The sequence below is a fragment of the Thunnus albacares genome, chromosome 9 (assembly GCF_914725855.1).
Source record: "Thunnus albacares chromosome 9, fThuAlb1.1, whole genome shotgun sequence".
Lineage (NCBI taxonomy): Eukaryota > Metazoa > Chordata > Actinopteri > Scombriformes > Scombridae > Thunnus > Thunnus albacares.
Genome location: NC_058114.1, coordinates 8,994,020 through 9,117,309, shown reverse-complemented (window position 1 = coordinate 9,117,309; position 123,290 = coordinate 8,994,020). Strand labels below are relative to the sequence as shown.

The window sequence follows — 123,290 nt, the reverse complement described above, 5'->3', positions numbered from 1 at the left end:
CTTTTTGACTACCTCTGAGACCTCTGCCAGGGATATGAGTGAGGCTTCCCCCGAGTTGTCCAACTCTGGCTCCTCCATAGAGGGCATGTCCATCAGGTTTAGGAGATCCTCAAAGTGTTCCTTCTACTGCCCAACAATGTCAACTGATCACCACCTGGTGGTGAGTTTGATCAGATGGTGGGGGAGGCTGCTAGACAGACCTGGGAGACCAAAACGAGTGGTGAGGATGGACTGGGAATGTCTAGTGGAAGCCCCTATCTATGAGGTCTTCAACTGCTACCTCTAGAGGAATTTCTCCTGCATCACGGGGGAGGTTGGGGACATGGAATCTGAGTGGGCCATGTTCAGGACCTCAGTTGTGGAGACGGCTGATCAGAGTTGTGGCTGGAAGGTCATCAGTGCCTGTCAGGGTGGCAACACAACAAGGAGGCTATCAAGCTGAAGAAGGAGGCCTTTCAGGTCTGGCTGGCCCAGGGGTCTCCTGAAGCAGCAGATGGGTACTGAAGGGCCAAAATGGCAACAACTCAGGTGGTTGCTGAAGCAAAAACCTGGGTGTGGGAGAGTTTGAGGAGGTCATGGAGAAGGACTTGGCCTCAAAGAAACTCTGGCAAACCGTGAGGCGATTCAGGAAGGGGAAGCAGTGCTTAGCCCAGGCTGTTAAATACCTGAAAATTACAATTTAATCAGAACATTTCCATGAAATTTGTATAAAGGACAATAAAGTCATATAACACAAATGAAGAGCTTGTGTTTTTCTCGTAGTAAGTGAACAGGTTTTATAGGATACAAACTACAAATTCTCATTCTGTGCCTAGCAGCAGATTGTTTTTATGATCCTCATGTTCCCGCAGCAATGTCTACTCTATACAGTTTATGGTCTATATAAGACTTGATAATGTAAATGTAGACTTTAGCAAAAGTAGACTGAAATTTGTGAAATTAAATCCACACCAGTTTTTATGTGTGCTCATACAGGATGATTTTATTCTGGTGGTGTGGGGCCATAATCAAATGATTTCTTATGTGCACATATAAGCACCTAATATGATCAGCAGTTTCTTTCCATGTAACTGTACTTTTTTGAAAACACTTTGAAATACTTGTATCAGTATGTTGGAGTTTAAATAAGGAGCCTGTGATAGACAGGTTGGCATAAGAGCACCCAGCATCCAGTTTGAGATGTGCTTTTCCTCATTCCATTCACATTTCATGGTGGAGCTCAATGTGCTGATGATGTGCTGAAATAAAATGTCATTTTTTCTTGTTTTGGACTTCATCGCAGCCTGCATTTAGCCAGAGTATGTTCTGCTGGACTCAAGACATCAATGTTATTGCTTTTGCCCCCTTAGAGAAATGCTCTTTGGTTTAGGTCCTTGCTCAAAGGCACCTTAGTGGTGGTAATTAGGGAGGGGTAAGCGCTGCTCTTTCACTTTCATTTCCCAGATTTGTGCAGGTGGGATCTGGGTTCAGGGATTGACCATCTTATCACAAGAATCTTTAGGCTGCCAGTAGGAAAAGAGGTTGTATGTAGTCATACTGCAACCTTCTGTTACGCTTCACTTTCAAGAGTGTTTTCATCCCTACCTACCATTTGATGTCAAGCTTTTCCTTTCATCAAAAAAGTATCAAACCATTTGTGGATAAAATGTTCCATTTATTTGTTTGTCAACATATTTATTATTTACACATTTGCATCCAACTTCATCCGCCACAGAATTTATATAATTACACTTTGTTCAAGGTAATATAACTTAAGAATATGATGACTGTGTTTCAAAGGATTCTGACTCTGGCCTACTGTAGCTGCCAGTCTGCTTAAACACCACTGAATGAGCTAAAAAAAAAAACAGTATGATAAACATAAAGTTGCAGGCGTGAACACACAAACAAACTTTTTAAACATAAATACTTCTTTAGTCTGAGTTGTGGATGACCAAATAGTTCTCTGAGAGTATAACTTACTGTGGTACAGTAATGTGAACAATAAAACAAGAAGGATATAAATAAACATACAGTATGCTGTCAATATATACACAGGAAATGTAAAAACTCACTGATGACTCATTCTTTGTTGCAGCACCAATGATAGGTTTCCCCTGAGGAACCTACCACATAGAAGGAAAAGCTACAAAAATATGTAGTGTATCAAAAAATGGTTCATAAATTAGAAATGACCAAATCAACATAAGTACTTATACAACATAACAAATCTGGATGTAACCGGTACATACAACACAAAGGCAAAAAAGACTAACTTGACATTAGCAACTATCCTAGAAAGCAAATTAGCAGGTAGAGGTAGAGCACCATCTGTCAAGATGAACAGGTCCGACTGGGTAGGACCAAAGACAAAAATACCATGAAAACAATGTAAAATATAGCCTTTGATTGGAAATTGAAATATTTAAATCAGTCACACATTATCCACATGCTATTGCACTCATATAACGTTTAGTTAGGGGCCTGGTACGCTCCTTCAGGTTAGGCCCCTGCTTAGGATGGCCTGGGTGTGTTTTGGGGTGAAAGGGAGGTGTAAGTTTGCGGTTTGGATAGGCTGCTGCGTAGTGAGGCCCAACCCTGTGACCAGGGAGTAATATGGGTCCATATACAGTCAACCTGAGCACCGTTTGACTGACAATTAAACAAACAAAACATATTTTACACATTTATTTGTTAAATATTGGTATACACTGTTCTCCTTTGGCCACAGAGATTGAGCTGCTCCATGTAGGCCTGCCTTCGATTGGATATTGGGCATTTGTGTCTCACACAGGGCCTTGTTAATGGTCTCCATCGAACATGACAAACTCTCTTGGACACCCACTCCAGCATGCGTGTTCAAGCCTCTCTTTGGTAGGCAGCCATTTTTGTAACAGCTTTATGTTTTAGTAGTTTATGTGAATAGGTTACAGGACGGTGATGTTGGTGTCAGAGGAAGCAGACTGGACCAATTTCTATATGTTGCTGACTATTGGGTTGTGATGTGGGAAATTCCTGTATGTCTACAATAGGTAGCTGACGACTGTCCTGAGTATGGAAGAAGAAACGAGACTGGTGCCAGCTGCCATCTTGGATCTAGGTGAAGGAAGAGAGAAGAGAGGAGGGTAAATTAAGTGATTCATATCCAAAATGTGAAAAATACATTTCATGACTATTACAGAATATGTTTGGAAATGTTTTTCAAAGTCTGTATAGTAGGTTTGTCTGCAAAAAAGCTTTGTTCACTAGACTTCAATCTATGCTGTAGTCTTCACTTCTTTACGTATGTATGGGCCAAACCAATTAACAGATGGAATTTTCACAAGCAACATGGCTCAAATGTGTGTCAGACCAGGTAGATAGTAAACCAAATATCAACAAATAAACTCTTTTTTGTTTTCTATACACAGAAAAACAAGTCATGATCACAAGTCAAAGAAAGGTAAAACCTTCAGATAACTCTGAAATATCAGAGTAACTGAAATCCTGTAGTTTTAAAGAAAACAATATTTGCTGAATCAGTTATCTCTCCTGCTCATTACCTTGCACTCATCTTGTAGCACATGTGGTTCAAGTAGTGTGTCTTTCTCAAACATCTGTTTGTTCCAGCCACGAAACCTAAGCCTGGTGTTCTCTTTTGGTATGGGGCCAGAGGAGCTGAAGTTGTCTGTGGTGTCGTAGGGAGGATCACTTAGGCAGTGCAGCGTGATGCTGTGGCTGGCCTCAGTGCTTAGTAAGTGGAGAAACTTCATTTGGACTTTCCCTACACCAAACACCATCTGTAGGGGAAAAGCACAGACAGTTGTGCCATCAATCTGTCATCATAGCCACAATAACATAAGATTGTGATACAAAATCCTACAATGTCTCCTGCAAACAAGCAAAGCACAATATGGAGTATTGTTGCCTTTTCTAGTCATCTAAACACTCCCCTTACCTCAGTCTAGGTTCATATGTGAATATTCTCACCATTTAAGTGGCCCTGTTCACACCTGGCATTAACATGTGGACAGTTCTGAGTACAGGTGTGAATGCACCCAATTGAGGACGCATTGAGATCCAATCGCTAAGATCACATTCGGAGGTGGTCTGGGCTTCTAGAATATGGAGATATTCTTTTAACAGTGTGAACGCAGAGTGTCCTGGGCCCCACTGAAGTTCTAAATGGACGTCTTTTCTAATTTCTGGCAGACTAGGCACAGGAAGTGCATTGCTGCCTCCCAGTCCTTGTACCCTCCGTCCAAAGCTGTGCTCAACTTGTCCCAATGATATTTGCTGCAGTGACATTACTACTCTATCTAACTATCAGAGATGCAGTAGGGGCAGATAATATAGATACAACAATAAGCGAGAACAAGTTGTTTTCTGGTTTTGGTTTAATTTCTATTCCCATTGCTGATTTGAAGACAAAAATGGGAAAAGCATGTGGATTTCCGTTTTTCTTTCATTCACATAAAAAAACAAGCATTCAAGGAACCTTGAACACTTGACAGAGGGTACATGCCAGTCAAAACAGAAATGATGTACATGTTTATTTGCATATAAAGTGGGGAAGTGAGATCCGATCACAAGCGGTGACTTGAAACGCATGTGGAGACACATTGTAATGCCAGGTGTGAACTCATGTGCTTAGACCTGTCCACTTGTAATCAGATCACCAAAGACACATGTTAATGCCAGGTGTTAACAGGGCCACTGTTACCTTATTAGAGGCCAGTGGATGTAAACAGGTCTGCCCGCCTGCAGTGAAGTTGCAGAAGACCTCGAAGGCATCTGAAGTACAACCCAGGTTTGGATCAATCCAGAACCAACCTAAAAGTCCCGGGCGAGAACAGGGGAAGAAAGGGACAGGGAGATCAAGGCATGTTTTTTATTAAAGGTATATTCAAACAACCCACTTATGGTTAAAGGTAAAGGTTGCATAACGAACAAATCTCATGTTTTGAAACTTCTACCATCACATTCAGTGTCTAGTCAATCTAGTCAGCCTCTCACCATCTTTTAGCGTGTGATGACAGTCCAACAGATCTTTACAGACACGAACAGGGTTCTCTCTTGTACCAAGAGGCTTTTTGATGCTCTCTATCACACTGCTCAGGTAACGCAGAGTCTTAAGTATCTCAGAATTCTGGTCTGGCAGGCTCATCTCAGTGTTCTGGAAACTCTGATCAAGAATGGGTCACCAATGTTAGAAAGAAAACACAGTCAACTCTCAAACGCCAAAATTAAATACTGTGTGGCTTCATTGCAGTCACAGTGTCAACAACCAGTTGAAAATAGAATCTGTAAAGAAAAAGGGTTTTTTGTTTTATAAAAGAATCTTAAGCAAAAGTCATTTATTCATCAGTCTATCCATCTGCCAACCTGTCTGTCATCCATTCAATCATCCCTTCATTGACTGAGTGTATTAAATGCTTTACCTCTGTCCTGAGGGCAGTGTTAGAGTCAGATAGACTGTAGAGTGTGGAGTCATCATATATCTGCCTCTGTGGATTCAAAATCAACACATTCAGTTTAATACCCTGTTCATTATTAAACTGCAGTTTTATACGCCTCCAGTTTGCAGAGAAAACTTTAACAGATTCACAATATACTTTAATACCAGGCAAAAGCTGTAAAATAAGCCTTGCGTCAATAAACCATCACATTCCTGACTTCAGTAGGGGGAAGAATAACACATTCCACTCAGCATAAACACTACAGATATCACATAATGTGTGTAAACAAAAAAGGCATCTGATATAGCTGTTTTTCCTGGGTTCTTAGGATTGTTCCAACAGAAAAAAAGTCATTCAGATAAGCAGAGAGCTAAACATTATCCAGAAGTTACGACAGATAAGAGATGCGAGGAGGGCTTCACAAAAGCTTTGCCGATACTTCTGAACAAAAATGACCAGGATTATTTGTCCACATCTTATCACTGAAACAGATGATTTGTTGGCTCATTTATAGTTAAGTAAATATGCAAACAGTGCTTGCCCTTGCTCCATCATAACCCAGTTTGGCTCTCCTGTCTGAGAAATAGCTTCTATTGCTTGTCTAAAGTCCTTTGAAAAGTCTATTATGCACGATCATAATTTATAAATGTGTATATTTTTTAAATCAAGTAACCAAGAGCAGTACAATTTTACCTCTAACTTTATGGTCAGAACCCTCTGCTTTTAATTTAAACTCAAAGCAGGATTCCTGGCAGGTTCTTACCAATACATGAGTGACATGAAGCACTTACTGTTGGACCTGGAGCACCAGGTGGTCCCTGAGGTGGGAAGAGAGAAGAAGACAAAATGAGCGACATGGTGAAAAATGATCCCATTGTGGTTGCACTCACTTCACTTTCTAGTCAATCATGTCTTTGTCAGAGAGCTCTGAAGAAACTTTCTAGGCATATAAGTGTGCAACTGGAGAACTGCCTTGTCTGGGTTGCTGACCATATAAATTTTTTTTCTATTTTATAATACATGTAGAAAACAAATTTAATTTTCTTTCTTTTCAGGATTAGACATAGTGGCCAAAAAAGTCTGCCTGGACTGACAGAACTGAGAGTGAGCTGACCTCATACTGACCAATATTTCCTACTTTGCATGACACAAAATATCTATAATTTATAGTTAGAAATATCCCAGAATACTAGCATTATATTTATATGTGCAGTATACAGCTGAAATGTGATACTGAGGCCAACACTTACTCTTGGTCCTGGACTTCCCTGGGGTCCTTGGGGCCCCTAAAAGTGAGAGACATAGAAAATGAATGTCAAAATGGTAAAAAGATTATGCGGGAATTATGTATTTCTTACTATCCTATTTGCTCTGTGGACCTCAAAACGTCATTGTAGTTTTCTCCCTTCAAACCTCTCCATGATGCTGTGGGGAACAGCAGTGGGATATTGACTGTGTATCACACATGACCACAGTGGTTAACTACTGCCCCCTCTGGCTGACCAGTGACATAACACTGTTCAAGAGCAGCCACCTGGGGTAACTGGACTTCACAACTTTTGCTGTGGTTTCAAGAGGTTCATGTCCATCTATGTTAGAGTATCCACATTTTTTTACATGGCTGGTGCCTGAGAAAAAGGCTAGTATAAAGGATCCATTCTGTACACGTTCTTGTTTATGTGTGTGGTAGTGTAAATTGCAGAGGGATTTAGGCTTACTGAGAATCTCATTACAGTTTACATTACAGAGCTGGAGCAGGGATAAAAAAGTGAATATGCGGACGGCACTGCGGCTTGCCATGCTAACATTTTGACAAGGCATTTCCTCAACAGTGTTTACACAAGAAGGTCTGTGAGTACTGTAAGGCCTCACAGCAAGCTCCAGGACACACTGAGCAACAGCTACTTTCACTATGACTCAGCCATAGCGATCTGATGTCATCTTAGGACAACCATATAAACAGAACTACCACTGAACCCCAGCTAGCATTCATGCATCTTTAAACACAGCCTTCAGCATCTACAGTAGGTCTCTCTTACCCCCACAGTCTCTGAGGTGGCGCCATGATAACTGACCAAGCAATGCTTTCTCAATGAGGAATTTGCTGACATGAAGTCTGACACTTCAGTGGAGTATAATCATGATATAATCACAGTATATCAGCTTATAATCATACGTACTGTAAATCATTATCATATGATATAATCTTGACAGACTTTTCAGTTTTTGATTACAGGTTTGAATCACATCTTACCATTTCACCACTGCTTCCTTTTGGACCCTTTGGCCCCTGTGGGAAACAAAAGTAAACATGTATGTGAAAACACATGTAGCACTGTATCTAACTCTTACACTACATAAACTTAAATTCCATCAATTAGCACATAATAAACATGTTTAAATAATAGTAGATACTAAAAGTATCTCATTATCACTTCCCTTGTGTCAAAAGCTTTCTTTGTTCCACTGAATTTACTGACTATTGTCTTATGATAATTGCCTTGTCATTATATATAATTATTATAACACACGAACAGACGCACACACACAAACACACACACACACACACACACACACACACGTAGAGAGAGAGAGAGAGAGAGAGAGAAACCTACGGGTTTTCCCATTGGGCCCATCATTCCTTCAGGGCCTACAGGTCCAGTGAATCCCTGAAACAAACAGCAGGGCTGAGGGTGAATAAACTGATCTGGTCTGTATTTATAACACAGCTGACTGCTGAGAGGATAATTACAACATATACCACAAGACTTTGGGGTATATCTTGGGTAATTACAGTGAAAGTTGTATGCACTCTACATTGCATTTACATCTTCATAAGCTCTTAGTTGCACAACTAGGCAGAATTAAACTGTGTGATCACACTTCTGTATCTTGTATTCCATTTCATATTAATCATTTTTTTGCGTTTGATGCCCAGTCTGAAGATAGCACCATGTTTCTATTTTTATTTAACTTACCAGAGTACCCATAGGGCCTTTGGGGCCAAGGAAACCTTTCAATCCCAAATCGCCATTTGGCCCCTGTTAGAAGAAAAAGGAGATCTTGTCAACTGATAAATGTTATTTCATAGGGACAATATATTTTGGGTCTTTTTTTCATCTTCTTTTTTTCATTGTTTTATCATAGTTTCTGCTCTTTTTTTCCTGCAACAGTTTAACCTTTGGTTAACACCACAGTCTCTAACCTTTGGTCCTGGAAAGCCGTGCAAACCAACCATTCCCAGATCTCCAGATTCCCCCTGTAAGCAGAGAGGTCAGTCACATCATTACCTACGTGGAGCCTTGCCTTTTTCACAGTTAGAAAGGGACATTTAGTTTTCATTTGACAAACACATCATAAAGAGTGTATGTGTGAGTATATGTGTGTGTGTGTGATGTGGCCTTTTCTGTTTTTTCTTCATCCCATTTCATACCACAGGGTTGCTCCAGACACAGTGGAACACAGTAAGTTGGTCTTCCAACAAATCCTTGTCTGAAAGAACTAGGGCACGCACACAAGGCTTTATGTCTGGATCTACAGCAGCCCAGACCCACATTCACACACCTTCCTAGATACACACACTGATAGGGGTTATGTGTCTGCACCCAATTCTGTGTCTGAGGACCGTCTGTCGTCCAGGGTGGCAGCCACTATGTTTATACAGCCAGTCGTCCACGTCCTCTAGACAGCTCCACTTTCAGGCCTGCAGCTTTGGCCGAGCAACTCTATTCATTAAAACGTGTAAAGGGATCTGACCCAAGGGCCGGAGTAGCTCTCTGTTTTACGAGCATCAATGGAGATAACCAGAGGAGGGAGGGGAGAGCAAGGGATTGAATGTGGTTTCTTTTTTCTTTTTCTTTGAGGAGTTACATAAGTAAAGTGGAACACCTTTTTTTTAGGTCTCAAGAGTGCGAGGATCTTACATAACTTGGCCTTACCAAGCGAAATGTTTCCATTCCTGGTCTCGCCCAAATAATTTGTTACTCTACTCAGAGTGGAAAAGTGTTAGGCACACACATTTTTAACCCCACCACAGATTTGCTACCTAAACCCTTGAAGCTATATTTAGAGAGGTATTAAAGAATGTATATAAGCTTATAAAACCCTATTTTTATAAGAAAAACATTCCAAGGGATGGTATTAATTTAAAATAAGCAATGTAGTAACCCACACGATTATGACGTCAACATTTCAAATAGATATTTTATGGGTTAAAGACACAACATTTGATTGATTTTTAAAGAAAAAGGTATGGATATGAGGATCAGAGTTATAAATAAACAGAGTAGAAGAGTACGAAAGGGTTTTCCACATCAAAAGGATTTTTCACATAAGTCAAGTATGATGCAACACACCTCACAGTATAATGGGTTTCCTTGTAAATAGGTCACTTGTATCTGAATCTTTCACTCTAATTTATGTTGATTTGACGTTATAGTACAGTTTAGTTAATACTGTATATATGAACACTACTAAGAAAGGTACGACAATATCCTTACAAAATAACCCTGAGAAGTGCTATAATGCCCATTACATTGTCATTAGTGATATAAGGCTATGGAAATAAACTTGAATCCTACTTTAAGGTGGATTTTTGCTTTAAACCACAACTGCCTGTATATACTCACTGGTTGTCCTTTGGGTCCTGGGTCACCTTTCCTGCCCTGGTCACCTGTAGCCCCCTCCAGGCCTTTGATACCTGATGGTCCCCTGTCTCCTGGCAGGCCTGACTCCCCCTGAACCAACAAAGGTCAGGAATTAAACATGTCAGTAAAACTTACATACAAATATTTCTTGACCAGATGTTCTGTAAACATACACTGCAACAGTTTAGAGTATATTAGGTCCATGTTTATGGCTGTTGTTTTCACCTTCTGACCAGGTGGTCCTATTTCTCCAGGCAGTCCAGGAAGTCCAAGCTCTCCCCTGGGACCTGGACGTCCAGCAGGTCCCTCTTTGCCCAGCAAGCCTCTCTGGCCCTGAAAGAGCCCCAGAGTTGGTGTCAATAAATCTTGTCAATGTGAAATCAAAAACAACATCAAGCAAAACCAGTATTAACGTCCTTTGAATGAGGAAAACAAAACATAAATATATGTCTTTTGGAAAGCTGAGGTTTTAATTTTAAGAGAGGTTTAGCTGCTTGATGATGAATACCTGGTCATAGTCATTTAAGGGAATATAGCTAGATACAAGTACAGTGTGTATATGTGTTGACCATTGTTATGAAAAAAAAACAGCTGTCAGAGCTATGATATATATAATGACCATCAATAAATGTTTTAAAATCAATGTTTTAATTCTGTTATGTATTTTAATATAAGAAAACACATTTCTAAATGTGTAGTATAGTTGTTGCTGTAAACCATGGTGCTGAAGTCTGCTGGCCTCTCCTGGTTATAATATTTCTTGACAGCGTGCTCCTAAAGCGTACCCATAAACCTGACTGCCTGAGTTGCTTTTTCACACCGCAGACCACAGCGGTTTCCTGCTCCATCAGCAGTGTGGCGAAGCAGAAGGGAGGAAGTGATATTAGAATAACAGATTGAGTGGATCGTCGTCTCACATACAGCTTCTGTTCCTCGATTACCATGATGGGAACAGATAAGTCAGGATGACCCAGGTTGGAATTACACTGTTGAAGGCTTACTGAGTGAACCCCCAACACTGCAGGCACTGAGAAGCTCTTGCATAAGAAAAAGCCACTGTATATCAAGTTAATAAAATCACTCAGAGATTTAATTAAGACTGGCCCAGTGCTCCAACTTCCAACCCTCACAGGGATGTGTGCTTGAGACACGCACACATTCAAGCAGGGGTGCTGATAAATGGGGGACAACACTGAATGATTTAGACAGCGCTGAGCTGGACAGCAGCCCAAAAACATCGCAGGGATTGTAGATATTTATTGCATCGGGACAGATCCCCAAATCTCCAGCTGTGCCCCTGCATGCAGACATGTACATGAACAACGTGAAAGATGTTCACTGTAACAGATGTTATCATTCAACCATGGAGAGGAAATGGATTCAATTATATAATCAATGCAAAATCAAAAGAGGTACATCAAGATGTCAGTTAAAGAAGTATGTAGATGTGGCTCTTTACTGTCATATTTCTCCTTGTTTTACACTTCCAGTACACATCAAATATACACTTTAGAATAAACTCTTACACAAAATATTTGAACTCCCAAATGATAAATGGATTAACATTAACAATAACTTATATTTGATGTAATGTCCATTGTGATAGTCTTATTGATCTTGTCCTCTGCAATCCACAGCACTCCAAGCCAAGTTACAACATTTGGTGTGTAAGAGAACCTCAGAAATGTTGGAAAATACTCATCTTGCTTATAGACATATTGATAATCAGTTATTTCTCTTAACAACCCCCCCAACCCCCCAACACACACACACATACACAAAAAGACGAATAAAATAGGTATTCTTAGTCCACAGGAACAAAAATTTCAGCTCAGCCTCTGATGTTATCAAATGTACATGCTTCCTCTATTACATGACTGACGCAAAAAGAGGAGCCTCCAGCAAAAATACCTGTCAGTTGTTTGAACTAGAAACAGTCCTGTCAATTTGATTTCAGATGACCCATACTACATTTCTTTCCTGTTGCTCACTGTTATTGTACTTTCCAATAAAAAAGAAATACTCTGAACCGAAGTTTAAAACTTTAAAACTTCACTGTACAAATGCATTAAACTGGCAATAAGGAAGAAGATAATTGAAAATCATTATGAGAATAATGATTTCACAAGGACAAAGAGGATGAGAACTGCTCTGCTGGGACTCTTCAGCTTGCCAGCAGAGGCAGAAGGAAGCCATATTACAATATCTTTCCCATTATGGAAGTACATAGTGTGCGATTGAAAATAGAGTTTCCTGCTGGCCTCACAGACTAGTGTGTTGGCTCAAAAAAACCCTGGTATCTCCAAAAACATCTTGCATATTAGAAAAGGCATCATTTTCAAATTTACAGCTAGTGTGTTTTTAAATTTTTACAAAGTATTTTGTGTGATTTAGGAGCTATAGAGTAAAGGGACTCACTCTGCTAGTGAGAAACCATATTATTTTAGCCCCGGTGAAGAACATCAGTGGCCAAAGTTAGGCTTTCTAGGTTTTCACACAGCATTATGTAAATGAAAGCCAGACAGAAAGGAGTTGGCTTCCCAACTCTTGGCTAAAAAGTGTAAAGACATTCATGCACGAAATCCCAATCCACTCTTGGTGAACACTTATTTAAATAAACCCTCTGCATCGCAACCAGGAGAAGCCAATCAAATCAAACAAGACATTATACAATCAGTCAATCTCAGCTGTATGTCTTAAAACACAGATGGCAAGAGCTGAAGGAAAGCATTGTGCACTCTGATGCAGTCAAATAAAAACTCCTGTGCTAAGGGGACAATGTGGCACAAGTCAGCATGATGGCTGAATGTGTACTAAGGTCTCTTTGGTGTCTCCTGAAGCACTCTGAGGTCTAATTCAGCCAACCATAAATTGGGTGTCTACAGCCACATTTCACTTCTGCTATATAGACTACAGGTGGATACAGTAGTCCAGAACTAAACTTTAAGGCTCATGTGGGGTTTGTCACCAAATCTGCTTTTTATCACCTCAAAAATATTGCTGAAGTGCGACCATTTTTCTCTCTGAGTGACACAGAGAGACTAATGCACACTTTTATATCCAGCAGGCTGGACAATATGTAATGTTCTCCTATCTGGTCTACTCAAAAAAGTTATAAATCAGCTACAGATGATTCAGAACTCTGCGGCACGAGTGCTGAGCAAGATTTGCCAGCAAGATTAGCAAGTTTTGAGACATAGCATATAATTGAGTTTGTGTGTGTGTGCCTCAGCCCCATAGTCTGGTTAACCATCCCCCCCCCCACCAAAATTCCCAATGTTTTTATTGGTCTCCATCGTTGTAGCTTACTTGCCTCTGGGGTGATTGACAAAAGTCCAACTTATTATCAATGTGCTTCAATCATATCTGTCATAATTGATATAAATAAAACCCATCAGTGAGCTTTGCCTTTTCATTTCACAAGCATATTTCTGACCAAAAGGGCAAGTAAATCAATGAACTTGGTGCTTAAACCTAGTTAGCATTTGGTATAATACTATTTGCCCTGAAGCAGGCCAAAACTGCAACACATGCTTCTCACTTAAAGTGAGAGGAACATTCTGGATGACAAATAGAACTAGTTTTGTAAAGGAAGACGCTATTTTATATATTTAATATTGTTGTCCCTTCTGAATATGATGTATTGACTATATATGAAAGAGATAGCAGCTATATAACAATTGTCCTATCTATGGACTCTCTGGATCTATTGCTGTTGTTTTACATCTCCTTTGTTTGCCTTAGGCTCATAGCCTTTGCCTCCATACTTATGATCTCCTCTGATGCATTTAATGTAATTTTTGTAGTCCTTCCCCCATAAGTCTATTTATAGTGAAAGGAAATGTAAAAGTAAGAGAAGCAATTCATTTATGTGCTCATGGCCTTCTTAATGATATTCCTTGTTACTTTGAAATGAATTATACATTGTATGCATCATTATAACAACACACAATTATGATAAGCTATGTTATTATCTGCATTGTATGATGGTGTTGTTGATTACCTGTCGCCCTTTTTTTCCTGGTAGTCCTGGTAGGCCGGTCAGTCCTGGGGGACCATCTGGACCGGGGTAACCAATCATTCCGGTGAATCCAGGAAAACCAATTAGCCCCTGGAAAATTTTGATCACAGTCACAATGTTCACCTCAACTTCAACTTTAGTCTGAGAGGAATTTAATGACATATCATGAGCACTGTATTACTATTCTTACAAGAATTCTACACCTCCTCCAAAATCACTCTAAAACTAAAAAATATGTTTATGCAATAAAGAGCTAAAAACCTGACCAGACGTCAGCAAAAATATTTGATATTATGAAATATATCAATATCTGTTTGCAGGTCTTTGATAAGTTATAGTAATTAAGTAATAATCAGTATTCAGTATGATTACTGCACCATTTGGTCTAGAAACTACATCACTTGACTTACATTTACTATTTAAATACACAAAAACATTTTTTATGGTTCGGTCAACTGCTGGTTGCTGTGGTGTTTTTGAAGTACGTTGAGATAACTTGTGTGTGCAGTTCTGCGATGTTTAGTTTTCCTATTCTTCTTGCTGTCACTTTCTTTATCCATTGTGGTTATCACTGATCATGAAAACTTTTATTTTTTTGGCATTTTTCCTTTATTTGAAAGTCAGTGTAGTCAGACAGGAAACAAGGGAGGAGAGAGGGGAGTGACATGCAACAGCTGTCCCATTGCCAGGAATCAAACCGAGGACATTCCAGTTATATGTCATGCGCCTTAACCATTATGCTACCAGGACACCCTTGACCATGCTAACTTAACAGCTCTTCTGCTTATTCTGAATGAAATACTGTTGCTGCAGCAGTGAAAGTATTAAAACTACAGTATTGCTGTGTGTAAAATAAAAGTGGTTATTGCCCTCTCTTGCTTGCTCTTGCAACAGTTTGGTGATGCTGACAGTACTTAGCTGTTTCCCTTGTCAAACCACATCACTGTCACACGGATAATCACACTACAATGTACCCTTCATTGTATGGCTGCCACTGTTTCTCTGTGTGCCATGTGCTGGGTTAAGGTGATGTGATACTCACTTCAACGCCAGGAGCTCCACTCAGCCCCCTTGCTCCTTTCTTTCCCGCTGAGCCCTGGATAAACATACACACATATGAAGAATAAAACATACAAAGGCGTTCACAAAAACACACATGGTTATATATCTCATTCGCCCCTATACAAGGAGTGGAAATTTTAAAGACCATGCCTAATATGAGTCTTATGGAGACCCCAGGCCCTGTCAAGACAGTCAAAGAAATATACAGAACTGTTAACTGTATATTTAACACCTCACATGGGTTAAATCACAATGAGGTGTTATGGAAATAAATGGCATGACCTGAACATAGGAAACCTTCACTGCCATATGAATGTTAATCCTTGAATAATCCTACTTAATAATATAAAAACTTTACATGAATTTGCACATTTTGAAACCTCATCAAAAGTGTTACAATACACAACATAAAAGTTCATAAGAGCCAACACAGGCGAGGGTCTATCAAAGACACCAAAGCAGAGTACTCAGGCTATCCTTAGAAACCTTCCTTCTACTTCTTCATATTCTCTCTCCAGGCCTTGATAGAGTAAGTTATGAGTCATAGAGAGATATCCCTCTAGGAATGCTTAACAAAAGGCGTTAACCTGAAACAGACATACAGCAGAGCCTCAAACCTTCCAGTGTTTTCTGGCAGACTGTTACGTTATCAATGTTTCTTAACAGATGGGTCTATATATTGCACATGAGGACATTCTTCAAACTCAAATTAAACTCAAGCCAAGTGGAATAAATTAACAGAAATCGTCCCCAAAGCGTTCAAACCAGTTATATAATCACTCCTGCATGCAAGCAGTTTCATATGTGGAAGAACATCAGTGGTGTCTGGAAACCTGTGGATACTTCACTATTAAAAGTACTGTATGGAACTTGATCAAGGAGGCTCAAATTTGTTTCACAAAGGAAATTAAGTTATATAATCAGATGCCCTGTGACAAGTTTGGGAACTCAAAAGAACTTGACAGCTAAAAAAAGCAAACCAGATCAGTTCAGGAAGGCATGCTTTACTAAAATCTGCTTTGATGCCAACTTTCCAAATCTTTGGGTGCATTTACAAGCTATTTATGGATCAAAGAACAATAGCAAAATATCTTTGATAAACATCACTGGTAAATAAACTGACATGAGTGTAATCTTGCATTCAGGGTGGCCATGAAAACCATATTTTCCTAGTTGCTTCCCACACCTTATTCCGTAGTTCAAAGCCTATTTCTACCACCCCGTGTCCTTTCTTATGAGGCAAGCAAATTTTCCACCACAGCTGAGCTGAAATGATCAAGCACAGAGAAGTATCCCAAAAGACAAACAACTCAGAATCTTTGTACTAGCATGCTCATCTGGTAACAAGTGAAAAATCAAATTTTGTGCTTTGGCCCAATGTCTATGGTTGGTATTTCATTCTGGCAACAAACAAAAGGATTTTTCTTCTTTCACAGAATCAGGTATAAACCTGGCCGAACCGATCTCAACCATGCCAGCAGAGGATGAACAAGCCTATGGTAATAGATCTATTGATTTTGTTAAGAGTAAAAAACCCATATTCAGCACAAAAAGAACAGCCTGGTGGTAGAAACATGTTGATGCTGAAATCGTTTTATTTGCAGGGAGGAGACCAAGTTTCATGACTTAATGTACAATTTGATTTGTGAGCTAGGGGGATTTGCACGGACTCACCGGAGCGCCCATCTCTCCTTTCGGACCTGGTTCTCCAGGCAGGCCTGGTGATCCCTGAACAAAGCAAGAAAAAAGAAAAACACTAAGATGTTATGTGCTGCATGTTACCTGATAAACTGTGGAAATATTATCTTTGAAATGATTAAATTTTCAGGAAAACAACATTATTGGGGATGACAAACTTGTCAAACTATATGGTGGGATGAATAGGATTATCCCTCATCTACACTGCGGCTTTGCCTGAATGTCAATTTTGAACCCTTCATGAGGTTTCCCCTTGCACCAACCTCAGGGCAAAACATCAACTTAGCACATAAGATAGCTCATAATTTAATAGGCAGAATCCAATTTGGAGCACAGTCACACTCTCAAGGGAATGAACCATCCTGATTTAAATGACTCTACGTTCTACTCTAGTGTCACTCTTAAGCTAAACACATTTACATATTTCACATATTTAGCCCCACAACCATACTACTGGTGAGGCTCTAATAACAGCACAGCAGTGTGTTACTTTTTCTTTTCAACACTTCTAATCTTTTTACTTCACTTTTAATGTGATTTGCCACATGCTTTAAATGCACGTAGCAAAATATGTAAAAACTGACAGGACCATTACTACATACTGTATGTAGCTATAGTACTGCAGACATTTATTGACTCACCGGTAGGCCTGGTGATCCTACAGCCCCGCGAGATCCAGTGGTACCAACGTGGCCCTGAAACACAATTTTAACATATGATTATGTTTCTGTGTCTGATTCTTAATATTTATCAGATCGAGATGTCTACAAGTCCTAACGTATACATGTCATTCTACCATCCTTTGCTTAATGAGAAACATTGTGCCTAAAGCTATGTTATATGTATTCTCATGAGTACCATTACTGCATAAAAGAGTAAACTGCTCATACTCAACAAGTTTCTAAAACTATGTATGTATACCATTAAGACAGGACACAGGTGGCTCTTGCTAAACAGGATCTACTGTATAAATTCTACACTCGAATGAATTGTAATGAAAGCCAAGAGTGACCTATTAGTGTACTTAAGTCTGGGGAAAGATAACACAGCTGCAAGCCGAGAAATTATGTTTGATGACTTTGAACACAGGTTGGAGCTGGAAATGACTGCCTTTATAACAGTTATAGATTTTCAACAGTTTTGTGTCCTGACGTAACTTTTGTTATGATTTGGCACTATATAAATAAACTGAATTGAAATTGAATTGTGTGTGTCCTAAGCACAATGCATTCAACTGTCATCCGGCACACAGAAAGGATACTTCTAGAGTCACTTTAAATTAGAGGGATTGAGCAAGTTTTTTGAAATTTAAAAAAAGGATGCTTGGAGATCTACTGCACCCTTGGGTTTTCAGTAATTTTACTGTTTTTTAATCTTTTTATGATGCTATGTAATTAAACAGTGTATTGTTATGATCTGGTAAACCAAAGCAGTAAAAAATACATTATCTACTTCTTCAAAACATTGTAGCTAAAGACCACATACATAGATACATTCAGAGCCTCTGAAATCACCACCAACTGGTCAAAATGAAGTAACCCATATACCAACAAGTTTAGAGAGTAAAGAATCCTGTGCCTGATTTACCCCAGCTGTATTCCTGGGAGTTTGGTAATCCTCAACATGTGTGGTCTGCCCTTATTTGAGCAGAGCAGTGTTTCAATGGAACACCAAAAAAAGAATAAACAACAACACAGTAGAGAAGTACGCTGATTGGTGGTGGTGTGATTTGTCTGAGATTGATTTAATCGTTTTGTCTACCTGATATCCTTCATCCCCTGGCTCTCCACGCTCCCCTCGTTCACCTGGAGGCCCCTGTATAGACACAGATGAACACACATACTGTATATGCATGCCGTCATTTATACCCACCAAGCTTCTAGGCAGCTACTGAAAGACAGAGCCACGTCTCAGGCTAACACACAAGACACATCTTCGAATCGATGTGACCTATGAGTCTGGATCTTTACTGGAGTCAAATGGAAAGACGTAATTTTACCTTGAACCGTACTTTCAGGCAATCTTGGTTGGGGCTGCAACAAGACAGAGGTTGCCATTGTATTGCTCATGCTATGTACTGCAATACTGTGCCAACTTGATAATCCAATACAACTCACAGTGTTGGTCGCTATCTATACCCGTGTAGAAGTCCAGTAACCCTCATTGTTCATGCTCTGTAGGTCTGCCTTAGTAGTCACATTCACTGCTGGGAAATATGTTTCAAATCTTATAAGAGTCATGGTACTGTATAACTGAGCTTCCCCAAGCTGCTAAGGCTCTTTGATATCTCCTGATCCTCTTTTAATATTAGTCTAAGAATGACTTTGTTTTCTTGCTGTGGAATAAGCAGAATCATTGTGGTTACTGAGGGTGAATAATGCCCCTCACTGGCCCTCTTGCCTTTGTGAAAGGCAAACAATATTTTGTATAAATTCACTATTATGAATCCTGTTTCAAATTTAATAACATGTTTGTCACAGTGTTGCGGTGGGACCTCTATTTTTATTATGGGTCAATATAAGAATAAAAACAACGCTACCCTGAAATGTAAAAATCCTTGTTAGACATTTTTTCCTGTACATAATCAGCCTACAATGAACAAAAAAGATCAGAGCCACACAGGATGATAGTGGGGGTCCACATACACGACAGGTTTAGGAACAGAAACACTGATACATTATTGTCAATCTGGTCACACAAGAAGCAAGGGTACTTGGGGCTAAGATTAGGAGTTGATCAGGATTAACTTTCATTTCCTGTGTCAATACAGTATTTAAATAGCTTGGAGTAAACAGAGCAAGAAGTGTAAGGGATCAGAAAGTGAGAGAGAGTTTAAAGGAAAGCAAGACCTACTGGTTCACCTAAGGGCCCTGCGGGTCCTGGAGTCTTATTGTCCTCGCCTGGATAACCCTGGAATGGAGCAAACACGCAAACAATCACACATGCAAACACAGGATATTATAACCAGACAGTGCATGTCAAAACATTTTGTATAAACCTACAAAATTCATATACTGAAATTATTCAATTTCAAACAATAGTTCAGGTATCATGTTACCTTTTCACCTTTAGGCCCGGGTGGTCCAATAGGTCCAGACTTGCCAGGGTGACCCTAAACACAGAAAGTTGATTAAGCTAACCAAGCTTTCATACTTCAACTGGCAGCTACAGCATGTTTTTCTGAGAATCATGAGTTCCACTGTGAAGCCTGTCAGCATATTAATAAAAGTGTTTAATATCAACACAATTCCTTGTGGAGAAGCTCCTACATTCTGTCACTTAAGGATATGGGTTTTGGCACAGACTCAGAAATCACTCAACAACCTGAGTAAAGAGCGAATGAGTCTCAGAGCCTATATACACACGCACACACACAAATATGCTCAAAAAAGGGACAAAATTGAACTGAGGTGCTCTGTTCAAGTTATGCAACCTAAACTCAGTGATGTTGGCACTACCACTGGTGGCAGTGGAGTTGCCTGGAAAAATTAGCTTGTAGACTTCACCATGTTCAATTCCACTTCTTCTCTCTGCTGTGCAAAGTTATTTGTGCAGTATTTGCAATCTTTTTTTTCCCTGGAATTTTGCATTCATTGGATAATTAAAAGTGAAAGTTATGGGAAATGTGAGAAAGGCAAGGATGATGCATAATGTCCTCTACCAAACTCAGGATTCTTCAGCACAAGGCTACCAGGGGGAGGTGAGTTAACTAGACCGAAATTAATTTCAACAGCTACGTTGAGTTGAGCTATCTCTGCCTGAGGCACTTATGAAGATAAACCAAGAACAGCTCTTTTTTTACTTCAGCCCATGTTCTTAATTTACGGGAATCCAGGACTGACTAAGTTATCTAGAAAATCAATCCTGCTTTGTAAGATAAGCCCCTGAGGAATGCAGACATGAGCCAAAACAGACCAATCAGAGTTTACTCACCAATCTAATAAGATGATATTTTCTGATCAGAAACATCCATAATTTTGTGTGGGTAAATGTGTGTTTGCTGCTTTTGTATATCAGATGTTTTTGTACAAACAGTTCTTATAAAACCACAAGTAGAATTAACTCACTGTGTATCCCAACAATCCTGGTTGCCCTTCTATCCCCATGACTCCAGGCCGACCCTTAAAGCAATGCAGAAAACACACACAAAATAAGACTATGAATCAGTCCTAGCATTATTTGTTTTGCTTTTCTACTCTGTTTCAGCTAAATATAACCTTGGAATCAAACAGACACACGTGAGGACTAAATCCTGTGTCTAGAGCTGCTTTATGACAGGGATGTAAATCTTCTCTCCACAGCTATCACAACATGGTCTTAACGATTCTGCTGAGAAAGGAGCTGCCTGTCTCTGTAAAGAAGAAAAGAATGGATGCCTTCCTGCCAACTTTCTCAAAAACAGAGAGGGTAATTTGATGCTTTGTGCTAGTAGTTTCAGCACACAAGAAAAAAAAATCTGATGTTTTTTTTGTCATAGTATACAACTGGAAACGTGAAATTTACAAAAAAAAACTTAGATAATTGTTTAATCAGGTAATTTAAATGGCATAACTCATTAAGTATGAAAGTACTGACAAACACTCTTGAGAAATATTATTTAATGCTATTTTTACTCCACTAAATAGGTGCAACTGTCTAAAGTTATTAGTAACTAGTTACTACATAGTTGCTTGTACACATAAACCATAAGATAATATAATAAACACATGATGCATGTCTACTATATGATTTGAACTACATAGGAATAGCAAATTATGCTTGGCTGTGTACAAAGTCACTCCCTCAGTCTAATTAATTTAATCCCTCAGTCACATGTGCACTATTGCCACTATTTATTCACACGGTAAGCACTAAATATAATTAAAAAAGGTATAGTCTGATTCTGGGACAGAACTAAGTGGGAGGAAAGACGGGAAAACTGGGAACTAACTGGTGGGCCTCGAGTTCCTCTGGCACCTTTCAGCCCTGCCTCGCCTGGCTGGCCATTGTCTCCTCGTGTGCCAACCTCACCAGCAAGACCTGGAGGACCTTTCTCTCCCTGGGAAGAAACAAAATGTCAGTATGGAGACCGTTCTTTAAATGTAAAGTCACAGTTAAACAATTGATGACAGCAGGTATCCGTTTACATTGACTAACTGGCTTTTTAGAAACAAAACAAATCTATAACAACTCTAAAGGCTGCTGGTCTATCTGTCCTCAATACTGGTTTCAGTTACTTGTTTTCCTCCTCTGAACTTGAGTCACCAATATTACATTTGACCCAAATGATCACTTCAGGCAGATGAAACAAGATGGCTCAGTAGTCCTCTGGAACCACTTGAATGCAAAAGTACCTTGGACTGTGTCCCTCTCCTCCTTCCTGCTATTTGAGGGAAAACATACTTTACTGAGAAAATTCTGGAGAACACAGTCCTTACTTTCTTTCCATGTCGTCCTCTGTTCCCTGGAGGCCCCAGTTTTCCTTCTGGCCCCTGTAACAGAGGACTCATCAGATCATGACCACACACATTAAAAATTAATTTCATAATCAAGGACATTGATAACTGAAACTGTAAACACCATTCAATGAGTTGCCTCAGCTGTTTGGCTTTAACTGACGTCATATTAATAGGAGACATATTTTTGGTCCTGTCTCACTTTGTTGCCTGTTGTTCAGAGCACTAGTGTCCATCTGCTGACTTGTAAACACCAACACGAGGATCTTGATACTGATATGACAACTTTTTTAAACAATATTAATGAGTCAGTCATTCGAAACAGATTTGTCAGCTTAGATTTTTTGTAAATTGGGAAATACAGCTTTCACAACGAGCTTGTTCCAGTATGTTATGCACTGAAGCACCCTTAATTCCTGTCACTAATGACCTTCCTGCTCCTAAATATCTATGGCTAGATCTCAAAACAAACAAGCACTTAGAGGAGATTTTGACTGACATCTACCAGACAGTAGTACATATCCACAATCTATGACATATTACACAGTAGTAAAAGCTTTTGTTAAAGAGAAGGCTGACATCTACTGGGGTACATGGGTATTATCTGGTTAAGAGAATTGTTGTAATCTGCTCTGTCAGTTGCAAGTATTTAAAGTTATAAAGATGTGATTAATTTCCCTACAGAAAGTCTCAGAGAAAAGTACACTCATGATCCATCAGTCTCTCACAAAAAGAAACACAATGAAGTCTTGCAAAAAAGTGAATTTATCTGACCTTTTCTTTAGCTCTAGTTTTTAGTTTAACTATATGCAAGTTTTTTATTTTCTGAGTCAATAAGTAGGTTAATATTTTCGTTAATAACAATTTTTGTAAATTGTTCAACATTAAAATGAAAGCTAACTTATTACAATTGCTGTATCTGGCTGTTACATTTTGAAAACATTAAATAAACTTACACGAAAACCCTGTTTCCCAGGCTCTCCGGGTGGTCCTGGGGGCCCAGGGTCTCCTTCTATCCCTTTGTCCCCTGGCTCTCCCATTGGCCCATGCTCACCAGGATCACCCTGATAGAGAGAAAGAGACAGAGAAGCAGACCACCAGGAAAAACAGAGTGAAAGACATTTCAGTTATAATATAGTAAGTTTCATATTACCAACAGAGAGAGGTCAATAGGTCAGACAACCTGTGGTATTCAGAAACTGACAAAAGGGTTTTGTGGAGTGGCTTTAAAACTGGAGTGCAGGACTTCTGTCTCCCCCTTCTGGCAGTGAGAGTAAAGGGTGGTGCTCGACTGTGATTGTCTGAGTACAAAGTCGTTACTAGGATGAGTGGAGGACATTTCTCTTCGTTTGATAACGTTAAAAGTCAAATTAGACTCTTCTGTCGGCTTCCCGACTCATTTTAAAAAAAGAGAGAATGAGAGAGAGAGAGCAGCTGTGGTCGAGTGAGATAGAGAGTGAATGATAGACAGTCAGTGAATCAGATCAATAAAATGTTATTTTCTGACAGTTTCACAGTGGTTATGTTCTAGAGCACAAATACGTCCACACCTCCACTCAACCATACAGCGGTGCGCCGCAACACCTGATTTGGTGTGAATATGGTCTGACACAGCCATGCAACACGCTCTCATGCGCACCTTGAATGACAGGCACACAGAGAGGGCCGGTAAAAAGGCCCAAAAACGCATTGTAAAAAATGTATTTTTTGATGGCCCACCGGGATGTGTCCTCGTATGCCTGATGGCCAGTACATATTGGCCATAACCTACTGTTGCGGCTGTAAAACAGTAGATAAATTGTTTTGAGTGTCACACAACCCCTGCGAAATTACTCATTATTAAAATTTAATCCATTCGGTCAACATTTGGAAAGTCTACACGTTTAATGGCCAAACGACCAGCACAGGAATTTTGGCCCCAACATGAGATTTAAAAAGTCCATATACTGTGAAATACAGAGAGATTTATCTAGTGGTGACAGGCTTAATCAGCATTGTGTGAACTCGTTTGGCAAGGGCTTGTATGTAACGAACATTCATTTATATGTAAAAGTTCCACACTGCAGGTTTAATTTCATTGCCTTTATTAGACTTTATCCCTGTCAGTGTTTGAAATTGAGCGGATGATGTACTCTGTATAGTTGTAATAATAGTAGTATAAGAATTGTGTTAACTTTTTTAAAATCCTGAACTATTCTTATTGATAAACTAAAGCAAGCAGTGTCTATTGAAAGCGCATTATTATTGTTGTTATATAGGGAATCCCACAAGAAAATCACAACAAATCCATAACTCATTTTGGTTGATTTTGTTAGAAATTAGTGAGTGTAAGTCAACAAAAACAAGTCATTGCTTTCTTTACCTTGGCTCCGTCTTTCCCTTGAGGACCGTCTTCACCAGGGGGACCAGGAAGACCCTACAAATACAACACCATTTACAACAAAACCTTTTTGCTGCTGTCCAAAGTGACAAAACATCACAACTCTGATGTTGTCCCAAAATGGGATTTAGTTTGATGTGCTCACAGCATTGAAACATTGCATTTAAGAAGTTTAATAGCAACATGTTTTTCCAGACATATTTTTCTGGTTACTTTTACTTGAATCATTTTCTTCAAAATGAAATAGTCCTTTATGGGAAACTGTTTCTGGAAATAACTGTTGCTGTTGATACTAGCATCTTAATTCCTGGGCCAGTAAAAGCAAAACTATCTGCATAGCTAGATATTACAAAAGGTACCTTTAATGAATTTAAATCTCATGCACTTTTATTAAGTTTATAAACACACCCGACAATGATGTCATGGTGTCCTGGAGTACACCTGTACATCATTACATCAAGGTGACAAGATAAACCACTGGAGGTCACAAAAAACAAGAGTGTTTCAGAGTGCAATAAGTTACTCTTTAAGTTGTATGAAAGAAAATAATACAACATTTTTTCTTTTTTTTCAAGAAGAAAGAAGTTAAAATTCAGGGAAAGAAAACATGAAGTAAGTTACTTAATAAAAAGATGAGATAAAAGAGTTAAAAGGCCAAGAACCATACAAAACTATCTAAAACATGTGTGACATTGACTCATATGTTTCAGAGCTGCCCCAAAATACAAGACATCTGAGATTCACAAAAATGTTACACAAATCATAGGACACGATGTGCCAACGATGTGTCTTTTTCCCAGAGGCTGTATATCTTGGGGGAGCCCGTTGCTCCTCAAGGACCTCCCATCTTGATGCAGAATGGGTGCAGACCGCACTGATGCTGGGGCGTATGTGCATTATTTCAGAATGGAAGGCCCCCTCTGCCCCCCCTGTAAATCAGGACTAGGGTGTGGGATTGGGAGGGGCTCAAGGAGTCAAAGTCTCCCAATGCTCTCCCTCACTTTTATTTCTGTGGCAGGGGATTGGCCTACATTATATCTCATCATTATTATCACTGTATTTGACATCGCTGAGCGTGAAGTATGCTATTGTTTGGTTTTGTCTTGTGTGTCTTTATTCATTTGTGTTATTTATCTATTTTTCTCTCTTTCATTGGTTTGCCCGTTCCAAGGACTGTCAGTTTTTATACTTTCCATGTACAAGCACTGACATTAATACTGCTGGTTGTCATCAACAGATAGTTGTCACATGTATGCTTGTAAAGTTTGTTCTTTCAAAATGCCAATAAAATTGTTAATCATAAAAACTAGAAATAGCATCTCATGTTTGTATGCCTTCACCAACCAGTCAAACTGCAGTTTACATCCATATCTGTCCAGACTCATATCATATTTGTAGTGAAGACTTTGAACGAATTTAATAAAAGTTATAAAGTGTATTTTCTAGCAAAATAGAAGTTATCACTACGTTGACATGTATAATTCCACTGAATAATTTTCAGTGAGAAACATGCCGCCTTCACTTAGAGATTATTTGGATATAAAATGTCATCACTTCATCATTTTATCCTATTAGACATTTGTGTGAAACTTTGTCATAATTAGCATATGAATCCTTCAGTTATGGCCAAACATGTTCATCCTTGAGTCCAAATGGATGTTTGTGCCAGATGTAATGAAACTCCCTCCAGACGTTCCTGAGATATCACATTCACAAGAATGGGACGTATGTGAGGTCACAGTGACCTTGACCTTTGACCACCAAAATCAAATGATGTGGCCAAATTCGAAGAAATTCCCTCAAGGTGTTCCTGAGATATTGTATTCACGAGAATGGGATGGACAGATGGACGGATGGACAACCCAAAAACATGATGCCTCTGGCTACGGCTGTCGCTGGCGCGGAGGCATAAAAATTCACACCATCTTATATTACTAATTATTTCAAGTTATTACAGAAATATGTTCAGTAATTATCTACAGTAACTGCTTCTGCAATGTGTTGTCCAGTCCACTCAATCTGTCTATGAGGAAAATGCCCTGCCATGCCAGGTTGAGGCTGTAGAAAACATAATTCCAGTCTAACACAACTACTCCCAATGTTCTGCCAAATGTCAGCTATTATGTACTTAACCTCCAAAAGCTGGGCTGAGAAGCAGCTTGTAGTTTTTCATCAATCTCTTTACTGTTCGTGCCTTGTTTTTGAAATTAGTCATCATCAAGAGGTGGAAAGAAAGTACTTGCAAATCATTATTTTGCACGCTCACATGCTCAACAAACTCATACTCATTCATGCACACACACTTGCCAGGCATGAAAACCCTCTAGTCATTTAGTGATTAGTGATTTAATTTCCTTTGCTAAATTATATATACAAGATGAACTGTAAAAATCCCCACTGTAATCACAATTTCAATGACCAATAAACAAAGAAGACCATGTCCTTGGAACATCTGTATTGAGGAGATTGTACAAACAGACAGACTGTTTGACAAATATCACATACAATCTCAGATTTCTTCAATCCAACAAGTTCAGAGAATTCCCATGGACAGAATGGACAGTTTCTCAAGACACCATCTAATTCTTTAAACTCCCTTCATCCATTACGATGAAGCAAGTACAAAATGCACTGTGGGTCTGATTTTTAAGCAACCTTCTGTCCCATCCACAAAAAAGAAAGAAAAGACTTTCAAGCTACTGATATAGCTCATCAGACAAAAACAATTTCATTGTTCTGCTTTCTTCAGACCAAGGGATTAGACATTCTCATCAAAATAGGGGGAATAAATATATGACCGGGTTAGATTTACCCAAACACAGGGAAGGAAAGGATTAGTAGGAGTTTGGAGTCACTCACTCTGATTCCCTCCTGTCCCTGCTCCCCTTCAGCTCCTGGAGGCCCAGCATCACCCTGCGGGGGCACAAAACACAACACAAGGCTGTCTGGAGGTCACAAAACACTTAGATGTGTGTATACAGTCCTTGCACTAACCACTGGTACTTGAACCTGAAGCCAAGACTAAGTTCACAAGTTCACAGCTTTCCACATTGCTGGAGGCTGGTAGGGACTGATACTCCACATGACAAATGTTTTCTAAGGTGCAGGGGCAGGAGGGGAGGTGCCAAAAAAACATGGTGAAGATTTACTGACCTTTAACCCCGGCTCTCCGATGGCACCCAGTTCGCCCTCTGCACCAGGCCCACCCTAAAAGATGAGTCAGAGAAATAAAGGAATGTGTCATTTGTACTGAATAAATATGAATGTAACCCCTAAAAGCCACAAACACAAAATAATTAATTGATTAATAGTTAAAAATAATGAATGAGAAGTACTTCAGATCCTTGCTCTCCATCAGGTCCTGCCTCTCCAGGAGGTCCTTTGGGTCCCTGCAAGAAAATGACACAAGATAACATAATCATAAGATGCCTTAAGCAGAACTATCTCATTATTAGGACTTACTAAGTAAACCAGGTATAAAACACCAGAATAGACATAATACACAATCAATAATGCCAAAACTAACAGATACAGTTAAAGGTTTAACTGAAGCTGAGAGAGCCTGGAGTAAAACTGAAGACCAGCCAAAAGCAAGATGAGACCCATAACATAAACTTTGCCTCTTGCGTTATTGAAACCTCCCTCCATAACAAATATTTGTATCTGATTGTTTGACATTCTTCATGTCCCAGAGGGGTTGGCAGATTTCCAGGAAAATTAGGAACTTGAGGACTAATCCAAGAAAAGAGGCACAAGGTATGGAGCTTTAAGGTGTGAGGAACGTAGAGGAAGAAAGCTAAAAACAATGACAAATGTAAAACAACTCCTTTTCCCTCTCAAGCAGGTCAATTTCTGGTAATGAACATCAGAGCTTCTGGACTGTTTATTCAATTACTTGAACCCTGACAGCATCTTCCTTGTGAAACTAATTTTGTAAACAATACCGATTCTGTCCACATCATCACTCACATTTCATACAGATTTGAGACAGACCAGTTTCACAATGTGCGGCTTGTTTTTAGTTTCCCGGAAACAATCGTTTCAATAGGACAACATGAGACAGCATACTTACTGGTTCACCTTGGGGTCCCCTCTCCCCCGTGCTGCCGGGAATACCTGGCTTACCCTGGAAAAACACAGAGTCATGAGCTCAATGTAGCTTCGATCATTCATTTGTGTAATTACAGGAACAAGCTTGAGGAAATTTGGCTTCATTCAAAGTCCTCTTCTCATCATTATCATCATTTCCATGGTATCCACAAACATGGTGCGTAAGTCTAATATTTCAGTGTTGCTTAATGCCGACAGACACGACACAGATGCTCTTTGATGCAATACGACCACAACTGTTTTTTTCTGCAGCATCAGATCTTTTTGTTGTAGTCCAGACATTGTGCTGCCAAGTTTAGACAAGGCCTTCTAATGTGAAGCAGTGTTTGACATGAGTAGGGCATTACTTTTGTGTATATGAGAAATAGCTCTGAAATAACTGCCAAAATTGGATGAAGTAGCAATGGATTTCAGTAGCATCAACCATCAGCTGCAGAGGATATCAGTCTACATGTCAACTGTGCAAACCCACAGCCTCATCTATAATGATAAACAACAATTTAAGAACTTTGGCTTACAGTCACTGAGTAGATACAAATCAAAAGAAAAAAATATAGTTTAAAATAAAGTCTTGAATGTGTCAATCTCTATAAACAAGGTTTTAAAGGAGTGAAGATGAATCAAGTGAACAAAAGGGAAAAATAAGAGAAGAAGAAAAAAAACTGAAATGTTCTCACAGCCAATATATAATGTAAAGGGTTGGTGATAGTAACTTTTAAAAGTGACGAAAAGACGAAGATTTAATAGAAACAAGGACATTTACAGAAATTACAGTGTAAAACATTACTGTGTGACAACAAGACTGCTGAAATAATTCCACTTTTGTTTATAATCCTACATCTATGAAAACAAAAGCAGGCTGTTTTTTAATGATAAAAAAAATAATGATAAATTGTGAGGAATGAGTTTTTCCAGACACAAGATGGCGCTATCACTCCAGAGGTGGACAACAGAAATGCTGGGCCCCTTCAGCTGCCAAAGATGCAGTATTCACAGCATATGCTGTTTAAGCAGTGAGGTTGAAAATAGTGGGAAACTGCTGAGGAGTAACTGTAGATGCTCTTCATTTAAATAGACTGCTGAACATCTCAATCTTGATTCTACAGGAGGCAATGGATCAAAGCTACAGTTACTGTGAACATTAACTTTGCACTGAAGTGCAGGTCAAAGCACACAATGACCTGTGCATGAATCATACTGCAACCTCATCCCATACAAAAGGTCTTAGCAGATGCTTAGGAGGGACAAGTCACAACTAGTCTTGTGAATGTGATTGTGTTTTTATATCCATTGGTGTGCATGAATGTAAGTGCGTATCTGAGAGCACAGGCTTGCAGGTGTCCATGTGTGAATTTGTGTGTTTGTTAAGAGTAATTACAAACAATGCTGAATTGTCAAATGTTGAGCCAATACATGATCAAAGAAAGTGCAAAGCAATTTGTCATTGGAAAATAAGACAAGCCAAACAACTGAGAACGAGTCCAACACAGCTTAAGCATGCAGGTGATAGAGCTTTTTCTCTGACGGAGGGGGATCATCCTTTCTAAATCCGGCCATAAATAGATGAGCAAACTGCACTATAAGAATCATACTGTGGATATATGTACATCTCTTGACTATTAGACAGCCCACATGGATCTGCTTTTCGATCTGTTTTTGTTTGCATGTTTCTACCATCTGTGGAACATCAGATATTTTATCCTTTCGCAGTTGAAAACCACATCAAAACTGCCATCTGTAATTTTCTTGGTGGCAAAACCAAAAAGTGTTGGCAAAGTTAAACTGCCAAATGTCTATGTATTGTGTGTCACTAACAAGACACGCTGACAATGTAAGTGGTTTTCTTTGAATGTATGTCCTACCGTATATAGTATTCTTTGCTGTTGAAAAGACCGAATTACTTCACTGACTGATAAATTGGACAATATTAGTTTGTCACAGATTAGTATCTGCACTGACTGTACTGATCAGGTAACAAGTCTTTATTAACCATTAATTTAAGAGATTCTTACAACAATGTTTATGTTACATGTTAATTATTGCCCGATATATATCAGTTTTTAATGTTTTCATTATCAAATATTGTTATTGGTATTGGCCTTAAAAAATAACTATTGATCGGTCCTTAATCTAAAGGTATTTCAAAGAGCAAAATATGATGCACGTTGTTGACAACTGAACATAAGATACAAAGGCAGTTTATATGAAACTGTTCCAAATTACTGGCTCCTCTAAACCAATAAAACTAAAACCATAAATAGCTAGAATGCAATTGAGTCACTCATTATTTCTCCAATAAAGAAGCAGAAAATGCAACCAAGTTTCAGTTATGCTGGTATGCGGTCTTCATTAAAACTTTCAAGTCACAACAAACTGATGTTAATACTTTATGCTAAGCAGAAAACCTTGCAAACACACACACCACATGACTAAGTGGGATTACATGTGTGTTTTGACTATGAACCTGTAAACACCTTTCAGTGTTGTAACAATGAAACTTCCTCTTCAGTGACTTCATTGCCTCCAACCCTTCAAGTACTAATTATATATATTACAGGTGAAAACAGGATGTGGAATGTTTAACAGGTCTACGTTGTCTAAAGTGAAGTCGAGAGGATAATTGAAGCTCTAAAATGGAAAATGCAGCAGAAAAATAATTACAAGTTACAAACATCACTCACAGGCTTCCCAGAAGCGCCTCTCTCTCCTGGGTTTCCAGCCTTGCCCTTGAAAGAGAGAAATCAATATTTGAATGATTAAAATGTAGTTTCGATCAACCCAACTGATTTCAATTTACTTTGAAACAAATAATGATAACAAACTGATGTGATTTTATGCGTGCTGAGTTTTTACAATGATAGGTTTATATGCATTGCTACACGTTTGCAGCCTGCAGTCTGTAAAGAGGGATAATTTATAATTGGCTTCCTTGTTGGACCTTTTAACCAGTTGTTGAGAATTTCTCTCAGATGAATACACAACACAGCTGGTTTGACTAGAGGCGTAAATGAGTGTGTTGTTCATCTGGCCAGGAGGCTTTGAATGATTCAGCACAACAAAAACATTTGAAATGTCTATAAATATTATAGCTCTGACATCAACTTTTTTTATGGAGAACATTTTGCAGTTAATTGCTTTACTTATAACAATGATGTGTTCTAAATAGTTGTGTTTATGACCAACACATCACGTGTGCAAAAAATCAGAATGTACTATAACCATAGTTTTACAGAATTTAACATCACTGAATTTGGCCTCAAAATAAACAGCCATTGTGCAGTAAGGTTTAGTATAATATACAATGATAATAATGCTATGAAGTCCTTCTGGGTTAGTTTTCTCATCTGATTAATTGGAGTAATTGAACAACATTGTCTGTGACATGTAGAAATAAGCCATTATGAAATAGAGAACATCAGTGAGAATGCATGTCAATTACAAATATCCATTGCCATCAACTACACCCAGCCTAAATGAACAGAACTTGAGGAGGCACCAAACACAAACACACAAGCATACACATGCATGCATATGACATAGCCACGCTTAAAATGGCTCTGTGAATAAACCTGTACACTTTTTGGAAAACTTTAAATCTGCACTTCAAATTTCTTTCTAACACAAGGCATTGCAGGCTGCAGCAGTTGAACGCAAAGTTAACTTTCATTGTGCTATTCCTAAGCAGATTTAGCTCAGGTTTCCTCACCACAAGCTGGCAGCGTTACTGAGTAATTGCATTTGGGTATAACCTGACACAGAGGCGAGAAAACAAAGGCCCACTCTGCAAATAAAAACTGATTAAAGACCCACCAAGCTTTTACAGAGACCTGCAGGTTATACTGGGTGCTGCAGTAATGTTTGGCAATACATGTGGTAATGTGTTTTCCATGATGTAAATGTGCATCTTCAAAAGGCATGTGTTTGTTATCCTAGATGCTGCAGGATGATGCCTTTTTTATGACAATGATTATTCTTGGCTTTGGATAAATGAAGATACATATAAATGTGCCTTGTCATTTGGCAAGAGCCTGAAGCTTTCATCCAAAATACTGTGTGTTTTAACATGAAACATTTAAAGCAACACAAGGCAGTCAAAGGTACCTTCTACTGACTATTTCTCTTTTCCCACATTTCTCCTTCACAAGCTAGTAGCAGAAAATGTGTTCAGACATTAAAAAAGACGTATTCATCTTAAGACAACTTACTATGAATCCCGGCTCTCCTTTTTTTCCAATGTCACCCCTTTCACCCTGCAAAGAAAAAAAATGACACATTTTGGCAAGACATTAGAAAGCTTCCTCATAGAAAAGAATAAAGCATTCTTACGCTTAAAGATAAACTGTGTTCACAAGTTAAGCAAATAATTCCAGCACGAATACACTGACTATTATACAGTAAAGAATTTTATGCAAACTACTATATTCGTCCAATCTCCACATGTAGATTGTGACGGTCTAAATTTTTTCCCACAGGGTGTGTGCAAGTTTACCTTGATGCCCTCAGGCCCTGGTTCTCCCAGTGGGCCATCTGGACCTCGGGGCCCCTATGCGACAAAAACACACTTCAACATCACTCAACAAAGAATGAGTAGTGCAAGAGTACATTTAGTTTAGCATCAAAGCATCATACACAAGTTGACATCAATAACTCTGTAAATATACCAACAACAAAGTAATCAGTCCACCTCGATGCAGCAGCCTACCACCCCCACCACACAGGTAGGGCGAGAGATAAAAACTGTAAATACAACTCAAGACCCTGCCCTTTTCTCTCCTGTCCACTCTCTCAGGACTCTTCTACTATCAGCCTATCTGTTGTTTCCATCTTGTCTCCCCTCTTTTATCTCTATCTTTGATTACCCACTCCTATTTTGTCTGAGCCTCTGGCTGTCAGACTCCCATTCCTCTGAGGTCATTCTGCTCCCTTCAACCTTGCAGGCAGACAAACACAGATTTGTTTTTCTCTCTCTTTGGTCATTCCCGTGGTTCATCTCTCTCTCCAATCTTAATCTCTTAAATCTTAAATCTTAAATCTTAAAATTAAAGGTCAATGAGACAGTTATTTCTGCCAAATTTGGAGGTTACCATTGCGACTGTAACTTTTGGTCCATCTTAGGCAGTGCTGAACTGATTCCTTCTAATTATTTAATTCTCAGTATCCAAGAAATTAAGAAAAACAACAGCTTCTGGTCATGTTTGATAAATTAATTACTATTGTCAACATTTATTACCTTATTAGTCTGACTAGTGCAGAAAGGAAACAAATCTAACAACTCAACTATACAGGTGATAATACACATTATTACGCAACAGGTTAGGAACACTTCACTGTGAGTGATTATTAAAATTGGGGAGAGAAATCAGAGATAGAAAGGTTAGATGTGAGGGGAGCAACTCATAATTCAGAGAATGCATTACCTGTCACTTGTCAGTGACGGGGAGTCCATTCACTGACAATGACAAGAACGGCTATAAACATGCACCACACTCAGCTTACTAGTGCAGACGTGAGCCAAGTGGGGCAGGTGCACACCACATAATTCAGCTCCAAGATATGACTCGTTTTTTATGGCTCTGAGGGGTAAATGATAAGAATGAGTGATAAGCGGAGTAAAGATAAAAAGTGACTCACTCAAGTCAGACTCAGAGATTACCCTGAGGAATAGCACAGTGTAGCAGATCCATTTTGCTTCTTATGAGGTTAACCTCTCATCTTAAAATTGCAGTTTCTGGTTCAAATGATAAGCTTTCACAATCCTCACTAGTCCATGATGGATCGTGTGCCTTGACAGTGGAGATGCACTGCGGATTAGGAACAGGGAGGATCTATCGTACCACAGCAAGACAGGAAATGTAACCACAAACTGTAACATGTATAGATTATGGTAAACAATACAAGCCATGGCATGTTAAGGGCTACCATATGTTTTGCTTGGCAAGTGAACTGAGGATAAAAGGAAGTGAATTACAGATAAGTGGTGAAGTGTGAGAAGTAGTGTGGTAGTAGGCAGTGCTCAAACGCTTGTTAATGTTTCTCTCATGTCTTTATGCATCAGCTGAAACGGACACATATTCAACCAGAGAGCTTTAGTCATGGCACTTTGGCAGAGGAGAGGAGCATGAGCAAACCCTCAGTTTAGGAAAGGTTAAAAGTAAATAAAAAGCACAACTAGGAATTTAAAAAAAGCAGCAAAGAGGACCTCCCAGGATGTACTGCTGCTTGCAAGCAATCAGACCAAAGCGGTTTGAACCTACTGACTAAGCAAAAGAGAAACTGGTAGATATTTGCTATGTTGCTCGATAGCCTCACATGACAACCTGAATACTGAAGAGGAGAAACTGATACTTTCCAGAACAGTACAAAACCTTTGACTGTCATGGATAATATCTGGCTGACTTAGCTATGTTCCTTGCTGGAGAAATTAAAAATAGTAACAATGAAGAACCTTTACAATAGTCATGTTTACAGACAATGAAACTATTCTTTCAGAAGATAATCTAAATATTAATGTCCTGAAAACAAATACTCATAAGAGTAGATGCATTGGTTGGCAATCACTTGTTTTGGCCAATATTCAGGAATTATATTTCTTGGTTAAATACAATACAATCATAAAGTATTCTTTGATGATTGTCAGTGGAGAATGAAAACAGAGTACAGTACAGTGAACTTATATAACTACAGTATCTTTGCCTCCTCACCTGAAGGTGTCATTTTCCTCTCAGCCACACGGTGTCTCACCAGTATTACCACACTATATCCATTTGAAATTACCATGATGTCCAACATAAGATTCATTGGGCTTATGAAACAGTTGTAAATGCACCTATAAAGGAGCCTGGGCCAAGTGGAAGGACAAACACGTGCGCTTTAATTGCTTTAACCACTGGTTTATGGGAATGGAGCTGTGATGTGAAACAGACAACCATGGGTCTAAAATGTGATGTTTTCATGGTCACACTTGAGTTGAAGTAGGCTCACATGTATAACAAGCAAGGGACTAGTACAACAAATGATCCAAAGGCAAAGATAGCTCTTACCCTCCTGCCCTTTGTCCCAGCGATGCCAGGACTACCCCTCTGCCCCTGTGGACCCTGTGAGAAAAAACAAGACCCACATCAACACTAGTCATATGAACCTGATGGATGTACAACAAATGCTTCAGCAGAACTACTGTAAAATCAGCCAGTTAGGGCATATTGTTTACACAGGTCTAGACTAAATGGTGGGGGAAATAGGAAAACTGATACATCAAATCACCCTCTTAAATTTTATGTGTTTACAAAAACCAAGAGTAGATTCCTTTAACTCAGTTTAAGAGTCCAAGTTAATCTTGTAATTTAAACGTTTAGAATATCCAGCCAAGTCACTGAGTAGAGAAGAGGAGAGTCAACATATCTAAGCTTCTCAGTCCATTAAGCGCTAATGCATGTATGACTCAATCCAAAATGCAGTAGGAACAAAAAAAGAAACTGATATTAACTTCCTTTCCTTCTGCAAAATAAGTTAATGAAATAACAATATGCATGTAGGGAGTGTGTGTAAGGAGTAAAGAGGTTTATCTTTCAATACATAAATATGAATACAATACAAAGAATCACTGTTTGGTATGACATAGTAGTGATGAGGGTATGACACTTACAGATGCACCTTGCATGCCGATGTCCCCTGGACTTCCTGGCAACCCTGGATACCCCTAATAGAAAAAACATAAATAACAAACAGTAAAGAAAGTTAGACAAGAAAACATGTCCCTTACCACTGTTTAATGGCATCTGCTACATTAGTGCTGCATTACTGCTTCAGGATGTTAAATGACTAGTGTGGGGCAACAGTGTAGCAGCAGTGCAAGACTATATAACAGCAAAGGATTACGACTGAATGTCGTCCAGGTCCTCTAGACAAAAAAGAGACAACTGGGTGCTGTGGTTCTTATCACAGCATAATCCACCACCCATTTTCTATGTAATAATTCTCTACATAATAATACCACAAAAACAGAGAGTCAGAAGTGTCTGCGATTTGCCAGAAAACGCTAATCCCTGCAAATTGTCTTTAAACAAAGACAGAACTTCATGAGATGATCATTGTAATCTGTGGTGAAAGAACCACTAAGCCCACACATTGAACTGCAACTCCTCGCTAATGTGGCTACATTATAGCACAAACTGGTTCACACAAATCACCATAACTCCTTACATAAATCACAAAGCTCTCTCTCACAGTGAGACACATACACACACATGCAGTGATTCAATCATCTAACTATTCAGCCAGCCAGCCACCAAATTAGTCATCCCCTCTTCCAGCCAGCCAATCAGTCAGCCTGCTAGCCAGTCTGCCAGCCAGCTAGGTCAGGACTGGGGCCCAAAGCCACAGACATGGAGTTAATCCAAGGCCTCAGGACAGTGAGGGATGCAGGCCAGTCTCTCTCTCTATGGACTCATGCAGCATTACAGGAGACAGCTGAAACACTGCTGCACTGGACTGCAACATGATTTTTTCTCTGAAGGATCAATACTGTTAAAAATATTTTCATGCTAAAAACATTTTCCACAGTAGTGAGCAGGCAAACATTGTAAAATTAGCCTGATATTAACCCGCAAATTTACAAATATTTATCAAATCCAACTTCAACAGACTCCTTGGATTTCGGCACACAATGAATCAATTTTAATGCTAATTTCTCCATGGCAATGTAAATGAGCCCAACACAGTCAGTTTTCTCAGTTTTTACTGGGCTTGACAAAGGTAGGTCCTTTTCAATATTATAAAATAGGTCTTACCCAAAATTTGTACCTTTGCAAACACATAAACCTGGCATTTTAACAGCTTATACAAATGTACTTTTGCTGTCAAAACACTCAAATTCCAACTGAAGTACAATGCCTGCAGTTGATATTTTGTCAAATATGAGATGAAACTGTATGCCACTGGAGCTGTTTACTGTCAGGTACAAACTGACCACGAGGGGTTTTAGGTAGAACAATAAGTCAATTAACTAGATACTCAAACCAGATTGAATTATCAGAATGAGTCACTGAAAAAGGAGTGTTTTCATCCCTATCGGGGTGTTTTCATCCCTATCGTCAACACTACTGTGGGAGAAACAATTTGACGCAATTTTGCAGATTTGTATCTACAAAAGTTGCAACATTGGGGAGTCTGGAATCTTTTAGGCCTCTTGTGATTCTGCTTTCATTGACATGAAATAAACCTTGAAGCTAAGTAATGTCAGCCAAAACTTACAGCCAACATTGATCAGTGCTTATATTCATCCTTAGACATTAATTTACTGAACATTGTATTCAAATTCTAGTAGGTTGTTGTAGCTTTGCTGATGTCTTGGAAAACTTTGTTCAATATATACACTGTGGCTCTGAGTTTTTCCAAATCTCAGAGAAGAATCAGAGCTCTGCAGTATATCTTGAGTGACTATACTTACCCTTGGCCCCTTCTCTCCAACTGGACCCGTCGGACCTGCTGGTCCTCGGTCACCCTGGGAAAAAAACAAAAGAAAAGAGAGAAGATCATTAAACAACGATCTGAAATCTCGAAACAGAAAACCCCAACACAGCTTAACATACACTTTTCCTAATAAAGAGCCATGAAACTGGAGAGCAGCTTCTTAAATGCAGGAGGTTATAGCGACAGCTGGTTGAGTGAAGTTTAAAGCGAGCAGGTACTTTGAAACACAGTTGGTGGCACCCTGCACAGTGTGTTGAAAGCTAAGGTAACCCCGGGTGAGCAGTAAAGCGGCAGAGGTCTCCACTCTAATGCTTGTGTCAGTGATGGTTTAATCCTCCTTAAACTGAGTGACATTCATGAATGTACAAGTAACCTTCCACTTCTTGTGCTTCTATCAAACAGGGATCAGAATTGTTTTAAGGGTCTGTAAATCTGATGGCAGTATTGAATTAAATATATATACATATATATATAATGTGAAAGGAATTTGTGGGCTGTCAGGGTATGGCTGGTGCTGACAGATTGAACCAGGAGGAGGATTTTACATAAGAGGAGGCGAGGACAACCAAAAGTCTGACAAGCAGACAGCTTCCCATCACAAGAACATGTTCTGACACACAAGGAGCTTCTGGATAGGAAGGAAAGAGGAACAGCTTGAGACAGAGGGGAGGGGATAATGGAGGGGGTTGGCAAAAAGGGGTTTCTGTTTAGAGGACTTGCCAATAATCAACAATCATTTCAATCAAGCAGGAAGGTTGCAGAGGCGCTTGCAACATTTTCTCTTAAACTGAGAGGCAATGTAGCATGAAGCATGACATGGAGAAAGCCTCAGGGCCTTACCAGAATACATCATGAGAATTTTTACACGACTCACTCCTGTGTGGTACGTTCCCCCTTTGATAGCAATTGTGTAATATATACTGAATGTCCGCAAAGCACATATCTAATGACAGCAATCAGGATCAAACATACTTTATCTGAGGTCTCTCAGAGCCAGACAGTGACAGGCCAATTTGTCTAAAGAGGATTGTCAGCTACTAAGTTGTTATTTTCTCCTGCATTTACCTTAAAATTTCTTGCTTCGGCAAAGGGGCAGAGGGGTGAGAGGCGGTAATGGCGACATAGGTTTGACAATATTGTTATTGATGTGGATGTGAGAGTGTTGAGTGTTTATCTAAGCATGTGTTCTGGGCCCTCTGGGGCCTCCAGTCATGGCTGCTTAACACAGCCCTAATTACAGGGGTCTGCCACTGACAAGCAACCAACTGATGCTGACTGACAGCCTAATGATAGAGAAACACACGTCTTACCTTTTCACCGGGGACTCCTATCACCCCAGCTATCCCAATCAGGCCTAGTGGACCCTGTTGAGTAGAGTAGGGTAGAGTAGAGTAGAGTAGAGACGAGGAGAGGAGAGGAGAAGAGAGGAGATGAGAGGAGAGGAGAGAAAACATTCACAAATTCATCAGGAGAAAGTATATCAATGTGGGGACCTGATCTTCATTCATCTAAGGGTTATTTTCCAATCTGTTATGGCACCTGGAATGCAAGAGGTCATAGATTACAATGCAATGCTTACGTAAGCAAAAAGGAGGGGCTACTTGAGTTGACCCCTGAAGTGCCTGACACTTCTAAGCTAAATTCCATCTTAAATTTTTTATTTATTCAAGATGTAATATCATTTCATGTTTAAGCAAAGAAAGACAAACTAAGCAAATGTAGATTATAAATCAATATTTGCCAGTAACTATAGCATACTATTATTGATTCCACTTGTGTCTTTATAATCCATAAGGAACTGATAATAAGGGATTATTCAACAAAGAACTATCAAAGTTAGAAAAGGGTTGCAACCCTGACATTTGAAGCCTTTGTGAGTCAATGATTTTACTTCTTGGAACTTATCTATGTTGTCTGGCAAGAGGCAAGAATAATACAATAGGACAATAGGAATAATTGGGAATTACTGGGCGCATGCTCATTTAACAGCATAGAGTAACTCTTAGGGCTCCAAAAAGATGCACACCACTTAGTCAAGGAGTCCTCATGGGGAAAACACTAGCTAATGCAAATATGTGAGTTATCAGAGGAGTTTAACCACTTCCAGATTAGTCATCTGGGAGAGGGGCTGTGGTTTGGACCGATGCCAGTTTCTCCAGAGAATCTGGAGCAGCAGACCAACAGTAAGACTTATGTGTGTCTGTGCTTTTTGAAACCCTATCATTGTGTTTGTATTTGTTAAAAAAAAAATAAGTAAAACAAAACTTTGTACAGTATATAAAAAATGAAGAGTGACCAATTACATGAGAAGTGATAACATACACAAGTCACAAGCCAGACTAAAGACATAATACTGCTAGTATGCTGCACCACAGCGCACACTAAGCGACTGGGACAATGTAAGCTACCAGAACATCTGAATCTAACTGAATGTCAGTGTTATTGTAATAATTCATGTGACTGCCCTCTTACAGACCATGGTCTCACTTCTAGCCGACCACAAAAGCCAGCGTGGTCAGACTGTGGTTGTCTCTGGCTGTGAGGGCCAATTTCCACCGCTGTGTTTCATGCATGCAGAATGATATGTGTCTGTATAATCAGATAATTAACAAGTTACAACACTCTACATGATTGCTACTCTTACTTCAGTCACATATAGTATAAATGTATTGTTTTTCTTACTTAAAAATATTTGAACCCAAACCCCTTTTTTTTGTATCTCTCTATGGTGTCTAGTGAATGTGAGGAAAAGCAAGAGCCAGGGAGTGAGAGACAGACAGACAAAAAGAAGCTGAAAGATTAGCATAACAGACTGACAAAGTGAGGGAGGCCATGTGAAAGAGAAGAAACAGACCACTAAGATATACACAAAGAGCTTTTGTTCCATGTGCTTTTCCCTAACTCAGCTAAAAAGAAAGATAGTCTCAAAATGTTACTCATGTATCATCACCTAAAGGGTATTATACTGTTGGATGCAAGTGAAGAAGTTGAGCAATGGATTAGTAGCAGAGTGTCTGTGAGAGGATGCAGCCTGCGGGCAAGGGAACTGGTTCTCCAAATTGACCTCAAATCCTTTAATTGGAACATGAAGTGGAAAAATGTGGTACCCTATATCATTTAACAGTAGGAAATGGTTTTAAAGGGGTTTCCATGTGGCAAGATCTTTGACATGGGGGTTTTACATAATTGTTTAGACTGTGATCTGGTTTCTAAGACACTGCCTTGGTTACAAATGTACCGATATAACTGTTAACCTTACAGTTAGTAGGGAAGAAATACAGCCTGGGTCAAAAAGGTTCTCCCTCTCACGTGCCCCTTTCTTGTGCATGCATATACAGTAAGTGCACACCGAGTCACTAACAAGAAAATCACATCACAGAGGTTGACATGTGAACTATATTTCAAAGCACACCTGTGGTTGCCTTCAGTAATTGATGACTGATACATGCTTTATTAGCTGTGGACTGGAGAGTGACTTAAAATGGAACACTCAGCAGCCAGTCTAAATTGGCTAAAATACATTACACTGTAAAAACCTCCAGTAAAATTTCACTTCAAACACTTTATGGGAGGCCTCATGGTGATACAGGGGCACTCAGTGAAGACAGGCGGCCTAAGGCTTCCTTGCATCGACTCTTGAGTTAACCTGCACTAGTCAACAACAGTCTTTCTTAGGTCTTATACATCCAATTTATTTGTAAAGTGATGTAATGGCATTCATTAGAGCCCCCATATGTTTTGGAGGGGTTTTTTTTCTGCATAGCCCCATGGCTCCTCCTTAGCTTCAAAGGGCTCTCTTCTCTGTAACTGCTTAATCCCTCTCATATGTGCAGTACAGCAACACAGTCCAACAAGGCCTGCTTGGTTGCCTCCACTATGCACAGAATGCAAATATTAACATTAAGGGGCCTCCCAGAAGGAAGGACATACTTTGAATGTTCAGAGTAGTTGTGAGCATATCAGGATTTTACAAAGAGAAAACATGTCCCAACGTTTTTTCTGTAGTATTTGTGTTGGATATAAAGGATTAAATGAAGCGTATAACAGAGAGACTGTGATTTTGCAGTTAATTGGTTCATTTAGAAACAATCCAAACACAGATGTTTTGGGACACTTGCAAAGCCACTTGATGGACAAAGACATTTTCTACTTAAGTCATTAATGCACTGACAACATGTACGATAAATATGATTCTTGGGCAACCACAGACGTCAAACATTTTGGCAGGGTTTGACACATAAATGTGCAACCCAAATGAGGTCACATCCACAGAGGATCTCTGATGGTGTTCCTACTTTTCTACTGTGGTGTTCTGCCAATTCCATAATGAAAACACTATTTGGTATTGGGATGGGATCCAAATTTCTTTTAACATTAAAAGTGGGTCAGAAGAACAGAAAGACATCATAAAGGGCTCCTGTAACTTCCTCCAGAGTTGCCACACCGAAGGATTTCATTCATTTAATTGCAGAAGCACTGTGTTATTATCTTAATGTGTACATGAATCTTTAAGCAAACTATTGAGGAAGAACAGAACCTGAAGCTGATAAAACCTACAGCACAGGATGCGCATGGACACGTTTAAAGAGGGATTTAATGAAGAGGTACTAATCCACAGCAGGATGACGGTTATTTAACGTCAGTCCTGTACATTACAAGTGTGAAAGCAACTCACTTGTGGTCCGATTTTTCCAACATTTCCAATGTCCCCTTTCTCTCCCTGTAAGCAGAAAACATCAAACAGTGCGCTGGTTAGTTTCCTGTAATTAAAGAGGTTTCCACCACCATCCTGCCTTGCTACTGGCACAAGACTCACAGGATATTACATGTGTTAAAAGGAACACACACATAAAGTACTGCATGAGACTGTGAGAAATTTTCTGTTGCTTCTCACTGTGGTTTGCCAGTATGTATAATGATGCCCAAAAAGAAATAATTTTCTCTCTTAATTAGGAGCATGTTTACAGCACAGTAAGTCTAGGCTTACTATAAGTAGGTCAAAAACATGGAGACACTGACACTCAGAGGTAAACATTAGACTGTAATTTACGATGAGAAAACCTTGAAACACATAATGTCGTGATCATGGCACTGCATTTCTGGTGGGTTCAAAAGCCAATTACAGCCAATCAAATAAGTTTAGGAAGAGGTCTGGAATGCTGTGGTTTGCTGAAGTAAAATGAATCCGAACTAAGAGTATGGGTAGTATAGAAGTGCTCATTGTAGATAATTGACTTTTGTTTGGAATGAGAGGTCTTTAACATGACTGGAAAGAAGCCAAAGAGAAGAAAATATAGGCCCGTCTCAATGTATTATAACAAATACACAGGCATATTTTTCTGTCTCATTTATATCTCAACTTTTTTATAATTTGTCATGGCAGTTGGTTCAGAAAAAAAATGGTACGTACAACACTACAACAATTTAGCTGTAATGTACATATGAAAAAGCTTATCTACGTACAAATCTACTTACTTCCTTTAAGACGCACATTAAAACTGGACATGAACCATTTAAAATCATTTGTGAATAAGGGTCTTGCAATATGGTTAGTTTGGAATGATGACAGGTTTTACAGTTCACTGCATGTATTATTCTAAACAAATATTGAATGAAAAAAACTATAACAGTAGAAAATGTATAATTTATTCCTTCTCAAGCAAAAAGCTTTTTTAACAGACATTACACATAAACATATTTTTTTCTCTTAGGACACTGAGATATTTTTGTAGATGAATTTTGAATATTATGAATTGTTTATAGTTTCTAAACAAAAACAGTGTGTACCCTTTAGGAGGCATAATTGATATGATTAAGTTGATACTGGGATCCACTTTCAACTCCACAATGTGTATTTAATACATTTTTGTATTCCACAATATTGTGAAATGATATATTCTTACAGAACTACCTGTGAGGCATTTACAAACCTAAACTTTAAATTGGCCACAAGTACAGTAGATGTATCTATTAACATAATAGCAATACAGTACAATAAGAAAGTAGACTCACATCTAGGCCGTCGGGACCAGGTTCACCTATGAAGCCTTTCCTTCCAGGTCTCCCCTACAAAGACAGGCAGCAAGATACACACACACATAATGATCAAAAGATACCAAAGCTCATAACATGTTTGTCACATCATCATCCCAGCTGCTTCCTGATAAGACATTGAAGTGAATTATATCATTCAAACCACCTAAAAAAGGCTATGTGTGTATTTGTGTGTTTATATGTATATGGGAGTTCTTACAGTAGGGCCAGCATTGCCAGGTGGGCCAAGTGGTCCTTCATCACCCTGCAGACACAAAGTACAGTTCATTATACACAATTATTCACAAACATGGACACGCACATACTCTCACATATACACAGCAGAGTCCGCAGCACAGCAGAGTAAATACAGCTGACACGGCAAACAACCAGGCAGCATTGTCAAACAACACGAACAAATGCACACGAAGTAACAATTCCATCTGCATAAACTCTCAACATCAGAGGTCTCAACCGCTCACCTGCCTGTTCTTCTTTATAGAGATATAACATTGCACGAAGCCATGCAAACCTCTTTATCACTCTTTACTAACAGCGATTCCCTTTTTTGGATGATAGCTCATCTTGCGGAGCCAGATAAGGCTTCACTGTGCTACCCCACTCAAGTTTCTGGATAAATGTAATACACTTTAAAAATATACTTCCTTTTGCAGTCTCACAAATTCTTGCAAAATGGAAATAATAGTACTCAAGTACAGTGCCTGAGTAAATGTACTGTTTCTTTACATGTCTATGCTAGGTATCAAAGTTTTTGAAGCTTTGTCTCTGTAATTGAGAATGCTTTGACTGAAGTGCTATGACTCCATCCCAGGAAAAGTGTGTGTGAGTACACTGGCCAACTCTACATCTCTGTGAGCGGTTGCCAGGCCAATGCTGTAACATTCAGCATAATATAAAAGTGTGTGTGTGTGTGTGTGTGTGTGTGTGTGTGTGTGTTGTACACCTGCCAAAGGCTTCTGTTCCTTTTTCAAGTCTGGAAAACTTTCAGCCTTGTTTTTATAAGCACCCAATGAGGAATCATGACTTATCCCTGTGGAACGTGCCTCAAGAGACACTGCAGAGAAAAAAAAAAAAAAAACTCCCACTGGGATCTAAGCTGCAACTCTTTCGAGTTATGACTAGATGTGAAATGAGAAGGGCTATGTTAGTTAATCTTAGACTAAAGATGTGGAAATCCCTTGATGACCCGCATTTTCCACTTTTCTGTATCTTTGACATTTTGAGTCATAACCATGTAGACCTACTGAATTAAGGTGGGTGTTGAATCATCTCACCTGTATTCCTTGTGGCCCGGGCGGGCCTTGGGGCCCTCTGGCACCCTGCAAACCCTGAAACACAACAGAAAGAATGAATGAAATAGATAGATAGAGATAGAGACAGAAGGACAATGACAGAGAGCAAGATAGAGAGATGTTGTTGTACCTTTGGTCCAGGTGGACCGTTGGGCCCTGGTATTCCAATGTCCCCAGGAAACCCCTTGCGAAAACAGGAGGAGACAGTTATTTCACATGTCATGAGTCACATGACCTATTGGTTAAGTTTGATTCCACACATTAGATCAGCTTTTTGTATCGCTGTGTACATTACAGGAGGGGTAGGATTATACTGTACTTGAAATGGCAGGTATTGAGTACGCCTATCAATGTGCTACAGCAGCTCATCTTTGAAAACCACTGAAGGCATCTTGCATTAATAATATATCAGACAGACAGAGGGGTGTGGCCTATAGAAAACTGATGTAAAGATAGTGATGGATAGCTACTGGGCTGATAGAAGCTGAATACCTTCAGGCTCGCCTGTCATGACATAATCACTCATTTCAGAAAATATACCTGCTAGCTGGGCCTATGTGACCTTTGGTCATGTTGTACATGCTTTTCGTGTACTTCGCAGCATCACCAAGGACCTCTTTGACTAAAGGAGAAGTATTCTACATCCAAAACCCAGACATGCTGGGGGAGATGCCAGAACAGGAAACACAATGGACAAACTATTAATGTAGTTTTGATGTCATACATGAATATCAAATGTTTTGGAGCTAGTGAGTTGACTTAATTGGCATCTCTATTACACATACCTTAATTCTGGAGTTATAATAATGTACAAATAATTTAACTCCAGGCCAGGTATGCCCCCAAAAGCAACCCCCCGTAGGCGGCACTTTTCAGTACAATATTGGATGGAACGGATCACATACTGCATTTTAGCCCTCTTGTTTCAACAGTTTTTATGTCCAATCTCAGGATCGCAATAATACAGGCCATTTAAAGTAAAGAGTTACAGATGCAGCCACCTAGAATTGCCTGCTGGTCTGTGACAGGTCCTCGCTTATCTGAATGGACTGAATGGATATATCTGGCTGGCAGCTGGCTGGCAGATCGCCGTAGGCAGCGATTCTGAGTGGCTGGTACTGTATGTCCAGCAAATGTCATTGACCTGGTAGTTCAATTGCCTTGTTATATTTTCAAATATCTAATATGCAAGTGAATTTTTTTAATGTCATAAGTTCACCAAAAGGTTGTCTAATGACCAAAGTGAAAGGCCATTGTCTGGGAAGACATTGGGCCTCATGTAAGAAACACTCTGTTCTTAAGTGGCATGTATGAATGATGAATGAATTTGTGGCATTCACCAAATTTTTCATACTTAGAATTTTTTCTTAGGTATGAACAAAATTCACAAGTGATCCAGACAAAAATAAAATATATAACTAAAACAAATTTAATGTAAAATTTAAATTCTGTTCTGATCATTATTATAGAATGCAAATTTACTGAGAGATTTTTAGATTTTATTATTTTTATTTGCATATGGCTAAACTTGTTTGCTGATTTCTCACAGTGGGACTTGAAGCTTTGAGTTGTAAAATCCTTCTTTTTAATCTTTGGTAAAAAAAAAAAAACAAAAATGAATGAATGCCAACAAAGGGAGCAGAAAAAGCAGCCTTAAATAGTAATTTGCAGGTGGCATTCATCAGGCTCAAATAAGCAATTTATGACAAGTTGTCCAATTAAAAAGGTTTGTTGAATCTGACAGTAAAAGCAAATCTCCCATTAGATTTTGAGATGTATGAGAGGAAATGCAATGTTCATTGGTGACAGATTAACATGAATAGCCACAGGAAATATAGCGGTAACCTATTATTAAGTATCTTATGTACATTTTTCACAATTTGACCTGATGGTAGTGCTAAATAAAAGCTTGGGAGTGTCTAAAATGTGAATTGTTTGTCCCTGGGGAAGCAGGGATGAATACATCCGTTTGTGCTGTCTACAAGATTTTCATATTTTTTGAATATAAGTAGATTTTTTGCCAGATGGAGGCACTAGAGGAAAGGTCAAGGGATCAAGAAAATAATATAATTCATTCTTCTACAGCAAATTCCATGGTAATCCCTCCCATAAATTTTTAGACCCTTTGTCATGGATCAAAGTGTTGGTCTAGCTGAAATAGTGACCTGACCAGAAAGATCACCAAGTCTCCAACATCATAAGGGATCATTATTTAAGGGCCATGAAACCCAAGCAATGTGGCTAAAACGTGTCAAGATATTTAAGATGGACAGACTAAGTTTTTCGATTCATATGTTAATGAGTGTATTGTTCTTGATTGTCCATGGGGCAGTGCATAGTAGTTGAAAATGTTTCTTTTGCATCTGTTTATATATTCATTTTCAACAACAAAAAGTCACATCAGCCTGTAGCCAAAACAGGACGTATACTGCACGTTATAGCGATGTCTGCATTTATCAGCGACCTGCTATTTCAAACTTCATGACTTCAGTATCTCTCTAATGCCTTTATCTGATCATAATCTTTGGTGGAAGCATCTATAAAAGAAGCCTTGCCTCTGCCCTGCGTCCACCACACTGCACACAGTCTGATAGGAAAGTAAAGATACAGCAGGATGATTGTTTTATAGCTATGTCTGTGTTTGGACTTGCTCACAATCCATCTTTACAGCATAGTACACTTTGCTGAAGTACTGCAGAAACCTTTAAGTAATATTATCTGGAAATGATGCCACTATCTTTTCCATTGACAAAAGCCTTAATTTTCTCTTTTTTTCTGTTTGTTTTCTGACTGTCTACCTACAGCAACATTTTAAAAGGAAAACTTTAAACAAGTTTATTTGGAAATAATCCATGAAACATGTCCTCAGGAATTACAAATCGACCTTCAGTGAAGTTTCATCATTAACCCCAAGTAGAGTATGTACTGTAGATCAACCTTGACTTTACATTATTACTTTTAATTGCTTACTTACAGCACAGTGAGCTACCAACACAAAACATTGGTAATATGATTATGTGTCTGTCACAAATCTGGACTCAAATCACAACCCTTTTTTTTCTGTAAAGCTCTCTGCATGCAACTCCTGCTCCTCCATTCTGAGAAAATTGGTAAAAAAAATAAAATGATGAGTTGAATACAAATGAATACCTCTGGTCCTGTAGGCCCAGGTGGTCCTTGAACCCCCATCTCACCAATTTTGCCCTGTTTAAAATAAAGAGAACACATGAAAACAAACAGAAATAAGAAACTGTGCTTCTTTCACCTCAACTATCATGTTTTTTTGTCTCTGATTTCCCTCAAACAATTCTTCCACCTATAATCACCCCACAGATTAATGTTTATATTTTCATTTCATCATGTTATTCTTTCAACAGTCAGTGAAGTGACCGGGTAAAGTTGACATAGTGGATCTGAGAAATGCTATTACTGACTTAATGTGATGACACACTGTGTTCTTATAGCCTTTTGATATGATGCAACAGCAGCTTATTTACACTCGGTTACAGAGCATAAAGGAAACAACAATCTGAGCACTGATCAGTCACAATATGCTGCACAAATACTTGGTATGTTATCAGGCATCAGGGCTAATTCAGGTCACTTAACCCCTAACACTAAATGGTGCTCTCTCTCTCACACACACATCATATGAAGTAATGCTTTCTTACATTTATCCACATTGTGCACAGTGTGAACATGTTGTACAGCTTCAGTGGCAAAAGTATAGATTAAGTTATTTTTTGCTTGTGAACATTTCATTCGCATGGTACAAACAAAAGCAGTTTGCTAAAACAATAGTGAATTGATTAGGTTAGGGTAGTACAGTGTATCTCCTTGTCATTATATTGGGTTATTACATTAGTTATTAAATGGGGTGAACAGCTATAGCAACAGCTGGTGCTGCATAGAAACTACGGTAGGTGTTCTGGAAAAGGACAACATCTGGTCTTGTTTACAGTACATCCTGAATAACGAGAAGGGAAGTTCCCAATGTTTAATCTTTTTTCTTGATCTGAGCTTGTTTCTGCTGATAAGCAAACAAATTGCAGCTTACAGACATTTATTCCACTTCTTTCTTCCCTTATTGAGGCTCACTATCCACCAAGTATCAGATAAAGCGGATGTGTTGTGAATGTGACCAAACTGGCTTCAGTTTATGAGCTATAGAGTGCAGATCTCATTGTGGTACACTATGTGTACTTGGCTTTGTCTATAAAACCCATAAATACCCTTATAAAATGCACACATACACACATACTCCAACATACCGGTGGTCCAGGTTTTCCTCTTGGACCAGTAGGACCGGGCGCACCAGCAGCACCCTGAAAGATAAAGACAAAACACTCTTAAACTAATCTTACACACCCTATGTGGGTGTGTGTATTTGTTTTCATCCATTTCCATATAACTGAGTGCATGTCTGGATGTGCTCGTGTGTACAAATCCTTATTCACACGGAACTAGCATTATATGATGACTTCATGTGATTAATGAATCAATATCTACACTCATTCAGACACGCACAATGCATTTCTGATTTGTGGAAATGTTTTGATTAATGTTGTCCTGATTTAGCAAAGACAATTGTTTCTCTATAGATTCTGCTATTGTCCAATTGTCTGTCATGACAGGAGGAAAACAGATCATGTTTACATGTTTAAAACAAGGAAAAACAAAAAAAGGCATCAGTTGCAAAAGTATAATCAAGTAGCACATGTCATAGTATGGTGTTGGAATTTTTACTGTTTGCTTTACTACGTTTACTTTTACTAGAAGGTAAGGTCATAACTGTTTGGCGTGGGAATAAAATCTTGAATGACCTTTTTGATTTTTGGTAATAATAGCTGCATGCACTATTATCAGATGGTGTGCATTTGTATGCCCTAAAATCAAACTTGTGTGACAGGAGGCATACCTTATCGCCTTGGTACCCCATCTCTCCTGGTTCGCCCCTTTGTCCCACTTCACCCTGAATTTCACAGTATCATACAGAGATATAACACAACACTACCCTGCCACAGTGATCACAACATGACCACAGATACTTGAGAGACACATGAATTGTAGATACAGTACACGCATGTATAGGCTTCTCTTTTCTGTATTCAAGGTAAATTTAAAGCTAATGAGAAAAAAATAAACACACATTATGCAACAAAACTTGTTAACTGTCAAGACAAGCAGCAACAAATGACCATTTGCAAATAAACTTGGCTATTATGAAGCAATATCAATATTTAACATTAACTTCTATTCTAACACATTTCTACCACCATGATACTGAATTTGAGTTTGTATTAGTGGCTGTGTGACTGCAAAACAAAATTTGTACAGCATCTCTTGTAATAAGTTCAATGTGAGCTGGGCTACTGACACATTACACACAGATACACAGCAATAATATAAATATTTAGATCACCTTATCACCTTTCAATCCAGGCAGGCCGGCTCGTCCTGCTGGGCCCTAACACAGAGAGAGGAGAGGAAGGAGGAAAAGTAAAAGAATGAGTGAGGAAAGGGGAAAGATTTGTAGGGATCAATGAGATATAATTAAAGCCTCAGTGAGTTCAATGACAGAATTCTTTTTGGAGCAGGGAGCCAAGAAAGAGGAGGATGATGAATGATAAAAGTTGAGGCTAAGGAATTTTCAGAGTAATTTGATTTCTAGTGACAAAATTAATATACTGTATGTGCAGAACTTTATTATCAGCCAGATATACAGTACATCAGATAGACTGATAAACATGTTTAAGAGGCCAAACATGCTGACAGCAATATTTCCACCAAGCCTGTGGTGCAGAATGTAAGTGCAGTGGCTGCTAGAGGCTGTCAATTATGCTTATGTCTCTGATCAATGTGGCAATAACTTACTAACATTTTGAATATAGCACCTTTACAATCAAGTTCAAAATACAGGGAAGAATGCAGTCCGGAAATACAGTAAGAAAAAATATCCCATTTAAATCATTTTCTCAGTATATTCCATTTAATTATACATTCATTAACATAAAATAAACAATAATAATGACTTGGTTTTGGTAAAAAACATATATGACTGGAGAATGAATAAATACAGTAGTTGCAGATTCCATCGGTTTAATTTGACAACTAACAACGTTGTATGCTTCCTAAAATTTAGAGCATTTGCAATAGCCAATGTCTAGCCTACCTGAGGTCCCACCATACCAGGCAGTCCTCGCAACCCCTCAGGCCCCGGGTCCCCCTGTGGAGAGAAGGAGGTACACAATTATGTATCATAAATAGACCCACACACACACACTTCTGATACTGGCCCAGGTTTGCTGCTTGACAATGAATGGCATTTTTTCCGATCTCTTCTTGGCAAAGATAATATTTTGACACGGACACTATCTGCTGTTTCCTACACAGTGCATTCCTGTTGCTTACAACTTTACAATAGAACTAAGCCATGCTGGCAGTGTATCCAGTTGTTTTGTATAGCTCTGGCCTTGGCCCTACTCACCACTGCCAGCCCACAACATCCACTCTAATTGCCCGAGGCGAGGTGGGAATGGCTAGAATATGTGGCTGGACTAATGTGTGGCTGGACTGAAAAATACTCTTTACAAGCAGGCAGGCAGTAAAGTTGGCCACCGATTGGGTGGTTTTCACTGACTGCTATTACCTTGTCAGTAGCAATCATGTTGTGGTGACAGTGATGATAATGTGTGTGTGTGTGTGTGCCTAAGTGCAAGCACTTGCACATATATACTATTCACACGCATAACACATATTTGACTAAATGCACCCTTTCTACCAAGTTATATATGGAGGGTTTTCTGCAGCGTTTTAGATGAGCAGTGGCATTGCATCACACATTATTTAAAGAGTATGCTGACTGTTTAAACTGCCATCTAGTAACTACATTGATAACAGGCTCTGACATGTCAGGACGTGTCTGAATCAGCTAAGCAGGCAGTTCACTGATCAATAACAGTTCAGGTTCACAGTAGCAACACACGATTCTGAGATGTTACAAGTTGAGAAAGGCAGAGACAAACTTCACAATCATTCACAATCAGGTGCTGATGTGTGAAAATAGAAAGCAGGTCAGACACTAGGCTGAAGTTGGTTTGGGGATGGCTGGGAGCAGTGCTTACCACCTCTGCTAACCAATTTCCTGAAAGAAACTTTAATATAGACATGAATTCCTTTGCTACTGTGGTAAACATTTTATGAAGAAAACCAGGCAGATTGTTCTTTTGAGGGATTTTTTTTTCACTTTGAGACAGTGGAAAAGGCTTTAAGGAGAAAGGAGTAAAGGTGAAGAGAAGCCTCTGTCAGCATTTGTTCCAAGGCAAGCAGCAGCAAAGACAGTATGTCGTGATTAATATGTTGAAGAAAAGCATAGCGAATAACAATGAATACAAAGACAATTGGAAATCTTGAACTTGCCGTCTCCTTTCTCAATATGTTATATCAAAGTACTGTCTTCTGTCAAAAAAATAGTCGATCTGTCTTTTCCGCCTATATGCAAAGTAAAAATTGCGGTAAGTGAGAGGTGAGTGGGAGGCTTAATATTATGTCACACAGGACATGTGGCTTAAACTAAAAGTCCATCTGGACCCTGTAAGGCTGGTGTTTGATGCTGCGGCTCTACTGTGGTACTGCAGCAGGACAGACACAAATCACATGCGATCCATTAAAAGAGGCACTCAACAGAAAACACATGAAAAAAATGACATGCTGAAAGGAGGAGATAAGCTGAGAGAGACAACCTTCTCTCCACACTTTGGTGTCCACCAGACCAGTCGAAGCGCTCTGGTACACCAACATCCCACACGGAGCCTTTGCTCAAACCGCTGTCAAGACGGAGCCTGACTGCCAGGTGGTTAGAGATCATCCAAACTATTATCTCCCAGCCACAAGTAATTTGATGAAAACCAGATTGTTGCATTCCTGTAAACCTTGTTTCAACACAACCACTTTAGCCTCAGAAAAAAAACAATTAAACATAAAATGCCTCAGTACCCAATGTATCATACACTACACTATATCACACAACATGCCAGTACAACTAAATTACATTGTACGCAGGCCTCACGACACCACATGAAAACGATTAAAAAAAGGGTAAGTGTGGTGAAGCAGTAACAAAACAACACCTATAAATTTTCAAATAACTATTTTTGTCTCCACCTAACCCTTTTTTGTTTTTCTTTCAGGCTGTGAAAGGGTGTCTGGCTGCATCACATTTTGTTGAGTCACACACTGGCACAGACATCAAGTGCATTCCTGAAAGAACACTTGCTGCTCTGTTACTGCTCTTTCTGATTACTTAACTAAAGGTTTAACTTTGTGTAATTGACTTTCAATAAATGAGTGGGTACAACTAGATCCACATGGGTGTGATTGACACTGGGAAGTGAAAATGAGTTTTAGATGTCAAATTAAAGTTCTGTGTGAGATCTTTTCTGTGTCAAAATCACTCAGCTGGAAGGTTGACTAAATATGAATTACATCAAAGACTGGATTAAGGAGGTGTAAGTATTTTGGCTCTCTTGTATGATTACTCAAAAGTACTTACTAGCAGTAATTTGTTGATGTAAAGACAAGCAATCACTACATCAACTTTAATTATTAATAATTAATTTCTCTGTTTCTAATTGTTTTGGGAGTAATTTTTGTATAAAAATATATAACTTTGTAGTTTGCCACGTCCGCTACAAATAATTTTATACTACATGCAAATCATGATCCTGTCACCGGCTCTATGAATCTATTGCTTGTTTAGGTTTTGGTTTTGTGAAGAATAATTTAAGCCAAACTACACATGATCAAACTGTTTGAGAGCAGATGCAACTATGAAGTGACAAAATATGTGGGACACCTTCACTGAAGCTTAATCTGATCAGACCTGTACAACTTTTCTTTAGTAAGACCTATGTATTAAAAATAACAACACACAAATCAAAGTAATAGTCTAATAAAGAAGTAATCAAAGGAAAGGGAGATGACTTGAAGAAGGGACTGTCACAGAAGAGGGTGACAGAAGACAGGCTGGAAGTGAACACACCAATCTGTTGCACGTCATGTCTGTGCTTCACAACTTAAATGGCTCCCTTATCTGGCCACATGAGGTTTTAGTGCCACGGTGCCTTCAGGCATATGACTCTGTTTGTGCCATGACCAAAGCTACTCTGCTACAAATATCACTGTCAAGTTTTTGTCACAGTATCTTTTCAGATATAAACAAGGGGCTTTGGTTCCATCCAGATTTACATTATAATGTTATGTAGACAAAATGGGATACCTGTATGCATATATTTGTAGTGCATGCCATTCATGTCTGCATGTGTGCACATCTGCTGATTGTCTGTGTCACATCCTGTTCTCTCTGCAGCATACAAAGTGATCTGTGGTGTGTCAGGTCTGCCTGAGATCAACAGTACGACATTTTTGCAACCTTAGCTAAATCTCTGGAGCAAGACATACACATGGACAGGTTTTCTACCAACTTCTTTTTCAGTTAATCGGGAGTGACAATGATTTGCTTTTGTAGATGTTGCTACCAACCTTTACAGCAACACATAGTGCCATGACCAATTACATAAGCTGGGCCATTAGTTTGCAACTATGAAATGACACACGCAATAAAACTAAAATATTCAGACGTAGTGAAAAGTTCAGATGGGGTTTACTTTGAAGCTGTGGTATTGTAGATGTTTTGATTGCCCTAGACGTGTACTCCTCTCTATGATAATACTCTTGTTTACGTAAAAACAACATACTTAGTGTCTTAGATTAATGTCTGACTGCGTCAGTAGTAAAGTTGACTTACAGCTAGTAGCTGAGGTGAAGGTTAAGGAAACCCTATCCATCCAGATGTGTCTAGCGCCACACAGAGTGACCCTTCAAGCACCCCAATAAATCCCCATGGTATGAGAACAGCAAACCAGTGTAAATGAAGCTTGAAATGATGGCACAAGAAAGGTGCCGTATAGAGTTTTATCTATTTTGCTGACATGAACGTAGGGATGTTATAGAGGCCTCTGTGAACACTTAACAGACTTAACAGCTGTACATTCAGCGGTAACAAGACAGCATGCTCGTTATTAGGGCTGTGACAGTCTATATTTTTTCTCACTGCGGTGATGAGAGAGAGCCTCCCAAATTGCTATGAAGTCAGCATTTAAGTCCTGTCAATGATTATTTCAAAGAACCGCACACACTGGATGATTACCAAAGCTGAGTACAATAGTTGAATGACTTTTCTTTGGCAGCTAAACACAGGTGTCTTTTTTAATAAGGTATCTTCACTGTACCCAACAGTGAACAATGACCATGAAACATAGATCAATTTTTGGATCGACATTAATAACTGAGGAGTTGTCATTCACTAATTTTGTTGACTAAGGCAGAACAGAATAAGTTTTACACCAGTAGAGTTGCTTGATTAATGGTTATTGTTAATGAGCTTGACTCAAATGATATAAAGTGTCTTATTAACTTTTGTATTGATATAATGCAGTGACAGTCAAAGCTCTACTCTCTATACACCTGCACCACTATATATTTGGGAAATTTGCCAAAATTTCAGAACAATTCTTCTTTTAAACTTCTCAGCTGCAAAAAGTTTTTGGGACTTAAGGACTTTTTGGCACTGTTGTACCCGTGGAGTTAGTGTTGAGGACTTATGTCGTGAGGCCAAGACAGTTTGATTTTGAATTCTGCCCAATTTATATTCTCTTGAGTCCCTGTAGTTTACTTATTGCCTTTCCAGCAGCCAAGCTCTGACAGTGCATGAAATATCAGTAATATAATCTTGGCAATCACCTAAAACAACTCAAAGATTTCAGTAGTGCTAGTCATTAACAATGAGGAAATACTACTGCCATTAAAAACAGAAAAACCTGGCCCAGATGCTACAACAAGTCTAACCAAGAAATAGCTGGCTGCATGAAAATTCACATTCATCACTTGTGGAGCAACATAGCACATCCTGCTATTCATCACCCAAAACCCCAATTTAACCACAGAGATAGACAAGCAGAGATAAAGATGGACAGACAGGCAATCTCAGAAACAAGTACAAGGCAAGACAGGAGCAGAATTGTGAGCAAAGTGAATGACAGATCAAACATAGTGTCTATTAGGCATGAGAAATGTAACACATAAATAAAAAATGATAAAATTGCAAAACTGATACTCACCCTCAGGCCAGGAAAGCCGCTAATGCCAAGCCCACCAACAGGCCCCTGTGAAACATCACAGCAACATCCTAAGTACACAGGACAGGACACTTACAGTATTGCACATTCCACATTCCCAACGCTACAATGGAAACACTATAAGTGTTACATAATTTTTTTTTTCATATGCTAATGTCTAGGATGGAAAAACCACCAAGCTTCTTTATGTCTATAACCCATTAAAATCAATTTGTTAAGGGTGTTCAATAATTTGTATCCTTGACAAGTGAAGAAAAACTCAAAATGATTAGTAATGTCAGGCCAATTTATTTATAACCGTCTGCATGCATACAATTTAATTTAATTTATTTTATTTTTCTTAAAAAATCTGCATCAGACTTGGTGTGAAACATACTGTATATATGTGTCTCAATCTTACCTGCTTTGTTTTTTGGATGTTTTTGTATTAAACACCATAAATACTTTTGTATTTGTGGGGACAAAAGGCCTAAACTACATGTAAAAAGAACACAAATTTACTTATGGATGTATAGGAATCTGAAAAGGTTTATCCAGGAAATAGCCTTGCACTGTGTCCTTGTATGAATAGTCACGATGACTGAGGAAAGTGACAAGCGTGGAGATCCTGACTGAGAAGAGAAAAGTGGAATAGCATGCTGAGATAAAAAAGTAAAGGACAAAAAAAAAAAAGAAGATAACTAAAACCACCAAAAGAAGACGGGAGTTCTCACCTCATCGCCATCAGGACCAGGAGGCCCCCTCTCCCCTGCATCACCCACCACACCCTGTGGGGAAATACATCCACAGTCAGTTTAAGATGGTCAAGTTAAGTCAAGTCAATTTTATTTATATAACCAACTATCGCAAATCACAAATTTGACTCAAGGGACTTTACAATCTGTACAGCATACAGCCCCTTTTATCTGTAGGCCATCAATTTGAATAAGGTCAGACTCCCCAAAAAACCCTTTAACTGGGAAAAAATAGAAGAAACCTCAGGATGAGCAAAGAGGAGGGATCCCTCTTCCAGGATGGACAGACAGACAATGGATGTGTGTACAAAATAAACCAAATTAATGGTCAGGGCAACCACTGTAATTATACTCTAAATTTGCAATATATTGCACCTCTACACAGGTGAAAGAATTTCCAACCAGTAATACATTTTGCTTTGAATTCCTCCCTTTTTTGATATTTTACTTTATTAATTTTCTGTCATGCAAAGCATCCAACCTTTACTTATATCTATAGCTGTTAACCTACACATTGATCAAGATCAAATTTGTATTGACATGGTGTGAAAATAATGCTTATTTAATGAAGCAAGATTAGCCAGTATATTGGTGAGCCTGTGGACTGGCCACAGACTTTGATCCAGTTAGCCAGACAGGATTCAATGTTCCAGAAAAAACAGACACTGGGCTGCTTGCCCGCTTGGCAACTTCAACACAGAGAAGCTAAGGCTTGTTTTTAAAACATTAATTTTTCACAGAGTGAGGGCCCAACCTACACATTCCATCTGTCTCCAACTTAATCTAACTGTATTTTTTGTCAATGCCACCCTAGAACAAACTTGGCTTTGCAGGACCAATTCCAAAATACATGCCATCAAACACTTCCAATTTGATTTGCCACATCTTGAATGGTGTTAAATCCACTAAAGGACTTGTTTTTTTTGTATTTTTCTTTTCTCTCTGCACTGTTTAACCATGGGCCCTTAGCATCCTGCTGCTTTAACACATTCAGAACAGATGCTGCATACAGATGAATCTCCTTAAGATATGCCTGGGGTGTTTGTGGATGTGAAGTACTGCTATTTTAAGATACTTTACACAATATGAGATGGATAATATTTCAGTTTTTACAATCCCCTTGATTTTCCAGATGAAATAACACAGACAATCACACCAGAACCATCCCCCCCCCCCCCCTCCCACTAGCTATTGACAGATGACAGAGGTTTATATTTTTGTGTTTGGAAGTAATTATGAACAATGCAGAAATCAAAATTGATTAATTATTACATGTCTTCCTTTGGGGCCAGGTTTTCCAACGGGACCAGGAATGCCCTAGAAAAGAAAAACAAGTATATAAATCATTTAAATCTGGGGCATGAAACCATGCTGCTCACAGGGATTTGGTATAACAACATGTTTTAGCCACTGGCCTAAAATTAAGAGATTTTCACAGAAGAGTGAGAAGGCACATTTCTCCTATTCTGATCTGCTAATCTATATTATTATAATGTAGGAAAACCTTCTCCTCTAATATTAGCTGGTAAGATAATACCATGAAACTGTGCAGAAAGACACCTAACCTCTTGTGGCCTCTGGCCTCTTGTAAGCCAGGATTCAAAAATCGTTTCAGCACATTAAATTAAAAGTTTGCTTGGCATAAACCAAGCTGGTGTGTAGCAAGCTATAACAGAGCCATAAAAACCAGGAGTTCCTTGAGACTGGAATCTCACAAGAATGAAGGAATGACGGACATCATTCAGGCATGGCATAAATGGAAAATAAAAACTGTCCCCACATTTTTTCCTGAAACCTTATAATTTTGAAGACATAAATGAAAGTTTGAAATAGCTGCTGCCAATTGCTGAAAGGCTGAATTTACACCAAATCAGGCGATGTGGAATTTAAAAAGGGGTAGCGCATTTAGTCTGTGGGGGGCCGCAGGGATGCCGAAGCAGCCTACGGTGAGAAAGTTGAACCAGAATCAGCTTTTGGAGAAACACAACCCAACGTCATGCAGCGGTGGCCAATCACAGCCGGAGATCAGATTGATCAGAGCTGTACAACCCTGCCATGAGGGAGGACACAGACATTACTAGGAAGATGCCCCACACCTCTGAACAACCCTGCAGAAGTGTACCACAATGCCTGATTTGGTCTGAATATATTAGTATAGACAAAAGTATAAGACAAAAGAGGAGAAAACAAATGGAAAGTGTGTATGGGGGGGTTCTGTGAAGTAATGGGAATGAAAAATATCTCCAAAAAGACATGAATCGTAATTATAAAGATCTTGATATAATGTGCACTTAATATAAACAGAAAAAATATCACTCACTTTTTCCCCCTCCAGCCCTGGTGGCCCAGCAACACCAGGAGGCCCAATGAAACCCTGGAAATCAGCAATATGTTCATATCACAATATTATCTGAACGTTATGATATAACTTTACAGCAGTGTGATATTTCATTAGAGTAATCTTACCACAATATTTCTATTCAACTAAAAATTGAATAAATCCATTTTAGCATAAACTCTGCTTACAAACCTTGTGATCATAAAATAGTGATATGATTGATTCAAAAGAATTAACTTAGCCAACAAGTAGCATTTTAACATCCTCATATCCAGGGTGTTAAAACGATCATCATCATACCATCATGGGGGTTTGTTTATACGTTCTACATGTATTCTCTAGGTTTGTGAAACAAATATGTAAGAAGAACCGGTCTGCCTTTATAGAGATAACCCAGAGGCTGGACCAGCCCCCACAAGCAGTCTGCAGCTCTATATCAGGTAGTACGTCAGAAATACAAACTCAAATTCTGGGCAGTCTCTCTGGAGCAAGGCTGAGGGGCTGACACTGTCCTAATCCTTTCAGGAAATGAAGTATTCAGCACTGCTTAAGGAAAGAGGGCAGAATGAGAGCAGAGAGCTACTTGTACTTACACGGACACCTTTAGGCCCTGGGTTACCTTCTGGCCCAGCTGAGCCCTGCAACAAAGGAAAGACTCTGGTGAGGAGGACCCATTGTACAGTACACGCAAGCTCAGTGATTTCACATGGTGAGGCAAACCTAAACACATCAGACTCTGAAATGCCTGATAAAGAGAAGTACAGTGGACTTGAGTGACAGACAGCTAAATGAAAACATGTGTTTTTTATACTTCAAGTTGCAACTTTATATATCCTTGGCCACACTGTGTGCACGCAGTGCACATGGTCTAAAAATCCCCCAAAAAAATCCCATCCACAGACTGCACACATGAATAAACATCAAGAAACCAATTTCATAAATGTCTTCATTTCATTATAATTTCAATGTCATGGTGTATTTTCAATATAGTACAAATAGTAACTGTTTACTGCCTGATTCCAAAATGGGTAGGAAACATGTATAGGGAAGCAGACAGCAGTGTGTATTATGCAGTTATCTTTTTTTATTGCTGTGTATTCTCTGTGGAGTTCTCAGTAGAGCAATGAAGAATCTAAGAGGATCGATGGAAGAACTGGAAGCGTATTTTTGTATTTTTCACTGCACCTGCCTGCCAGGGTAACCTGCAGCCCCCGCTTCCCCAGGAGGTCCTGGTATGCCCTGCAGCAGAGACAGAGACAAACAGTAAGAGAGAGAGAGAGAGAGGGAGAGAGAGAGAGAGAGAGAGAGAGAGAGAGAGAGAGAGAGAGAGAGAGAGAGAGAGAGAGAGAGAGAGAGAGAGAAAGAAAGAACAGTGAATAGGGAGATTAGATGGATGGATAAAGTGAAAGAGGAGAAACACAAACCTCTACCCGCATTGCCAACTGAGGAATAAAACAAGCACTGTTCATTCCAGACAACCTCCACTAAGACAACCCTGTCTATTAACTGTAACTTTCTGCACCCCTCCAACCCACCTCTCCAACATTGGCTCACTCTGCTGTTATTTCAGCCCACTGTTGAAATGACACATTATACTTGAAAAATTCAGCTAATCTGCATTTAAAACAACAATTTCTGTTGATATTCATCATTATTGTCTGACAGCACCATAATAAATCTGTGAGGGTTTTATATTGTTGTAAGGTCAATGCTTTCATTGCCTTGTGCTTCAATTTTGATTTTCCATCATAAAACCAAAAACATTTTTTAAATTATTTTTTCTTATCTAAACTGTGCCAATGACCCGTTAATGTTGTTATTACTTAGTTACGACAGGCCCTTAAAATCGGCTTCTAGGGATTGTTTTAATGGTTTGGAATGGAAATGATATTCTGGTTTGTAAAAGGGCACCTAGAAAGCTGTGCCATTACAAAGAAAAATGGCGTCCTGTAACAGTTTAAAACACTGAGGACAAACTCCTTTAAATTAAATGACAATGTACCTTAACAGTAAAAAGGCGCAATGGCACAGGATCTCTACGACGCTATCATCTTTAGGAACAGAGTGTAACTGACATTAAAGTAACAATCCCAGGAGAAATTAATGGTTTCCTTCCTTCTCTATGCTCAGAGCAGTCTGGTGTGGACATGTGTAGAGAGCCTGTGTAATGCAGCTCGTAAATTGTTAGCATTTTGATTAAGTTAAGACATTTTGACTGAGTTTTTCCATTGAGGAGAGGGGGATACATGAAGGATAAAAGGAACTGATGTAACTGGCTGACAATGCACACAGACACAGCTGTGTGTTTTGCGTGTGTAAGCATATGTGTATTGACTAATCCTGTTTGTGTATGTATGAATGTAGTGAACTGGCATCAGCACAATTACTGTATCACAGATTGTGTCTCCCAATCCTTGAGTTTGATGCTTTTGTTGTTTGACACACACATCCCATCAGTACTTATGAAAATTGCTGAGCTCTGGAAAAATAATACTTGCATACTCTCTCTCTTGCTCACACACACACACACACACACACACACACACACATCATTACTTACTTGTTCTCCTGGCAGTCCCATTGGCCCTGGATAACCTTTAGGGCCCTTAAATATGGAATAAAACACAAGGAAAAACAATCAAACAACAAAAAATGCTTCACTAGGACTGCTAGTGAATCATTTGAGGGAGCAACTGCAGAGTTTGTTGTCCTCACTGTACATCTCAATCAAGCACTATATTTTATTTGTGTGCATCCATCCCAAAATGAGACACTTGAGGGATGGTCATGGATCTAGGAATATCCTCTTTCCTGCAGCCAGCAGTTTGGTACCACTCTTAAGGTCCAGGGCCTTGGTCATGGCCTGTGATGTCATTTTGGGGCTGGCAGGTAGTCATAATACAGTATGTGACATGTGTGTTTTTACCCACCAGTGGGGACACAACTGACCTTAAAACAATAAAATACATAAAGTCAAATATTCAAATAAAAAGCAGTCGGCTATATCCCAGGCTTAGGGGTTTCAATAATCTTGCTTCTATTTTTAAAACTTAGAACATTATTAGGTAATAACAACAAGATGCTGTTGGATCTAGGTTATCCCTATTACAGAGAAAATGACTCATTAAAGCCACATTATTCAATTTGTCATGTAGTGTTTCTGGCTACCAGTCCGTGACCCATTTCGGGTCCTGACTCTTTTGCAGAGTACAGCATGGGTGAGGTTTAAAAAAAAAGGAACTCTAACACATTTAAAACATTAATGCTTTTTGTAAAATGTACACAAAAGTCTATGAAAAAGCGATCTTTGAGGAGAAGTCAACGCATTCTAATCCACAGTCAGTTTTGTACTACAGCCAAATCCCACATTTAGTTAAATAAGCACTTCTTTGTAAACTAAACAGGATTTATTATTCGGTAATCAGAGCTTTTCTTCTCTATTTTTCCCTTGGATGTGATTATCAACAACAGATGTTTACAGCTCTAAAGCACAAGGTCAGGGCCGGGTCAGTATCTTTTTGGGGCAGTGAGAGACCTTTTTGAACTGTGCCATAGATTCTGTAATGTGCTTTCCTAGGTTGTGACACATGAACCTTCACACTCAATAAAAGGCCCACTTGGGGGTAAAGAGCATAGGCCCTGAGTCAGTCATTTCCTCTGAAAATACTTGACGGGGCACCGTTAATGTCCTGGTATATTAAGTTCAGCTACTGCAAACACAGGGATGGCCTCCTGGGAGGCAAGGTGAAGGCCAGCTATGCGGAGACCAGACTCAAAGCTTCAATAAGAAGCTACCTGGACAACTGGGACAACTGTGTAGACATGGCCATCTAGGTGGCAGGGCGACGTAATATAGCAGATACAGAGTCTGCTCTGCTTCAAAAGGCCACAAGTTTAGTTCCAGCAACAGCCATGTGCCTTTTAGCACAAGACATTGAATTCGTGTGCAATAAATTGCTCTGGATTAGAGCGTTAATAGTAACCGGAGTTAACAGTTATACAGGGTACAAATGTGTGTGTGAATACGTGCAAGTTGGTGGACACTGGGAAAATGTCCTTGAGCAATGCCCATGAAATCCTTCTTCCTTTGGCATGACAATTGCTGACCTGAGAAGGCATGGTATATTGTGCATGTCATTGACCCCTTGACCCTGGGCAGGGTGCCTTTCCTCTTTTGGATGACCTTTAACTTTGACCATAAAGCCTATCAGGTTTAAGCAACATAGCAACACATCCCATCCAGCTCTGAAGGTCTGACTGAGAGAGAGGGGCAGCAACACAGATATACAAAGAGACAGAGATATGAAAAGATAATGAAGGAGAGGACACAATCTGAGGTAGATAGATTAAGTAAGAAAGGAGAATTAGCAAGAAAAGCAGACATATATATTTTTCTCTATCAAAATAGAGACTGAGACTGGGAGACAGGCAGAGAGCAGGGTGGGCTGTGGGCCGTCTCTGAGTAACCTAATACTGACCACATTAAGGGCCTGTTGAGGCCTCAGCTCATGTCTGTGGTTAACACTTGGGGGAGAATACAGTGGGAACACTGATACAGCGTGTGTGTGTGTGTGTGTGTGTGTGTGTGTGTGTGTGTGTGTGTGTGTGTGTGTGTGTGTGGTGATTACACACAAATATTCACTTGAATGAGAAAGTGTGTCCAAACTTTTGACTGGCACTGTATGTGTTTGCATGTAAGCATACATTTAAACCAATTTCTAACTTGTGTTTGAGAATTTAAAGATCTTCAGCATCCACTGCTGGTTTAAGCAATTTTACACAAGCAATTTAACAAACTGAATCGTACCGGCAGTCCTGGAAATCCATCCGGACCAGGCAGACCTGGTGGACCTCTGTCACCCTGTTGGAACAAATGAAAGAGAGAGTAATTCACAGCACCATCAAAGGCCAGATATATTTTATTAAAAATTGTTGATCTCACTGCAAAAGTTTTAAAAAGGCATTATAACAATAAAAAATATAACAATAATTGTACACTTAAGAGCAGCATGTTATAAAAAGGAAATTCATCTTATTGTTTCAGGTCTCCTACATTCATCCTTTAGCATCACTGTAAAATATTTTAATGTTTATCACGAGCAGGAAAAAGTAGCTGATTTTTCACAGATGATTTAGATCGACAGTTCAAAGGCGACTTTATGCTTCAGACTGTGTCTACCATCTATTTATATTAAAGAGGTCTTAACTAAACTGCTTCAAAACAAAACCATATGCTGCGATATTTATCTCCTCTGAAAGATCAGACATGTGAGTTGAGAAGGTAAGTGGAGATTAGAGAGAGCATATTAATACAGACAAACATGCCAATAGAGGGATAAAGATGCAATGTTTAAAAACAAAAATGAAATAAAAATGAAAGACTCACTACGAGGAGTGACGAGAGGTCTACAATAATATGTGAGGATTACATCGGGATGCAGTCGGATACATATAGTGGAAACATGTTTGTTTAGTTTTAAGTTAAATTTAAAGTTAATCTGGGTATACCAGAATGATCTAGAGGACGATATTACACTTTCCCACAACAGTCCTTCTTAGGGGATTTCTGTGAGTGTGCAGAGCATTAAAACTTGAAAGAAGAAAGACACTTTTGGAGCTTAATTAGTTCAAGACATTTCGCAGGACTTCTCAGCAAAATCATTATTGTGATGATGTTTGACATGAAAGAGACAAGGATGGAGAAAGAGACCAGCTGTTGTGAAATCAATGATAACAGAGTGAGTCAGAGATGCAAAAAAGGGGTTTTTAGAAATAGTGGTTGAATAAATGAAACAGGCTGAGAAAGAGTAATATTTAACCTCATTCATCTACCACAAATTTATACAGATAACCCATTATGAGATAACACTCATAAATACATCTTCCATTTTACACAAATCATCAATAGTCCAGTTGTTAATAACCTTTAAAGGCATATTTGTTAAATAATCATTATTGCTTCATATAACCTATTATACTGTATGATTGAAACCAACAATTATTCATCATTTTCACAATATTTGTCCCAATTCATCAATAAATACAATGAAGGACATAGAGAAAAGCTGTCAGTGAGCATAGACTTTGTCAGGTGATAGACTGATGTTGTGAAGACTGGATGTGTCTCAAGAGAAGTATCACTGACCAAGGGGAGTAAAGGCTTTGAGACAGGCAGGTGGGAACATAAGAGAGGAAAAGAGGAAAAAAAACAAAAAACTGAAAGGAGAACAGAGAGACAGGGAGCCTGACATAGATCCCTGTGGTGGATTCCTTACCTTGTCTCCTGATGGAGCCTGACCTGGAGACAGTCCAGGGTCCCCTTTTGAACCCTAGGTTAGAGAGGGTCAAAGGGTAAGGACATCTTCAGCAACCCAAATTTATTTCAACTGTATCAGTCACTGACAACAAAAGTTTGTTTGTTTTTTCCTACTTAACTTTCAATACTTCTTTTATTTTTTATTTTTTTTACTTTCTGGATGGAGTCATGGAATTTCTTTACATGAGCAGGATAAATAAAACCTTGGCTACATCTAATGACATTTCCATTTCGGTTTATTTTCTTTCTTTCTCAAAAATTTGGACTGCTTTTCTCATAAACCCATCACTTCCTGTTGCAAAACAGATCCCTTTATACCATTAAGTAAGGAAAATCTTTCAAAAAATCCTAGCCAAGTGGTTTTCAAAACATTACAAAGTAGCACAGAAGCTGGGAGATAATCCTCCTGATATTAGTCTCATTTGTTACACTAATGTCACAATATTCATTTGATAGTGACAACATGATTTATATACAGTATACAGTATATCCATATGGTGTCATTACAAAGCTTTCACCAATAGTGTTTTTGAATACCAAAACATGATGAGATGACTGAGAAGTGAAAATACATGTTTTGAATTCAAATGCACAATATTTAATTTTTGCCAGTAGGGGTCTCTCAATCAATCAATCAATCAATCAATCGGTAACACAAGATGGAGTTTGATGTTGCTGTGAAGTAGCGTGGGATCATGGGAGTTGTCTTTATTGTTAAACAGCCAGCTTCTCCGGGTTAGGATTACTTCAGTTAACATCGCTAAGGATGTTTTTACCGGGAGCAGAATTATCTGCAGAGGTCTCCTCCACTCCAGAACAAACAGACCCGGTGATTGAAACAGGTAAAAACACCGAATAAAGCAGTTTCACGTAAAAAAAAATCAGTGTTTCTCCAACGCTGTTTGATGGGCACAAGATTTCCGGGAGGGGCTGCTAGCGAGCTGCTGCTAACATTTTCTCAGCTTGTTTCTCTGATAACTTAAGATCCATACATCCGATAACCTTCATACGGTTAAAACATATAGTTAAACACAACCAGAAAAAGTTTATTGTAAAAATGTGGTTTAAAACGGAAATAAAATCAATTTATGACAACCACAACACCGATGTATTATCTTATACGCATATAATTTTTGGTGGATGCCATTGTGGTGTACAACCACAAGGCCAATGCATGCATCTTGTGTGCGTACACTCAGTTGTATAGGGGGTATGATGCCATTGACAGGCGACAAAATGAAATGGACCGTTACCTTGACTAAAATTACAGATTTCTCTGGGTTTGAAAACTGTTGGAAACAGTTGGGATAATGTAAGTACACAACTCAACAAAACATATAACATAGGTCCGGTCATTTTTAGACATTTTAATGCGGAATAGTTACATATCATAGCTTTAAAATTAAACACTACATGCTTTCTACAATATTAAGGCTATTTCCAAGCAGCAACCACTGTGGCTTTGTGTAGCAGACAACGTGGAGACACTTTGAGATGCAGTTCCTCTAATGGCAGCAAAACAATTCAACTGTAGTGAAGTAAGCTGGGAAGATCCCCAACCTTTCCAAGAGCTGATGTTAGGAGCAGTTATGTGGCAAGCAGTAGAATTTGCCACTTACTGGTACTCTGCAGTTGTGGCTCCAAACAACTGACAAGATGGCAGCAGGCATAAAAAAAACTCACAATGTTCCTTTAGAAATCTATAGGTGAAGTCACAGAGGTTACTGAACATCTACATTTTTCTAGGGTCTATGTACAAAATGTGGTGAGGAAATTTGTATGTGGAACTGAGAAGCAGTTTGTTCCATACATGACCCTACAAGCCTACAAGAGATAGGTGTGTGTTTTGCAATAACAGTAAGAGACATTGTTGGAAAGCACCATGCACACTGACAAAGATTACCAGACTCTGTAAGTATGTGTGAGAACCCTTTGTCTTCGAATTATCTACTGTTGCTTCCAGATAACTGTCTTTTGTTCATTGATACTTTAAGCCTGTTTTAAAATCTACAAACCTTTATACAGATACAGATATTTCAGTTTACTGCATTTACTGCAGCTTCAAGAGGACCCTTCATCATTTAGTATAATTTGCATTACATGCAGTTCTTTTTATATAAACCACTGATTTAGAAATCATCATAGATTTGGGGTCCTCATTCCTGCACAGTGACCAAGCAAGACAGTAACACTTAACAACAAAGTAGCATTGCCTTTGAGGATCCAGACCTCACTCAGTTTCTGTGTCATCACAGACCACATGTGCTCCCACAAGGCAGAGAACAAGTCCAAGAGTCTGCCAGAATGGAGCTGATGTTAAGTGCATTTCCACAGAACAGCAATATCACATTTCAACAGCCAGAAGCCTTGGGGCTTTTCTTTCCAAAATGATGTGGATTTAGGCCATAAAATCTTTTCTATTGTCATACATCTAAAAATGAAGTTTAACTAAAACATCTCACCAGATGTTGCTGCAGCTATAGATGTGTTATAGAATGCCAAATCAGCAATGTTAGGAGACAACTACATCATTTCAACATGACTACCTACCTAATCTGAGTTGTTGCTGTCAACACTGTAAATGCCATCGTCAGGTGTTGTTGACTGGTTAGCAGGTCCAGTGTAGCAGAAAATATATCATTCTGTACACTTCAAAATTTGCTCCGAAGGTTGAAAAATGTGGCACATGTGATAGTAGTGATTTGTAATACAGACATCTGGATATGAAACGTATTATCTAAGATTTCACAACATATTTTCTTAGTTGGTTCAGGTGTGAGGTGCTTAACTTCCAGCTTATTTAGGTGATGCTAAGCCATGTTTGACACCTTAGACCCACACATACTCCTCAATAGCTGTCTATACCTACTCAAAACAGGTATTACCTACTTGGATTTTGAGGATTATATTCCCATAGTTTTGACTGACAGTCACTGAGGCATACAAAAGCTTGGGGGTGGGAAGGAGAAATCCTACCACAGCATAAAACCAGGTTACCTTTCTGTTTGAAAAAAGTCAGCAGTGCATGAAACGGATTGAAAGACTCTTTTAAGTCCTGCAAGCACATAACAGCCATAATATTTCAGACTGGGCTTAAAACACATGTCAAGTTCAGCATCAAGGACCTCTGTTAACCAAACCAATTTCAAAAGGAGATGTTTTCCCAAACTGAGACAAAAGAGTCTCTCAGTCCCGATTCCACCTCCACAAAGGGGTTGGGGGTCTGAGAATGACTCACCAACAGGTCACCATGGTATTAAATACACTGATTTTGGGTTTGTGTGTGCACACATAGAGATGTGGGTGTACAGGCTGAGGGAACCGTAGGCCAGCAGGTGGCCCAGAATGTTATAATAACCAATTGGTGGACTTCAGCCAACAGTACACAGTGTCCCAGCAAGGTCAGAGGTGACACAGAACAAATCCATCTATCTCCCTGGGCTGTTTGATTAATCAAGGAGGAAAACGAATTCCTCTCTTTATGCATGTGGGGTGAGGTAGGCTGAGAGATCATTATTCATGAGAAGTATTTTCGTTAATTTATCTCATCTTTAGTACAATGCTATCTACAATTCTAAGTAAGGAGCTATCCTCTTAAAACCAAGAAGTTTCACATCAAAAGATACAACGAAAGGCACTCTGTGGTAGCCAGTCAGGACCACAGTCACCACAACCATCTGCATGGAGCTGCCCACATCCTTGCTCAGCTGTATCAATGTATCCTTTGCATCTGGTCCCATGATGGGAAAAGCTTACCAGAGATTTCATTTTTTCCCTTTATATTGTAGTCAGTGACTATGTTTACATGCACAAAATATTCCGGTTTTTGCCCTTATTCCGAAAAGGACAATATTCCTACAAAGCTGTATACATGGTTATTCAAATGAAAACACCACTAATATGCCTGTTTAAATGCAGTCTTACATACTCTGATCAAAATGGTGATTTTCAAACTTTTTAAACCAAGCCACTTTCTTTCATTTGTTCAGCCACTTTCTTGAAAAGGTTTGGTGCTGCGATATTTGCGCATATCCAAAAATCTGTTGATTTCCAAGTCTTTCAAAATGTTTAAATGTACGTGTGTGTCTCCTACCGACCAGAAATGTGGGCTTTTCTTTTGGGCATGCATCTCTATGCCACCCTTGAAAATTGTTGGCTAGTTGGTTTGTTTACAACACACAGAGCTGACTGTAAACAGGCAAGAGACTGTGTGTCGCAAACTGCACTAAAAAACCCAATTGGGACGCATATTTTGAATACACTGTATACATGTCCACAGAAAGCTCCTAAAACCTGGATAATATCGTTATATACCAAATCAGAAAATGCTACATTCGGAATAAAGCCTAATTCTGAATATCCAAACAGAATATGTCGTTTACATGACCTGATTCAAATTCGGAATACTGTCATATTCAGAATAATAGTGGAATATTAGTGTGCATGTAAACATAGTCAGTGTCATGGCTAATGAGCCGAGACTAACGTGATTATGCCCTGTGGTGAAAACCAGTGTAACAACCATCTGGGCAAAGGGGTATATCATTTGGCCACCAACCACCCATGTCTGCTCCATTCTTCCATGGCACACTGTGACAACACACTGGCTCATTATTATCACGCATGCCTACATCTGGCAGTGTCTGGTTTAATCCCACTTGCACATGCTCTAAACAGCAGAAATTGGCTCTTCAGGGGGAAAACCAGTCAGTCTCTGCTATAATTAATGCCATCTGGTAAAAACTTTAACCACAGCAGATACTTGTGAGAGTGTAAGTGTGATTATACATGATTTAAATGAAAAATCTGTGACCTGGTGGCATCACTACAACAGTGTCTAGTAGGGCAAGAAACAAGAGTGGCAGAGGTCTGCAAACCTGGTCCTTCAGGCCCTGAGAGGCTTGACAAGTTCAGGCAAGACTCAGGCACGATTCAGCATTATTATATATCGAGGATGTGTCAATATTAAACTTAAAATGACACACCGATTACAACAAATACAGGTAATTTTGTCTTTATCTTGCTTCACTACACACACACACCACTCTGTGCCAGACACTATCCCCTCCTAAAAACACATGTGCAACAGGAGTGACAGCAACAGGTCCCAACTTGTCAGCTAGCATTAGCTAATTTTTTTTGCTTGCGTCTATGATGGTTATTCATGGAGAATATGAATAGCAAAATATGTAGGAGAGAACTTTTAACACTTTCCCAATTTGCCAGGCTCTAGAGGTCCTGTCCTTTGTGGAGCAACCCGATTGTCATAGATATGAATAATCTTTGAGAAATTGCTTTTGTCATGTTTTTCTTCTGTCATCAAAACGTATGTTGTTAGATTTGATTAAATGAGTAACCGGTTACTAATTTATTGTTATGATTGTTTTAGATTATGCAGTGGGAAGAGATTTAAAGGTGTTGTCTGTATGTGATAACTGGCTGACTGATAGCTGATGTGAAATACATTCCCACTATTTACACTGTTCATATATTTTTCTAGTTTATGAAAAGATTGTGTATACAAAACAGTGAAGAAACATAAACACATGCAGACAGACATGTGACAATATGATTATATATGTCTTTCTAATAAATAAAAAAAACTGTATACACAAAACGGTGAAGAAAGTAAGTGCGTGTAGGCTGACAATAATACTGTATTCCTATAACCAGGCCCATAACTGGCCTCTCTCTCTCACTTCCATCTCTCTCGTGATTGGCAGGCCAATCTGCACAATGACATTAAACTTTATCAGGCAGTATGGGGAGAGACCCATTCCTATGAAATCCTCATTTAACTGTACAATAACGACTCCTAAACCCAACCAATTGTACCATTATAAACAATGGTGCAATCACATTTATCACCAGTTTAAAGACAGGAAATAATAGGGATATGAAAATACATGACTTTGAAGACTCTGGGTGTAGACTGCCATAATATACAATCAACCATCTGGTTAAAGAGCGAAATGTTCAGATTTTCTTGGATTTTATAACAAAATCACCTGCCCAGTTTCTTGATAACACAGTCTGATGAGTTTCACCATTATAGTTAAACTAGAATCTGTGCAGTTATATTCCAGCATGGGTTTGCATTAACTACTACTCATTAAAATCTGTTTTTTCTTTTCAAATTATAGACGTCTTAGTTCCCGACCCACCTCATCAATCAGTGTATGCATGAAAAACAATTTTAATATACCCAAAGGACATTTTCCAACTAATAACTTATGATCCCGTGTCTGTCTGTGTGCATTCCCCAGAGCTTGATTAAGCATGCTATCAAGTGTGTATGTTATTGTGACTTGGTATGAACCTTTTGATCAAGCACAGACCTAGAACATGTCATGCTACAAGAAAGTAGGTCACACAATTAACTAGCCATTCATGTTTAAAGAAAGTTTGTGCGTGACCTTGTCAGCAAAAGACACAGCATCGGCGCAAAACATATCTTAAATGTACAACTTAATATAGTACTGTTCTTTATCAAGTGTTTTAATAATTAATAGTAGTTATAGAACATTGTTGGAAAGCCCAAACCACAATCAAGCACTTCACTGTTTGCCACTGGATCAGCAGGTTCACTTCCATTGATATAGGGTACAGGCTGATCTACCGAATAAAGGACTGTGGGAGTAGAGTATGACATTGACCATCCCTGGCTTTGGCTTGTGTCTTAGGCTCCCTAAGGCTGGCTCTGATGAAACTCATCTGTCTCATCCCCCCAACAGATACTAACCAGAGCCCTGTCTGGCACTCTCAAGAAGCTGATTATGTCTCTCTCCACTATTGGAGATGGCACTCACCTTGGGCCCAGGTGGTCCGGGCTGCCCTGGGTTTCCGTGTGGACCGCTGGGACCCTGAAACAGATGCATACAGAAAGAGAGAACACAGATAAGCTTACTGTGTACTGTTAACGAGTGCTAACAGCTCAGTATTAAAGATGAGTCATATGACAAATGCCAGCTGCAATATGAATTAAGGACAGATAACATGAAGATGTGCTTGTGGACTGAAATGGATCGTCTAGAATTAGTGAATGCTACAGTTTCTTTAGAATCACATTTTTCTATCATATATTCTTAAAATTAGGGCTGGGCAACATCACCTAAAATCAATATCATGATTAATTGTTGCATTTACCTCAGTTATGACTGATTACATCTTATTACACACACCTGTGCACATTCATTCTTGTACTGAACAGACAATCATGGATTATGGCAGAGTAATATTTAATATATTCAGTAGTTAAGAACACATTCAGGTATTTGCTAAAACAGGAAAATCAAAGAAAAACAAACCCTGTTTGACATTAATTGTAACTATCAAAATAAGCAATATCATAAATAAATTTGAATAGCATGTGGTGTTGACCAACACCACATGTGTCAGCAATTGCACAAGCTGCATTTCTCCAACATTTGAGTCACTTCGTCTATCTGAGTAATACTCGACACACATGGTTAATTACATCGCCTAAAACTACTAAGTAGAACTTACTACATCTTACTATGAAATGAACCCACACTGGAAACTCTGAGTGTTCCTATGCCTGTAGGGTTTTGTTGTTGTTGTTCAGGTGTATTACAGGGGTACAGTAGGTGGCAGCCTGTAAGAAGGAATGAATAAATCCAACATATCCATGTGACTAAAATTAAGTCAATATAAAGTCATAATGTTGGTTTTGATAACTTCTGGATTCATTTCCCAGCCCTACTTATAATTAGCATAAATAGTTTATTGTATCACATTTGTTCTCGGTGCACTAAAGGTATTTCATTCCTTGAACATCACAGGTATGCAATGAATGTACAACCACACATGCACAGACACACACAAGCACAATTATGCCTACAACTACATGTGCACTTTGATATGCACATGCGCACGCACACACACACACACACATACACACACACACACACACACACACACACACACACACACACCATAAATACACTACATTCCTTCACATCTGTACCCCTGCTGCTTGCAAGCCAGGCTTCCTCTGCACTACAGCCAAGGGCCAGGAAGAAGGATCTCTCTCTTTCTCATTTTTAATGTCAGTAATCAGAGCCTGGTTTCCCCAAGAGCATATTGCCCATAGAAAATAAATGAATGTAATGCTTTTGAAGTCATAATTTTGTTGGAAATTTAGGTAAAAAATACTATTAAAGTGTCATAAGGGAGTTTTAACTTTTGACTTGCAAACCCCACATTGATCAACATTGACAAAATAAAGCAAATTCTATAGGATTTACTGCATTGTGGTAAATGATTGCCAAAGAAATCCTGAACAGTGACAAAAGGTCACTTAATTGCAAAATGGCAATGCAGCAATAAAAAAAATCACTGCAGCTCGTTCACAAAATACCCGACTGACTGTTACCAGTCACCATCTCAGTACTTAAAATAGACACCTTTGGGGACAGCATGCAATAAAAGAACTTCTAAGGCAACTTTTCCACGACAAACACCCACACAAAATACTGTGCCCTGGTTCAAAGTCTGATATCACTAACAATTAGAGGCAGTATAATAGGTCTGCTGCTCTGTGCTGAGACAGCAGAGACATAACCACAGCCCTGCACACTGCCCTCAGCTTCCCACCACATAATGATTCCAAGCCTCCTTCTGTCTCTGCTTTATGAATTAGAGGCAGCCATGTGCTTTCCAAGCCTTTGACTAGGAGACATGTTTTACCCTATATCTACTCTCTCTGTCTTCTAGCCTGTCTTCCTGTCCATCTGCCTTCTATAGCCGCCCTCGATCATAAGAGAAAGGAAGCAAAAGGGAACCACTGCTACATTTTTATGTTATGTACACACAACTACACACACTCTCACAGGCGCATACATACAATATAGACAGAAGGCACCCCCACTCATGCACATAAACATATACTATCCACATTTTCACATTTTAATAAGCAATGATTTGTCATGATAATTATTTGGACACTTGAGATTCTTTGTGGGAAGTAAATGTTCAAGTATTAGTAATCAAAAATTAAGTTAATTTGATTGCATCCTGTCTTCTAAAAAAGACTGATGCACTGTAGATATTTACATTCCCTGCATTAAATTAGCCCTGATGATGTTGCTGTACAGAGTAGAGCTTCTACAAAGACCAAGAGTGAACTATTTATACACCATTCACATACCACATCCATTTAGTAAAATGTGTCTTGTTCTGTTTAAAGATGCCTTTAGGGCCTGTGGTATGATCGCAGCAGTGCATCATGACAGCCTTGGCAGTTGCATATGGTGTAGTCTCAAGATCAGAGTGAAAATACAGCCTGGGCCGCCACTGCCGCTGCTGCTTCTGCTGCTGCTTCTGATGCTTCTGCTGGTTGCATCTGGTACTGTTTGGTCACTTAAACTTGATGCTCCAAAAGTGCTGACGAGTAAAAAAACGTTGCCTACATCCTAAGAGCACACTATCTCATTGTCATGCGCCTTTACAAAGCAAGACTTGTTCCTGACCTTAATCGCGCTAACCACAAACATGTCTGTCATCACCTCTCCCTTGACAGTTGCGGCTGGATTGTAACCGTAAAGGCAAAACACATAGGCCAGCGCTTGCTGCTGACTGCCACAACAAAAGATGACAATACAATGGTCATACAGTATTTCAATATGTCTTCACTGACTGTGTTAGTGTTGTTGATTAGCCAGCTTACTGACTTTAACCTGACCTTAAACTCTCGGTGGTGACTCTGCGATCAAACCACAATACTTTCTGTGCTATGATGACCCCTGTAGAGAGGCCAGCTTTCAACAGATGTTATTATGGTCTGAATCTAAGCAAAACAGCACTTTTTGTGCACAGTTGTCTTTTCTTCTGTTTTCTGTCTTCCATTATCATTATCTAGGAGCAGTTTACCCATTAAAATTCTCGGTACCGATATACAGACCTCACTAAATAAAGTAGTTCTTCTACTGCATGAAGATAAAAGAAGACACCTATCTGGTAGTTACAAAAACACTCTATTTCTCATTTAACTTTTCCTTAATTGTATCCAACTTTTACATACAGTGACATGGTCAAAATGCCCCTTCTGATCAATACAGTCCACCTCCCCTACCATTTACTGCCTTTGTACCATCACCTTTGTGCAGATTACTCACCCGAGAACCTCTTTTTCCTGAAGGACCAGGTAAACCAGGGGGACCGGGAGGACCCTAGATTAGAGAGACAGAGGGACAGGGAGTGAAAGAAAGGAAAGTTGTAGAGACAGGGAGAGAGATAGAGGGAGTGAAGGGGAAAAAGAAATGAGAGATAGGGTATGTTAATGGCAAGCAATAACATGCAGTTCACTGTCCAGGCCTCCAAAATGATGAGTACTGTATGTGCTAAATTTATGTAAGAGCTATGAAGTTCAAAGAAGGGAGCCAAGTGTTTTCAACTAAGAGCTCTATTAGGAAAGCTCTCAGCAGAAGGGTCGAGTTACATTCTCAAGATGAGACTGACACCACTAGCCTTTGGTCAGCCGATGGGATTGACATAAACCTTCTTCATGGACAAAAGATAGCATGAAGCATACAGAACAACTGCATGTCATGTTCTGGTTGATGCAAGATGAAAACAAAAATCACATCAAACATTTATATTTATGCTAAACCACACTGAGTCCATTTTTGTTTGTGTTTTGCTAGGAAAATACTCAATTTTAAAAAAAAGTATCTTTTTTGGTCAAAATTAACTTGGACATAAGAACTGTGACCCACAATATCTAAGAATTTTGTAAAAATGATTTTATAAAGGGACATTTAGCAATAATATTAATTTATCACCAACTTTAATCACTGTGATACAACACAAAAGGCTTGTACAACATCTCTTACAACACTTCTTCTCATCTTAATAAATGACTTCAACATGGTTGATTCCAGAAGTCTAGTCAAAGAGAAATAAACAAAAACAATAGGAAGATAAGCTTAACTTGAAAATTGCTTAACTTGATTATTTTTTCCTTGTCTTGATTGAAAACAGAATAATATGTAACACTTGGTGGAATGTATTAGCTGGAACACTGAAATGACTTGATGCATAATTTGAGTAAGAAAGATAAACATTATCTCACATATCTTTGGAAACCAAACCAGATTGAGGGAACACTAGCTCTGTTGGATGCACTTGTGACAGTGTGTTTTAATAAGCTTGCTTTGCGTAAAGACAAAATTTCTCACTTTTAGTTGCAGGTTCAACATTTTAAAGAGCCTAGGATACCCACATTCACTGCAATACATAAACACAATCTTCAGGGGTAATAAAGGATTTTGTATTGGCAATTCCATCCATAATTTATGCTGATGAATTATAATTGCTGCCAGCTTATTTTTTCTAATGAATGACTTCTTACAAATGCACTGGCTTGTCAGTTCTGATCATTAGTAAGAACACATGTTTGTTACTGACTTGGTCTCTTCCAAAATATGTTATGACAAGACTCATTTCTCTAAGAAAGGACAGTTGAACTCATTTTAATATGTCAAACATTACTAATGGGAAAGTTATTATCAGATATAGCAGGACACAATAATTCAATTAATTAATTCAAGTGGATTAATACTAATTAATTTAAATTGAAAGAATAAAGAGATTACACATTTGAAGAGTGATGTCCTTTACTAGATAACATTAAGGAGTCACTGTCCTATTACGATTGGAGATGGACAAAATGAATTTTGACCTAGTCGCACAAAATGAGAAGTCAGATAATCACCAAAATCACAGGGATTCATCCCCTGGGGGCCATGGATGTCTGCACAAAATTTGTTGGCAGTCCATTAAAAAGTTGCACAGATATTTCAGTCTGGACCAAAGTGGTGAACCTAGCAACCAACTAGCCAACCGACATCGCCATCCTTAGAGCCTTCTATTTACTATTCTGAATCGTTGCTATAGCAAATGAAATGGCATGCTTTGGAGCATCCTTATCCTCCGCCAGAGCAATAGATGGACATAGAGGGAGAGATGAAGAAAGAAACAGCTGTTTGTTCCTCTAGACTCCCACGCACTGACAAATGGAAACTGTGAGCACACCACCGCCTTCGCCACAACAACAGGGCCTTCAGAAACCAAGGCAGTCATGCAGTAAAATGATAATATTCGCATGCCTCATCTGAGCCAAGATAAGGGTCAAATCTTTCCCAATGGAGTCAATTCAAGAAGTCGATTTTCTGGAAAGCTGAAGAGTGGAATGAATCATCTTTTGAACTTGTTGCATTGTATGACATTAAGTTGAACTGAATTATAATGCCCGCTGCATTCTTCCCCAACATGTAGTCAATATGTTGGATGTGTACTGTTGGTAGTTTAGTGACAGACCATGTAACTGACACATTACAAAGGAAATGCATTGAAAGTGATGACCAGTATTAGTCCAATATTTCACCCTCCATGATTTTCAAATGTCTTTGCTGTAACACCATTCATCTCATTATTATTTCATCATCATCATCTCATTGTTTTACTTGAGTAGGCAAGCAATTGACTTGAAAAAATAGGAAAAAACTAAAATATAATGCTGTCTGATGTAAATTCTAATTGTATTATGGAGCGTTTTACAACACAATCTGCTGTACTTTTCCTGACTACATGGCTAAATAAACATTCTCTCTGTAGAGCAACAACTAAACCGTCCAACCAACACCATCAAATTTCCAAACGATCTGATAACTATCTGATTCATGATAAAAAACAGTTACATCCACTTTTGCAATTATCAACAATTACCCCATTAGCCCTTCTGGTACCACAGAAGTTTTTTAATGTCATTGGGTTACTTGTTTCATTCTGAGGCTTCACATCACAGCCATGAGTATCAGCCCACATCAGTCCTACTGTATATCTTTTAAGACATTGGTTTACAATGCCTGCTATTAAGGTTTAATCATACCCACTGCCAATTTATGTAAAAATTACTTACTAATGGAATGTGAATTTTCCAAATGCTTCTTCTGTGGTGTTGAGCCAAGTTGCAGCCAAGAGAAAGATTTTTACAAAGCAAATTTTCTATGAAAGATGCATAATGCATGAACAAAACCATTGTTGTTAATGGCAGTTCAAACAAAAAAACGCAAAAATCCATGCAGAGCTAAGTAACAAGTAATTAAGTACTAAAAAATCAAGTATGTACAACATGATTATGGAATATTTACTGAGACCAGAAGCAGCCTGTATAAATGCCACTGTACTTGCCTGGTTATGTGGCTGCAAAACTGTGAAGTATTTCCCTTGAGGAAGTAAACATGCTTGTTGTCAAGTTCAAACTAAGAGGTAATGACACTGAGTGAGCCACTGACCTTCAGTTGACCCAGTATTCAAGACCTGCCTGCATCAAAGTGGTCAGAGTGGCCAAGACAAAGAAAACAGTTTAAGATTGCAGTAGAAAAGAACAAACACACTGGCTAATTAATCAATATATTCTGCCAAATTGTGACCCACTGGAAAAGAGCCTGTGGACTGTACTGTGCTCATAATACTGCAGTAGTGTTCTCAGGCTCTAAATAGTGAAGGTAAGTTGTAAACTTGCAACAACTCAGTGCTGAGTGAGCTGCGTCCCACCTACAAGCCTGCAGGCACTTTAGAGCTGAGGTAATACTATGGAAACTGGCAGATGAGTCCAGACATCTTACATCATTGCGTACACTCCTAAGTTTAAGCAGATCAGATAAAAAGATCAGACACATCTCACTCATGGAAACATAAGCAATACCTGAAAAGTTTATCTACATCGTGAGGCTGGATGGACAGCTAATTTCTTCTTGCCAGAGTGTACGTCCAACCTTAAGATGAGTTATCCTCTCTCCCATAACAGCAAAAGGCTCTGGCAGTATTTCAGCAAGGGAGTGACATGTTATTTTAACAACTTGTACATACATGAAAAAAGAACAGCGCTTGGACATGCCATCACCTCTACATCAATACACCGCCCTGCCAAAATATTTTTCATATATCCTTGGTGTATGTAAGTGTGATGGCAATAAATAAACTTTGATTGCCTTGTATTTGATATTTTCCTCTTGATCATGTACAGAAATGCACTAGCTTGTGGCTCACCTCTTTGAGAATTGTTCCATGAACACTCATAGCTCTAATTGACATTCATAAATTCAGTCACTTACCGGAGGACCTGGCTCTCCTTTGGGGCCACGTAAACCATCTTCGTAGTCATAGATGAAGTCTGGCTCCTCATATCCATAATCATATCCTCCCATGTCTACGTCATCATAGCTGCCATCTAGATCATGCTGCTCTGAGGTGTCCACCTGATTCTCACGGTACAAAGTGGTGCTGTTGGGTCTCGGATGAGTCTCCAGGAGCTGATGAGTTTGTTGGGGCCCAAAGTGGGAGTCCCTGGAGCTGGAGATGGAGTTGTTCCTGAGTCCTTCCTTTACACGACTTTGCCTGACTGGGGAAACCAGGCCTGGGGTGGCATCTGGGGTCTGTAGGCCCACAGAGCTGCTGTCTTCCTCTGTGCTGTTCTCAGACTGATCAGTGTTCCCTTGGAGCCTAGTCCCTTTGGCCAAATCGTTTTTGGTTGTGGTGATAATTGAGCTATGAGTGAGATCCAGAGCTGGTAGTCCATTCAGGGTAGCTGAAGTGGGGCTGTCAGGCTCAAGTGACGATGTAGTAGAGAGGGCAAGGGGTTCCAATGTAGAAATGTGGCTCTGGTCCCCCAGATGAGGTTGTACTAATGGGCTTTGGGTTGAATGCTGTTTGACCACACTACCTGGGGACATTTTGACAGCTGCTGTGGCTTTTATGGGCGTATTATAGGTAGCTGCTATTCCAACAAGTGACTTTGTTAAGGGGTTAGAGGGGGGGTCGTTTGCCTCAATATCCAAACCAGGATGTGGCAAAGGCAATCGGTAAGTGTCGGCCAGCCGGCACTGTTTTTTAAGGTAGTTGCAGTAGTGCGCAGCAGCTTGGGCCGAGGGATAGATATCTAGCTGGCAGACTCGACCATTGAATGGTGCTGCTTTGGAGTTCATCCTCCCCAGAGTGAAGAGACCCCCAGAGTCCCCCAGTGTTTGAGATCTCCCCAGGGTCTGCTCCCGCTGCTGCACCGCCCCACAGTCTGCATAGAAGGACACTGAGCGTGCACGGACACCGACAGCAAAAGGGTGCTGGCGCCCGTCCTGCCAATTGTAGTTGAAGTAAATGGAGGCCTTCTCTGCAGTGTAAACCACCACTCTGCGTGGCAGCAGTTGAATGCCAAAACGCAGCCTGTCCCTGCCATCTTTGACACTGAAAAGAAAAGCATTGTTCGCTCGCCAGGAGCTTAGGCTAACCACAACAGAAAACTCCTCACCAATCTCTGGCGGGAACAGACTGCCTGCTGGAGCCTCATAAAGGGAGTTTGAGTCGAGTATCACCCCATATCCAGGAACAGGGAGATTCAAAGATGAGGGAACAGTGGTGTAGGTGGTTGAAGGGGAGGCGGTCCTTTCGTAGGGATTGTCTGTGCTGCTCTGAGCAGTAAGCCCCAGTCGATAGAGGATATCCACTCCTGAAAGACACAATAGACACTGTCAGAGAGCAGGCAGGCAGACTTTGGTTTAATAGTTTCTAAACAAAAAGGACCCAGACTTATCTTAAGGTACTCAATTTTGTGAAAGTTGACAATTTCTTGCAAGATAAATGCCACAGAACAAATTTGAATACTGTGTGTAAAACTTTATTGTATAAGTTTTCTTTAACAATATATGACAAAGCATCTTATGAATTCCTTCGAAGCAGCAGTCTAATACCATAACTGTGAAATGCCCAACTCAAGTCCTCCTGGGGACATTTGGTGCATATCGTCTTCCTTTCTTACTTCCTGTTTCCCGTCACTTCTAATTTACAGAGCCACAATTTCAAAAAATTGAAAAAATTAATAAAATTGGATTGATACAGGAGTAGGGAAAAAAGAGCACATACTGATGGAGCAGGAATTGAGAGCCTGTTTCACTATTTATGAGATTACAATGAAGGGAGACATCTAATAACTGAGAACAAAAAAACAAAACTATTATCTTTTGATTATACAAACAAAATTATATACTGATTTTAAACATCTTGTAGTTATTGAGGGAATCATGCCTGTGTCTGTATTTAATGAAAGTAATTGTTTTGCAAGATGTGTTTTTGTCAAAACGCTAATTGAATGGCGCAGCGTGTAAGAGCTTTTGTTTTTAATATGTTCTTTGGCTTTATTGAAGGGTTCGGAGAGAGAGCAACAACAAACATGGGTAAAGAAAGAGGGGGAATGACACCCATGGCATCCAAGGGGAGAATACGGTGGTTATACGCTACTGTTGGCTGTTGTTTTTATCTAAGTCATTACAAACACCTGTCAATGTCATTGCAGGTCTCACTATTTACTGATTATTTTTTGTTCAGTGATGGGTTTAATAAGTGTTTTATTAAAATGTTGTATTCCTGGCTGCTACATTTAATTCAACAAAAAATACGTCATTGCTACAAATGCAACAAATACGGGACATTACACAATCAGTCCTCGTTCAAGTTAAATTAATGAGAACAAGACTAGGTCAAAACCTAGTATATGGCTGGATGGTGTATGGGCGAGCGAAATTGTGGCCAATTTGTTACAGGGATAGTCAGCGGTAGCGTCTATAATGTGAATTCCTGGATATTAAATGTTCATCTGCAAATTTCTGTAGTGGTCCCAGTAATATTTGCTGGTAAAGTGCACTGAAGTAGGATATTACAGGACATGGTTAAGCTACGTTTGAGTCAAAAAATTGTTATATATGCAGTTGCAAAACAACACTTTCCAATCGTATCTTAAGATGTTTGATTTGAAGGAGAAATTATTTTAATTATAATTATACCTATTCTAATTATCTGTTAACTTCCCTGTGCTCTTTCATCTGTTTCTATCTGCGGATGTCTGTCTTTTTTCTATGACACACTCGGTGAGTGATTGTTATTTGGGGTGCTTTAACCGTGCACTCTCTCGGTGCATAGAGAGCCATTTTCTCTCCTACTCTGTTCTGTGCTGGACTGTTATAGTGTGCAACCATTTGTTTGATTTGAAAAAGAACTTATAATGAAGCAAATGACACTGAGTAAAAGTAAATGGTAAAGTTTATTAATTATTCAGTATATGATACAGTTTATACACAGTGAAAGGTATGAGCATGACATACAATATGTAAAGTTGAAAAAATTCTTCTGTATTTTATGAGAACATGTGTATTAAATGAATAAATCATATAATTGGTGTGTAACAATATATAAATACATAGTAGGATGATTAATAATGATGTAGGGTATTGACAGAGATTAAAGATGATGAAGTTGGGTTATAAGGAAAGGGGTGAAGATCATGCAGAACATGAAGCTGGGTATAATTATTTTCCATATGTTGATGATTTTAGGTTGTATTACTTTATGTAATTGTTTAAGAGGTTCCTGTAGTATGGTAATCCACTTCTGAGCTGTAAAGAAGGAAGAAAAAAAGCAAAATCCAACACAAAAAGTTATGAAGACGAAACAAGTGTTACATTACAGTAGACAGAAGTTTGTGCACTCTCAGAATGTCGATGTGTATAAGTTTATCACACACTGAATAAGAAAGTCTTTCTATCTGGGGTCAGCAATACAAAGCAGCTTGTAGAAGAGATGTAAAATCTGTTGTGGCCATCTCAATGATGCAGCTGGGTTTCAAGTTGTTGCTTGGAGCAACTAGGCAAACTACATCAGGAGTGAGAAGAGGATCATCAGCATGTTATATTTCCCTTTGCAAAGCATCAGTGTCTCCTCCAGGTGAAGCTAAAGCTGAACCAGCCCTCTGGCATGGCAACATAGTCGTCCACAAAGGATCTCAAATGTGAGTCACCAATAACAAGGACAAACTGCAATGGAAGACAACATTTTGTTCATCAATGCCTAAAAATATTAAAAGACCAATTTATTTTACAAGCCCTGCAGCATTAACAGCATAATATAGTAAAAAACAACAGAACAAACAGGAGCAGATCGGAAAACAAGGAGGCTTTATATGAAAATATGACCAAATATACTTATCAAACAGAGAGAATAAAACATAAAAGCCTGTCTCTAATATAACCCCAATAACCCTTCAAAAAGGCTTGGAATTTACGGTAGTTGATTGCCAACCGTCAACTAGTCTTGCCGAAAATGAGGTCACATTGTTAACACAAGCTAAAGCACAGTCATGTAACATTAACTTCAATTTCTGGTAAATATCTAACATACTAATGAAGCATTTCACTTACCTTGGAGAGATAGACAAAATGGCCTGGGCAGACAAAATGGTCTGGTCAATGAATTCAGAAGTCTTCAGTCTTCAGATAGTAGTATCCAAGAGCAGCAAAGTATTTCGTTCTTAGTGTGTGATAAATTTGGAATGAGCTGCAGTCAATGAGTGGGGCCGCTGTAAACGCCCCCTGAGGAGTGGGACCGCTGTAAACGCCCCCTGAGGACATAACAGAAAACTCTGGGACCGCTGTAAACGACCCCTGAGGAAGTAGAATAGAAATTTATTCGCGCCAATTCACTTTGAAGGAGCAATAGCCAATGGGGAAACTCCAACACTTGGCTAACCAATGGAGTAACTTCATCGCACAGTCAGTGACTCACTCAGTCAGTCAGTCACTCACGGACATTCATGTTTGTAGGGCTGGTCCTGCTGTTGAAGCCCAGCCAAAAAAAGGCAGTGGTCAGTCATTGTACATTTTCAACAGTCTCCCCATGATGCTGATGACCTCTCCCTGTTTTTCTCCTGGATCAAGTACCAGAAAGGCAGCTGCGACCCAGATGAGTGGGGGGGACTAGAGAAGGATGGGGCCGAACTAGGATACAGGAAACCAGTCCACACAGCCTTTTTGAATCAATCTGCCACCAGAGATTCATGAGAGCAGCTTTCCTCCAAACGATCCTGTCATTCTTTTCCCATGCCCACAGGTAATTTTTCAAAGAATTTATGTTAGGTCTGCTGACATTGGTTGAGGTACAGCCAGGCAAAAGCACTTAAGTATTACTTGGAGACAGAGGATATTCTGTGCAGTTTTGGCTTTGAGTAAAGAGCTATAGACAGATCAGTATGCTGGAGGGTAATGTGTCACATGTGTCACATATGTCAGTACAGAGCAGTGATAGTTCCAGAGAAATAAAAATGACATTATTAATATGACAAATGGGAACAACGATACCTGACATATGTTGTAATTGTAAATGTCACAGGTCGGTCATTTTAGAAGCTGGTCAGACCTGTGAATCTGTGTGTGTGCATATGTGAAAGAGAGGGAGATATAGTGTTTCCCCTTGGATTTTTTTCTGCAGTGGTGCTGTTGTTGGCATGCAGAGCCCATGATGCCAAGACCTGTATTTGCGCACACGGGCAGTGAAATAACTTAAAACTACCATAGAATTGTTCCAGATTTTTTCCAGGTTTTGACACCAGAAGGGCTGTGGAGGCCCAGATAGCTGTAGTTGTAATAAATGTCAAAGAATGAAATGCTTCAACACACCCAGGGTGGGGGCTTCTACCCAGGAAAATTTAATGTTATTTGACTAGAAACTGTGCATTTTCACATCATTTTGGACCAAAAAAGTCAATTAAATAAATTATAATTCTGTCATCAAAATACTGAGTTTAGAAAGACTGAAGAACACAGACATCAGTCTCTATCAGTCATTCATTCTGTCCTCCGTCCTCCTCCCTCTGCTGCTAATGTGCAGGTACCGCTTGTAGAGAAAGAAAGAGCCAGATTGGAAGGAGGGTCTGCCATCTCAGCCAGTAGTTTACAAGAATTACCCAAATTTTGCATGGTTTGCCTTTGTTGTGATTATTATGTACAATGTGAAATTTCAGCAATAGCAATCATCATTTAGCAGCGGCAATGCACTGCTGTTGAAAGCGTACAGAGGAAACACTGCATCAGTAAGCGTGCTGGCAGACAGAGGCAGCAGGAATAGAGAAGGTTAGAAACAAACACGCTTTTGGAATCTGTGTGTGCACACATGTGTGTGTGGGTGCATCTAAGTGTTTTGGTGGGAAGATCTCAAGCAGTTTGAGGTATTTTCATTGCTAATCCAAAGACATAACACTTCCTCTGTATTTGAGAAAGCCAACTTCCAAAGAAAGGTTAGTTGATTTGGCATAACTGAGGGGAAACTGAATGCACTAACTCAACCGGTGATCTGCATCTGTTAACTGATTATAATGCAGAAAGAAAAAAAACACACATCAAAGCCATAACGTGCCTATTTGAGATGAGTTGCAGATGTACAACCGTTAGACCTTTCATCTCAATTGGGGATCAAATCAAATGGCCAATAACGTAAAAAGTCTGAAATGTTGACAGTCAAGTTGAGTCAATTTTATTTGCATAGCACATTTCATAGACAGGTAAGCTCAATGTGCTTTACAGTAAAACATAGAAAACATTAAATAAATGAGATAGAAAACGCATATATAAAATACTCCACATAAATAAAAGAACCTTTCAGCCACCCATACAACATACACACACATACATAAAATACATTTTTTTATAACCCCTGCCCTATTCCTACTACAGCACTCACACATGGGCTACAACAGGCGCACACACACACACAAACACTAACTACCTCAAGCCTGAGAGACAAGCAATGTTTTAAGACTGCTTTTAAAAGAATATACAGTGGCAGCAGATCTCGGGCCATCGAGCAGTTTGTTCCATAGAACAGCGCTGTAGTGACTAAATGCACAATCACTTGATTTTCATTTAATTTTAGGTACATTCAGGAGACACATGCTTAATGATCTAAAGGATGGGCTATAGGTCGGAAATATGTTTAGGAGCCATACCATTTAGGGCCTTGTAAACAAGCAGTTATACTTTGAAATCAATTCTATACTGTACCGGCAGCCACTGAAGTGTTTTAAATACAGATGTAATGTGTTGTATTCTTCCTAGTCCCAGTTAGTACTCTGGCTGTAGCACTCTGAATGAGCTGGAGCCTACCTATTGTCCTTTTGGGAAGTCCTGCAAAAAGGGCATTTCAGTAATCTAATCTGCTGGAGATGAATGCATGGACCAATGTTTCGGAGTCAGACTGAAACACGAAGCATCTTAAGTTTATAAATGTTTTTTAAATGGTAGAAAGCTGTCTTCGTGATAGTGGTGATGTGATGCTGGAAGTTAGGATTGGCATCAATAATAACACCCAGGTTTCTGACATGCTCTCTGTGCTTTAAAGAAAATGATTATACCATGGATACAATCTCCTGCCTCTGTACTTTTGGGAGTACTATCAGATTTTCTTGGTTAAGTTGTTGAAAGTTTTGAGGCATCCAGTGGTTGATGTCATCAATGCATCTGACAAGCTCTTTAACAGGACTGAGGTTGTCTAAGGAAAGTGAGACGTACAGCTGTGTATCATCAGCATAGGAATGGTAGGATACGTTGTGATTCTATATAATGGTATCAATTGGGAGCATGTATAGACTGAATATCAATGGACCAAGAACTGACCCTTGTGGAATACCACAGAAAATGTTGACTTCTTCAGATGTGAAGTTGCCAAGAGATACAGAGAAAGTCATTCCTTTTAAACATGATGAGAACCATTGAAGAACAGGTCCAGATAAGCCAGTACAGTCTTTGAGTCTATTTAGAAGAATGTCATGATCAAACGTGTCCAAAGCGGCACTCAGGTCCAACAATACTAAAATAGAAATTGTGGAGAACATGCTGTGAAAATTCAAATGTTTCTAGCACATTAAGATAGTGTTTTGTGTCTGAGTTAGTGGAATTGCCAATATGAATACTGAAGTTGCCAGAGATGATAAAAATTTCCATTGACTACAACTGCATTGACAGCAGCTGAGCAAATTCATCTAGAAAACCTTTTTTTTTTAGCTTAGGGGGGTGATACACTGTAAGTAGCAGGATAGGAAATACAGATTTAACAACCATAGCTATACATTGAAAAGTTGAGAAATCACTAAGAGCAACAATTTTACAGTTTAAGTCAGTACAGAGAGCAGCAATACCCCCTTGTCAAGTCAGGTCTCAGTGACCAGAATACAGTCAAGTTTATTGGCTCATATGATGTCATTAACAAGGGAGATTTTGTTAGCTAAAGATCTCACATTGAGCAGTGCCATTTTCAAGGCACATGTAGAGGCGTTGGTGACAGACTTAGATGTAGCAGGTTTAATATGAGTACGATTTTCTACATGAGTGCCATGATGGTTCACAGATTGTTTGATTTTACAATCTGCCTGCTGCCGATCCAGACTGGGATTAACCCAGGCGAAGGACAATCTGACTGACAGGCAGAGTCATAAAAGGATATGATTTATGAAGCCGACCAGGCCTCTTGAGTGTTTTAGATAAATCTATTGTATTTTAAACATAAAATAATGATCCCAATCAGTTCCACACAATGAGGTAAAATGATTTTTAACTGAAAAAGAGAAAAGAGTTAGCATGGGATTTATATTTCTTATCAGCCAGTAGAAAATAGTAGATTACTTTCTTTCAAAAAGTCACTAAAACAAAACTTTATGAATCTCACAAAGATTTTACTGTTACAAGGCTGTTTTAACTATTTTTGAAATGCTGACATTTTGGAGATATGATTTTGTTGTACATGTGTTGGCTTAGACAACAAAAACATCTCTTTTTTTCTGTGACAGTACTTTGGAGAGTGAGAGCAGGAAGAGGGAGAGATGAACAGAGACAGGAAGAGACAGAGACAGAGTCAGAGAGCGAAAGTAAGATATATAGATATAAGACATGCACTATATCAGCCTACATGTGGTTTTGCAGGGTTTGTAGTCCTGCAGCCCAGTAAGGGAACCTATCTATCTGTAGCTGATCTAAGCATGCACTGAGATGTCCTTGACATTCTTTGCCAGAGGTAACATCAGCCTGGATTCCAATTAACCTGTCTCATACGTGAAGACAAGCTGCTCTAGCCCTCTGTGTGCATTCCTCCTCCCCTTGTTATGATGGATTGATCCTGCTTGGAGTGTGCTCACCAACTATAGATATGTGCGGAGAAGACAATGCAACATGGAATAAGCGGGGGCACCCTTGAAGCATTTCACTTTAAGGTGAAGTCAGTATGTGCGTTACACAATGCACATATATGTGGAAATCTAAGGATTCATGATGAGGTCAACTTTAAATTAAGTGTGCATACACTATATAGTATTTCTGGCAGTGGTCCAGTAATATGTCACTCAAAAATTCAAACAATATACCCTCTCTATAAAATCATAAAGTGCAACCAGTTGACATTTAACTTATTTGAGTTTTCTTTAGATTCTTTTGACAGCATTCATTCTTGCAGAGTGATGGCAAGTTCTTGCAAGGAAGTCACATCTGCAGGAATATGTGGGATTACACTTGAATTGTCCAACGGCTATAAAGAACTAAGTTGTACTGACTCCACTGAGCACTGGTGAAAACATCAACTCTGCTTTCTTTCTGTTCTGCTATCTTTGACCAACTTCTAACTTCTGCCCTTCTCATCTTCAGTGCCTCTCATCTTTGCTTCTTTGTTTAAAAGAATAGATGGATATCACCTTATCCCCAGCATCTGGCCAGCTGAGGCACAGTTGCCAAAACAAGCTAAGCATTTAACTGAGATTTCCTCTTCCTCTCTGTCTGACTGACTGGTGCACTTTCCCAGAGTGCTCTTGTTAGCATGTACTTCACATTATATTTGCATTTGACATATTTAAAGCCTTCCCTGATGGACCAGAGATGAGAGCACTGAGAGGACAAAAGATGGGTATGTGGAGTGGCAACGAAAGTTGAGAGGCTATTTAAGCTGCTTCTACATGCATTCTGAGGCCTAGAGAGCAAGAATAGACATGTTGAGGAAGAAGGCTAAAAAAAAAAAAGAAAAAGAAAAGAAGAGCAAGCAAAGAGGAGCTCCTTTTTGCAGCCAAGGTCCCTATCGGAAAAATGCAGTGCCTGTGTCCTGCTTGGTAACTAAATGATGAAAACTACTTTTGAATATGGTGCCGTCCTTCCCAGCAGTGTGTTCAACAAGTCAAATCAATAAGACTAGGTCAAAACATAGTATATGGCTGGACTGTGTATGAAACGCTAAAGGGCTTTAAATGTATACGTTGCCCGGTTACCATCAGACACAGACATCGTCTGCATTTGTAAGATGTTTGTTTTATGTACGTTTATTTATTTGTATAGAACTTTTCATACAGTAGTTGTAACTGAAGGTCTAATTTTATGTCCCAATACTGCTTTTGGTTCAACTCAGGGTATCTGCCTGTATCATTCAGCAGATACACTGATCCAATACCAGTGCTCTCTTTTTTGCAGATTTAAAATCTGTTTTATCTCACTGCATGGAACTCATTAGGATGATTTTTATGTTAGGTAACAAGAGGCCAGAGATTGCTAAAAGATGAGTCAGCGACTCATCATGACAGAATTATTGTTATGGATAGCTACAACTCTGAAAATTATGATGACATTGACAACGTGGATTAGTCATGTCTGGTTGATACATGACTTGCTTAATTACATAAGTATCCGTGCTGATACTGATGCAGTGGATTGGATGGATGCATATGTTAGGAACATTATGTAAGTGAAACTATGTTAAATCTGGCAGTAGAAACAATAGCAAATATATCAATAGCATCACCACTCCATTATTCATTGAAGCAGAGAAGCAGACATCACTCACTAGTATTTCATCTTTCTACTGGCTGAGGCTAGAGGCAATCAAAAGATTATAAATAGTCAATTACACTGTAGATATAGTTACAGGGTCAAAGGACAGAGATCAGTTCAGTTGTCATTAGGACAAAATAAATGGGAAAGGCTTTGATATCAAAGAGTAAGAATCTTAAAGCTAATGTCAAGTTATGCAACAGGTTTCTGCTGTTTACCTTGGACTAGGTAGTCTTCTTCTCCAGAGAGTACTGCTGAGCATACCGACAGGAGCAGGAGAAAGTTCCACCTAGGGTGACATACAAACACAAATTAGTGTAGGGAAATAATAACAGGTACGTTTATTTTAACAACGATGTGTATGGCAATTACTGTAAGATAATAATTATGATCACTATTCTGCTACACTGATGAGCATTTTTCCCTGAGCAAATACCAATATAAACACACACATATGGATAATTTAGAGTGTCTAGTCGCCTTGTGTGTTGCAACCCTGGGAGGAAACCAGAGCTCCAAGAGGAAACCAGAAGTAAATAGAAGGGATAAAGGAACATGATAACTATAGACATAGAAGGTCAGGGCAGGACATTCATGACTGGTCCTTCTTGCTGTGAAGCAACACTGCTAACCACTTAACAACATCTTCAGCCTTTTCTCGTCCAATTACAATCATGATATTATAGTTTAAGTTCGGTTCTATCGATTAGTTGTTTGGTCAATTAAATGCCAAAAAAGGTGAAAAATGTCATTCACTGTTTCTCAAAGCCCAAGCTGACGTCCTCAAATGTCTTGTTTTGTCCCGACCAGTAGTACACAACCCAAAGATACTCAATTTACTATCAGAGAACACTAAAGAAACCAGACAATATTCACATTTGAGAGGCTGGACTCAGAACAATTTGGCAACTAATCAATTAACTACCAAATCATTGTAGCTCTATATAGTTTATACAAGGAATTACAGTTCATCATAAATAAGCATTTTCACTATGTATGTCAAAGGACAGATATGAGTACACTACATCCTGACTACATGCTGATTATCCTACACTGAGTGTGTAGTCACGGCATACAAATAAGGAAGATAACATAAGGAGAAATCTGCAGTTAGGAGCACAAGATCTTTTTCTACAAAGGCCTTGAGGTGACGAAAGTCACACTATTTGAGACAGTGGAGGTTGTAAACATTTCTTGCAGCAGAAGTAGGCAATGTGTATAGAAAGTGTAAGAATAGGCACTCAAGATAGAATAACAGAGAGGGCTGTAAGGGCTGGAAGAAACAGACTTGTTGCCATAGCAGAAAAAGCACAAGTGTAGCTAGTTAACGACCAGCAGTAATGATGGTGCTCTGTTCCATTAAGTGTGCCAGTAAGCCATACCGTCAAACCACCATGCACAATACGGGGCCTGGCACTGAAACACCTTAATGGAAAGCAGTCATTATAAACATTATCAGCTACACCTGTGTTTGCTAAAATTTCCACCACGAAAAAGGTCAGTAAAGCATGAAACTTCTACACTTGTTTGAAGTCTGCTCCATAACACCACATAAACAGAGTTTAGGCCACCTCACTTTTCCTTAAAATAGAAAGAACATTAACATTAGCCAGCCTTGGAGTAAGACCTTAATGGTCAATAATTGAACGTTAACTGTCGTCCAAACCATAGCAAAAAGAATGTGCTAGCTAAGCTAATATTAGTTGTGAACATTAAGTTATTGTTAATATCAATTTTGGATCAAAGTCAGATTGTTACAGTGTTAGCTAGGATGGTATTTGCATACAAGTCCTCACCCTTAGTTAGTTTTAATGATGTTACATTGTTAATGATGCCACAGTTAACCGTTAACAGTAGGTTAACAGTAATTTATATCTTGCGCAACGTTTCATGACACTGGCACATCATGTTATCACACCATGGGCCCAAACTTCAAACCTGTTAAAACACCATGGGCAAAACAAAGGAAAAAACACCAACTTCACAAACTATTTATAGTATATATTTTGAGGTATTCTGTATCCTGTGCAATATGAAATTGTATGTATGTATGTATGTTATACATAAGTAACTGTATTTATAGGCCTAATAGGATTAGGATTAGGCTACCAAAGTTGTGAATTTACTGGGCTACAATCAACCCATAACTTTCAACAAAAATAAAAAAACAATTGTTTTGTTATTTTTAGGTCATACAGCCATACAACTTTGTAGTTTCAATTCTGTATCCCACAAACACATGTTCTTAATGGCTTAAACAATAAACCTAGTGGATTAATCAATTTGTCAATCAACAGAAATTCTACAACACTCAATTAATTGTTTAAATCATTTGTTTTAAAAAAAGGCTCCAGATTTTCAAATGTGATTACTTTGTGGTTTTCCTCTGTTGAAAACTTTCGGGTTTTGGACTGTTGGCTGTGCAAAACAAGCCTCATATGAGCTCTGTGTACTTGCACTTGAACTTTGCATTTTTTAGTATTTTCCTTTCATTTTGCAGACTGAAAATGATCACTAGATTAATTGACAGTGAAAATAATTGATGGTTGCAGCTGTAGTCAATTGTGAGTTTAAATAAGTAGTTGGAACATGTAATGCAACCTGACTCCTCTGTTTACGAAGACGTTCTGCTGTGACATATTTATGTCTGAAAATGTGGTGAGAAGTCACGTATTTTCATGTGCAAAGATCTTAAAAGGGGGTGTCAACCAGACTTTTATGATACACAGGAGATAATGATCTACTCATATATCCAGAAAAGACTAATAGCAACAAATTCCATATACATGATAACAGGGATCTGTCTACAAAATACTGTATATCTAACATAGCAATGTAAAAACCTCATTTTCAAATCATACTGAAAACAACTGAATGAAGACACAACATATAACTGTGAAAGTATCACTTAAAATTAAAAGAAACATTTAACTTAACTTAAAAAAACACACATTTCAGAACATTTCTTTTTGATTTCAAACAGTAATGATCACACATGGAGATACAAGAACCTACATTGCTTATACTGCATATGGTGACCTCACTTAGTAATGGCTGAAAGAGTCTTTGACCCACACTGACCTCACCTCTAGGTGGCACTGCCCACCATATAGCTACTGCAGAGGAACAGCATGCACTGTATACAATCAGTAAAGGCCAAAAAATGTACATCAACTCACAGGAGAGTACATTTACACTTTGCATTAACATGTGTTTAAGATATCCACATATAGATCACATGTTAATACCATGTGTAAATGGCGTACATGTGAATTAACACTCAATATCACATTGTTTCATTGTTCTCATTTCCATACACACCATCCACACTTGTTTTGTCAAATGTACAGAGGCACCACGGTTAAAACATATAACCACTGAAAATTTGGTATCTTCAGCTCAGTTTAGCTGTAAAAAACTATTTATTTGAGATTGGAGAGTGTAAAGTCAGTTTTTACCTCAATAAACTACACATGCAGAGGCCAGGGATTGCACAGACCACCAAGCTCCTGCATGTCTTTACTCACATTTTTAACCTGTGTCCCTCAAACTGTAGCAAAGATGAACATCTTTGTTGGTATCCTATCGATACGGTATAATGTCAATAACCAGTTTTGTAACTTCAATGCAAATATATTAACATGAGCGGTGTCTCTAACCACAGAAAATGCACCAGTTTTTGTGCTGAACCAAACCATCCATATAGACATACTGTGAGGACAATATACTAATGAAAACAATAGGAAATTTTGCATTACAGTAAGTTTTAGTTTAGTTTTTTTGTGTCTTTAAATGTTTTGGTGCAGAATTGTATGTTGTTCATACTAAAGGTGAGGGTGAGAGGAAGGGGTTATTTGTCATGTTGTCCTCTGGTGTCAGTCAGTCAAATCAAAAAATAACTATATGAAGTAATATCTGGCAAACGTGGGAAAATGTATATACAAACAGCTCTACTGTAATAAGAGCATTCAACAGCAGTCCAAGTCACTGATATGTAATTACTTTTCTCCTATAACTATAATCCACAACAGAGGATTTATCATCTAAAGCTTCAAAGCATACTCTACTCTGTGCATTCAATCCAAATCAATCACATCAACAGCCTTGTACACAGTAACAGCTGCTGACACAACTTGAAGTGGTTTCCAACAACTGGTGTGATGATTTTCAACACTGACAAAGAATGACGGTAATACAAAAGCCTTAAGGAGACAGCAGTCCTGCTATTTTCATATGCAGTTACATAAGCCTACCAAAAAGACTGGCATCAATCACAGCGTGCTGTCGCATCTTAAACCTTCAGGGATTGTTATTTGAGTGTGATAGCTACAAACAGCATGGGCGCTGCCTTACAAACATCTCTCCTTAACCCAGCGAAGACCAGTGTTTGTGTGGCCCTGTTTGACTGAGAGGCACAGACAGGCAGTCATGTTTGTTTTCCCAGAGCAATGTGGCCCTGTACACTTGAGCTAAAGAAAGACAGAGAAAGAGAAGCAGACGCGGAAGAAATAGATAGAGATAGAGAGAAGGAAGAAGAGAGAGAAGGAGAGAGAAGAAGACCATGAAATAAAAATGGAAAGAAAGAGACTGACTGCGAGTAGAAAACACAGTGAGCCCTGTCACCTGTTCTCCATCGAGAAAGTGGTGTGACATTCCATGGCCGGGAACATAGACATATGCCCAAAGCAGGAAAAGGCAATAGGGGAAAATGAAAGGAGAATAAATGAATACAATCATCCATCTGTTGAGAGGATAAAACTGATAAGCCAATGAGTAACTGTTTCTGCTTAAAAGTTGGCAGGGTTTAAATAGTAGACCAAAAGAGAAGAAAAAAAACCTAAATATAACACTTAACATTCCCTTTTGGAGTGTCAAGAAGGGCCATCTGATGCTGATTCAGACAGCTTTTTCTGCCTGTCTGTCACACAGTCTCCCTGTTCAGGGCTATTTAAGGCATCCCTGAGGCTCTGCCACCAGACAGACCTGGGTCATTGCTTCAGCACATCTATAGTGACATAAGTGGTGGGAATTTTCCAGCGCCCTAAACCTCCCATTTGCCATATGAAAAACTTTTTATATATGTCATTAGATTTGGTGTTTTTCAAGCTTTTTATCTTATTATATGAAAACAGGAAGGAAGTGAAGGGACTGAGGTGGACATATATCCACAACATAGGCCACATGGTGTCCACCACAGCCTGTGGATCACTATTGATGTTAATTATCACGTTAGCTATTGATTCTGTATGAAATCTTGAGGCAAATCCCTGTCTAAGTGACAGCACACTATGACATGCTTCCCAGTCCTTGCAGTTAATGGAAAAGGCGGCTGAAAGCAAGACAAAGCTCCCCAAACACTGCTCTGTTGACTAAGGGAAATACCACTATGTGGGGAGTGGGTGTCATGTCAAGACTATAAATAATCACAATTTAAAACTCCCCTCTGCAATGAATCATACCAGCAGTAACAGATCTTGCCTTTCTCCCCTCAAAATTAGCTTGGATCCCTAACAATGGTTCATTCAACTAAGGAAAAGGCCGGGAGGCAAATGGAGAGGCATAGTGCTCAATTTGGCTTGGCAAATAAGAGCAAACTCACTTAAGGTCTGTTTACAATACTCATAAGGAAAGGGAAACAATTTTCTTACGTTCATCATTGATTTCTCTCAGGGGGTGACTTTGTGAGCAGTGACATTCACAGTATACTGTTTACATGTCTAATTTGGCAGGACACTGACCAAATCCATTAGTGGCAACAAAGCATGCAAAGCTGTTAATCTACCCAAACAACTCCCTACTGTTTAACTTCTTGAAGGAATAAACAAAAAGAAAAGGGTACTAATAAAATTGCCCTTAGGCTGTTTGGGAGTAAAAATTGCACACAAAGCCAACAGCAGCAAAGTTCTGCTACTTTATTTTGCCTTTGGCGAAAAGGTTCTCTGATTTGTAAAGACATGCTGGACCACCTAAAAAAACTTGATGGGAGTCACCTTGACTGACCCGTCCCATTTCACGCCTTCTGTTGACTTTAAAAAGATTGCTTCTGCCTTCAGAATATCACCACAGTAGATGCAGCAGTCTAGAGAAATACTCCACAAAGACTCATTTTTCAGAAAGTTGAGGTTTATAGAGCTTGACCTTGGAGCATTTGCCTAACCTCCACACTTATATGTCCCTTTGGCAACTATGTGGGTCTGCTGAGCCCAAGTTTTAAATGGTGTGGAATTCAAAACAGAAGGACACACTTGCAGGAAACAGCACTCTGAGGAGCTATATTGAGGCTGATAATAGATATCACTTTGCAAATGGTGAGAGAAGTAAATCAGACATCTGAAAAATTACATAATTCTTATAAACAGTGTGGATCCCTCATTTTTACGGCCCAGCATTAAACACACACACTTACACACATTATTCACATGCTAAGAACAAGCGGATATTTCTCTCAATGAAAACATTTGAATTGTTATCTTCCTGCATGCTTAGCTCCTCAATCTCAACCAAAACATTCCTGGACATGAACAAGTAACTGATCCAGAGCCAATGTCTGCTCCTACTGGCTGTGTTTCACCTTCAGCACCTGTACTATATCCTGATCATAATGACTTCATTATAGAAGCACTAAGTGGGCTTGTCTCCTTCTCATGTCCAAATGGCCATCAGCGAAAATTACTAAGGCAAAGCAAGGCAAGGCAAGTTTAATTATATAGCCCATTTCAGCAAGAGGGCAATTCAAAGTGCTTCACATAAAACATGAAAAGCATCGAGACAAAGCGCAAAAGAAAGACGCTACAAAAGGACATTTGAATACAATCAAAAACAGTCATTCAATAGCCAAGAGAATAGAAAACAAAAATAAGTTAAAATAGAATAAGAATGGTATAAAATAGAAGTATAAAAGTTACAGTGCAGTGTAAGAAATGAATAATTATTTGATTTAAATTATTTTAATTGAAGTCAACAAGTTTCCAGGTTTTACTTGCCTTCTCTAGCCCTCTCTAGCCAAAGCTTGAAATGCTTTTCACAGTTGATACATTTCCAAACTACCCCAGGCAACGGATGCATAAAAATATTAACCTAAATATAATTTTCCAGATGCTTCTTGTTTGACAATGGGCCAAACGTGGCGCGTGTTTGTCTGCTCACTCAGATTGGTGGCTGGAGTCAAGAGGTCACTGCAGACCAGAGTAAAGATTGACTTAGTCCACAAGACAGCAAGCAGACAAAGGGCTGTGAGTAAACTTCCACTGGCCTTTATTGGTTTGCCCTTTTCCTGTTGCAGGAGGACCTGCAGATGTTAGAAGGGTTAAATACACTCACTCACACAGACAGGCCAAAATCCCTGCAGCCACTGGTGTGGACAAGGTGAGTATATGCAGCAAGAAGGTGGGCAAGCTGTGATCACGCTGTGCATTATTTTTCAAGGATAATTAGGCTAAAAGGGGGGAATCGATTAAGGTAGCTTTCTCCTGAAACCTTCAAAGCATCTCTCTTTGTTAAGTTAGTTCTTAACCAAGTTTTAACCAATTTTACAAGTATGATCATTAAAGGGTCAGCTCACACAAACTTTTTTTTCCACCTAGCTGCAGTGTGGTACCTTGCTGAGTTAGAAAATAGCAATTTTAATAAAAGATATTTACAGTGAGGTCAGTGAATTATCCTGAATAACCGAAATATTGTTTCTCAAAAGACATTTTGCTCGATAGTTTTTAAAATGTCTGTGTATGTTCCTCAATTTTTCAATGCTTGAGTCCCACAAATAACTTCTACTCAGCTCTATTGTAAGTGGGTGGTGGGATATGTCTTAGCAGCAGATAATAAAAGCAAATCTTACCTGCATGGCTAAACACCACTCTGACTGAGTGGGAAATTGTTTGTTTCTTGTTTTAAATTCAGCTGAAGTGCTTCTTTAAGTTTCATTAAAACCTATATCAACCAAATAGGATTAAACTGCACATATGACTCTTAAAGTCCAAAAAATATAATCATAGAGTTTAAGTAAAACATAAACAAGAATACATCAAAAACAAAAGTTGAGAAGCCATATTAAAGGTGTAAGAGTGATGGTATGACATGTAATGAAATGATAACAAGAGTTGACATGTGACATGGGAAACAATATCCCTTGTAATGTTATGAGTTTCACAATCTATGGACCGGATTGTGAACCAGTCAGATAAGAAAAGTCCCCTATATAAATATTTGTATCCTCATATAAACCTAGTCTACCTGAAGTATCCTTCTTTGAGTAAGTGTTATGACCACTATTACCAATAGTCAGTGGTTATTAATTCCCTTCTCTGGGGAGCAGTTTCCATTAATATACAAAATAACAGGGAAACCATGCATCAACACGTCAGCAACATTCATTTAAGCACAAGCAATTACCTGCACAACACTGCACAATGAATCAATCAATCAAACTAAATGTCAGTGTGTGACATCATTTAAAAAAAGGAGTGTTTTATGGACTTAAGGCAGCCACAGACAAGCTAACTTGATTTCAAACTTAACTTATAAACTAACCACCACAGGAAAACAAAGTCTGCATCATTAAGACATCTTAGATTGTATTTAACATTTTATCAGCTATTTGTATAAGTCTTCTTTAAGTCTAGACCTGTAAAATTGCATATCTCCACTTCCTGCATCATGATCTTATTGGCACTATGAGCCAGTGCTGAGGAGACAACTCAGTTAAATCTACAGTATGTGTGTCCCTGCAGCTATACAGTCCAAGCCACTGCCGGCAAAGGAGCAGCAATGCCTGCAACAGTGGGTGATTGTCTGGAGCTCAGGAGCCAGTTAACCACTGATGCATACACACTAAACTCTCTCAGTGAATTCAGGGGAGGCCACACTTGTTCTCTGTCAACTCAGTTCTCCTGTAAGGGTCTCGTTTTCACCCTCAAGGACAAAAAAAAAAAAAAAGGACCTCTCAGGATTTCAGGTCTACTTTGTCTTCCATAGCAAACACTGTCAACACAGGACAACAGAATGCATTGTAATCTCAGCTCCTTTTGAGTCGTATCTGGAAGGGATTCATAATAGAGTACAGACAACTTGGAATCACTTCTGATGGCAGAAAATACATTTCCTGTTAAATAGTCTATGGAGGCGTGCACATTTCTGTAGCGCCACTGCAGCTGAATGTGACAGGACAGCAAGACCTGCATGCTTGATGTCAAGGAGCACTTCTATGAGGAATGTTTGATTAAATATTCAAAGCCAAAATGCTTTGACGAAGTTTGATAAATTAGTTAGATAGATTAGTTAGATCTTTCAATCTAGACAGTTAATCTAACAATCGTTTCATCGCTGACATGCTCATTGCTTCCAAGCTACCCTCATTCATCCTCTGTCTTCATGGTTAAGTGTTTATTTTCTGGCTTATTATGGTTACGTGAGTGAGAGATAAATGAAAGAAAAGGAGTCAGGAGTACATGTAGATATTCAGATTATAATGTGGGAGATCCCAGGCTGCACGTTTATATCTGAACTACTTTGCTGCTGTCAACTTATCAAGATCAACCAAGAATAAATCAGCATCACTCTGACATGTTACAGTATGTTCAAAAGTTCAAACATGTATCCACAGAAAAGCACAATTATCATGTGGGAATCCCTGTGCAGCAGTGAGTCCATGTGTGCAGCTGCACTGTAGCTGATATGATTATTATGAAGAACTAAAAGATTTCAAAAACAGACTCGGACATAATGAAAATATCTTTAAAAAAGATATACACATATAAACAAAAAACAAAGATTCCTTTAGACTATTTGAATTTATCCTGATGACCAAATGAAAATACTGTAGTATTGTGTCAGTCACGTTTTGCTGGCAAAAACTTGTAGCTGCAGGAGCTATGTTTAGTGAATTGGCACCCCTGTGAGGGAAAGACGCCAAAGAAGCAGAACAGAAATTACTCCCTCAGTTCCCATTTTCAATGAAAATCTGTTCTGGGAACAGTTTCAACGACGCAAATGCGCACCTAACATCTGCATACTATTGAACCAAATGCTCACTTACGTTGCTGCCGCGGAAACGTGTCCACTCCTTGTCCGTTGAGCTCCTAAATGCATTTGTATGCATTTGTCCAGGCAGCAGAGATCTGGGTGAAAACAGAATCACACTCAAGAGGATACCTGCTCATGAGCTAACCCTTTGGTAACAGCCAAAGGACGCTTAAAGTGGACGGAGGAGTACTGCCACCTCAGTGTTTCCTCATCGTATTGTAGTCCAGAGGAGAGATCTCTCCCACTCTTTCAAACTTGAGTCTCTCAGATCCTTTGCGCTCTGCGGCGCGCAGTGATCAAGCTATTTCTATCCAAAGTGGAGACGCGCAACAGTTGCATAGAAAAAAAAAAAGTTGACTTGGAAAGCGGCTAGTCTGGCTGTCGCAGTGTCAACTTCACTGCTATGTGGGATACAGAGAGTCAGAGCTCTGCTTCTTTCAGAGCGATCTCCAACACAACGGCAGATCCAGCTCTGCGCGTCTTTACCTCCAGGCGGTGGTTTCTGCTATGTGCCGTGACTTGCACTGTTGCAAGGGGACCAGTTTTCACCCCAACACAACTCCCACCAGCTGGTGGTGTTGGATTTCACCAGTTACTGACTCGTGACATCACGGGTAGAGTTTTGGCTTGTGTTCATCAATACCCTTTGTCTACTTTGACTACTGTAAGAGCCTAAAGCGAGTACAATGCCTATATTTAGCCTACTGTATTCTCAGTAGGGCAGGGTGCATCATTAAAAAAAAAAAAGTAAGTTGCCTAAACTTGCTTGCAAAGATACACACACAGCAAGACTGAAATGAAGCCAGGAAAAATAGAAGATCAGTTGGTGAAAGTTCATGTTGTTTGCTGATGTTTACTGATGCATTGATGTTCTGGCTTAATGGCAAAAGTATCTGTTATTCAGCATAAGCCAACACATATCAAGGACTTGTAGTTATATTCTCATACTGATATACTGTAGTTAGTCTATTTGCTGAACAAATATCTATCTATAGCTACAGTATAAAGGGAGAATAGCCTCATCTAAAACATTCAAAGCACATTTGTTTTAGTTTATCAGGGGAGGACTGTATATTTTACTGATAATGTTTGATTAGCCACAGCAAATCTTACTGTGATTTGCACTTTCCTATATGAAGATCAGCACATCTTGTAAGTGATTCGGTCTTTGCGCATTGCTTTGCCTAAATATATGAATTTGTGGAGGTTACTTATGACCCTTAATGCTTCAAATGTGCAGTAAATAATGTGTAAATAATCCTATAAGAATGTATCTTTGGTGTGAAAAGATGCAACAATTTACACACAGTCCTGTCCAGGAGTATGTGGTGGTGCTGTATATAAAATAGTTCAATTGCATCTTTATTTTCTTTGGCCTGCATCCAAAGTAACTGGGTTTTAAACCAGGGCGTACTATTAACAGCACTTTAACTCATATAAAAAAGTCAGTAGTAAAAAAATAGGAAACAGGCCACCATGTGACATGATCAAGTCTGAGAATATTAAATGTAAAGGTGTCAGTATAGTGTGCCGTGTAGTTTGAGGGGTTTTGCTTTTGACCTTTGTTGTCATTGACTCTGTCGCTTCTCTAATACGAAGATGTTTAAACAAATACAAATTTGTTAGGAGTATAAACCAGTAGTGTTTACATCCTAAGCCATTTTTGTATTGGCACTGATTATATTTGGATATAAACCTTCTTTGTTTCCATGTAACCATATCTGAACACAGCAACACTGTGTTTTCCGCCCTTGAAAATGACACCGTTCCTTTTCTTTATCACTTCCATCGATTTTACCAAACAAACAGGCTCTGACCCACTTCCACTGTTCCTGATCAAGGTTAACCCATTAACCTAGAACAAACAGAGCTCTGTGGGTCCCTGGGTTCCCCCCGTTCCCTCCCCCCACACACCCCGGCATCCTTCTCCAAGCCTCCCTCAGCTCAGTTTGGACAGAGAGGAAGTCCATATGTTTTGCAGTTTAGGGAACTGGGGGGACACTACTAAAAGAAGGAGCAGTTCCTGCCTTTAATCCCAGGTGGAGCACAAAAGGGTTCCTTAACTTGAAAACAGCAAATGGACAGTTATAGTAATCAGTTACAATAATATGAGAGAGGTCAGAGTGACATGGAAACTCAAAGCTCCAAGTCTACTCGCCACTATAAACAGTGAGGTTAATAAAATGTGTTCTTTTTGTGGTGCTGACAAACAAGTCATCTGAAGCTCTTTGTGCTACAGAGGTCTGTGTGTGTATCCGCAGCAGTGGGTCAAGCTGCCTTCTCTCCCTTCATCAAAGACAGTTGTCTCCGAGGAGGAAGCACGTGCACGGGATCCTCTCTCTCTCTCTCTCTCTCTCCCTCTCTCTCTCTCTGTCTCTCTTTCTCTCTCTCTCTGGCTTTGCCATCATCCAGCTTCTCGGGACAGCAATGCTTCGAGCAGATGTTTTCTTCCACTTCCAGGAAACAAAAATGTTGAAGATGCCGGTTCTCCGACAAAACCATGAATCAATATCACGAACAAATTAACGACAAGATCAGTTTGTAGAAAGACCCTGACACTACCTTTGGAGGCTAAAAGAATATATTTCTTAGAGAAGTAGAGCACAGCCATTTGCTGACTAGTGAGCATTTGGAAAGGTTTTATTCAGACATGTCATATTGATGAAATTATTGATGTAAGGCCTCTCTTGCTGTAAAGAGGTCCTATAAAGCTTTTTTTAACTATATTACACTATAAAATCACTTCAGCCAAATACGCACACAGATTTACAACAAACTTCTCAAGATGAATGAGGATTTTTTTTTTCACATGTCCAGATGTGTACTAATCAGTACATTGTGCACTGAGCACCAGAATGTTAGGCCCAAAGAGTGACTGGTGTCCGATAATCAGAATCAGATCACCTCTTTTCCTCTCTAGAGGAATGGGCAGACGCAGATGAGTATACACTGACCCCCCCCCCCGCCCCCCCTTTCTGAAACATATGGTGTTACCCTCTTACGTTTTTATAACTTATCCTCGGAGATGGCCAACAAATGTGTTGTGATTTAGCCAGAAACACAATGGCAGTCAATAGAGCAGTGTTCTCGGACAATGACTACAGAGTTTTATAAGTACATGAAGGCAGACGGGATTGTGATTAGAGCAGCATGTGGTCACAGACAAACTCCTTCCATATGATCAAGTATTACATAATGCATGAAGTGCACATGTCCATACTTGTTTGACTTCTTACTTCACCAAAATTGCTAATAACAAAGTTTTGAGCCCAGAGAAAAAAACAAATACTTTCTTTTAGCTCAGACTCGTAATTGGAATTAATTCCATTTATTCTCGTTCCGTTTCTTATTTACAGTATTTTAAAACTAAGTGTATTCCTTTGTATTCCTAACTACACACTCCTGTCTCCTCAACTCCAGAGCTCTCTACTGGAGGGCCTGAATCCAAACCCCATGTGCTTGTTGGAGAACATATTGTCTTTCAGGTTAACATTTCATAGTATAGTAACAGCTTGTAAATGCAGTGTGTGTGGAAACTTTCAGCCTCACAGGACCAAAGTGAAGCCAAAGTCAACCAGGCCGGCTAAATAGAAAAAGAAACAGGAAAGTGGATGAGGAAGAGGAGAGGCTGTACGGTTGGTAGAGCATAAAACAAAATGTCTTGTAACCGGCCAGTAGACTCAATAAAAAAGGTGTTTTTGAGTGTTGAGAGTCTTTATCAAGCCTACTGTAAGTGCATGATTCTCAACATAATGACACAGTTGGTTAAGTGTGTCTCATTAGGTAACAGCTCATCAGTCAGTCAGCGTCTACCCTGAATCTGACTGAGGGAGAGTAGTAGGTTGGCATGTGTCTGTGCAACCAGGTTGACAGCTGACTCTACCTGCATACTGGCCAAACGCCAAAGCTGCCTCCGTCTCTAATTAGCAGACATGGCCCTGTGTAATTTCTGTCTTGTGTGCGTGTCACTGGCTTGTAGGGCTGTTATTTTGCCGAGTTGGGAGAGAGTGGGCAACAGCTGGGAGAGTGCTTAACAGATGGTGGAATACAGAGCAGTTGATAGCTGAAACAATGTTCCATGTAAGAGCACGCGTGTGTGTGTGTGTGTGTGTATGCAGTGAGGTGGTTTGCTGAGCTTAAGGGACCATGGGAAAGCAGGGAGAGAGGGGCCGGGGGAGTCCAGGGTGAAGGGGGTGTTTGGGCTGAGGTGAAGTTTCGGAGTGTGCGGGGAAAGTGAAAGTCCCCTTGGGGGTCATGAGAGGTGGAGTGGGGCACAGAGGAGGAACACACACACTGCACAGGGTGGTGCTGCCTTGTGTTTGGCTCTTAATTTTCGTTGTGAAGGCTTGTTAGCACTCTGGACATATTTTACAGCTCTGGATCTTGTAACAATGTCTGGTTAGTTGACAGTTCATTACAGTATCCCAAACATAATTTTTATTCACAGCAAACTGATTTATCACATCATTATATTGTTGGTTTATTGTAAGGAAATCACCATTCTCCAGAAAGTGGTTTTTATTTATAATCTCATAGTGCGGCAAAACCAACAGAACGGTTTGTGTGGGTGTGTAATTAGTTTTTCACATGTTGAGCAGAAGTCAACCAAATAAACAAAAACAAGATCGTCTTTAAAACTTTAAAAAACCTCCAACCATCCAAATGCAGCCAAAATCACATGTTGCAGCATCATAAATTACTCATGTTGAAGTTGAATGTTAAATGATTTATGGTTTCCTTAACATCGTCAATTAACAATTCTTGGGAAACCAGTGCAGTGTCTGTACTTGACTTTAAAGGACCAGTGTGTAGGATTTAGTAGCATCTAGCGGTGAGGTTGCAGATTGCAATCAACTGAATACCTTCCAAGCATGTAGGAGAACCTACAGTGGCCACAAAACTTGCTAAAAACGCGATAGAGCCGGTGTTTGATTTGTCCGTTCTGGGCTACTGTAGAAACATGGCGGTGCAACATGGCAGGTTTTGTTGAAGAGGACCCGATCTCTTTGTAGATATAAAGGGCTCATTCTTAGATCATGAAAACACAACTATTCTTATTTTCAGGTGATTATACACCAATTAAAACATATTTATGAATATTATATTCCATTTCTGCCAAATCCGTTCTACTAGATACCACTAAATTCTACACACTGCACCTTTAACTATACCCCCCACCCCTCATCCCCCAACCTCAAAACACTAAATACCTGTCAGGAAAATAAGAACAGGAAAAGAAGAAATGTGCTGAGTAAGATGAAGACCTTTTGCTCTCTATACTGTGGATGTAATTAATGTCCCACTTCTGTCTCTCTGCTGCCGTCTTTCCCCGGTGGCTCTAAAATCACTTGGAGTTAAATCAGTCCTCCATGCTAAGGTGTTCTGATGAGTTTCCCATTTTTCTCACTGAAGGGGAGGAAAATTGTGCATTCTCCAAATTAAACAAATTCAATGTCCAACGGCAATTTGAAGAGGCTCCCGTGTATGGGCATGCAAACTCTCGAGCTTTCATTTTGGGGAGAATGCATGTGAATATGAGTATTTAACCCTTTAGTAGTTAACTCTGGATATCATTGTACACAATTCCTTATATGGCATTTTCTCAAAAAGGAGGTGAGTATAAGATCTGTTCTCAGACACAGACACATGTGGGTATTAATGTAACATGTTGACCTTGCAAAGATGATAAATGAATACAGCGAAGGGGCAAAGCAACATTAATGCAAGTAAATTGCTATTGACACCTAAAAGTGGGTAAATCATTCTGTGCCTCTCCTGAAGAGCTAGAGCTGTGATTCTGTTGTCAAGACACTGACGCACTGTCAGATGAGGAACACTTAGCTGAAATAAATATTAGTTTGATAAAGAGAAATGTTGGGATGGTTTTAGAAAGATTTTCAGCTGTATTTTATCCAGAATGGTTTAAATTATAACAACTAATGGTTTTCTTAGACATATTTGGCAGAAGCTTTCCTGTATTTTGTAAAAAAGGATCTTATATGCTTGTAACTGTAAAATTGTGCTTTAAGTTTGTGTAACTGTCTTTCTTCTAAAGTAACGAGGTTAATAGGTTTGTCAGGTCAGTGTCCCTTATTTTGTCTTATTTTTACAGTGTGCTTTTTATCTATGCTACCAGCATGGCTATTGTTGGCGATTTCAGTCTGTTGGTTGGTCCACCTCAATATCTTTTGGATGGACTGGCACAACATTTTGTCAAGACATTTGTGGTTCCCAGAAAATTATCCTAATGACTTTGGTGATCTCCTAACTTTTCCTCTAACACTACTAGTACATTGATGCTTGTGGTTTTGAGTGTAATGTCTCCACAACTGATAAATTGGCATAATATTTGGTTCAGAAATGTATGATGAATTGTAATTTCTTTTGATGATTCCCTGACTTTTCATTTAGCGCCACTATCAGGCCAAAACCTTCAATTTGTCCGATATACAAAAGTAATAACATTCCTACAGCCTCAGCTTCACTTTGTGTTTGGTGCTAATTAGCATATGTATAACAACTGCATAAAATGCATTCATCACAACAAATGTGATAAAGACACCTGGAGAAATGTCTTCGTTCAGACAACCTGGCTCAGCTTGGTTGAAATAATACAACATCATCCCTCATTTTCCAGAGCTCTGACTGCTCTCAGTTTGGGATTAGGAGAGGAAAGGAGAGGAGTAGAGGAGAGGCTTGATTTAGGGAGGAGGAGAAAAAAGCCACCTTGACCTCACTTTCATCTTTGGAGCTGATCCTCTGTCTGGCGTGAATTCTCCGAGGAGCTGGCTGTGGAACAGAGAGTGGCTTTATGCTTGCTTACTGCAATGTTCCTCATACAAAATCCCATTTAATTTCTCGAGAGGGTTGAGAGAATAGCTTGAAAGGCATGTTCTCTCTTATCTCCAGTGATACCATTAGACTGGGAGTAATTGAGGCTTTGCCCCATACATTTTCTCTGTGAAGTAAAGCCAATTCTGATGATGATAATCTTGACAGAAGAATAAAGTGCTGAACAATCGTGATAGAAATGCAGCATAACAAAGAAAATCATTGTTATGTTGTGCAACCTGATGAATCATCACACATGTCTTGTGTCCAAATCCTGTTTGTGGCAGATGTCACAAGAGTTAGTTGAAAAGATTGGTACCAATTACATGTACACAAGTATGAAACTACCGCTGACAGTCAACTAGCTTAGCCTAGAATAAAGAGTGGAAGTAAGGTGTTAACAGCTATCCTAGCTCTGTCCAAAGGTAATAAAATCGGCTTACCAGCACCTCTAATGGTCAATAATTAACACATTATATCTCATTAGTTTAATCTGTACAAATACCTACGTGTAAAAACAACAATTAACCTCTGTTAACAATCTTCTCATCTAACTCTCAGCAAGAAAAGGACTAAGTGTATTTCCCAGATTATCGAACTATTCTTTGAAGTGTTTTGTTATCAAGGGGTGGTACAAACATGTGTAGCCGTTGCTTAACAGGAAAGTCTTACTCACCATCAACTGAAATGGGCTATATGATTCTGGGAAAGCTTCCTCAGTCAGCAACGGTTTCTGTGAGAATGTGTGTAAAACAGATGTTTTATTATATTTGGAAGAATTTTAAGTGCAATTTACAAAAACTCAGTTGCACTGAAATACTTGGAGAGCATTTTGTTTAGCAGTAGCTGTCAGAAGAGATCACACAGGTGCCAGAGTGACGACAGGAGACAGTAGTTTATGTGCTGCACAGCAGCGACCTTGGTGGTATTGGCATCCGAGACATTAGGGTTCAGTAATACATGTCTCTCTTTCATGGCCGGAAGTGTCCAAACCAGAAAAAGACTTCACACCAGCTCGCTGCCGCCTCTCCCGCACTTTAAGAGGGACAGAAATATTTCACATGTCTGCTCTGACCACAGGCCCGCTTTACCTTTCAGGTCAACCCCCTCCCAACACTCTCTGCTTGACAGTCGACCATCATTCATCATATAATTATGGCTTCAGCAGAGACGTGACTTGGGGAAAGGTAGATTGTCATTTTCCCTCCCTTTTCACTGACAAACAAGGTTCACGAGATAACTGAAGTTCACAAAGTACACCTCGTCTTCTTCTATGTGCTACCAGCACATAGAAGAAGAAAGAGAGAGGATGTTTTAAAGGGGCTATTGAGCCCTACCGCAAGGATAATGTTTTCATTTCACAGAGGTATAACACCTGTCACAACACCATATTCAAGCATGGTTGCTGTATGAAAGCGGACCATCAGGTTTGTCCCATGTCACACTTCTGCAGGGTTTGGAGAACAGAAGCATCTCTAGCTACTTCAGCACGTTGTTGGCTTTTCACATTTTGTCTTATTAATAAAGTCAGCGTGAGTGCCAAAAAGTTCGATAATCTGAATGTTTAAAATACGAATTGGCACAGGTCTCACTGGTGGAGTGCTCAGAGAAAATAGAGGAAGAGGACACCGGGAAACATCCTGAGTTTTCTCTCTGTGGCGGGGCTTATTGCTTTTACATGTGTGGATGTCTTGGCGATTAACATCTCTCTTTAGATAGCTGTGGGTGGCCCCTGTAAGGCCATATGAGAGGAAAGAAACAACTCTTCATTCTATGGAGACATCTTCCATTCTTGCCCTTACCTGTAACTGCAGCCATGCAGATGCTTTGTGAAGCCCAAGTGCATCCACTCAAAACTTCAAACGAAGACAATGAAAAACAGGCTTACTATTTATTTCGTGGGAGAGCAAACACACAAAAACAATGTGTTCTGCTTAAGATTAGAAACAACTGAACAGAAAATTGTTCCCAGTTTCAGAGGTTGTGGGGGTGGGGTGAAGGTGGGGGGGAAACATACATTTATTGCTGCAGGAGAAGAGGACCTGCTGCGATCCTTGGTTTCCACAATAACACCCCCAGGAGGAGGAGAGGAAGAGGACATGAGCACAAAACAGACAGGATTCAACATCTGAACCAAAAATGGGCCAAAATAGATCAATTTCAGATTGTTCAAGTGCTGGCTTGGATGTAAGATTGTGTAAAAAATTTTTTAAAAAACCCTCAATAATAACCATAAAGTAGAATTATCACCTTTCTGTCAACAAAAACTGAAATTGTATAAGCTTCATAAAAAGTAGAATTTATGACAGAGCTGTTGTATTGGATTGCATTAGATTGCACAGTTGTTCCTAATAAAGTGCTTGGTGAGTGTACTAATCCCTAAACCCTCAATAACTGATTTGTTGGCCTCTTGGTGGCAGCAGAAATAAGCTGTAAACACACCACTCACTACTTTTTATGCTGATATGGCAAAACTTTTAGCAAACAGTTAGCCTATTCATATACTTAGCAGATACGGAGCAACATTAGTGTTCATATGGAGTCATGTTCATGTGATGAATGTCCTTTTAGCTCTGTTTTTTGTCTCCTCTAAGGAGTCTCATGAGAAAAATATCTTGCTCTTCAGCTGTTAAATGCCATGTTCACCAGCTACTCGCAACCTTTGTTTGCTGTTTGATGCTGGGTAGGTAGCACACAGTGGGTTTATCAGAGCTTTTCTGGTTTGAAAACAGCTGCCTGCTGCAACTGAATACATGAGAGATGAGAGTGAACCAAAACAGTGAAGTTGTGGACCGTTCAGCCAAAATAGTGTGGAACTGTGGGTTTGTCACTGCAAGTGAATCCTTTAATCATAAACATAGTGATTATCTCTTCCACAAAGGTAAAATCCACCCTAAAAGATTCATGTGTTTCACAGTAAATTTCACTTCTACCAAACAGAACATGCCCAGCAACTCATGGGTGGCAAACACCTTTTGTTCCTTGCATGTCAGGGCTAGATTAGGCTCAGACACCTCTCTATCCATCAGCTGCCCCGTGTTGGTGACCCTCTACTGTCACCACGGCAAAAAATAGCTCAGGCTTCCTGCCCTGTAGCCTCACTGTCCACTGGGGCGAAGCTGTGCCACCTGTCAGCCAGAACACAGGTTAAAGAGCTAGGCTCCAGACACAGATGGACAATCATCACTACCTCATGTGTTTGCTATCAGGGTTGCAGCCGGGTTCGGTGTGACTGACTGACTCGCAGCAAAAGACTGCATCATCATTACCTCATATGTGTGTGCTGTCCAGGCTGCCAGGAGCAGTATTACGGAGACATAAAAGAGCAAAGTCTTAGGTCACTTATTGGATTAAAAAGGACCAGAGATTAAGAATTTCCTACAGTGTGAGTTAACTGACTGAAAGGATTCCTTTCATATGCTTCCAAAATGACCCTAAATCAGAGACATTCAGCAGGCGAGGTGGGGGGAGGGGGAGACCCTGATCTGGAATGAGGTTTAGCTCGTGGTTGATTGATAAATGAGATGATCAGTGGAGCCTGGTCAGTGCTCTGAGATGAGGGACTTGAATTGTTAAACCCGTGGAGTGCTTCATGAAATATCTCAGGGTTGACATAAAAATTTACAAGAGCTTAAACCTGCATTTTTCAGTCTCTTGGAGTGGAAACAGGCTGTAAACTCAACAGTAACAAATCATGACTTTTAAAGTGATATGGCAAAGTTTTTAGCAAATAGGTGCCTATTTAAACATCCAGCAGAGCAACATTATCATTCATTTGCAGTCGTATTTCTGGCCACCTGGCAAATTGAAGTCCAATATTCACTCTTTAACTCTGTTTTTATCTCCACAAAACGCCTGAGGGAAATATCTGTTTTTTTAGCTGCTAAACGCTTCACTATGTTCACCAATTAGTCACAAACTTTATCTGACGCTGATGGGAGCAGTGAAACTGGACCGAAACAGAAAAAATGTAGTCTGTAAAATAAAAACAGTGAGCGGAAAGATAATGAAATGCTCTGTAGAGAACTGCAGTGTTGGATGGAAATGATCTGTGGGTTTGTCATTGTGAGTCACACCTTCCACATCACACACAGTAATTAGATTCATTGTTATCATGAAAATATTGATTAGTGCAGCTTAACTTTTTCAATATAGTTATATTTTTTGCCAAGGTCTGTGAATTGAATCATCATAATATTCTTCTTATTATTAATCAATTATTTATTTTATCAATTGTTTGATTTCATAAATGTTCAACTTTGTTTATTTTTATTTATTTTTTTGTCAAAGTTGCTGTGCATGTGCAGTTCATTAGAGAACATATTCTCTATAAAGAGAGCCATGTTTGATTAGTTAGGGAGGACGCTATCTAAGTTGAAAGATTGATTCACATTTTTTCCAAATGTGCTTTAAAACAATGGTCAGGTTTCCATATGAACATTGAAACTGTTTTTTTCTTACATAAACATACAAGATTTTGATTGTAAAACATATACAAATAGTGGTTTGGACAGGTTTCTAAATGTGCTTTTCCGAGAGAACTTCAGATGATTTAATTTTTGGATGAAAAAAGACTAGTATGAATATGAAGTACACTTGTAAACCGTCATAGCTACTAGATGACCTCATGTATATCCATTTGAAGTCCAAATGTTGTGCCTGGCTGGCATCCCAAGAGGTTTTGATTCAATTTAGATTTTGCCAGTATACTGTGTTTGCCAAAGACGCTGCTGAGATGCTCAGTAGTTGATAAATCTCTCAGTGCTTGTGGCCCAGTAGGACAGCTCACTACATGTCTGTATCCATTTCATGGACACATGAATAGACGTTTATATATGTGCTGAAGGTCTTCTTCCTATTGAAGCTGTGATTAAAACAACATGGGTATTTTCTGGGAACGTGAAAGTAAAAGATTTACCCAAGCAGTCTAGACGGAGATAGCCCAGAGGTCGTCATCATCATGACTTCCAGACTGTTTTGAGCTGACTGGCTCTGCTGGACACAAGACTTGATGGAAACCCAAACATTGAACTGGCAAGGACGATGTCAGCTGTGGTAACATTATGTAATAAGAGACTGCATGAATGTCCCCAAAAATAACTGATTTTACTGTAAAACTTAAATCTTCATGTGTACCTTTGTTACTTTCTTTCTTGTAATTGAGCATTTTTGACATGAACTGTATTATTAGACAAGAATATCCAATAATACAGATAAATGTTGTGCTGTTTTGAATGAAAATCTTGTGAAAATACAAACTTTTCTGGACTTAATAAAAATGGTTTGTGCTAAGCATGATAACAACAAGTTTTCCAGGTTATATAACTTGTTTTGAAAAAGTCTTTTAAAGGACTAGTTTAACATTTTGGGAAATATCCTTATTTGCTTTCTTGTCGAGAGTTAGATGAGTAGATTGATACCACTCTCTTGTCTTTCCACTAAATATGAAAGAACGACCAGAAGATGGTTGACGGTGACTGGAAGCAGGGGGAAACAGCTAGCCTGGCTTTGTCTACCACCTCTAAATCTAACAAGTTAACATATTATATCTTGTTTGTTTAATCCGTAATAATGACAATTTGTTTCCCTGTTTCCATTCATCAAATAAAACATTTTTATTGTGATGTATATGTGCAGAAAGAATAGAAAATATCGTTGAGTGAATATAATGCTTCTTTCAAATGCATGAAAACAAAAATCAAAAGGACAAACAATACAAAAACCCCATCCCACCAACCCAGAGAAGTGCTATCTAGAGGTGCTAAAGATACGACTTACACAGTATATCGTAACTGTCCGTCCCATGTTTCCATTATTTATGTTAAGTTAAGCTTACTGCCTCCTGGCTGTAACCTCTTATACTCTGGACAGAGATGAGAGTCAATCCTCTTATCTAACTCTCGGCAAGAAAGCAAATAAGCATATTTCCCAAAATGTGTACGGTCCAATGTTGGCAGAATTATCAAAACCAACAGATGTGCACCAACTGAACTTAAACAAGAAAATCACCAAAAACTGTGAGTTGTGAGGTTTTCAACCATAAAACTGACAATTCAGTCACAATCGCTTTCCATGATGGTAGACACAAATGACTTTCACAGAAAAAAAGAAAGACAAAAGTACATAAACATGTCCACACTAAAAGGAAAACAATATATATTCAGTGACAAAGTCCAAAAATGAATTCAATGGAAAGAAATCTCTTTGTTGATCAAGACAGTGATCGAGTTAAGATCTGTGAACAATTTCCTCTAAATGAGTAGCCTGTGGTGTGAATAAAAAAAAAACACCATCCAGCTATTATCTGGATGGTGTAATAGGTGCATTCCCTATTATCTTCATTAGGTAATGGACCTAAATGAAACAAGATGACTGTTCGCAAAGTTGTTACATGTTGATAATTGCAGGGGTTGAAAAAAAATCGACGTACTCTTGATGATATTTACCAGTGTCTTATCATTCTGCACTAACTTCCTATGTATGTTGTTTGTCACTAGTGGCACTTCAGAGCTGAACAACCATGCCGTCATTCCAGAGACTCCAGCTGCTTGTCCGCTCTAATTACTCAACATTTATTTACAGCATAGAGACAAGGACACTTGATCTTCCTCTTTTACAAGGCTATATTGGTATAAGCCCTGTTGTTTGCCTGTTTTTTTCTCTTGAACAAAAATGGCTCCAGTGCCAAGACAAATAAGGTGCACATTTGTGAACAACATTGGAGAAAAGAGTCCAGAAATAGGTAAAACAAAGCAGGAAATTGGTAAGTTTTCCCATTAGAGGGAAGTGATTTAATCTTTTCAGTACCTTGGCCAGATTTCTCCAAACAGTCCTGCTATTTAAGCTGTACATGTTTTTAGGCCTGATCTGAGTGCATGTAGCTCAAAGAGAAAAGGACAGAACTCTGCTGCCAAATCTTTGTTGTTGAATCATGAAATATGTGAGGAATCTAATACTGCAGGTCAAACACTTGCATCAGCTCCAGCTCATCATATATCTGTTGTACAGTAGTTTTACTGACCTGTTAGTTTTGGGCTGTGCTGTAACACAGGTGTTGGACCATGTCTTCCCGTAAGGGAGTGTTTAACTGGCTGCTCTGAGTTCTTCCTGTAAATGTCCAACAGAGGGACCCTGTGAATATCCTGACCAAACATAGAACTGTGTGACTGCCCTCTGCCCTCTGGATGGTTTAAAGTACATCACTAAAAAAATATGTGCTTCTAGTCTCAAATGGAACATTTTTTTTAAAAAAAGACTGACCACTAAAGATTTCCACTACTTTGCCCTTTATCATTAGAGGGAATATTTCACCAAAAATGCTTTGTGTTTCACATACTCACCACTCACAGGCTTGATAAGTGACTCTGAAAAGTTTGTAGCTTGCTATGACAGCAACAGCTGTCCAAATGCCTAAAACGACATTTATTTACCTGACAAGGACGTCTTGTGGCCCTTTTGCATTCATGACTGTTGTCTCCTGAGAAGCAATGGCAGAACTTCTTACATTCAAAATATGTGACTTTGACATGGGACGCTGCTGTTTGGACCTGCTTTCCTATCAACTGTCTCTCAACACAGGTTATGATCTTTGCCTCACCTTAAAGGAGTAGTCCAGTGATTAATTATTGCACTTACAGAACGTTGACAGCTTAACTTGCCAAAGGCAGATTAAAAAAAGAATCAGTCAAAATCAGTGCACCAGGGATATCCTGACTCTTGGTCCAGAGTATAGTTAAAATTCTAAAAACACTGAATCCTGTAATCCCATAATGCAACTCGATAGTCTCCAAATATCCACATCCTCCTTTTAACACATTGTAAAAATGTGTAGAAGATAACCCTGATAATGTCATCAGAAGACAGTTTACAGCTGTTTGCAAAGGTCAGTGGAGTGCTGCTTTAACCAAGCGGTTTCTTAAACATAACCAAACCTTAACCACAGTAGCAGAAAACACTTGTTCCAATGATCATGGAAGGCACTCCACAAGTTGTTTATGGAGGCAATGACCCATTTTGTGGTTTAGGTGGGAAACATGTCAGTTATGCAACATGACCTTCTCCTCCTGTGCTGTCACTGGACAACATTGTAGGTTTTGTGAATCCAAGCTGACTCAGATCCACCTTTCAAGCCTCCGACCAATGAGGATTCCTTTAAAGCCCAATGCAGCAGCCTGGGGAGGCGATTTCAAAAGATGATGGTGATGATAATAGAATTGCTTTACACCATTCATGTTTCCTTAAAAGCTGAGCCATGAACCTTGCAAGCCTTTTTTTTTTCATTCAGATATGTGCAAAAAAATGCTCAAATGTCAGAGAACATGTGATGAGAGCAACCATCATCCTTTTAACAGTTAGGGTCGACAGTAAACCTTTTGAGAATGTTGGTGTGAAAAGGTGTTCCCCTTCTTTCCATGTTGTTCTGTGCTAGTTGTATTCCTTCAAACAGTCCAGGTCAACAGGACACCGTCTGCACATTAGACCCAGGGTCAAACAGACACCTGCTGCCAAGAGAAGCAGCCGTATAACTGACAGGCGTTAACACTCCTGTAACTACACTGCTAAGCTGTGTTAAATACGCTGCACTGCGTTAGGGTGCAGTGCTACCCTGCTGCCCATATCCGACTGCATCAAAACCCATCTGCAAGCTTGATTAGCACTCCCATCTTCCTCCCTCCTCGCTCCTCTTCTTCCCCCTCCTCTTCATCTCATTTCACACTAAACAAAGTCACAGCGGGGTCCGATGGCTGAAGCCCCGTCTCTCTTATCACCTCACAGTCGGAGCCGCTGGCTGGGTTGATGAACTTGGCTGGAAGGAATCTGCAGGCTGCTCCACTTGACTGAGCAGAGCTAATGAGTCAGAAAATCCCACAGCCAGGGCTCCAGGGTTCACCATGGGCATCAGGGGAAACAGGTAGTTCAAGCATAGGAGCGAGGATGAGGCGTGTTTCATGGGGCGCACTCTGCAGATTGTCGGAGAAGCAGAAGAAAAAGCCTCTGGGGAGAAGGAGTTGGGGAGATGAAACATTACAAGGACTCCAAGGAGGAGAAGGCATAGGAGGAGAAGGAGGACTGAGTGACTGGATGAAGCAGGGATTACCCCTTTGATCTATAAACCATGTCTGTACCAGGGAGGCTTGGGGACCTCTCCTCTCAGCCAGGTGCACTCTGTTCATCAAGCCGCTGCCAACCCCCCACCAAGCTGCCCCCAAGGTGTGAAATGTGCCCCCAATCCCTTTCCTACACGCCCCATCACACAGCAGACCTACAGCAGGAGAAGGGCTGGCAAAGGAACAGACAGTATGGAGAGCAGGGCACAAGTCAAACCCTCGAGCCATTCTCATAATGCCAGTGGATCAGAAGCAAAATAATTATTAGTTAATGCTTAACCGTTGTCTTCCAGTTAGATTACTCGAAAAAGTTCATGCACAGTATTTGCTTAAGCCACTGCAAAGTGGAATCACTCAACAAGATTAAAAAGTGAGTTTGGGGGTAGAATATTCTAGCTCAACCAACAGACTCTGGTGGCATTTAAAAAGGATAAAGGCTGGATAGCTTGAGGACTAAAAGTGCACCATGACAAATCAGACTTATGAAGACCAGTATAGAAGTGTTGCATGTCCAAACTACAAAAGAATTGAGATTGTTCACATATACTGTATCCTATTCACAATTCCACTATATACTTCCGAGGTTTAAAGTTCATTCTTGGCTTTAGAAAGAGATTTAAAGCAAAGTGCACAGTATACTTTTAGAGATTAAGGACACACAGTCAACATCAATGATTTCATTTGTATTTCACACTTAGTCCAGTATGGGGTTGATTTGTTGTAAAATTTGAGAAACCCATGAATGACTTGTAATTTCTGCCAATATTTGTCATTCTCTCACAATTTCCATTTCACTTTGCAGTGAAGCACAGTACATGTCTTTTCATGCCAAGTATTTCTTTTAATTAAACATTTTGTCCAGCAATCATTTGTGTAAAATAATCACATACCTTAGATTTGACAGTTCAACCCTGACTTGTAAACATAAAAGTTTTGTCAATAGCTATAAATGAACGAGCAACGAATAAATGAACAGAGAGCTTTTTGTTCAGAGAATCTGTTTCTTCTGTAATTTGCTTCAAACATGAGACAATCTTACAACATCTTCAGGCTTTGTCTTAGATAAACTGAGAAAATCTTCAGTATGTAGACACATGCTCCGATATGAGCTGCAGTGTTGGACAGTGTAGCAGTTGAAGTAGTTAAAGCCACAGGTTTTGTTGAGACATTTTCTCTGTGCTTCAGATCATCTCTTGTAGACAAGAGCGATGTTTACTCACTGGCTGGCTATCGGCTCTTGAATTGCCAACTTCCTCTCCTGTTTGTGGAGATGATTGGCATATAGAACTGAATAGGGCCATTTGAATTAAGCATTCGAAAAGTAGATGTTGCTGGCATCAGCTCAAAGCATTCTTCTGTGACATGTGCGGAACATACAGACGGGGGGGTGGGGTGGGGTGCCTTTCCAGGCAGTGACCAATCTGCTTTGCAGACAGCCTTGAATCTCATCCGCAAGACTAAAGAAGCACCCTTGTCTGTCTCTGTTTATTTTTGTGCCCCTTCAGGTCCTGTGTAAGTCTTTCTCTTTACTGTTGAGAAAAGACAAGATGGGATTTGACAATTTGATGAACCAAAGGTTAGATTTTGAGTCAAGACTGTCTTACTTTTGTCAGTCGAAACAGCAAATATTTCAAGGTTTAATGCTACCTTTCAATCAATGTAACTTTCAAGAAAACATCTTAATTCTTCTCTTGAAAAAAAATCTACATCTGGTGAAGAAAAACATTATAGCCACATGCTTTAAGGAGAACTTGAAACCACAGAATTGGACAACCACTAAGAGCTTTACTAGGAAAATAGATAGCCAAGAGCGAAAAGATGCAAATGTCAACCGCCAAAGCCTGCAGATATATCATCTGACAATAAGGATTTGAAATTGGAACAGATGGCACAACTGCACCATAAAAGTATCAGCAAAAGCCTCAACTAAGACAGGGATTATTTTGAGAATTTCTGTGCAGACATTTTCTATATATTAACAAGCTATGAATACAACTAACATATAAAATATTTGGGACAGTGAGGTTTAGCTGGGCTTTTTTGCTGTCGGTTTTCTGAGTGTGTTTTAAAATAGTTGAACATGGAAACAATGAAGACCCATAATCAAAATCTGACAGCGTGGTTACCTCATACAGTAATCGTTCATCATTCTGACATTCATCCTAAACTGTGGAGCAGTGCAAAAAAAAAAAAAAAAAAAGATGAACTGCCACTCGCAGACTCTCTCAAACTTGTACTTCTGTATGAATGAAATGCTCGGAGAACAGTCGAGAATTCAGGATGTGTCTGTGTGTGTGTGTGTGTGTGTGTTTGTGTGTGTATGTGTGGTGTCTGTATGGGCATGTTGTGGAGGTTGCAGGGTTGTAGAGGCGGGGAGCGGTGAAAATCAAAGCATCAGGAAGGGCATGGGGTTGAGTGTGCTGTGTGTGCTTAGCCCACAGCCATCCACACTGCAGGACACCGTGGAACATGTGATGGGGATGATCACCCCCAACACCCACACCCCTGCCCACCCCACTCGCCCGCAAACTGTCCTTTTGACCCAGATCTCCCACACCTTCTCCCAGCAACCCCCTCGTCTCTTCTCTTTCAGTTTTCTCTCTCTCTCTCTCTCTCTCTCTCTCTCTGCCCCCCCCCACCCCACCCACCCCACTTTCTCTCCTCTTGCCACATCAGTTGGATCCCGTTCAGGCCTCCAGCCACGAGCCCCAACAGGCCGCGGTGCAAACAGAGCCTCGAGTTAATGTAATGAGCCAAAAAATGCCACCTCTCAGGTTTGAAATCGCACTGAGTGTTAAGTGACCAGAGAAAACACAGTGGTGGAGGTTACGTGTGCACGTGTCTGAGCGGTGGATACATACTTATGCCTGATAAATAGAGAACAGAAGAAAAAGAGAAAGAATTAAAACCAAAGAAAAGTAAGAGGGGAGGAAAAAGAGGTTGAGCAGTCAGTGAAAGTCTGAAAGAGTAAAGCTGAAGTAAGGTACTGAATATGCAAATTGCGCTGATGCACGCACTTTACGCTCACTATGTATGATTATAAAATGCATGTTTTAACACGAATATCACCTCTTGACTTCCAACAAAAACAATAAAACAAATAGCTGTATCTCTTTTTTTTTTTCCTCTCAGGAAAAATGGGGGAAAAAAAGGCCAGTCATGACACCACATGTTATTTCCACCTCATCCTTTTTACAGTTAATTGTATTGCTGAAAAGATAGATGGAAAAAGATAAAAAGGAGATGATAGATATATATCAAGTAATGCTGGAGGAGGTGAGTATGAATATTTGGTTTCCACATGTGCAGCTTTGACAGTAAAGGCTGATTTTTAAAAAATCTCACTCAGTAGCACATTGTAGAAACGCTGCATGTTTTGCAACACTATAAATGAAATATGAAGGACTTATTGAAACGCTCTGGTTAAGTCTGTTATATTGCTTTTCAATATCTGATGCCCATATTCACAGAAATGAAATTCAGAGAAAAGACAGATTTTTCCATTTGAACATCAGGCCAGCTAGTCAGACCATGAGGTGATGAAGTATTATATTAAAATAAAAACACTGTCATGTGATTACACAAACAGAAACAGATGAAATGAAGACATCATCACCCAAGCTTTCTCGGAAACTCTGCATTCAAATGAAGCATTTAGACACCACATTCGAGACATGTTTCATGACTAATGCAATGTTTTTGAATGGTCGGGCTTCTCTCCTTGGTGCCTCTCAGATCCTTTTTTACTGTGCAATATGAGAATGTTGTAAATTGGTTATATATTTTTATTCGAGCAAGAAAGACAATCAGGAGAAGGGCTCATCTACAACACTTGCATTGGTAATAGTGTCCAGCATTTGTCTCACATACAGTATACAAAAACTGCATGAACACACCAACTACAGTTTATCATATGTACAGAATTATCTTGTTTTACACTGAAAAAGACAGCTGGAACATTTACCCATGGTCTATATATATTGACTACCCATAAATAAATAAGCGACATGAAAGTTTGTCAGGATTAATGTGAATGTGTAATTAACGCTTTTTCACATCATCTCCCCAAATTATAGTTCTCACTCGTTTAGTTTAGTGTGGGTCTCCCATTTTTTGTCAGTACAGTAGTTTTTTGTCTAATATGTTACAGACTAAACTCGAGTGGATTGTGTAAAATCGTCATGTTGGGCAACTAGAGACACTATATGTATGACTTCTCAAGAAGAAGCATATTTCTGTAAAAAGACGCATTGTGTCTGCTGGATATAGGCAATGATCTTGACATCAGCGTGTCATTAATTGTTTTAAGGTGACTAATTCTACCTCCTGTGTCACTACACTACAACGACAGAGCTTGAGGTCAAAGGTCACCTCAGGGGCATCAGCCACAGGTTGACTGGGTTGCAACTACTTTGATAATTGGTTTAATCTCTGCTTTTGTACTGAAATAAAGATAATTGAAAAGCAGTAAGAGGCTCTTTCTCAAGAAAATATGGGGGAATTTTTTTTACCAATATTCCTGTTATATGTCTACGCTAATCAGAAAGAAGGAAAGAGAAACGGGTGACATGAGTTAGGGGTTTTGAACCAAGGAGGCAACAGCTGAACCATCAGAAAGTGGGCTGAAAGATAATATGAGGAAGATGTCCCCTGTGTTTTGTACACCAAGTACAAATAAGGAATGAAAAGTTACATCTGCACATTATGAGCACATCACCAAACCATTTTCTTCATTCTCCAGATGTTCTTTGGTAACTTTAAGGTGATGATTGTGGGTTTAATCAGTTAAAATGCAAACAGGACTACTATAATTAAGATTTTAAAAAATTCTCAGAATCACCCAGAGTGCCTTGAAAAGTTACAAGAGCAAACACAAGTGTTAAACATCTGAGGAAATGCCTTTGGATGTTTTGAATCAGCTGATAGGAATTAAGGGAAAGGTCCTATAGCTCACATTAGTATGCATATTTCTCTTAATAATTATAGGAAAGTGGAAAAAGAGAGAGAGAGAGAGAGAGAGAGAGAGAGAGAGAGAGAGAGAGAGAGAGAGCAAGGCAAGTGAGCAAGAGAGAGAGAGAGAGGGAGAGAGAGAGCAGCCCACATTTATCTTTGCTAAAACTGCAAACCACCCACTGATATGCTGTCACAGATGTGTTCTAACGTGAGTTGAGCCTATGGATAAAATAAAGACATTGAAGAAATTATGAATGGCTAGATTAAACAGAGATGTGGAGAGGTGTGGCTTTCCACCTCCATGGGGAATTTCTCACAACATGGTCAGGTTCTGTAGAGACTGAAGCAAAAAAAGTAAGCCAAAGGAAGGGCCATTTTTACTCAACTATAGGCTGCTAAGCAGCTGCAGGATTTAGTAACTGTATCCAAGCCCTTATATTAAAAAAGCCAAGAATATGATTAAAAAAAAAAATCACATGCATGCACCAGAAATTCATCAGCATATATGGGAGGAAATGGCATCACATAATGTCCCAGCATAAGAATATGTATAATAAAAAGGTTGCTGAAAGAAAAATAGTGAAAATCTATCCAGTAGTCCGACAGAAGAACTGGCAGAGACAAAAATAGTAACTTGTTTTAATAATTACATCTTGTTTTCTCCCTTAAAGTGCAACAATCTGCCATATCCTGTCTTGTTTCGATCCAGGAAATGAGGGAAACTCTACTGGGAGCAAGTGGAATTATCTCACCACATTGGCAGAATTTTTCTCTTGTTTTCAAAAACATAAATCTCAAATGTTGAAGCTGAGAACAAATGATTTATAGTTATTTGTTGATTTTCTTGCAGTGCAGCTGAACAGCAGGGATAGAAAGTCAGGGTATGCCCTCTGGAAGTTTGTAATCACATCCATTATCAGTTTATTAAGATGGATTTGTAGAAAAGACTTTCGTAAGACCACAAAGGGTTCCTTTAGTCAGTGGCATGGGCTGAAAGAGAAATGTTACTATGCGTGAATCTCAGGATCTCAAGAGGAGAGGAGAAAATTAAAGTGTAAGTTCAACAAGCGTTCAACCAGTGTCTTCTGAGTCCAGCAGAGGTCTCTTTGTCAGAAGTGGATATCTGTGCATATCACCCGCCAGCCTTTGCCTTGTTTAGAAGTTACAACTTGACAGAGTGTCATTAGCTCCAAGCAAACACGGTGATCAGTGTAAAAACACCACTAGGAATAAACAGGGGTTGTAATACCACAAAATTTATCTCAACAGTCACACCCATCCCTGTTTTAGTCTTGTTTATGTTCCCAGGCATCTTTTTTAAAAGGACAAAAAGGTTTCTGAGGCTGCAGCCACTTCAAATTTGTAGTTATATTCTGACATATTTATTCTATTACCTGGTATTAATAACAAAACAGAATTACTCAAAAGGTATTCCTTTTACTGCTATTGCTACTGGCATTATTGCTACTACCTTAACTAATACCGCTAAGAGTGAAGATGAGGAAAAGGTGAAGATAAAGC

General features: G+C 39.3%; 1 protein-coding gene and 1 long non-coding RNA gene across 3 annotated transcripts; one reads left to right on the top strand and one right to left on the bottom strand.

The window, feature by feature from the left end:
* Positions 1 to 1,658: 1,658 nt before the first annotated feature.
* On the bottom strand, positions 1,659 to 101,521 carry LOC122989232 (collagen alpha-1(XXIV) chain). The gene is made up of 60 exons (XM_044361985.1): positions 100,892 to 101,521; positions 91,080 to 91,150; positions 80,305 to 81,692; positions 76,303 to 76,356; positions 72,976 to 73,029; positions 66,126 to 66,179; positions 64,658 to 64,711; positions 62,411 to 62,455; positions 61,036 to 61,089; positions 60,444 to 60,488; positions 59,833 to 59,886; positions 58,785 to 58,829; positions 57,492 to 57,545; positions 56,761 to 56,805; positions 51,756 to 51,809; positions 51,006 to 51,050; positions 50,502 to 50,555; positions 49,855 to 49,908; positions 48,734 to 48,787; positions 45,714 to 45,767; positions 45,566 to 45,619; positions 44,491 to 44,535; positions 44,250 to 44,303; positions 42,913 to 42,957; positions 39,548 to 39,601; positions 38,215 to 38,268; positions 36,412 to 36,465; positions 35,810 to 35,863; positions 33,259 to 33,312; positions 32,975 to 33,019; positions 31,451 to 31,495; positions 28,732 to 28,785; positions 27,995 to 28,048; positions 27,813 to 27,866; positions 27,519 to 27,572; positions 24,642 to 24,695; positions 23,236 to 23,343; positions 22,262 to 22,315; positions 21,775 to 21,882; positions 20,912 to 20,965; positions 19,903 to 19,956; positions 19,698 to 19,754; positions 18,606 to 18,659; positions 17,486 to 17,539; positions 16,821 to 16,874; positions 15,127 to 15,180; positions 14,067 to 14,174; positions 10,289 to 10,396; positions 10,046 to 10,153; positions 8,623 to 8,676; positions 8,396 to 8,458; positions 8,033 to 8,086; positions 7,672 to 7,707; positions 6,668 to 6,703; positions 6,209 to 6,235; positions 5,400 to 5,465; positions 4,975 to 5,143; positions 4,682 to 4,791; positions 3,522 to 3,758; positions 1,659 to 3,075 (listed from the first exon to the last, which is right to left on the bottom strand). The coding sequence occupies exons 1-60, from the start codon at positions 100,942 to 100,944 to the stop codon at positions 2,929 to 2,931; spliced, it is 5,187 nt and encodes a 1,728-aa protein (XP_044217920.1). The 5' UTR covers positions 100,945 to 101,521; the 3' UTR covers positions 1,659 to 2,928.
* Positions 3,016 to 10,402, top strand: LOC122989233. 2 transcript variants are annotated; one of them, XR_006404988.1, is made up of 7 exons: positions 3,016 to 3,104; positions 3,390 to 3,421; positions 3,589 to 3,712; positions 8,591 to 8,690; positions 8,856 to 8,881; positions 10,096 to 10,167; positions 10,318 to 10,402. It is a non-coding gene; the product is annotated as an uncharacterized LOC122989233 (long non-coding RNA). The 2 variants fall into 2 exon arrangements; XR_006404987.1 differs by having other exon boundaries at positions 10,300 to 10,391.
* Positions 101,522 to 123,290: the final 21,769 nt, after the last annotated feature.

What these genes read in the sequence shown, in the direction of transcription:
- LOC122989232 (XM_044361985.1), bottom strand. Translation starts at nt 100,944, where the DNA reads ATGCATTTAGGAGCTCAACGGACAAGGAGTGGACACGTTTCCGCGGCA. An exon ending in AGAAGACTACCTAGTCCAAG is followed by an intron (nt 81,693 to 91,079) that starts GTAAACAGCAGA and finishes TGTGTCTTTCAG; the next exon opens with GAGTGGATATCCTCTATCGA. An exon ending in CCGGGCCTAAAGGTGAAAAG is followed by an intron (nt 19,755 to 19,902) that starts GTAACATGATAC and finishes GCTCCATTCCAG; the next exon opens with GGTTATCCAGGCGAGGACAA.